Here is a 109,368-nt window from a genome sequence, read left to right on the forward strand (position 1 = left end):
GAGAATGTCAGTAAAATATCACCACAAAATATAAAATAAATAGTTTAAAAAAGAGGGGACCCACAAGCCGGCCCCCATATAGCCACAATCAATTTTTTCAAAGAACATCACCACCAGAGCCGAGAGGGGTAGTCGGAGCACCACTAGAGTCAGGAAGAGTCGTCGGAGCACCACTAGAGTCAGGAAGAGTAGTCGGAGCGCCATCAGGACCAGGGAGAGAAGTGTCCATAGGAGAAGGAGTGGAGGTTCCCGGAGCCTTCGAAGAACTCGGAGCATCCTTTGGTCGGAGAGGAGACTCTATTATCCTCTGCCCCCGAGTCTTCAAATCTGACTCGGTGACATATTGGGGAGAGGGAGGAGAGACTATAGCCCCGTCAATGACGACCTTGTCCGGATCCAAGGGAGAGAGATCCAGGTCGGGAGTGAGAACTCCGACCTGTTCCTTAAAGATCCTCCAGGCTTCCTCGGTCCCGTCAGCAATGGAGTCCTCCAACTCGGTATAGGCATTCCGAGCATTCAACAAATCCTTCTTCGCCGCCACGAGGTCCTCTAACAAGCTCGAATAACTCTCATGTGCCTTCTCCCTCAGACCCTCCGCCATGGAACACTGGGCCTGCAGCTTCCTCTCCTTCTCCTGGAGACCATCCCTCTCTTCCTTCAACTTGGCGACCTCCTCTCTCAACCCTCTCTCCTGCCCGTGATATAAGAGAAGCCTCCCCTCCAACTCTTCAACCCTCGAGGATGAACCCAGAAAGCTAAGAGGAGTCTTCTTAAAAATATCAAGAAACCTCGTGCACACCCCCGCCGCCCTAATACTCTCTTGAGCCATAATTGTAAGGTGGTTCCGAACAGAAACATCATCCATACCTATGCGGGTATGAGGATAGATGTACTTTTGAACGAATTCAGGCGCATCCACCTTGCCTCACCCTCAAAAGAAAAGCCAGACTCTAAGGTCTTGCGCTTCTTCTTTTCTAGCTCAGGAGAAGATCGGGGAGGAGGGAATGGCAGAGAAGAAGCAGAGGATGAAATGACAATAGGTTGAGTAGGGGTCCCCAAATTGCGAGAAGAGAGGGAAGGGGAAGGAAGGGAAGAACTAGCCGCCCTAGCGCCGCCGACCTTGGCGCGGGACCTCGCCTTGGCCTCCTGAACTCGCTGGTAAGACTCCCTGAAATTCTTCTTCGCCATCTCTATAAAAAATAATGAGGCAGTTAAAATCGGAAAAACAAGTCAGTAAAAACAAGTCGGAAACAAGGCTAAATAAAAGGCTACCTAGTTGTGTCTGGACAAAGGTCGGCGACCCCGGGAGAAATTTTTTGGTATCCAGATATGGGGCCCTCCCCCATACTTCTCGGAAAAACCCCACAATGGCCGCCTCCACCTCATCCAAATCCTCCAAACTATATTTCTCACAGGGGAGGCCTCCAACCAATACAGAGGGAAGCGAGAGGAAAGATTCTCATCCATGAAAAAGGGGTGGTGACCCTCTACGGCTTGAACTTTGAAAAAGTAATTTTTGAAGTCATGGAAGGATTCATCGAAAAGGGTGAAGACTCTCCGATCTTGTATAGCTCGGAAGGACACCCACTGCTGCTTGTTATTTTGCCCACTAAAGGGCTTGGTCATGTGAAAAAGGAAAAAGAAAATCCTCAAAGAAGTCGGAAAGTCTAAAGCGTGGCTGACAAACTGGTAATTTTTTAGAAAACCCCAGGAATTAGGGTGAAGCTGAGTAGGAGCAACACGGCAATGACATAAAACAGGAATCTCAAAATCAGAAAAAGGCAGAAAAACGCCCAGGCGAGTAATCATACTCTCATACATATAGAAAAAATGAGGGGCTGCCTCAAAAGTCCTCCCGAAACAAACCCGGTCTTCCGGACCCGGGGCAAGCAGTTCATAATTTCGCTCATCCTCATCAGAGGTACAGAGCCTATGATGAGTGCGAAGGTTGATGATAAAATCGGTATCAACAAAAGGTTCTTCCCCCAGAATCGTGACATCCACCCACTGAGCCAGAATTTCTATGGAAGACGTTTTTTCCTAAAAAGGATTAGTGAAACCTACAAAGGAAAAAAAAGGAAAAGAATAAAAAACATGGTCTCTAAGGGGCCTGGAATCAAACAGAAACCTACAAACCAACCCTCCTCTCTAAAATAAAAGGCATGCAAATGAAAGCATTTCGTAAAAGGAGAGTAGAGGAAAACTAACCTTTACTTGAAGAAGGATAGGGGCAGAGAAAGGAGAATTCCTTCGAGCAAAAGCTTCTTCCGAACAGAGGAGAGGAAGTGTGAAAGTTTTTAGAAATGAAACAAGGAAAGAGAGGGAAAATTATTTATAAGAATGTTGGGGGCATAATGGTAAAAACGGAAGCCGTCATTTAAAGATAGGCACCGTTTCCAATGTAACTGATCCCCGCGTATGAATACACAAATCCCTAACGGACGCGACGTTTGATTAGACGCGACTGTTGAAAATTTTTAAAAAACACGTCGGTTCTGAAACATCACATCGATTCCTTATCAGGTCGGCTATGGCCCTGAGTTAAATACTCGACCCCAATTCCTAAAAAAAATTGGGCTCGGGTAGGGGCACTGTTCATACCTTGGCCCAACGCTAAGGCCTAGGTCCAAACGAAAGACCCAATCCAAGGAATTGGGTCTCACCCTACACTGACCTCTGACCTACGAAGTCGGTTCTTGCCACGACTTGCTCTAAAGAAGTCGGGAACGAAGATTAGCTGGCAGATAAGCACTCACTTAAATGAGTAACTGCCCCTAAAATCTCTCCACCCACTTCCAGGAGCCACATCCCAACCTCCCTAAGATAAAGGGACGGTTATTCCCCCTTAAATGGTGGAACTACTCCAACGGTGGTTATGGGTTCATCACTATAAATACACTGACACTCCTCAGGTATCATTAAGTCACAATACTCTCTAAACCTGCTTATTCCCTTGCTAACTTAGGCATCGGAGTGTCTTTGCAGGTACCACCCCCCGCTCATTCATACTCACAAGTCGGACGGAGACCCAGGAACGTGATTCCCTTCGAAGGCTTCCCTCTTTAGACGATTGGGCCAACCTAACGAGTCCAGCCCATTAATCTCCGGTTACCCATCGTAACAAGTATCATCCCACCATATATCTTAATCTCATGTAGTAATGTGAATATTTATTCCTAAATATAGACATAGACATGTAGATTATTACTTTATTATAGAACATACTAGTTTTAAGACCCGTGCCAAGCACGGGGAAATAAAAGAGCTGCTTACGGAGAAGATCACGAAAGGACTACATGACTAAGAAACCGTTTAAGGCAGAATGTTAGAAAGCAAGCCGAAAAAAACTTTTCTATAGACAATATTAATAGTATGATCTGAAACTGTGCCGTTAGAACCAACAGATAATATCTTCAGTCCAGAATGCATGCTGACCCGAGAGAGCACAACATAAAGCTGTTCATGAGTAAAAACAGGCCTTGGAAGATATACGCCAACGGTTGATAGCGTTTGACTTTGGGACTTGTTTATGGTCATCGCAAAGCAAAGCGCAACCGGAAACTGTCGTCGAGTAAACTTGATCGGTAATGTATCATTATTAGGTGACATGTTCATCCTGGGAATAAATACAACCTCACCAATATTTCGACCTGCTAATATGACGCACTCAATAATGTGATCACCAAGACGCCTAACCTGCATTCTTGTACCATTGCATAGTCCATTAGATTGGTCAATATTGCGAAGAAGCATCACAAGAACACCGACTTTAAGAACTAACCGGTGTTGGAAAATTCCTGAACAATTCAACTCATTCAATGACTCGGTGCTCATTGTGTATAATTCAGATTCCAGGTGACCATAGTTATTGGTATTGTTATAAGATACAGGAAACCGAAGCCGTAGTCAGGTATATTATTTGGGCCACCCAGGCCTGGATACCGAAGGAGACACTGGATTAGATATACTAAAGGATTGACATCAATAAATATTGAAGATGTAATGACAAAAACACTTCCTAAGTGACGTGGCTAGGACAAATGTGATCCTTGTGATTCTTTTCATGAAAATTAATTGGGTAAGTTAAATTAAACACTTAAGCAATTGATAGTATGACCCTATTAACCGAATAAAATGAGAAAGCAAACTTGTTTAGAATTTGACAATGTGACGAAACAAAAAAATTAAGCAGATGTTGTTCAATGATCCAAGCAACCAAGCGGTGGTCATTAATAAAATTTGGGCCCCCTGAAGCAGAGTACATAGAATCTCAGCTGATGTGATGATCAGACGGCTTAGTAGATGACCCAGTTCAAATATTTAGCATGTAATACAACGATTAATAATCATGATAATGACCATAATATATAAAATATAATAATGTAATATATAATATATAATATATCTCGATGGTTCAGAATTAATTACAGAGACTATAGGAAGCACTTTATACGCAGTCCTCAACCAAAGTGAAAAAAATTGAAGAGTAAAAAGTTCCCACCTCTGGAAGAAAGCCCGATGAAAATGAATAATAAACAGGTAGTCAATAAATGCAACTCATTGGATGAGATCAGTTAGCAAACAAGTAGTGTGAAGTCTAAAAATAGCTGTGATAATTACTCAGTTTAATTACCCCTGAAATAAGTATGACTGAAAGAAGATATAGTATCATTAAATGAAATTCACAGTAAATGTTGAAGCAAGGATGGAAATTCAACTTCATTTACTCCAGGTAGGAAAAGGTCTTGTCACCAGAGATTCACAGGGTTGAACAGGATGAATGAGAAAAAATGGAACACAGCTAAAGTAATTAATTGCATTGAATCACCAAGAATAATGAAATGGAGATAAGATTAGATGAATGGGCAAGTCGGGGGGATATATGATAAATGGAGAGATACATGGGAACCAAGCAAAAAAGATACTGTCACGTTATAGTAAAAAATGAACGCTGCGGAAGATTTCAAAAGCGTATCTGTATATGTAAATGTATGTGCAATGTAAATGCTGGCCTAACAAATAGGCATGGCAGTAAATAACACAAGAATAAATTTGGCAGACAAAAATTAGTGGGGGCACAAGAATAAATTAGGCAGACAAAAATTACTGGGAGCACGATTAAAGGCGTTGGTTGATTACATCTAATCGGTTGTTTACCTGTTTAATGATCATCACTAAACGTGAATAGCAAAAGTTAGGTAGCCAATGTTGGATTAGCGGGGGACAGCAACAGATAAAAAGGCATGGCTTGATAAGATTTAATAGCGTGTTTACCGATGTAAAGATCATCGGTAATCCTTAATAGCTAAAGTTATTCACCCTAAATCAGATTAGCAGGGATTATCAACAGCGCACCTTAAAATGTATTCTGGATATAATTACTGTTAACAACGTAACAGACGAAATAGTGAGGATGAATAATATTTGATGGTATTATAACTATTACCATTATAACCAAAAAGAACAATTGACAAATTACCTGCGCAGGGAGGAGGCCATAGTTAAGGAAAGCAGCGCCAACAAACCGTATATCCTCAAAGTTCCTGAAGTAAGCATTGCCGCACAAAAGCCGGAGCTGCAGCGCACAAGAGGTATTAACTAAATTCGAGGGTGTTAACAGTTGAGGTCAAATAAATTATTCAGATTCAACTAATGGGATCGTCCTGCAATAGTTGAAACAAAAGAATTTTACATGCATGAAGTTGGAGGTTTTATTAGTGAAAACATTGTGAAAAGGAAATCATAAAGTAAATAACCAGTAGAAGAGATGAATCAGGAATTACCCAGGTCACACGAAAATGAAAGTGTGTTGGCCATGCTGAGGAGCAAGATCCATAAAAACGGCCACAAGAAGAATCGGCGGAGCAATCACAGACACGGCTTGCTGTGCCGACCTGACTGAGGTGAGTGACGGCCGATTCAAGGGTTTGGAGTGGAAATGAAATGAAGCGTGGCTGCAGGAGGATAAGGTCACAACATCAGTGTGGGCCAATGCTCACCCAACCCACAGTTACAAAGGGAATAGATTGGGCCCATGTCAGTAGAAAAGACCGGTAAGGCTTGAAAATATCATGATACATCAGTTAATGTCTTTGTATTGAAATGGCCGGAACAAAACGGCAGCCCAAAGCAACATATACCGGCTGTGACTAAAATATGTTAAGTTGCAAAGATTGAAAAAAAGTAACCGCAACACAAGCTGCCGGGCCAACCAGCCATTATCACAACCACGAAATCCAGTTCCGGCATCACTAATAAACAGTACACAACACATTACATAATAACCAGGGAATATGCAGTGGGAATTATAAAATATAAATTAAACATGAAACATTCATAGGTCAAGAGACATGGAGATAACGATCTGAATCATAGGGAACTAATCACCCCCCGGGGACAGAATGCAATCAACTCGGGGGCCAAAATAAAAGATTACAATTGGCAAACCACTAACTTGTTCAGAAAGTGCGTACATAAATCTTAAGAAATCAAAGCGCAAAACAACGCAGAAACAACAACACGTTATTCAGCAATATTCAGACTTCTAGAGAAAACCCCATGCAACCCTTGATGCAAACAACTCCAGGCCATCTCACGCTTCCAATCAACGTCACAACTCTGTCAGCCAAACCAATGGATCGGAACTTGGCCTCCGATACGACAGCATCAAGCGACGACTCAACACCCTCAAAATCACGGACACAATGGCTGATCCCGAGGAGCTCGCGACCTATCTTCAGACAGGGTGTTTCCGTCAGGTTAGTGACGCCAATAAAGAGATGCCGACCCCACGCCATTGCGCCACCGGGTCTAAAGTTGATGGTCATCACATGTACTCCGAACCTTAAAGCAGACCGCTCATAGGTAACGAAATCCACATAATCATCGTGGCCAATCAACGTGGAAAATGTGGAATAGTCCACACATGCCGCTGCGCCTATTTCTATCTCATCTCACGCAGAATCCATGGTGGCGTATCGAACCATAGAGACCGGCTTCTTCATAAATCTACCTTCACTATTGACCCAAAAAACACAGTTGCTGGTCACGGCATACCCACTGCTCAGTCTATTAATCATTTGCAGGGTCCGCGCCGCGGGGCTCCACTGACCTGCACTTGAAAGATACATCTGCACGTCGTATCCAGGAGTTGTCAGGTTACGGTTTGTGAGACTGAGAATCTTATAATCATCACAACCCACCATGCTGCGAAAGGCGTAAGCAGACCACTCCTCACGCTAGTTGAAGTGGTAACCCTCAGACCCAGGATCAGCAATAACAAACCTCCAGGAACCGAACGGGTCCCAAGTGATCAATGAACTCGAACGACCATCTATTGAGTATCTTGCACATAGCTTGCCGGTGTCTGTTCCCACCAGGGAAAACCACGTCCAGTCAAGAGGAGCAGCGACACGAGTTCCAAAGACGAACATAAAAAGCCTCCCACAGTCAGCACCTTTGAGGGGGTTGTCCAAGTGAAGAACCATCGTCTGCCCCCCCCTCCGATTTGAAATGAGTCACCATATTAACCGCCCGGTTCAATCTATTGTACCAATCACGCGACATACACCTCCCCTTCCTATGGTTTTTCCATCGGAACAAAGGAAAATCTTCAAAATCAGGTCGGTTGGCAGGGCAGAGATGTTCAAATTGACTTCATCGCCGCAATGTCCACCACGGAAGCCGTGAGCAGCCTCTTCGACTGTTGCTCGGGACATTCCAAATCGATGATGAGCTTCTTTGCTAGCCACGAAGGAGGAAATGCTCTGTAAACGGTAGAATGGTTTATTTAGTTGGTGTGAGTTCCTACACTGTTAGTGTGGCTCTCCTTAAATGCATAAACAAATGCATAAATAATAGATAACAGATAAATGGATAAATAATAAATAAATACATAGATAATAGCCATGTAATAGAAATGTAATATAATATAATTATCTTCTGCTTTAAATATTGGTTAGAAATAAGTTGTATAATTTCTTCTGCTCTTATTAATGGCTACTATGAGAGCAAGGAGAACATGGACAAAAACTAAAAAATGGTATGACGTCAGGAATAAATGACAACAGGAAAAATAGTAGCATTGTCAACAGTAAAAAAGATCAACTGGTTGGAAGGATTAAAGCAAAGCAAGACCGGCGAAACACGGGCGTTGCATAAGAGAATTCACACACCTAATATTAGCGGGGTTGCGACACCTGGCCTCTTGAAACCGGAAATTAGGATATTAACTTAGGATGAGTTCATCCTTATGCCATAATTCCTAAAACCCCAAATTGAGTAGACTTTTTTTTTTTGGAATTTATATGAATTTTGCATAAGTTTTAATCATGGTGAAAACTCAAATGCAGTTGACTTCACGTGAAGTTGATAGTTGGGAGTCGTTAGATGAAAATTTAGTCAAATCAGTCAAACCATCCAACGGCTCTCAACTATCAACTTCACCTAAAGTCGACTGCACCTGAGTTTTCACCTTTAATCATACGTTAATATATTGAGTTTAGTTTGTATGTATTCACAATGTAAAACATTTTAATTATAAGTATTTTTTGAAGGGTGAATATCCAATCTGATCCTCCTGACAATTATTTCAAAGAAACAACGAGGTTCTAAAAAAAAACTATTTTTTCTGACTACTGACTTTTATTTTTTATGTCAGTCCCATCAAAATAAAGATCAGGATTGAAAATGGTGTTTTTTTTGTTGAGAATCTTTGAGAATCTCGTTGTCCTTCGATATAATTGTCAGGAGTCGTTTATGATTTTTTTTTTAAATGATTATTTACACAATCAATATAAAAATTAGTTTTTTTTTTTTTTACCAAAGATAGGAGACTCGAACCCACAACCTCTTACTTGAGTATGGGGAGCTTATGCCATTTGAGTTATAATTCATTAACCAATATAAAAATTAGTTATATTTACTAATGTGACGTTATTTAATTAGATATACGTATAAAATAATTTTACATTAACAATACATCAAAATTAAATTTTTAAATCTTATAATATATTATATCATAAAATTATTATCTCAAAAATTTAAACTAAAAAAATACATAAATAATTATATATAACAAATATGTTACTCAAAATTCCACGTAAACTCTTGAATTAGAAACCATTATTTTGTTTTGGTTCGGTGATCTTATCCTAACCTGGCAATAATATTCAATTGATTCTCCTCCGATCTAATCAGGAATGGATCCTCTCAATTTTTTTTAATAAATTGAGAAAGTAAAATGTGATCTCTCACAATTAATTTTATAATTATTCATTTTTTTATAATTAAATTTAATACTAATTACTAAACTATAGGTTCAACTCTAAATATTTTTAATTTTAAAATTCCGTAAAAGTGAAAAGTTGAAATAGAATTGGAAATAAAAATTGAATCAACTTTACACGTAAAACCAAATAATACATAAGTATTATTTTTCATTTTGTTGGAGCTTTGTAATTTTAAATTAAATTAAGTAGTCGTGTAAGTTGATGATAATCGAGCATGTCTGGAAAACCCTCTTCGTTTTGGTTGAATGAGTATGAAATGAAGTATGCATGATGGTAGCAAGAGAAATGAGAAGTTAGTTAAATTTCTTCAACAACCAATCACCAATCCTCACTTCAATTTTTGTTTCTTTCTTCATCTTCAAAACCTAAACTGTTCCAAGCTTCAAGCTATCGTCAATGGCGGTTTCGGAGGAAGAGTGTTCTTCCGCGAAGCCAGGACCGTCTTCGTATCCCTCCACGAAGCCCTACTATCTCTCTAAGTGCGTTCTCAGAGGCAGTGCCGTTCTTCAGGTTCTTTATGGTCACATCCGTTCACCTTCATCGAACGACGTAGTTTTCGGCAAGGTTCAACCCTCGCTCTCTCTCCCTGTTACTCCATTTACTTACCTTCAGAATCTTCTGTCTTATTGGCTTCTGATGCTGCAGTGATTTTCTAGAGTTATTGAATTGCAAGCTTTTATTTGTTTGCGGTGACTCGTTTCAGCTACATTGGTTTAGTTTCCTAATTATAGTCTTAAGCTTTGAATTAGGGTTCATTAAGGTCGGAGGGAATCTGGTAATTGGAACTGAAATGCTAGCTGAAGGAAATGCTGGATTGCACGTTATTTATTGATTTATTTGGTGTCTAACTGAAGCATAACACTTACTGATTATCATGGAAATGGAAATTGGGAAAGGAATGAACCTGAATTAGGCACAAATACTTTAATTCAGCTGAAGTATGTATTTTGTTGTTAATGTTTCAGGAGACATCAATAGAATTGGTGGTCATTGGTGTGGATGGGATTGTACAATCAGTGTGTGATCAACCTGTTTTTGGCATAATCAAAGATCTTGCAATATTGCCATGGAATGCCAAATTCCAAATGCGGGATCCACAGGTATTAATCGCTTCATCTGTAGTGAGCTCAAGCTGATTGTGGTCTTTTATTGTTTTTCCCCTCCTTTTCCTGGGTTTCCTTTTGGCCAAAGTAGAACCTTAGTTGGTGCTTGTTTTCTTGGTCTGTAGATGTGGGGTAAAGATCTTTTGATTGCTTTATCCGATTCTGGGAAGCTTTCATTCCTCACATTTTGCAATGAAATGCACAGGTGAACCCTCTCTTTATCTCTACTAAATTTCCTTGTATGTCTATTATTGATAATTGAGATTCCAGTTTGGTTCATTAATGCAATTTTATGCATCATTGTAGATTTTTCCCTGTAACACATGTTCATCTATCTAGTCCTGGAAACACAAGGGATCTCCCTGGAAGATTGCTAGCAGTTGATTCTAGGTGATGTTTTCTCTGATATATATATATATATATATATATATATATATATATATATATATATATATATGCTGTCTTATTTATTCCATATAGGTTTCTCTGACTAACTATAAGTGATATCTGTTATTAATAGAATGGATATATAATTTTCTAGTTATCTGGAATCTGGATAATAATGTGCTTTCAAAATATAATGCACCATGTTAAAATGGACAAATGTGAAGTGTGTAAACTATTGTGAGTATTTCCAATTCTCATGTTTGTCTTTTTCAGTGGTTGTTTTGTTGCTGCCAGTGCATATGAAGATCGGTTGGCTCTATTTTCTGTGTCAGGGATTGGCAATGATATTGTTGATGAGGTCTGGAACTGCTTTGCCATTATGTATTTTAGATAGGCTTCATATTGGGGTGTGTTGGTAAAAGGTTGTGTGTCTTTTGATTTATGGGTTATACGATAGAAACATGTAGGGCAAGTTGGAGGGATTTGTTATCCTGGTCTCTTCTTTACACCTTCTCTCTCTCTCTCTCTCTCTCTCTCTCTCTCTCTCTCTCTCTCTCTCTCTCTCTCTCTCTCTCTCTCTCATTTTCGAAAGCTCTCATACTTGAAGCAATATATATTACTATAATTTTATGATTTTCCTAGTTAGCTTATTCTTGATAAATTATTGTTTTATTTGGAGAAATGTACTTACATGGTCTCATTTGCTCAACTCCAGAGGATAATGTATCCTACTGAAAGTGAAGGGACTGCAAGTATTTCTACAAGTAATCACAGAAGCACTTTAAGTGGTACTATTTGGAGCATGTGCTTTATTTCACAAGATTCCAAGCAAGCAAACAAGGAGCATAATCCTATACTAGCTGTTGTTCTAAATAGGTATGATTGTTTGTAAGTCTTATTATAAAAATGACTATTTTTGAAATCAGCTTTTCTTTCTTTTGGCTTTGTTTGTAATGATTAGCTACTTAGTACATTTTTTTGGCCTGGCAGGAGGGGAAAACCTCAAAATGATTTGATACTGTTGGAATGGAATATTAAAGCATGTACAATCTCTGTCATTTCTCAGTTTGTTGAAGCTGAAGCTGGGTTTCTAGCACTTAACATTGTTGAAGTTCCTAACTCTCATGGACTTGCATTTCTATTCAGAGAAGGTGATGCTCTTTTGATGGATTTAAGAGACGCTTGCAACCCATGTTGCGTCTATAGGACTAACTTAAACTTTTTACCCAATGCCATGGAGGAGCAGACTTATATTGAGGACTCTTGTAAATTACAAGATGTTGACGATGAACGCTTTAATGTTGCTGCCTGTGCTTTGTTGGAGCTGAGTGATTATGATCCTATGTGCATAGACAATGACAGTGCCGGTACTAATCCAAGTTTCAAGTATGTATGCTCATGGAGTTGGGAACCTGAAAATAATAAAGATCCTAGGATGATCTTGTCTGTAAATACTGGAGAATTTTTTATGATTGAAATTCTTTTTGAATCTGATGGCCTTAAAGTTAGTATCTCTGAGTGTCTTTATAAAGGTATGCCTTGTAAAGCACTTTTGTGGGTTAAAGGTGGATATATAGCTGCCTTTATAGAAATGGGAGATGGCATGGTTCTGAAATTGGAAGATGGAAGGCTATGCTATACAAACCCTATTCAAAATATTACACCTATACTGGACATGGCAGTTGTGGATTATCATGATGAGAAACATGATCAAGTGTTTGCCTGCAGTGGTGAGGCACCTGAGGGGTCGTTAAGGATAATTCGGAGTGGTATCAGTGTAGACAAGCTAATTAGGACTGCTCCCATATATCAAGGGGTCTATGGTGCTTGGACTGTTCGAATGAAAATTACTGATTCATATCATTCTTTTCTAGTGCTATCATTTGTTGAGCAGACAAGAATATTGTCAGTTGGATTAAGTTTTACAGACGTGACTGATTCAGTTGGTTTCCAACCTAATGTATGTACCTTGGCATGTGGCCTTTTTAGTGATGGTCTGCTTGTCCAGATCCACAAATCTACTGTTAGGCTTTGTTTGCCTACCAAGGGTGCTCATGCTGAAGGTATATCCATGTCCTCTCCTATTTGCACATCTTGGTCTCCAGATAACATGACCATCAATTTGGGGGCAGTTGGGCACAATTTGATAGTTGTGTCAACCTCTAACCCATGCTTCTTGTTTATTCTAGGGGTAAGGTTGCTATCAGATTATCATTATGAAATTTATGAAATGCATCATTTAGGACTGCAGAATGAATTGTCATGCATTTCCATCCCTAGACAAAAAACTGAGCAGAAACAACCAATTTCATCTTCTTCTGCAAATAATAGAAGTACTTCTTCCCTTGTTAGTGGAGTTGACATCAATAAAACCTTTGTTATTGGCACACACAAGCCATCTGTTGAAATTTTGTCTTGTGCTCCTGATGGAGTTACGGTGGTTGCTTGTGGGACAATTTCATTAACAAATACAATGGGGACTACCTTAAGTGGCTGTGTACCTGAAGCTGTGCAGCTTGTATTTGTTGACAAGTATTATGTTCTTGCTGGATTGAGGAATGGAATGCTTCTTCGCTTTGAGTGGCCAACAAGATCATCTTCAATACCATTGACTCTGGTTAATGCTGATTTATGTTCCACAAATTTGGTGAATTCTGTGGCCAATGCTTTTGACAAGAGAAATGACCTGCCTTCCGTGCTTCAGTTGATTGCCATTCGTCGTATTGGTGTTACTCCAGTTTTCTTGGTGCCCTTGGATGACTCGCTTGATGCTGATATAATTGTTCTATGTGAGAGACCTTGGTTGTTGCATAGCGCAAGACACAGCCTTTCCTATACTTCTATTTCATTTCAGCCATCCACACATGTTACTCCTGTTTGCTCCATCGAGTTTCCTAAAGGAATACTATTTGTTGCAGAAAACAGTTTACATCTTGTAAGGAAATCATTCTCCAGTAGTGCTTGATTTTTGTATTTTTTTATTACTTTATTCTTTGGTTTCTCTTTATTTACTGTTTACTGAAAGGCGTCTTTACATTAGAGATTTCAATGCAGAGAGAAGTACTAAGATATAAGCATGTGTTATCATTACTGTGAAATAGTTTAATTTGTCTGGCACTGGATTTAAGTTGCTGGCTAAAAATGCAAGCTAATAAAAAATGTTTTTCATGGTGTCTACTACTTGTTCTTGTTTGTTATTTCATTTGCATGATTTAGGAAATAACTACTATCTTATCATTCCTGATTCATGGTGGGTTCTTTGTTTGTAAATTGCTATTTTTAACTTTTACTTAATTCATCATGTGATGCTTTAGGTGGAGATGATGCACAGTAAGAGACTTAATGCACAGAAGTTTCATTTAGAAGGCACTCTACGCAAGATCCTGTATCACAATGAAAGCAGGATGTTGCTTGTGTTGAGGACTGGACTGAATTATGGTACATGCTCGTCTGACATATGTTTTGTGGATCCCACAAGTGGGACAGTGCATTCATCTTTTAGACTCGAACCTGGAGAAACAGGAAAATCCATGGAAGTAGTAAGGGTTGGAAGTGAGCAGGCTCTTGTAGTTGGAACTAGTCTGTCTTCTGGTCCGGCCATAATGCCCAGTGGGGAAGCTGAGAGGTATGCCATTTAGTTCTCCTCTTTTCTATTTTCCTTCTAAGTTGTATCAGTTGTCAGTGTTTCTGCCTCGAACTATGAAATTGCTCGTGAACTGTCCTTCTTGAATTACATCTAGCTTTTATGGGTTGAACGAACCAAGCTGTCAGTGAGCTTTTTGCAAGTTTCTTTTCATGGTGACATGGTGTGTACCCACCTCAACTCGCTAAAAGTATAATGCGACTTACACAACTTTGGGTCTCACAAGTGTGCATAATGCAATATCTTTAGTAAAGTAAAATTTCAGAAATAAGCATTTCGTAGTAGTAACCAGTAACCACCATCAACAGCACATGCTTTTCCCAATGAATATAGGACCTAATATTTATAACCTAAAACTTTTCTTTTCCGTCGTTGATGTCTGGTATTATACATTTGCTTGAGGTATCTATTCTTCTTAATATGTATTTTTGTTTCCTGATTGATCCAAACTGAAGGGCACTTTAATTTTTGCAACATTGTATGTGGCATGTCTGGCTTGTTTAACAAACTATCATCTATTAGAATTTTGTAAAATAACGATAAGGTGTACTAGAGTTAAGAGTATCCCAAACTGCATTTAAACAATAACTATTGAATCTATAAAAACATGTAGGAAGCTGTTTGGCCTCTGTGATGTTAAACATCACAAGTCAACCGGTTTACTCATGCACCAACAATCATAATTTTGAGCTGATCTTTTGCCTAATGGGGTCTTCTCTTCTGTATCCTTGTCTATGGTTAGCTATGATTATTTCGGAATACAGCCATCAAAACTCAATTCTGTCACCTCTTTAATTAGTATTGCATAGTCATTACTTTTTAACTAACTTTTTCTGCAATGAAGATATTCAAATGATCTGAATTCTCTCTAGCAATATATTTGTTCTACTATGTATATGCTAGCAAGCATTTTCAGTGTATAGAATCCGACCTTAGCGGAATCGAGATAGTATGTTCATACCATTGTCAAATAATTATAATTTTTGGAAATGTATACATGTCAGATTGGTTACTGTATTTTTATTGTATGGCAGTGCTAGGGGTCGCCTTCTTGTTCTTTGCCTTGATCATGTGCAAAATTCAGATAGTGGTTCAATGACATTATGTTCAAAGGCAGGATCATCATCTCTACGAACTTCACCATTTCATGAAACTGTTACATATGCTCCCGAACAGTTATCAGGCAGCAGTCTTGGCAGCAGCCCCGATGATAATAGTTCCGATGGGATCAAACTAGATGAAAATGAAGTATGGCAGTTCCGGTTTGCTTATGGCAATACATGGCAGGGAATGGTGCTTGCAATCTGTCCTTATCTTGATCGTTACTTCCTGGCATCAGCTGGCAATACTGTAATTCATGAAACTTGCCCCTTTTGTCCATTTATTCTGTCACTTCCACACTGCCACCCCATCCTTTCTCAAGATTTTCTTTTCATTCAGTTGTATCTATGTTCTTATATAGTCTACTCATTAAGATATTTTCTTGAATGCAGTTTTATGTTTGTGGTTTCCCAAATGACAATCCCCAAAGAGTGAGAAAGTTTGCGCAGGGAAGGACACGTTTCTTGGTAACATCATTGACTGTACATTTCACTAGAATCGCTGTTGGTGATTGTCGTGATGGTGTCCTTTTCTATTCCTACCACGAGGTGAGTGGTACTGTGGTCTCTATTGTGGACCCCCCTCCTTCCCCCAACAACTTTTCCTTCTTTTTTTTTTCTTAAAGAAAAAGGAAAAATAAAAGATAAATGGAAATAAGAGCTCAATTCTGAGGTTTACTTTAAATTGGATCTTCTTGGTAGAAAGGCAGAGATATTAGAGAGCATTTTCTGCATTAATATTGTTTTAGGTTTTCTGCTTTAGTTATGGATGCTTATACATTATTTTTGTATCCTATGTTTGGCATAGTAGGATAAAAATCCACTTATCTTGATATGTTTTGAGGAGGTTGGTAAAGTGATAAAGTAAGACTTTAATCACCCTTGAATTAAGATAGTAGGGCTCACCAAGGTTGTCAAACTCGCGAGTCTAAGTAAACTCGTGGAGCTGACCTAGACTCGACTCGCGAGTTAACTCATAGACTCGTACGAGTTCACCTGTTATGAAGTTTATATATATCATACATAATGTATATTTACTCAATTCTAACCCTTCAAAATTAATAATATCAATCTTAAAACACATAATAAATTAAAATAATAGCATACATTATAACAAATACTTTAAAATACAGATTCAAATCCTCTATAATTATTCTTATACAAATACAACATAGAATACACAAAATTAAAATTTCTAAATCTGTAATACTAAATCTTTAATTGAATATTGAACAATATCAAATAATCAAATAACTCTAATCAAAATAATTAATTACTAATCAGCCTTGACTGGATGAACCATCTGGCCATCTAACATAAACGATAAGCAATAGGCTAAAATTAGAAGCAATAAAATTTAAAAAGCAAAAAAAAACTAAATCAAGAAGCAAAGGCTCAAAGAAAGGGCAAAAGGCATACAAAAATAGAAGATACAGAAGAAAAGAAGGGGTAAAGTCCCAGAAACAGCAAATCGAAGACAAGGGTGCAGCAGGCAGCGGTGGAGAGGGTGCATCAGTAGCACGAAATGACGACGACAAATAGTCATAGATTTCATGACAGTGCAAATTAGAGCAGAGATAGGACTAAAAGAGAAGTAGTCGAACTCGTGAACGGTGATAGCACGATGGAGTTGCGGATAATGGACATGTGAAGAAATACAAAGCAGAGGGCAACATAGGTAAAATTCGCAAAGACAATGGCACAAATCAGAGCAGAGGTAGAAGACGCAGGCGAACAACGGCAGCTCGACGAGGAACGACGACTGCGGCAGAACATGGAGAAAGTGAGACTTAAGAGAAACGACGCAGATGAGTGAGTTGTGAGTGAGTTTTCTTTCATTCTTTGGGAGTGTTATCGTAACCCTAATAAAAAAATATTTTTTTGGTTTCAAAATGACGCTTTTTCGAGCAAAAATGAAGAAAAATACAAACTCGCTAACTCTGTCCTAGACTCACGAGTTTGTACGAGTTTGACCGAGTCTAGTCGAGTCTAGCCGAGTTTACTCAAGGTAGAGTCTATACCCGAGTCAACTTGATTCCATATCTAAACTCGTAAACTCGTATGAGTTTACGAGTTAAATCGAGAGTTTGACAACAATGGGGCTCACAAATAATAAAAGTTACAAATTCTAAGGTGATTAAAGCTTTACTTTTCCACTTTACCAAACCTCCACATTTTAGATAATCTTTTTCCCTCTTCATTAGCAGAAGTGTTTCACTTTTTTGGTGAACTGTTTCACTTATAAATTCTAATTTAGGATACAAAAAAATTGGAGCAACTTTACTCTGACCCATCGCTGAGGTTAGTTGCTGATTGCATTCTTATGGATGCTGAAACGGCTGTCGTTTCGGATCGTAAAGGAAGCATTGCTGTTTTATGTTCAGATCATTTGGAAGGTTAGCCTTCTGTTAAATCAGCTTCTCCTTAACGATTTTCTAATTTAGGGTTTACCATTGTGTTTGGCATCTTATCTTCTCAGTGTCCAAGAACTATTTCCAGTGTGTTTGGAAAGTTTTTTAATGTGAGAAAAGAATTCTATTTCATTAAGAAAATAATTTATTTCTATTTGAAACTCAATTTCATGATTTGGAATGACTTTAATATATTAGTAAAATTGAATTCAATTCTTTGGTTTGGAATGTCTTATAAATGAGTTGAATTCTCTTCTTTACAATTTTACCCTTGCATTGAACATTAACTTATAAATAGGGATAATTTTTTACATTTCAAATGTTAACTATGATTGTTGTGAGAATTGATTTGGAAATCAGACCACTTTTGATAAACATGAGAATTGGAATTCCCAAATGAATTAAAATCATTCTTTTTTTTTCGTTCCAAAGCATGAGAAAGAATTCCATTCTTGAGTGATTCTAATTCTAGCTAGAAACTAAAATATACATGAGTGTACATTTGGTTGTGTTAGAACCCAACAGAAGAACATCAAATCAATTTCATCAAGATATGCCTGTCTATATTATAAAGTGTGATATTCTTAGTTACTTGTGAATTATTCAATTTGATTTGCAAATATCGAGAAAGACCTTGTTTTCAAATATGGAAGCTTTGCTAATTATCCTTTTCTTTCAACTTGATTATCACCAACCTTTTTAATTCAAGGTTATGAAAAGTGGACTAGTCATTGAACCAGTGAATTTTGAGGTTCAAAAGTTTGACAGGAGTTCAACTGGATATAATAAAATAATATAAAATACAAATATTTTTTTGAATTTTTTAATCAATTTTTTGAACCAGTTAACCATAAAGGCCACCATTATTTCAACTGTTTCACTGGTTTTCTTGCAGCCTGTTTTTAGGCTACAGCCTGCCTGGTCAGATTCTCAGAACAGTTCCTTTTATAATGCGGCTAGATTGTGCATTCATGTGGCATATTTTTCATATTACAATGGTGTTTAACATTTTTACCGTAGCCTATTTTCATGCTATTAGCATGCATCAAGCTATTTGCTTATTGATTTTTTTTCCCTCCTGAAAACAATATTCTAATTTATAACCACATTGTGCTACTGTTTTTTGTCTCAGATAATGCAAGTCCAGAATGCAATTTGTCACTAAATTGTGCTTATTTCATGGGTGAAATAGCCATGAGCATTCAGAAGGTAGATCCTTTAAATGCTATCAGCTTCTGTTGAAATTTGATTCGAAAGCAGAATTGTAGAATGCAGATCTACTATGGCGTAATAAATATATGATAAAACATGTTGAATTAGTGAAGCTCCGTTCTGTAACTTATTGTCGTTGATGTAATGTTTCTAGCACTTGTTTTATTAAGTTTTGTTTTGAAATTTATTTTATAATGCAGGGTTCATATTCATACCGTCTTCCAGCTGATGATGCTCTGCAAGGAGCCAATTGGCCCAAGACAAACATTGATTCACTACAAAATACAATTATTGCTAGTACTCTGTTAGGAAGCATCATGATCTTCATCCCTTTATCAAGGTAATCATTAATTATGGCAGCACCCCTAAATAATTTTCAAGGGTTCCCAAATTGATTTAGTGGATCAAGTTATGCAGCCCAACACGTTCCATTCAAATTGGTATCTAGTTGACTCACATCAAAAAGTTGTGTTGGATAAAATGGGACAGTTGTTGTTACTTAAAATATATATACAGGAGTTTTATAAGGTTTTTTACTATAAGATCATATGACAAGGAGTTTACAAAATCAATTAGTTGTACAGGAGTTCTATAAGATTTTTTGTTTTGGAAACATTTTTTGTATATATATTTTTGTAGATATATGTGCTACTGTTTCGAGAAGACATTTTTTTTCATAAGTTGTATAGGAGGTGGCATGTTTTGAATGTGAATACTCCTGAAAATGTGGCTCAAATTGAAGATAAACAAATTTAGAAAAGTTCAAAAAAAGAATGTAGCTTTTTGGAAGGTTAGGACCGGGATAAAGGCATAAAGTTGATTGAGGTATGGTAAAGGGGTTAGGTAAGAACTCTGCATTTGGGAAGTGTTGGTTTGTGGATTGACTGGTTTCTGGGGCTCTATTCTAACCTTTTTTCCTCCTTTCTTTTCAATCTGAATTTTGTGTATATTTAGTCTTCATGATAATTGCATATTTCTTTAAGTGAGCTACTACTATTATTTGTTGATGTCACGGCCCCTTGATGGCAATTTGTAAGATCTGCCAATAAAGGCTTTCCAATATGTGGTGGATTACAAACCTGAAAAAGATGAATTTTATCTTCTGTATAGGGAAGAATATGAGCTCTTAGAAGCAGTGCAAACAAGACTTGCTGTACATCATTTGACTGCACCTATTCTTGGGAACGATCATAATGAGTTTCGCAGCCGTGAAAATCCAGTAAGAACCAGAAATTGAATTTAGTTAAAGCTGGCATGCTTTCAATTATTGTATGTGATCCATTAAGAATATAGAATGAGTTTTGCTCCTCTATCTTTTGTCATTCAAATCCATGCCCCCCCCCCCCCTCTCTTTTGTTTTCTATTATTTCATCCTCTTTTCGCCTTACTACTACATTTTGTTTAGGCCGGAACACCCAAAATACTTGACGGTGATATGTTGACTCAGTTTCTGGAGTTGACAAGCATGCAACAACAGATCATTTTATCATCCGACCCACCGGAAATGGTAAAATCAAGTTTGAAGTCACTCCTACCTCCACATGTTCCTATTAATCAGGTTGTTCAACTTCTTGAACGAGTTCATTATGCGCTGAACTAAACATAAATACACCTTTCTAGCCCGGTCCTCTTTTCCCCTAACAACGGTAAATGAAAAGCGGGACAATCCATATCTAGTCATAATCATTGTTGGCCGTAAATTGTTACTTCCCTTGCAAAGTGGTGTTTGATATGGTGTTTGATATGGAACATGACATGAGACAGTACCAACATGTGAGGAGGAGCTATTAACCCGTGGCTGCAAGATCCCACAATTAGCGGTGTAGTATTAACAATCAATCACAGGGTAAGCTTCTTGGTCGCAGAATCACGGCCTCCATCTAATGCTGTTGTTGAGTTTGGGTCGAAGCTGCTCAGGCATGACAGTTGGGCCAAGATTTCAGTCTTCTCAAATGGTTAGTCTCTTGTATCTGTTGTAGTTTCAGAAACTTATACAGTAGAAAAAGGACACGACACAATAAAATTGTACAATAGCGAGATTAGTATGTCCAGCATTTTTTTTTCTCTTGGGAAAGAAGGGTGGTGGTGGCAGCGGCGACAGTGTTTGCCGGGTGGGGGTCGTCTTATATTACAATATTGTACATTAATAGTTTAGAAAGAAAAGAGTTCATTTTCGTGTGAATTTTTGGGTCCTTACATATTCTCTCAAGTGAAGTATCATTTGTTCTCACTTAGATAAAATGATTGCTCTATTCAGCGGAACATTGATGTTTATAGACTTGATTAAGAGGAACATCCTTAGAAATTTTTCTGCATAATTCTACGAGTAAATTATTATTTCTATCCATGAAAGATGAAAACGCTGACATTTCTATCCATAGAAGACGGAAATTGAAGTTATACTCATGAATGATGGCTTCTATGTGTCGAAACAACCTCATCGTTAGTCTGGTGTTAGACTCTGTTACTAACTCTTCCTATGTTAGTCTGGTGTTAGACTCTGTTACTAACTCTTCCTATGTGGCATGTTTATGGCATTACGTGGTTTTGGGGGGTCATCATGCGTGGCATTGTGAGCTGTGTAACCATTATAAAAAAATTCTAAACCCAAAATTTTTTAAATTTTGAAAATTTTTCAGAAATTCATCGCTGGTCTACGAATATATGTGAAGATTTTTTAAAGCTATGGTTGGTATTTGGGGTGAATTTTTGGGAAAAATCTCAAAATTTAAAAAATTTTTGGGTTTAGAATTTTTTTATAACGGTTACACAGCTCATAATGCCACACATGATGACCTCTTAAACCATATAATGCTTTATCGTGTCCCATAGAAAGGGTTATTAACAAAGTCAACACTAGACTAATGATGAGTAATTCTGACACACGAGACTATTTATGGGTATAATTTCAATTTTCGTCTTCTATGAATAGAAATGTCAGTGTATTTATCTTTTATGAATAAAAATAGTAATTTACTCTAATTCTATCCAATACTCGCAACTTTGTGAGTTTTATCCTGCCGGATTTTATAGAAGGTTTATGAATCTGATGCTTGTGCTCTACTTTGATTAATGCAAAAATTATGTGGAGAAACTTTCGAATAACAATTCCAAACTTAATTAGGTGGTTCTACCATTTTGAACACTTGTTACTTAGTTTTCAGCATGTGTAGCTGTTTACCTCGGCCATGTCATAAAGCGGGGGCTTAAAGATTGGCAGTGCATCGATCTCTCATCATTGGTCAGCGTCTCATAGTCATAGATCCAACACCACATGATTTTGTTTTGCTTGACATTTTTTGTATGCTTCTGGTTCCACTTAGATTTCGTTTACTTCACTTGATCTCTCCATTCACGGAGGTTATGGAAGAAGGTACAAGAAAAAAAAAAAGGAACAATTTATATAAAAAGGAAAATCTTAGGGACAGCATTTTTAATAGGAAAAAAAAAAAAGTAAAATTGCTAACGTTAACTCAGATATAAGATGATACAATATATATTAATTTCTTAACATTTGTGATATAAAAATTCAACAACATTTTTAATATATTTGCAATGCATTTATTGAATAATTTTAAAAAAATATTTTCACTCTAAGTAACCTTATTAAGTCTGCTCTTATTGGTAGTTATTAGTAAATCTAGTTGTGTCGAAATTAAACTATAATAAATTTAGAAAAATAATAAGGGTCATTTTTAGATAGGTTCATAAATAATTTCTTTAATTTATGAAAAGTTATAGTATTAATGTTTAGTATAATTTTTAAAATTAATTTGTGACCTTCTAAAAGGTTATTTAAAGTGTTTATGAAAAAGTTGAAAAAAATGTCTTCTCCTATAATAAAAGATTTTTTATCAGTTTCTTTTTAAAATAAGCATTTTTATGACTAAAAAGTCAAATAAAAAATAATTTATTTATAAGTTATTTTTAATTTAAGTTCTTATGTTTTAAGAGGTTTTTTTTTTTTTTCTAAAAGAGCTTATTTAAGTTGTTTATCCAAATTGACTCTAAATATAAAATAATGATCAACCAACATAAATTTTGAATAATTTTAAAATTTAAATATATAATTCTTTTTTTTTTTACCAAAGATAAAAAGATTCGTACTCGCAATTTCTTAAATGAGTATGGAAAAACTAACCCATTTAAGTTATAACTAATATTAGCTTAAATATATAATTCTTTTAATGTGCAAATTGTGTATTGATTAATTATTGGTTGATTTTTATTGTTGTTCATCGAATTATTCCTTTAATTTCTCTGATTTGAGGAAAGGTAACCTTTTTTTTTTCCCCAGAAAACAACGAGCATTGAATTAGGATGTTCTTGCCAACTGATAGCAATAAATATAAAAAGCTCACAATATCTATCAATATTAAATTCGCGGGCCGGCAAGTTTGTTGATTGCAATAATGCTACTTTTATTGGGGCTCCATCTCCTGAATTGACCTCAGGAAAAAAGAATATCAGACATCTTACCTTGTGTGATTATGAGATCATATTCGAAATGCAGTGTAATTGTTATGAAATTAAAATATCAAACTAACCAATTTGAATTAATTTAATAGTTAGCTTACTAATCCGATTAAGCAAATATTGAGCTGCTGCATATATAAGGCAGGATTCAAAATTTTAACACTTATTTTAGTAGACTAGTGAAGTAACTATTAGATTAATCCAAATTAATTACCGACTGCTATATAGTATTTACTAGTTTACCAATGGTAAACACTATGATTAATTATTAATTTATCTTGTTGGAATAAAAAAATAGTGATTCTATTGATTAAAAAATGTTAAAAAGCTAATATTTTTTATTAAATATTAGGTAATACTTTAAATTAATACTTTATTTTTATAATATTAAAATTTATAGTTTAAAATTGAAGTATACAAATATTTTTATTTACTAAGTATTAACAAAAATAATAAATTTTAGTCACTTAGCATTGCACTATTAATTAATTGGAGGATACTACAATGAAAATTTTATAATTGTCTTCATGTGAATATATTTTTTTTTTACCCTTGGATGATGGATTATATGGTTAAATTTTAATATTTATAAAAGTGTTATTTTTATTTAAAGTGTGACTAGATAAATAAACCACACTTTTAACCAAAGTATCTTTATTGTAGTATCCACCTTAATTATATATGTGAATGTGAAGTAAGCCACATGCTCGTGGTGACCCATTTCTGCAGGCACTTAGAGGGAGTTATTTGTCGGTATATATATATATATATATATATATATATTTCCACAAAATAATAAATAATTAACTTCATCAGCTTTTTGTTTTATTCTGAATGAAACAAGTTTAAATATTGAAGCAGCTACTTGGCTTAATTAACACACACTCACTGTACTCAAATAATCCCGGAGTGATATGATAATTTATTCAAACTCATATTTTATCTTATAGTAATAACAAATAAAATGATAAGTATTTAAATAGACACATGAACAAATCTAATGAGTTACATCATCTCGAAAAAAATATAATATTGATTTTTAATAGAAAATAAATTCTCTTACTCTACAGTAATATATTACATTATATATACGCTTATTGTTAGTCCATAAAAAATAGAAAAGAATAATGTTCATACGAACAATTCTGTTAAATTTAAACGTTAAAAAATAACTAATTATTATCATTAGTAAAATTATTTTTTGCAGGCCATGTGAATATATATATATTTAATACCTTCGGTTGTTGTATGTGTAAGCACAAGTCCATTCTATTATAGCAGCTTGCATAGACTATGTAAAAGGTTGTTTGAAGATGACAAAATCAACAAAATCATGTATACAATTATATATTAGGTTAAAATTGTTTATAAATTATAAGTTAAAGATTAAAAAGTTTAGTTAGAACTATATATATATGTCATGTTGACATGAGTGCAAGTGGTGCACATACATATATAATATGGTTAAGTACCTTTCACTATCTGCTTTCATACACATTTCTAATAATAAAGAATAAAGTATCGTTTTTGTCCTTAACGTTTGGGGTAAGTCTCAAAGTTATCCCTAACGTTTCAATCATTTTATTTAAGTTTCTAACGTTTTAAAACTGACTCAATATTATCCTGCCGTTAGGATCCATTAACAGAATTGACAATGGAACAAAATTGAGACGATTTTAAAACGTTAGGGACTTAAATAGGGTTAAAATGTTGGAGACAAAAATGATACATAGAAATAAATTTTAATTTTATCCTTCAATAATATCAATTTTTTACTATACATAGTATTCAATTATTTTTTAATGACATCTAAGTAAATTACACTTAATCATATTACTTTTATTTTAAATAAATTAATTTTTTTTTTTTTATAATTTTACTCTTAAAGATTTTAGTTATCATGAAATATTTGTAGAATGACTAGTATATAAACTTGCAGAAAAAAATATATATATACAATAAAATATAAATTATACATTTTGTCTCTAATGTATCAAAATTCTTTAAAATTATGTATCATTTTTGTTCCTAACGTTTTCGTCTTATTTAAGTCCCTAACATTTCAAAATCGTCTCAATTTTGTTCCGCCGTCAATTCTACTAACGAATCCCTAACGGCAGGACAACATTGAGTCAATTTTGAAACATTAGGGAGTTAAATAGGACGATTGAAACGTTAGGGACAACTTTAGAACTTACCCCAAACATTAGGGACAAAAACGATACTTTACTCGGTAATAAATTTCTTGCTTCATTTTTTTCTTCTAGTTTTCTTGTAATATATATAGAAGGTTGTACTATATGGTATATATATACCTTGAAGCTCTCTTGAAATTAGGGCAAGCTAGTTACTACACTAATTAATTAGCTAATTGGGTAACCAAAAATGAGAACAAGTTGTGATTTTGGAGGAGGTGGCATAGTGAATGCCCTGAATGCTAACATGTATGGAAATGGATCACAAACATTGGTTCTTGCTCATGGATATGGAACAGATCAAAGAGTGTGGCATTTCCTCATTCCTTACCTTGCATGCTACTTCAAAGTGTTGGTTTTTGACTTGGCTTTCTCACCAAATGTGAGGCCTCAAGTTTATAATGAAAAGAAGTATGGTTCAAGTTATGATGGATATGCTGCTGACTTGGTGTGCCTTCTTGATGAGCTCAATTTGAATGACACTATATATTTGGGTCACTCCATGTCTGCCATGATTGGATGCTTGGCTGCAACAAAGAGACCACAACTCTTTAAGCATCTAATCTTACTCAGTGGTTCTCCAAGGTGATATATATATATATGTTAGGTTTATTTCTCTTGATTAATTTGTTCAATATTTATTGCATAAACATGCATATATCTATTATTTCTTATTTAATTTGGTCCATCCCCAATTCTCCATGCATATATCTATTATTTCTTATTTTTGGACCAACATCATTTTTTCCTCTTAATATCTCCAGTTAACCATGTTTTTTTCCAATTATTTATGATATTGGCTTATACACCACACAGTGAGGGATTCAAAAATTTTTAACCATAGAGAAATACTATATGTATATTATAATAGAAATTTTTACTATTATAAAATATAATCAAATTTTAAATTAGGTTTAATTACTCTCTTCATCCCTATAATTTCGTAAAATTTTCAATTAGGTCCCTATACTTTTTTTCTTTTTAATTGAGTCCCTGCACTAAATTTTTTTTTCAATTAAATTCTTCTTAATAGTAATTGGCTTAATTTTATAGGGATCCAACTAAAAAAAAGAATTGGTATAGGGACCTAAATAAAAGGAAAAAAAAGTGTAGGGACCTAATTAAAAAAAATTTGGTGCAAGAACTCAATTAAAAGGAAAAAAAGTATAAGGAACTAATTGAAAATTTTGCGAAACTATAAGGACCAACAAAGTAATTAAACCTTTAAATCATTTGACTAATACATTAATTTTAAAGAACATAATCTAAAATGATAAAATATTATTTGAAGTTTTTTATTTTTATTTTATATTTAAAAAATATAAAACAATCTTTTATTGTTAATATAATCAAGTTTCTTCAGTTTAAGAAATAAATTTTTTTAATGTGAAAGAATAATATCTCAGTCATTATAATATTTATAATTTTCATAACATGTGAATTTGCTATCTTAATTTAAATTTGATTAGAATGAACACCTTTTTTCATTTTACCAATCTCTTTTTTTTAAAGATGCATAATCTTTATCTTTTTATATATATTAATAAATAATTATTAAAATAAAATTTATTTTTTATACAATTACAAAATCAAAGTAAAGAGTTCTTTTAATTATATACGATTGTCAAAATAAAAGTTAACTTCAAAAATAGAAATATTAATAGATAAACATATTATTTCTAATTTTAAATAATTTTAAAAAAATGAACACAAATTCTATTTAAGTTTGATAATTGATATTTAGATTGCATATACATCTAATAAAAAATTATCAACTTAATTATTAGGTTTTAAAAGTTGAATTAAAAAAATTCTAATAAATAAAATTAAAATAATCATATCACTTTCTCGTTATAAACACTAAATATATTTTTTTTAAATTTTTTTTATCCTTTTCTAATTATCTCTTCAGTAACCTATATTTAATCCTCCAAAAATACTATCTTTCAAAAACTTATTATAACAGTTATCTCAATTAAAAACGACAACTCATTAGAATAAATTAATTGAATAAACCTAAATCAATATGATAAACTTAACCCTTTTTTTTGTATTATTCTCAACTCTTTTTATATTTTTGGGTGATATAAGACAATCTTAACTAATTTTCTAGGCCACAAAAAAAAAATTATACTCCAATATTAAAGAAGAACCTCATTACTTTGGCCCAATTCACACAACCTAAACAATTAATATTTTAGACTTTTTTTTCCTCTATAAAGCAATCCTCACCATATTCTACATGTTAGCATCCTCACATGAAAAATTTCTATCTACATCACCGCTTTTTATATATTTAATTCATTATTTAAACGTTAGTTAATTATTAGCATACTAATATATCAATAAAGTACATGCACTGACATATGTGAAAATCTTTCTAGAAGTTAATATAATTTTACCAAATAAATTAAAACTAATGAAATAGTATCCTAAACTTTAGTTATTAGGTAGTAGTTAGTAGATAGATACATATATATATTTTTTACTAAAGATATGAGATTCGAACCCGCAATCTCTTAATTGAGTATGAAAAGACTATGCCATTTGAGCTATTATTCATTGGCGATAGAGTTAATATATTTGGAACTTTACAAAGTAGTAAATTTATTCTTCATTTAATTAGAGAAACATCAAGAATGATTACCAAAACAATAAAGTTATTTGAATATATTTTTGCGGTAGACACTTTTAAATATCTATATGCATCTTATTTTTTATTATTATTATATAACAAAGTTTTGACAACAAAAATAAAAATATAATATTTTAAGAAAAACTTTACATAAATAATTTTTTATTTTATCTTACATTTGAATGCGAGCTAATATAAACTAACTTTTTTTTCATTTTTATACTAAAAGTATTAGGGTAATTAAGTTTGGATTTGCTTTTAAAAAAATTAATTTTTTTATCTTTTTTAAAAAAAATTAATAAATAAAATCTATTTTAAATTTGAATAGATTTTTTTTTTTTAAATTTAAATATTAAAAATTTCTTTTGTTTTTATTTTTTTAAAACAAGGTATTATTATTTTTTAAGAAAAGAAAATAATTTATTTTATTAAAAAATGTATTTTTTTAAAAATATATACCTAAACATGTTTAAAACTTAGTAAAAGTATTTTATTTTTTTTAGAAAATATACTTTTTTTCACTCAAACAAATCAATCCAAACCAATATTTAACTTCTAACAATAACCATATTTTAATAGACACAATACATAAATACTTAAAACTACTACAAATAATATGTTTAAATAAAATTTTATCAATTAAGAAGATCCACTATTTATCTTATGTTGCATATTCTTAACTATGATTTTATATTGGTGAAAACTCAAGTGCAGTCGACTTCATGTGAAGTTGATAGTTGAGAGTCGTTAGATGAAAATTTAGTCAAATCAGTCAAATCATCTAACCACTCTCAGTAATCAACTTTACGTGAAGTCGATTGCATCTGAGTTTCCACCTTTTATATTATTATTATTATTATCAGACTCATAAAACAAACTAAACCTACTAATTGTTTATATATAGGTACCTGAATGGAGAAGGATACAAAGGAGGGTTTGAGAGATCAGTTTTGGACACAATCTTCAAATCAATAAAGCAAGATTTCCCAAGTTGGGTACACAGCTTTGCTCCAACCGCTATTGGTGTAAAGAACGATCCATCTGCAGTTGCTGAATTTGAAGACAGCCTTCTAAGAATGAAACCAGAAGTGGCACTTAGTGTTGCCAAAACAGTGTTCTTAAGTGACCTAAGATGGGTTCTGCCACATGTTTTTGTTCCTTGCACCATAATCCAATCCAAACAAGACCCTGTTGTTCCAAAACATATTGCATTTTACTTGAAGAGAAAGCTTGGTAATAATGGTGCTAATAATAGTTCCAACAAGGTCAAGATTCTGAAAACTATAGGTCATTTTCCTCAGCTCACTGCTTACCCTTTGTTGTTGAAAGTTCTCAAGGGTCAATTCTTTGTTTGAATAGCTGCTTTATGTTCATACTCTAGAATCTGAATTTATATCTATGTATCATCACATATTTATTATTAGATAAAATCTGAGTAGTGGTCTAAATGTTGGTGTTGATGAAATATATGTGACATCCCTTAGATGGAGAATAGTAGTATCTCTAATGATCCATTTTTATTGTAACTTATTGTCGGAGAAAATTCTTGATAGATCAATAGCATTTAAATATGTACAAACAATCGTTGGCTAACTTAATTACTAGTTCGCTTAATTAAGTGTCAAGAGTTTAAATTCCGTCTTGTTGATGCAGTAATTTATTGACCAATAATAAATTCTTAAATTGAGATTTGATTCGCAACGTATTAGTTATTGACTTGTCAGATTGAAAGATACAATTGTTGGCTTAACTCCATATAAAAGGTGCAAGTAACAGTTTGCTTTTGGTAATTATATATGTGTTCATACCCTAACCCAAAGTATAAGCCAAACCCAACACAGTTAAAAGGCACAATCCAGTAGGATGGCTTCATCCACGTATCCGACCTCTTTTAAGAGGTCGGAACCGATTGAAACAGGCAGCTCTCACTTAACTAAGTGAGTAACTACCTCACAGAATCTCTTACCCACTTCTAGAAGAGAGATCCTCAACAACCCTAAGATAAAGGGACGGTTATCCACCATCAGAAGTGAAACTACTTCAACGGTGGTTATTGGCTCTCCTATAAATATCCTGGCACACTCAAGTATCTTTAAGTTCCAATACTTAAAACTTGCTCAACCCCTTGCTAACTTAAGCATTAGAGTGTCTTGCAGGTACCACGCACCCCCACCTATTCAAACACATACGTACAACTCGGATGGCGGCTCCCAGACATGAATAAGTCGGAGACCACCATCCTTCAAGGTTTGGGCCTTCTATTCGAGCCCAATCATCCGATTTCAGGTAAGCCCCGAAACATTGGCGCCGTTGCCGGGGACCTGGAGATCGACACTCAATGGCGGACGACCAACGTAAAGATGGACACACTGCGTCTGAGTCAGATCAAGAACATCAAGACGTGGTCAACAACGACCAAGCTTTAGTAATACCCCAGCCAAGAATGGAGGAGCCGCATGGGGAGGGCCTCTCCGACAATCAAAGGAGAATCTCATATGAAGTTCGCCTTCCCGAAAGGGAAAGACAGCCGCACAGCACCGACCTCATGGGACGGCTACAAGGACATCAGGACCGACTTGAGCAGATGGAACAAGAATTAGAACGACAACGCGAAGCGGAGAGAAGTTTGAGGAGAGAGATAAAAAAATAGCAAATTTTGTTAAAGACCCCTTTTTTAACGGATCAAGAGTCAGGAGCCATAAACAAGCGGAAAATATTTAAAACATACATAAAAAGTGTTCATAAAAAGGTCCCACAAATCGGGTCTTAACAGAGATATCACACGGGGCTAATAAGAGAATTGGAGTCACCATCAGGAGGGAAAGTCGGATCGGCCGCAGAAGTCGGAGGTGTCGGAGGAACCTCTTCGGCAGCAGGGGTTGGAACAACATCAGGTTGAATAGAAGAACTCGGCAGCAACTCCTCGGATGTGCTAACCCCACGGGGGAGAGACTCAATGATACGCTTCCCAGCCGTCTTCAACTCGGAGTCGGGAGCAGGTCGAGGAGGGAATACAATTTCACCATTGATGACAACTTTGTCAGGGTGAAGAGGTGACAGGTCCAAGCCGGGGAGCAAGAACTGAAACCTGCTCCTTCAACACCTCGAACACTGCCTCAGTCCCTTCGGCAACAGATTCCTCCAAGTCCTGGTACCCCTCCCTGAGCCGCTCCAGTTCCTCCTTCAGCTCTATTTTGTCGGAAAACAAACGAACGTAGTTCTGCTCGACCTTCTCCTTTAAGCCTTCAGCCATAGCGCAAGAGGCCATCAGCTGCCTCTCCCTCTCACAGGATTTGGAGAGTTCATCTTTCAACCGGTCCCTCTCCTCCTAAAGCCTCTTCTCATCCTCTCGATACATGGGCAGTTGGCCCCTGAGAGTTTCCAAAGAATGCTGAGTTGCACTCAAAGGAGTTTTATCCAGTTCATCAAGAAGAGAGGTCAATACCCCTGCAGTCTGAATTTCCCCCCGGATTAAGACCTGGAGATGAGTTCGGATAGAAGCATCATCCATAGCAAAAGAGCTATAAGAAGTGATGTGCTTCTTACTGAACTTCGCCCCATCAAAGCCAGTGTCCCCAACATTAGAAACACCAGCTTTCGAGGTCTTGCGTTTCTTCGAAATAGGTTCCGAGGAGGGAGGAACTGGAGGGGTAGATACAATAGGAGGAGGAGGGGGAGGAGGAGGGGTGGGAAGACTTACCAACTTGGCCAGACCAGAAAAAGTCGTCCCTGCATCTGACTTCTGTGCAAAAGGACTAGTCGACGTTCCACCCTCTTGTGCCTGAGCAGCTCCAGCTCGGGCGTTCCTTTTGGCCTCTTGCACTTTCTGGTATGCCTTAGAACTACCTTTCATTTTATCTGAAAAGGAAAATCGAAAAATGATTAACATACAAGTTGGAAGAACAAATTGGAAGAATACGAAAGGTACGCATAAAATAAAAAACAAAAGGCTACCTAGCTCGGTCCGGACATAGCTCGGAGTTCCGAGAAGAAACTTCTTAGTGTCAAGGTTTGGGGCCCGTCCCCAAACCTCTCGAAAAAATTCAACCACAGCCTCCTCTACCTCATCCAAATCTATCAAATTGTACTTCTCTACAGGAACTGCCTCCGCCCAGTATAATTGGAAGCGGGGTCTATTATTGTCATTTAGTAAAAATGGTTGATGGCCTTCAACGGCCCGGACTTTGAAAAAGAAATTTTTGAAGTCATGAAACGACTCATCAAAAATGGAAGACACCTTCCGACCTTGAATAGCTCGAAAGGAGACCCACTGTTGTTTGTTTTGAGACTAAAAGGTCTGGTCAAATGGAAAAGATAAAAAAAAAAAGACTCTCAAAGAGATAAAAAAAATTGAGTTCACAGCTAACAAGCTGGTAAATTTTAAGAAACCCCCAAGAATTGGGGTGGAGCTGAGAAGGAGCCACCCTACAGTGAGACAACACCTCCATTTCAAAGGCAGAAAAAGGGAAAGTTACTCCTAGACGAGTAAACAAGCAGTCATACATGAAAATAAAGTAGAATTCTGACTCGGTCAACCTCCCACAGCAAACCCGGTCCTCAGGGTTAGGGGCAGTTATTTCGTATTTGGCCTCGTCCTCAATAGAACTACAGATTCTATGATGCTTACGAAGTTCCTCTACGAAAACACTATCAACAAAAGGGTTGGATACGAGAACAGAGGAATCTACCCATCGCAATAAATCTTCAAAAATCCGAGAAAACATTTTGAAAAATAAAGGTTGAAAATATAAGAAGGAATACCTACATCGTACAAAGAAAAAAACCATAAAAAACAAGTTCGAAACAAAGCAGTTCTCTTCAAATAAAGTAAAAAGAACTGTCAACAACCACAAAAGAAACGATTTTTGAAAAGAAAGATCTCAAAGCCTTCTACTGTGAACAATGAAAGTACAATAAAACCTACTCAGAACCTTCCTCTTAATCATTAAGTTCGCTTAAACAGAAACAAGGCAAATATTATAAAGTCAAGAAAAAGTATTGGCCGTGAGGAACTAACCTTTTTTGGGAGGAAGAAACTGTTAGCAAGTGCCGAAGTGCTGAGGAACCAACGGTGTGGAGAGTAACACTAAAGTACTAAGAAGAAAGCGCGAGAGAAAAGTTCAAAGAGGAAGACGAAAAAGAAGAAAGAGAAAGAGGGAGAAAGTATTTACAAGATACCAGGGGTACAATTGTAAAATAAATTCACTCATTAAAAGAGTGAGCTGTTACCAATGTAACTGTCCCCCACGTGTTAATGTGAAAAGCCAACGGACGCAACGATTGACAACCTGATATCACATCAGTTTTTAACTCAAAACACGTCGGTTATACGACTTGAAAAGGAGTAGCCGATTTATATACCCCCGACTTCACCTAATACTCGAATCCGACTCAAATAAAGAGATCGAACTCGAGTAGGGGCACTGTTTATACCCTGACCCAAAGTATAAGTCAGGCCCAACACAGTTAAAAGGCCCAATCCAGTAGGATGGTCTCGTCCATGTATCCGACCTCTTCTAAGAGGTCGGAACCGATTGAAACAGGCATCTCACACTTAACTAAGTGAGTAACTGCCTCCCAGAATCTCCCACCCACTTCTAGAAGAGACCCCAACAACCCTAAGATAAAAGGACGGTTATCCACCATCAGAAGTGGAACTACTTCAACGGTGGTTATTGACTCATCTCCTATAAATACCCAGGCACACTCAGGTATCTTTAAGTTCCAATATTTAAAACCTGCTCAACTCCTTACTAACTTAAACATTGAAGTGTCTTGCAGGTACCACCCCCCACCTATTCAAACACATATGCACAACTCGGATGGCGGCTCCCAGACGTGAACAAATCGAAGACCACTATCCTTCAACGTTTGGACCTTCTATTCGAGCTCAATCATCCGGTTTCAGATAACCCGGAACAATATGTATATTTCGTTGTCTCCTTTAAAATAAGACAATAAAAAAACTAATCATTTTAGGTTATTTTATAAGATCTTATATATGAAAGTTGTTCAATTTGGATTAATTTCTTAATTTTTATTTTACAAGTCTCCTTATCTTAAAAAGAATTAAATTCTATAAGATTTATAGTTTTTTTAATCTATTGTTAAAGCTTTTTCATATCCAAATGAGAATTGAACAATCAACGCTTATTTTTCATTTTTTTTTTTTTTTGTCGTAGAATTCATTACTCAGACTATCATAGACTTTTTTTTTTTTGGTCAAGATACTATCATATACTTGTATTTGTATAGGAATAGCATCTTTACACCAATGCGCACAATAGGCTCTTTATTTTTGGGTCACGATGAGCGGAATAGACTTAAATTCTTGGCCCTGTGGACTCACTAAAGTCTAAATTGATAAGAAAAATCGAAAGCAAAATGTTTTTGGTCCGTTTACCATAACCCAAAGACTAATGGGCTACATCTATTTTTAGCTTTTCTGCAAAGAAGTTTGAAATCAGACACTAAAAGATATTGGGCCTACCCCTCAAGTATAAAAAATTCATAAAAAACAAGCACGAGAAAATTTGAAACTCCATGACCAAAAAGTGTGGGACTCTAACTTTTAGTTATAGTTAAAATTCCTAAACATTACTTTAATTCGATGCCCCAAAAAAAAAAAAACATTACTGTAATTCACGTATTGTTATTTGAGGAGTTTGTAATTGGAAAGTGAATCTATCTTTTCTAGGGTGGAAACAAGTTTTTGCCAAGTTTTGCTCTTAACAGACTGGCTTATCATGTAGTCAATTAGTAGATTTTTTTAAAAGTATTAAATTTAACCTATTATTCAGATTGGCCTAGTCTAAAGCATGTTAAAAGACTTGGTAAATTTTTTTTTTTACAAAAATAAAAATATTATTTAAAAAAATTATTATTTAATAAACATATTTATATATAATGTCATATTTAATATTTATAAAAAAATTAAATTTTAAAGTATTTAAAATATATAAAATTATTTATATATATAATTATGTATTAACAGGTCCAAGTAGGCCTAACAGACCAATAAAACTAATTAATGAATTTGAACCTGACCTATTAATATAATAAGACATTTATTTATTTATTTATTTATTTTTTATAAGGGACGGGGCCAAAGGCCCAAAGAAACAACAAATTAACTAAAATGTCTTGAGAACTTTATCCCTCTGCAGTCAGCGTCCAGCGAAAGAAATAGGAAATGAGGGGCTTATTCAAAGCAACTCAATCCATGGGGGAGGCGATGTGCATGCTTTGCAAGGTCATCAGCTGCAAAATTTGCTTCTCGAAATATGTGGTTCACCTGAAAAATTTCAGGCTTAGCTAGAAGGTGCTTGATCTCCCTCACCAGAGAGGTACTCGAATGTTAGGAGGTAGAAGTGCTGTGGATAAGGTTGAAGGCACACAGGGAATCTGTCTCTATAACAAGCTTTCTTAACCCCAAATCAATTGCGAGCTTTAATCCCAAATAAAATCCCCAGAGCTCAGTTGTGGTAATGGTTACCGCACCGATGTTAAACATGAAGCCTACCTTGAGTCTCCCATTTGTATCCCTCAGAAGTCCTCCACAAGCACCGGTTCCCGAATTAGTGAAAATCGAGCCATCGGTATTAAGCTTATACCAACCCTCCTCTGGTGGAGATCAACCAATGTCGATAATCTTGGTTGAGGTAAGGGATTTTCTGCTTTTGTCAGTTTTTTGAAGAACCTCATAATAGTGTTTGCCTAGGTTCTGAATTATTTTTGGAAGGTCTGAGCTGTGGATGCCCGAATTGTTAAAAATTAAATCATTTCTGTTTTTCCAAGCTGCATTGCAGGTAGTAACAAAATAGGTGGGACAAGCATTCCTATCCTTTCTTCGAGCAGTCACGCAAAGATTGTGCTTGAACCAATATTGGAAGTTTTGGTTGAAGAACTTGCCTTGTTGACTGCTATCAACGCTGGTCATCCAAGTTTCACGGATATAGTGACAATCCCGGAGAATATGGAGCAGGGTCTCTTCTTGGCCAGGGTACCTGGGACAACACTCATTGCTGGTAAGTCCTATCCTTTTCCTCCTGGAATTAGTGAGTAAAGCCTCATGTATTACTAGCCATGAAAAAGTTTTAAGACGTTGTGGTATATTGAGCTTCCAAACATCTCTAAAATTGTTGTCTGTGTTCTCATTATTTGAAAAATAAGCTTCATAGGCAGATTTAATAGTGAAATCTCCCTTAGGTTATGGTAACCAGCTGATACTGTCTTCTCCTAAATCAGAATGAGGGGATTTTATAATCTAGATTAACTATAAAATCTCCTTCGAAAGGATTTGATTTAGTTTGGACCAATCCCAGTCTCCCTCTGCTCTCGCATAAGCGGCTACCTTCTCATCACTCCTATCCCCGTCAATGGAACTTATAGCAAAATTGTTTAGCGAGCCTATGCCTAGCACCCAATGATCATTCCAGAATGATATCTTTTCACCATTTCCAATTCTCCAAATGACATTAGTGCTGAATTGGTTCCAAATCTTTGTAATACCTCTCCAAGCATTCGAACTACTAGCTTTAGAAATCACCTTAGGAATCGACTGAGTTCCACACCCATATTTTCCTTTCATAACTCTGACTCATAGGGATTGATTATCCTGAATAAGGCCCCAGGCTAATTTCATGAGGAATAAAGCATTTGTATCTTCTGCCTTTCGAATACCAAGCCCTCCCATACTCTTCGGCTTGCAAATAGTATCCCACCTTATTAAATGGATCTTTTTATTCGCTTCAGTTTCACCCCAAAGAAAGTCGCTACAAATCTTGTCTATTTGATTGCAAACTTCCTTCGGAATCTTCATGGTTTGCATCACGTAGCTAGGGATAGATGACAAGACTGACTGGATGAGAGTACTCCTTCCTGCAAAAGAAAGCGTCTTCATGTTCCAGCTAGAAAGCTTAGCCTTCATTTTATCGATGATGAATTGAAAATGTTGCTTGTTGCATTTCTCATGAATGAGGGAAACACTAAGGTACTTTCCTAAGTTGCATGTTAGGTTGATGCCCAAATGTTGACTGAGCTCCTGCTTGATGGTGTGATTTACATTCTTTGAGAAGAAAACACAGAATTTCTGAAAATTAACCCTTTGGCCAGAACTATCACAGAAAACCTTAAGTGTTTTCCTTATGACATTTACTTGATCCTTACTAGCTTGTGCAAATAAGACCAAATCGTCTACAAAAACAAAGATGAGAGAGTTTAGGCCCATTCCTAGATAGCATAATAGGTTTCCACTTCCTATCATTAACTCGAGAGTTAATAAGGTGGGAAAGTCTCTCAACGCAAAGAACAAAAAGGTAAGGTGAGAGGGGATCTCCCTGTCTAATGCCTCTGGAGGGACGAAATTCTTCTGATGGAGACCCATTCTAAATAAGATTCATAGTTGCCGTAGTTATGTAATACTCGATGACATTGATCAAGCTCTCTGGTAAATGCATCTCCTTGAGGGTATGTAAGATGAAATCCCAATTAAGCCTATCGTATGCCTTCTCTAAATCAATTTTGACCGCCATAAAGCCTTTTTCGCAATTCTTTGTCCTCATAGAATGGATCACTTCTTGAGCTACCAAAATATTATCTGCACTAACTCTTCCTGGAACAAAACTAGCTTGAGTATTTGCAATAAGAAAAGACATATGGGGTTTAAGCCTTTCTACAACAATCTTAGAAATAATCTTATAGACAACATTGCAGAGACTAATAGGCCTAAATTGAGTAAAGTTCTCAAGGGCGAAAACTTTAGGAATAATAGAGATGAGAGTCTGGTTAACGTTCACGATATTCTTAGGTTCCTGAAAGATAGACCGAACCCAAGTAACCAAAGAATCTTTAATAGTGTCACAAGAGAATTGGAAGAATTTAGCTGGAATTCCATCTCTCCCTGGTGCTTTCCACCCTCCCATATTGAACACAACCTTCTTGGTTTCCTCCTCTGAGGTCTCCTTCCCTAGTTCCTTAATATCTTCATCCACAATCTTAAGAAAGAAACCTGTCAAGGGAAAAGGAACACAGATCTGATCAGAAGAATGCAAATTTTTGAAAAAACATACTCCCATATTCTTAAGCATAACAGGATCCTCAATCCAAGAACCATGACTGTCCATAAGGGATGTGACTCGGTTCCTTCTTCTGTGACTATTAGCTTTTTGATGGAAATATCTAGTGTTTTTATCCCCAATTGAATAGTATTACACCTCGACATTTGTTGCCAATAGCTTTCTTCTTGGATGGAAATGACTTCATATTCCTTCCAAAGTTCTTTCTGAAGTTTATCCAGGAAGGGGTTGTGGCCAAAAGAAAACTTCTTATTAATTCCCTCCATACGGAGAAGTATACGGTTCTTCTTTTGAATGATATGACCAAAGACTTCTTTATTCCAAATATTTGCTTTTTGCATAAACGAAGCTATGTTGAGGATAAGGTCTCCTTTTTTATCCCAACTACTGTCTACTAGATCCTTGTAATTGTCATGGAGAATCCAAGGGGCTAAGAACCTAAAAGGCTTCGTTCCTCCATAATTGTTGTTCTAATTAAAGTCCAAAAGAAGAGGAAGATGATATGATTTGAGTCTCGGAAGATGTTTAACACCTGCATTAGAAAAAGCATTAATAAAATCTACATTGCAAATAAATCTATCAAGTTTGCGTTTAGTGTTATCCCGCTGCCAAGTAAAGGGTGGCCCGGTAAAACCCAAATCGCTGACACCACAATTAAGGATACAAGAATAGAATCTGTTACTATCTTGAGAGAGATTTGTACTTCCTCCCGTATCATTTAACGATAATATGGAGTTAAAGTCCCCTCCCCTAAGCACCATGGTCTATATATATTAGGAGCTAATATTTCCAGGGACTCCCATAAAGTCCTTCTGTTCGCTGGTTGTGGGCTGCCATAGACAGCAGTGAGCCACCAGGTGCTAACTTGCTGGTAGCAAACCTTCATGTGGATGAATTGATTGTGAATATGCATAGGTTCAATCTCCCAATAAGACTTTTTCCAGAGGCACCATATACCTCCCGCAAAACCACTCGCCTCACTTATGCACCACGAATCGAATCCCAACTTCTTGATGATATTTTCTGCTTTTGGACTTGACACATGAGTTTCCAAAAGAATGCACAAGTTAGCTCTATATCTGAAAGCAATATCTTTAATAATGGAAGGGAACCCTTTGACAACGGCTCCTCTATAATTCCAGATTAAGATATTCATAAAAACAAAATAGAAAAGAGGTAGAACTCATCCTGATAACAAGAAGACTCAAGCCTCCATAGACTTTGAACTTGATGGAGAATGCTCCATATATACTTTCCGTCCTGACAGCTCCATATCCTCCGTATCTGTAAAAGGATCATCCTCTCCAAGATCAGGGGGTTTAGTTGCTGTCATAGCTTCCTCTGGACCCTTAGCTCCCCCTCCCATGATAGAGGAAATAAGAGAGTTAGTGGTGCTATCGTTAGTGTAAGCTACATTCTTGTATTCTCCATCTTGATGTTTTTTGGCAATCTCTTTGTTTAGTCTGATAAAGCTTCGCCAATAATCACTGTGGTCATTTTTGTTTTTCTCATTTTGAGCTCTCCTTGCATTGCTTGTTGAAGGATCTGTGACCTGTGAACTAGCATTCACAAGGTCTAATGGTCTATTTTGTTTGATTGCTTGGGCTGACTTTGAATGGTCTGTTGCTTCTTACTGATTTCAGTGACCCACCTTCCTTTTACTTGTGAGGGGGGAGCCTTAGATTTTTGCTGATTTTTTTGGTGGCCCAGATTTTTGGGTATCGAATCTGGGTGCTGGTTGGAATTTTCCTTTCCCTCTTTAGTCTCTTTATTGCTATTGGCGTAGTATTCTTGTTTCTCATAATAGTTACTCTAATTTTCCTCCACGTAATCTTCTGAATTAATTCCTTCTAAAGCTTGAAATCTGCTTGACTGAAATCTTTCCTTTTTCTCCGTATGAGAATCTTCCATCTTCGACTTATATCTTCTTTGATTTCTTTTTACTAACATCCAAGGACCAAACGGACTTTCCTCTTTGGGGAAGAGATTATTGCCTTTTTTGTCTTTAGGATCTTGATTACTCCCATCTATCTCCTGATTTCCCTCCTTTAAGGATTCTACCCTGAGATTGTCTTCCTGCTCTAACGGCTCCTTTACATTTCTGCTGGGGTTACCACCACCACATTCTTGGTTGCTCCGATCAACCTCCATGGCAGCAGCTACCACTTTTTCAATTAGATCTCCAAAAATTTCATAACAATCTTCTACCTTATGGCCATACTGTCCACACTTAAAGCAAATCTGGTGGAGACCTTCGTATTCAAGCTTGAAGTCTTTACCAATAGCTAAAATATATGGAATTAATTTTTTATTCAAATCAATTTTCACACATATCCGTGCAAACTTGCCTCTAGAATTGATAGAGGTGAGTTCATCAACTTTGAGCATGGTACCCAGAGCTTTTCCAACTTTCCAGAGAAAATATTTGTTATAGAGTTCTGTCGGAAGATTAGGGATCCGAATCCAAACAGCAACCTTTTGGATATTAACTTCTTGTGGTATAAATAGCAGTCTCCATCTCTGGATCAAGAGGTAGTGATCTGCAATCATCCATGGCCCTTCAAACAAAGCATGGGAGTAATCTTCTTGGTTAGAGAATCTGACAAGGAAGAAATTTTCTTCTAAATCCATAACTCTAACCACATCTTTCTTTGCCCATCTTTTGCTTACCACCTCTCCATAGCCTGGAGATTAAGGTTCTTTCCCAAGGGTTTGACGATCAAAGATCTCTTCCATGGACGACACCAGTCCTCATATTCTTCTAGCGACACTTCTATGCTCGGCTTTGGATTGAAGGGAGCTTCTGTTTCTGGACTAGCATCAAAGGACTCCTTTTCCAGCACGTATTCCTCAGCGACCATATCTGCAATTTCTTTGGGATTGAGCTTGTCAAAACCATTATCAACGACCATGTCACGGTACGAAACCTTGCGGGTCACTGCCTCTATTGGGCTATCCTCTACCTCCTGCTCTCTGGGTGATTGCATATTTGCTTCCGCATTATGATTTGGAGATTCTTCCATGGTGACTTCTGCATTGATTTCCTTCATATCCTCGTGCATCTTGACTTTTTTAGAACTTGTTGCCACTAGATCCTCTTCTTCTGGTGATCTCTTTTCTAGTTCAGAGATTTGTGTATTGGCGTTCATGAGAGAAATCATGATTTTATTTTTTATTCTTGTGTTATAAAACTAATTTATAATGTCTGTTAATCACATAAGATTTTGAATAACTTTTTAAATAATAGGTCATAATAATAAGACTTTTATAAGAGTCTGAATCTGTGCCTATTTTATAACAGATCAGACCAAACACAGACTAAACTACAGATTTCTGGCAGGCCCTGACCTTTTTCCATCCCAAATCTTTTCTCATATTTCTTAAAGTAAATGCTATGGTGTCTAACACATTGTACCTAAGTTATTAAAAAGGATAAATAAATAATATTTAATAAATTTTACATAATTTAATTTTTATTTTAAATATTTTATTTTTTATTTTAAAATATAAATTAGGTAATTTAGACACTATATCAAAAACACTATAAAACTCACCATTTTTTAATGGGATAATAATTTTGTTTTTGAATTCATAAAGTAATTAGTAAATCAAAGTAACTAAAACAACTGTGTGTATAATCATTGTACTTACAGTTTTAAACAAATAAAGTAGCAGTTTTTATCTCAATAAAAAATTACGTGGCCCAGCGTCATTGGAAGGAATGAAGTTTTTCCCTCGTTATAACCGCAATCAAATTCGAAAAAATCCAAATAATAATAATAATAATAATAATAAATAATGAATTATTGGACACCGTGCAATTCAACCGCTATAGAAAGCACTTTCTTGCAACTTCACGCGCCCTCTCTCTTTTTCTCTCTCCATTTTGGAGGTTGCTCTCGTTCCTTCTCGACACTCCCTCACTCTGACACCCTTCACGGCGAAAATCGCCACCGCTGAATCAATCTTCCTCCGCCTAGGGTTAGGGTTTCCCCTAATCCCCCGACGCACAAGCACCTTTCGCCGTCGCGCTTCCGATTCTGCAGAGAGAGGACCACCACGATGGGCGCAAATTCGTTGCCATCTGACTCGACTCATGATCTCGACGAGCAGATCTCGCAGCTCATGCAGTGCAAGCCACTTTCTGAGCAACAGGTTTGATTCGATTTGGCCTCAATGCTCAGGATCTGCTTCCTTCCCGAATAAAATCGTTATCGCATGTATACGCAATAATTAACCTTGATTTTTCTGTTTATTAATTAGTTTTTGGCTCTTTCTCGCTGTGAATTAGGAATGTATTTGTTGTCGATGAAAATCCATGAGCGAAACTATGCTTAATTTCGGGAAATGAGAGTGAGATGATGATATTGATTTGCTGTGATCTGTTGTAGATCAAATAGGAAGAGATAAAGTAGTTTTTGGTTCACGAGAAGCGATTTTTTCAGCTGCGAAATTGGCTTCGAGATTTGTGCGGAGATTTATGTTACTGTGTTACGAATTTGGAAGCTTCGCATAAGAAGGCGCAGGTTCTCTGTTTTTGACACTGCGTTTTAGATTCTGCGAACTATTGCTGGTTCTTAAGATACTTGAGAAAGCGAGGTAATTTAGTGAATAAAATCAGGTGGTGAGAATTATAAAAAATCTGGTTCTATTTGCGTCATGTTGGATACTTGGATCAGGCGTTGGCTAACTGTGGGCTGTGTTTAATACATTATCTGGGGTGCCGCCATCTCTGATCTGTTGCTTTTTGTATTTGACAATATTGCTTGTTTTGCTTGTAACATTCTGAAAGTATTGAGATTAGAGATGGCAAAAATCTTTGGGTTTCATTGATAAATGCTATTTATTCTCCATATAAAGAGTATCCTTTCATATTGATTGGCTTTGTGTTGTTTATTTTAAGCAATATGTTCTTTATTCGGGAGTATTTTCAAATATCATTTACTTCTCTTATCATCAGTTTATTTTGCAAAATAATTTTTTTCCTTCTATGTGTGTAGGTTAGAGTTTTATGTGAGAAGGCTAAGGAGATTTTAATGGATGAAAGTAATGTGCAGGTGCAACTCTCGTTACTTTAACCATTTCAGACTTTCAGTTATATATTATCCCCTTGTTTGGGTTCATTAGTCTGATATAATTACTTTCTATACTTGATTTTCTTTCTATATAGCTTTTTGCCAACACTAACCATATCACTTTAGTTTAGTGAGACTTCTAATTTTGTTCTTATTTTAGAGAGATAAATCATTAATTTTATTTGGTGTCTCTCTACCGCAGCCTGTGAAAAGCCCCGTGACAATTTGTGGCGATATTCATGGGCAGTTTCATGATCTTGCTGAACTATTTCGGATTGGAGGGAAGGTACCACTTTCTGACTATGACTTTCTTTTTGTATCCAGTCTTATGTTCCAGCTGGGGAATAAATATTTTAACTAAATAATTGAGACCTGACAGAGAATATGATTTTAAAGATTAAGTGCATCATAAGTAGTTTGGAGTATATTGCAAAAGATGCGGAATCACTCATTCCCTTCACTGCAAACCTAATATCCCTAGCATTTTAATTTTGCAAAATGATATTCATATTCATGTTCATAATAACGATACGTCTTTCTGTCAGTTTCTGTTAATGTTCTTAGCACATTATTATCTGGATGTGGAATCTAAATACACCCCTTATGTTTACAGTGTCCAGATACTAATTACTTGTTTATGGGTGATTACGTGGACCGAGGATATTATTCAGTTGAGACTGTAACGGTAAGTTCAATCAAGATAAAAAATTTGATCTTCACCTTTTGGTAGTTATTTTGTTGAATCTCCTTCATCTCTCTCTTCCTCCACCAACCTTTATAAGGTGCATATATGATATTCATAAATTAGGTTGTGTTTGTATTTATCTTGCACATGATATTCAAATGACCCTAAACTCTAGATGAGCTAATAAGTTATTCTTTGCAGCTGCTTGTGGCACTGAAAGTGCGGTATCCTCAACGAATAACCATTCTTAGAGGAAACCATGAAAGCCGTCAGGTATGCATTTTCACTCTTATTTGATCAAAACTATAATTTGACTATGTTTGCTGAGGTCATTTATGGAATTTATGTTTGAACTTGTATAGTACTCATATTCTTGAGTGGCACAAAAACTAGCTAGGCTCAGAAGCTTTTGTTTATTATAGTTGTTATTGCTTGACAAGTAAGCATTTTTGGCATTTGATTCAAAGACTTGCTTTGGTGTATTTTTCTTGTTGAGCTAATTGTTCATCACTGTTCTTGATTTTATGCAGATCACACAAGTATATGGATTTTACGATGAGTGCCTAAGAAAGTGAGTTTACAACATCATCATTAAGAGATCCAATTGGGCAAAACTGTAGGAGTTTCTGTTTTGACAAAGATTTGTATGCATATTTTGCTGTAAATTGTTTCAACTGAAGTTCACAAGCAATTGGATCTACATTCAGATCCAGTTTGTCTTGTGCTCAATTGATCTGCTGATCGTGGATGTCACTGTGTTGTTTTGGTTTCATGCACTGAAACAATCACATTTCTTGTTTATTCATTATCTATTTTGCAGGTATGGTAGTGCTAATGTCTGGAAGATCTTTACAGACCTTTTTGATTTTTTTCCTTTGACTGCATTGGTTAGTACTTTCTTTTCGCCTTGTATTTATGACTTTAGTCTATGATATGTTTGTACACGTAACTTGTGACTTATTCTATCCGTGTATAACAATGCAAGATCGCCAATAATTAGCTTTTTGCTTTTTTTGTTTTTTTGTTTTTTTTGTTTTTTTTTTAAAGTTAGCTTTTGTTTAAAGAGATTCAAATAATTCCTTTGTATATATCTACTTGACTGCTTGTCAATAACTTCCCTTTGTTGTAAAAAATACTAAATAAATTAGGAATCATTGTTCAAAAATTGCTGTGTAGGTCCTTTTGGTCATCTTGCCTCTAATTTAATGCATGTCCCCTTCCAGGTGGAGTCTGAAATTTTCTGTCTGCATGGTGGACTTTCACCTTCAATTGAGACCCTTGATAACATAAGGAGCTTTGATCGTGTTCAAGAGGTTCCTCATGAAGGGGCCATGTGTGATCTTCTGTGGTCTGATCCAGATGACAGATGTGGCTGGGGAATTTCTCCACGGGGTGCTGGATATACTTTTGGCCAGGTAGAGATAGCTTTTAGCTTCTCTGCTCCATGTTGAATATGTTTGGTATATCAATATGTCTTATATAATTTTATTGATCACATTTGTCCTTTCAGGATATATCTGAACAATTCAATCACACAAACAGTCTGAAGCTGATTGCTAGAGCTCATCAGCTGGTTATGGATGGATTTAACTGGGCTCATGTAATTCTCATTCTCATTGAGTGATCTTCATTTTCTTGCTCTAGAATTATTGGATAAGCTTCAGCTGTGCATTGTTTTGTGGAAATAGGAACAAAAGGTGGTTACGATTTTCAGTGCACCCAACTACTGTTACCGATGTGGGAACATGGCTTCCATATTGGAGGTTGATGATTGCAAGGGCCACACATTTATCCAGGTCTCTCTCACACACACAACTTGTTTGCTCTTGCTCTGCTTGGTTAAATTTTGTGACTACAGTCCTAGCCTTTGGTTTGTCTGTGCATAAGTTTGAAATGTTTCTTGCAGTTCGAACCTGCTCCAAGGAGAGGAGAACCTGATGTTACCCGTAGAACGCCCGATTACTTCCTATAATCTAGCTGCTTACTGCTATACTGGTATCGTGGTTATCTATTACTTGTGCACTAATTTCAGATAGATGTGCATTCTCCTTGATGAGATTGCTGTAAGCATTTAAATCCATGGAGGTATACACGTCCCATGCTTTTTGTGATTGTCCAAAAAGACTGCTTTGATGTATAATAGGGCAGGTAAACATTCCACTGATCTGTGCTCAAGAACTTGCTGGACACACACCCCGTTTGGAGAAGTCGCCAAGATGTGATGACTATATCAGAATATGTATTTTTCCAGCAAAATGTTGATATTTTTTGTTTTTCTTTTCCCTGTCATTATTTCTTCGTATGTTTTATACCTCCCATTTCATGCTTTAGAAGCTATGAATGGATTTTATCTCATGGATGCTTTTGCTGTGTTTTTATTAATTCTGACTATATAATTTGCATGATAATAGTTATTGCTGCTTATTCTTTCTCCCCGCCCTCCCATACAAATTATTTTTAATTTAATCATCATCGATCATTGGTATATCCATCTGCCGTCGTGTGTGATTCCTGATAACTTGTCATCTTACGATCCTTGACCACCTCCTATTCAGGTAGCTGCTGTTATTAAATTTTCATTCATGCCTAAGCTTACTCAGCCTTCTCTTGCAGCGATAGTTTCCCCCACTTATATGGAGCGCAAATTCTTAGCTATACACGAGATGATACTCCAAAGATTATTTGTAGTTTACATTTATATATATAAATCCAGTGTTTCTACAACTGTATCAAGTACAATCTTTTAGCAAAAATTATTTCTAATCGCCGGCTATTGGGGGCGGGGTTGTTACTGGTCAATTAGATAAATAAATTGGTGAAAATTTACCGCCCATAAAAAGCTCCCCAAATGAATTGGTCATGTGAGTCGGATTAAAGAATTCGTTCAATTTTGGCTGAAAAATCTTTTTTTTTTATTCATAAAAGTATTAAAATCAAATTGTAATAATAAATAAAAATATATGTATCTATTAGCTGACATTATATACTGAGAAATGAATTTCAGTTTCTATGGCCAGAAGGGGGTATTCCCCTTTGCTATACAAAATTGTGTGTTTAGATAGAGCAACACGTGTGAGAAATCAGTCAAATCACAAGCTCAAGTATGTAAAAAGAGATGGCACAAGATCTACTACAGACCATGCAAGGCCAATATACTGAACAAATCTAATTCCGGTATCAACATCAAATGAGTCCTGCGGTGAAAGCAGCTTTTGGAAGTAACCTTCTTTAGGCTTATTTCCTGTGACTAATGGATTCAATTTGGGGATATAGCTGCTTGATTTTACTGGAATGCCCAATGTGTTTGCTACCACTGGAATCGTCCATTTTGCTAGAGCCTTGCTGCAGAATTTCACAATCAAAATTGTTGGAATCCCCACCAACACTCTTCCCGCAAATACAAGTATCTTCATTTCTGAAGTGAACAAACGAGGCACAAATTCACTGTGAAATTGATGATATGTTAGCTGTACCCCCGTTACCTGAACATCATTGGCATTTACATCAATATACACGGTACAACGTAATAACAACTTACTAGGAAATAGTACGGCATTGATCACTCCAGTTTTTCCTACTCTAAAATATCCGCTCAGAATAATGTTCATAAATTTAGCTTATCTGAGGAAAACCCCAGGGGGTTGTAGTTGATTCTACTTCGGATTCTTATACTATTCATACTACAAACTTGTGGTGATGTGAAATTGTGAACAACATTGCAAACATTTCAAACAGCTGATGTTTTCTTGAGCATATTCAACTGTAACATGCTAATCTATGGCTGTATCAATTTGTACTAAGTATATTTACAATTAAGTATATGACAGCCTACATAGAATTTTCGACTAGCCGGAGGTCCCTAACAACATTTAAAATTCAAATTATGTAGCCTTAAAATAGGAAGGTTTTGAGATCTGGGAAATAACAATGAATGAATCTCCCATTCTCCCTAACACCTTTTCTTTTGATTTATGGCTACTTCCTAACTTTTGTTAAAAGGGTAGGAAACTGCTTACAATTCCCAATGCAACACCATTGAAACAAGTGTGATATTCAAAACTCGGAGTTGGAATCTCTGGAGTTGGATAAGCAAAAAGCAAGAGGAAGCTCAAGCCAGCCCAAAACGATATAACTGCAACAAAAACAGATAAAGATGAAACAAAAATAAAAGGAAAGATTGCAAAGATGGTTAAGGAATAAATCCCAAAATCCTAAAGAACATAATTTTTCTATTATTGCTAATCATATAGGAAAATGCTATCCTATGGTAAATTTAGTACTTAGAATAATACCGTTTTGTCCAGAGACCACAAAATTGTCTATGTATTCATCAACTGAAAGCCAAAATGCAAGGATCCCAAGTCCAAAAAGAAGGCCAGCAATGATATCAATCACACTGTGCATGCCAAGATAGACTCTTGCTACAAAAAAGACCAAAATTTTTCATTGCTTCTGTGCAGCAGGATAACAATAGGAAGCCGCTAATAATGTATCAGAAGACCTACCGAAGCCAATGAGAGTCACCAACAAGACAACAAGAGGAACTCCAATATAGGTAGCATGGAAACCATCTATTTGAGTATGATACAGCACATAGTGCAAAAGGTAGCTGATAAAATATACATTCCAGAGGAACAAAAACGCCATTAACAACAAAACCGAGGAATTGAAAGAGAAAAAAGGCTTCATCTTTCTCAAAGTAAAGGATAATGTGACTTTGAAACATAACATATGTGATTATAAATACATTACCAAGCTCTTAAGTTGGTTATTTTGACTTCAGTTCATCCCAAAAAAAAGGAACACAGATAGACTAATCATTACTAGTAAGTAGTAACCATATACTTGACGTACAAGTCATGCCACATGTCAATTCTCTAGTAGTACATATCTAACATCATTCTCAACAGCTTCACCATACAGTTAACATCATTTGTAAGTACACCATAGAATTCATTCATGAAATTTTCCACCCCATTCTTAAAACCCAACCAACACATACAAGAATAAAAGTCAAGTGAAAATGATACCTACCCGGATAAGCAAACTGTGTTAAGAGTATGAGAAGAAGGGAGTCCATATTCTAAAGCATTATCTTCTTCATCTTTTGTGGCAGTAATTCTATGGACAGGGGGAGAAGGGGGTCTTGGAGCAGAAACCACATCCTGTTGAATCATAAAAGGTCAAAAACCCCCAACAAAAGCATTTAATTTAACAGGTAATATGAAAGACTGAATCTACTGATTTCATATCAAAAGATAAGTTCACAATATACCTTTATGCAGTTTCCAGTGTAATCACAAAACGCAATCAACAACGTCATCTGTCTCGCCAATTTACCATGGCCACTCTATAAAGACACCAAAAAAATAAATTCCCTCACCACAACATCAAAATTATGTTTATATATAAAAAATCCCACGTGTTGATGAGAATCTAATGTGGTCAACAACAGTTACACACCCAAAAAAGCAGAGGGAGGAAACCAGTGTAGAAGGGCACAGAAACAACGCAAGACAAACCCGAGAACAATGCATCCAGGAAGCCAAACCGGTAATTCTGCAACACCCCAAAAACGAAAATCGAATAGTAATCAGCATTCATGAATAAAAAGATCGAAAAGATTAGAAATTTGAGAGAATAAGAATCTGGGTATTTTCTGTTTCCGTTACCTGGATCTGAAGGATGAAAGGGACTCCAATATCGACATGGTGAGAAACCCAAGGTTGAAGGAAAGATCTAAGCTTGAAAGTAACATCGAGGAATGAAGCTGCGACAACCCATATCACTATTCCACCCAAAACCGCACCTTGCCACACTGCTGCATCTGCAGCCTCCATTTTTATTCTTACTATTTCCTTCTTATTATTATTATTATTCTCTCCCCAAAATAATCTCCTATAGAGAGAGAAGAGAACAAAACGAGATGGGTGAATCAAAAGTAGACCATGAATGTTGGAAAAAACCGGTGCTGCAAATATTCAACTTTATTTCTTCGTATCTGAAAATATGAAAACTAGCAAACTAAATAATAAAGCTCAAGGTTTTGATTTTGATTTTTGAACCATGAATATTATTATTATTATAATATTAAAAATATAATATTGGTTTGGAGAATTGGTACTTCTGGAAGAAAAAATTCGTTGGAAGCTAGCTGGCAGATTTAGGAATGTGCATAGAAACTATGGAGATTGGAGAGAGAAGTAAATACTGGTGGCTCGTACTAACGTGTGTACTAACTTTCTAAGCCACACGGCTTACTTAGTAAATTAATTTTAATACTAAGCTTCTTAATTAAACAATTCACTTCAAAAAATTAATTTTTAATTTTATCAATTGTAATCAAGGTTTGTTTGGTCCCATTTTTGAAAAAGATTTTTTTATTAATAATATTTTTTAAAAAATTTTTTTATAAAAATAAAATAATTTTATATTTAAATATTTTTTGTTTATTTATTATGTAAAAAATATTTTTTTTAAAATATATTTTAAAAAAATATAAATTATAACTTTTCAAAAAATATGTTTTTTTTATTTTTCTAGTATTTTTACTTTTATTATTAGAAATTTGTTAAACACACTGAAAAAAATTTAATAAAATTTTTTTTTATTGATTTAATAACGTCCAAACAAGTATTTAATTTTTTTTATAATTATTTTTGTACTCTAATATTCATAATTTTCTTTTTCATCTCTAAATTTTAAATCTTTTGAAAAGTGAAAATTAAAAAAAATATTTAAAAATTAATTAATATTGATTAATAAAAGATTAATGTTTTATACATTTCCTATAATTAAATATAAATTTATTGCAATAATATATAAGTTTTCATTTATTACAATAATAATATATAAGATTTAAATTTGGTGTGAAATTGTATCATCTCTTTGTTTGTGGAAGTTACCTGACATGGCATTATTAGGCCGTCCAACATTTATTGTAAACACTGAACAAACAAAACTTATAATTTTAATGTTTATATGCAATTCTGATATCTGACTATCTGAGACATGCAATTATTTGGGGGAAAAAATAAATGAAAATATCTATAATCAATAGTTGTAATTTTTGAAAATCTTACATGATCAAACAATTACAATTTAACTAAAAAGCTCAATTGAAATAACAAATTAAAGTTTAACCCACCTCATCTCAACACAACTCATGAACACCCTCTATATCATCACTTATTGTATTGCATTAAGATGAATTAATGATTTCCTTATAATAATATTTAAACATTGGAATCGTCCCCACTAATCAACTTGTTTATGAAGATATTTTTGAGGGAAGCAATGAAGGTCAACGGTGTGGACTGAGGACTCTTGAGTCAAGTTGGCGCCATAGAAACCTACCAGTCAATACCTGCCAACCACCTCTCTTCCTTGTTTTATCTACTGCCCTGAAAACACACTTAAAAACATTAATTATATCTATTAACTCTCAAATTTTGTATATTATTCATTTTAGTTCACTTAATTCATAGTTATTTCTAATTTTTGTATGGTTAATTATTTGTTTTAAATATAGAAATTAATTTTTAATTAGTTAATATTATTTTCATTAGAATTAAAAATTAAAAATTAAAAATTAAGATTCAGTGTTTAAAAATTAGGTTTTAGAGTTTTATGCGAAAATATATTTTAAAAAAGTTTGCAGATATTAGTAGAAAAAAGCAAGGATTTGAAAATTTAATTGGTGATCGAACTAATAGGATTAGAGGTTTAAAGGTTCAATCAATGTTTAATTGGGGTTAAACTACATACATAAAATAATATATTTATGTATAAAGTATAATTCTTTTTTAAAAAATGATTTTTTTTTTTGTAATTTCGTATTGTAAGATCCTGAATTTTAAAAAGTTATTAATAAATTATTTATTATCTATTATATTTGTTTAAGATTATATTTTTAGAGATTTTTATATATAAGTTGAGGAAATTCTTATTTATTATTTAGAGTTTTTATAATTGAAAAATAGTAAATATTTTATAAACCTTAATTTTAAATATTTAGATTTTTTAACCTTATTTTATAAATAAAGGAGAACTAATCTAATTATTATCAATTTCCATTAAATTAGTATTTATTTGAAAACAAATTTCAAGTTAATAATAAAATAACATTTTAAAGATGATTATTATATATTTAATTTGAATTTAAATTATTACTCTATACTTTTATTTTTATTAAAAATTACTATCTTATCTTAATTCCGAAAACTCCAAAATAACCTTAATCCTAATTTTATATAACACACAAAAAACCCTAATTTTCCTACCTTAACCCTCCTAACACTACCAGCGCCATCCTCTTCTCCAAACACCCATTTTGCAGCTTCAGAAACACAAAGAAAGAAAGGAAGCCAAGAGAAGATAAGATAGGGAGGAGAGGGGTGTGAGGGAGCCGCCGCCAGCTAGGGGTGCATATGACCCCGCCCGGTCCAAAAGTCCGGCCCGATTCCGAACACTTTAGGGGCTAATTTGGTGTAATTTCATCGGATTTAGGGCCGATAAGGGTCTCAAAAACAGACCCGGTCATTATTTCGGGTCGGGTCCGCGCCATAGCTCGAGTCATCCGAAGTCGGCCCGGTGACCCGGTTATCATACACAATTAATATTTTGTGTTATTAGTGATGGATCATGACTATTCTTATGTGGAATTTAAGTATTGTAAATTTTAATATTTTGTGTTATTAGTCATTATAAGACTATAAGTTAATGTTTTATATTTAGAATGCATAAGACTTTAGACTAATGCATAATATTGTGTTATTTGTATTGATTTAAATATTTGGTATTATTAGACAATATTAGTATTGATTGTGGTTATGCTTTAGTATTGAATGTGGTTATGCTTTAATTTTGAAGAATGGTTGGTTCTTGTTATATTTTTCTAAGTAAATTTTACCATGTTAAATAATGGTTAGAGTCTTGGAAATTTGGATATTTTTACATGCTAGCTTACAAGAAGGTATCAACGTAATGTAATGTTAACGGCCCGATTTTCACCCGGTATAATTGTAGCCCGAAAGTATATTGGTTTTATCGGGTCTAGGGCCGGGTTCGGGTCTAATAAATAGACCCGGTGTATATTTCGGGCCGGGTCTGGGTCACATCAAACCCGGCTTCACCTGACCCATGTGCACCCCTACCGCCAGCTGGTCGCCGTCGAACCCATCACCTGCGTCGCTGCCAGCTGCGCCGTCGCGGAAGAGAGATGCGCCGGAGATGGGGTTTGCAAAGGGATCGTCACTGTTCATCCTCACCGCGTCGCCATGGTCCTTGAGTTCGCGAAGAGAGAGAGAGAGAGACTGATGGAAGAGGGTGACGCGTGCGTAAGGGTAACCGGGCACTTATAAATTCTCGGGAATGGTACCCTCATTGAGCGATTTCATATATATATATATATGAGAAAAAACTATGCATAAACTCATGGGGATGCACGTTGGGGGACACTCCAAGGGTTTAGCAAACCGGACTTGTCAGGTTGGCTTGATAACCGACAGATGAGACTCATCAGCCATAGGGCAGGCATTCATCATATGCATCTATGTAACATTGTTTGGGTGTGCATATTGTAATTGGTTTGCCTACGTGAATAATTATGTCTAATTGCTAATTGCTCTACTTGATATAACTACTTGATTGTGTTTAAACCTTCTTACTTGTGTTTGTGACTGAAAACGGTTGGATTGTGGTGGATTGACTGTTGATTGAAATGTTTGGGTCTATGGCCGTGATTGATTATGTGATGGGTCGAAGGCCGTGAATGGTTTGTATTTTTAGTTTAGTAAAGTATGAAAAACTAAACTAGTTTAGTATTGACTTAATGAACCTATGTTTGGGACAGTTTAGTTATTCATACTGTCTAGAAAAAGCTCTTTTAAAAAGGTTTGGATTTTTGGAGAATTAATGGATTTCTCTTTTAAAAAGGATTTCGAATTTTGAATGTGGATCTATGATTTTGTAAAGATACACAAGGCGGGTAACAATCATTGTACTTTAAAAATAGTTTTTATTTTCATGTATCCTATTATAATAATTCTGCAACCCTATAATGAGAACCCTTTCGAGAATGATGTTCTCATTCCCCTACAGGTCTTTTCTTTTCTGGTTTTTGGAACGACGAAGTTTGGAAGAGTTTATTCATTTCGTTTCTGTTTAAGCAATATTTTAGGTTGTATTAGTTACTTTCCCCTTGCCTTTATCTTTACAAGTTTTTATAAGAGGGATAGGATTTTAATTATGTAATACTTGTAAAATTAATAATATATATATATATATATAATTAAAAAGTCTTTTGAGCGGTAATTCGGTTTAAGTTTTAAACAGGCTCATATTTTAGTATTAAATATCTTAAGAGTCGTCGTAATACCCGAACTATCAGAGTTGTGCATCCAGAAGCGTGGCATTTTGATAGTTAGGGTGTTACACGTATCATTTTCTCTTTTTCCCTCTCCACTCTTGTTAATTTTTTGCAAACTATAATTTGACAGATGACCATAGTTTTTATTTTTATTTTTTTTAATTTGCTAAACATATGTATTAGGTGATTGTGTGATTGTATTCATTAATTTTTTAATTTTTGTGTAATTGTATTCATTAATTACATAATGTCCTTGTATATCACTTCTTTTTTTACAATTTATATTTTTAATAATATTTAGTTGTAATAATGTTGTTGAAAATATATTATCATGATTCATAAAAAATAAAATTAAAAAAATTAAATGTCATTTTTAATTATCATAATATTAATAATATTCATGTGGTATTTTATCTAATAGTTTTATCATTGTATCATAGTATTTAAATATAACCTTAAAAGATAAAAAATAATAATAAACAAAAATAAATTAAATATTTAAAAATGAAAAAATATATAAAATCATGTGAACAAATTTCAATTGAATATTCTTATTATTTATAGTCTAATTTATGCATAATTTTCTTAATATTATAATTATTAAATTCTTAATTAATTTCTATTATTTTAAATTGTTATTTATCATCGACCATTACAAAATTTAAATTAATTTTGATGTCACTAAACAAAATTTTAAACTTTTTAATCAATTAAATTTACTGTATATCATTACTTAATTGAATTATAAAATAATGGTTAAATATAATTATTACCTATATTAAAATTGTATACCTTTTCTTTGTATTTCTTTTTTTATATAGTAATAATGTTGAATCATATATAAATTGTCAAATGAATGTATTGTACAATATTTTTTATAAATTAACTTTTAAATTTAACATTAACTTTACATATCATCTAATCTATCCCTAAACAACAATATATCATTTAAATTCATATTATATAGTATAATTAGTTTAACTTTCCGCATATTGCGGGTGTTAACTTAGTTATAATAATTCTAAGTGGGATCATTTACTTATAGTATAGTCTCTAGAATATTGGGACAAATGAAGATTCATAATTTGTGTATGTACAGGTAGCGATTGGTAGAGAGACAAAGATGAAAAGACTGAGACTGAGACTGAGACTAAGAGACAGAAATTGAAATAAATCTCAGTATTCTGTTTGGTGCAAAGTGGAGACAGAAATTGAAACAAGAATGAAACTCTAATTTAATTTGTACAAAAGGTAAAATTGAAATTAATTAATTGAAATGAGGATATTTTAGGTATAAAATGTTATTAAAGTTTCAGTCTCCATTTCTAAAAATTTTAGTCTCCTGTGTCCCTACTTTTTGGAGGTACTGAAATACTGAAATTTTATGGACAGAGACAGAAATTTTAATATCAGTCTCTGAACCAACAAACATGATACTGAATCTCAGTCTTTCAGTCTCTGTTTCAGTACCTCAAAACAAACGCTGAATTAGAAAACATTGTACTTGCAAGGATCAAGGGACCAAGAATCCAAGATCAACTAAGAATCAAACTACACTAATCTGGTTTACCAACAAATATTAATTTGACTTAGGTGAGTGTCAATTTCATCTAGTACTACTAGATCATGTGCATTATCAACCACTCATTCCACCAATATAGCACGGAATTAATGACTTGTGGGTTCCATGAATCATGGTTTGAATTTGAATCATTCAAAGCAAAATAGTATTCTGTAATTCACACCAACCATACAATTTTCTTTTGCACTCACTTTTTCCACAAACACAAAAACACATGACATCACTAGTGAATTCTCTACCAAAGGAAATAGTCAGAAATTTGATTTTCTTGCCATTTTTCTACCAAGTAAAGAAGGAAAAGAAAACTATATATGTTCTATTTATATATTTTTATTACAGTTAGTTGCAAATGTTGAAATAAGGCACATGATTGATGATTCAATCTCACTAACTACCCATCCCTCTTCCTTTCATGACATGTCTCCTTAGACCTGGTATGTGGACATTGGTTATGTAATTTCCCCAATCTATGCTCTTTACATCAAATCCAAAGTCCCTCTTTTCTTCTTCAGACATGCTCTCAATCAATTTTTGAGTATTGCTGTTATCAAACCTGCACCAACAAGAGACTAAGAATTTACTTAATCATTCTTGTAATTTATTCTTCAAAAAATGTATGATTGAAATTTTTTTAGTAAGTATCTAACCTTCCACCATAAAATGTATATGGCTCATAGATATTAGCCAAGTACTTTGCTTGTTCCACTGATTTTCTGCATATATTTTCAAGCTTTTGAGACACTTCTTTTGAGAGTGTTATATCAGTAAGGCCACTCTTCTGAATAGCATCTTTCCAAATGTGATCAGAGAATTCTTGAGTGGAGCTAAAAAGCTTCATCATTGGAACTTGGATTGGCCTACCATTTGAGTCAATGCATGGTGAGGAGCTGTAATGTTCATAGAGCAATCTTGCCAATTCCCCGAAGACTAAAGGGTTCACCACAGATGAAGCAATTTGGTAGACATTTATCTCTGGCTTCTTGCTGATTCCATGCATTGCCATTGCTGCTAACATTGCATTAACTACCATGTCTGCTGGCACCTGTGCATTCAGGTTCATCCAAAGAACTATGGTTATATATGAATGCAATTTTGTGCTTTTCCCATTTGTTTTTCTTGTGAAAGAATCAAACTTTTAAGTCTCACTAACTTACTACGTCGAGCACTCCATTTGGGTCTACCAAGAAACCAGTTAGCTGCCCTTTACCATAGCAAAGAACTATTGGATCCATCATCCTAATTGTAGCAAGAAAAATGTGAGTTATTGTATAGAAATTTCGCCAGCGAGCTCCAGCTTTCGTAAGGAACAAGCTACTAGACAAGTTCCATTAGTCTTTCACTTTGGTGTTACTTTTCTTTAGAGGGAGATGGATAGTACCTGTTTCCTTCCATCCAACCAGGAAATGGCTCCTTGAAGGTGCTTTCTATAACACTTGGTCGAATTATGACAACCGGAATATCCTCCCTCACTTTGTCTATCATCATTTCTCCCATGGCCTTGGTGAAAACATAAGTATCCTGCCATCCATGTCTTCTAGCCCTATTATGACATTCACTTGCATCAAAATATATTATGCATCTTAAGAATCATCTACAATTTGTGTGATCAAAATCTATATAGGAGGCAGAACGTTTCTGAGTTTCTTAAGGGCAAAATATTAGGACACTCAATACCTTTCTAGACCCAACTCCCTCATCTTTTGAGCTAAGATGTTGTCCTCAAAGTTTCCCTTGTAATTTGAAACCAGATTGATTTCGCTTTCGATATCCAATGTGGGAAGGACTTTTGATGAACCTTTAGGCAAAGAGTTTTCGCTTGCTATGCAATCTCCGATGCTGAAAGGCTTTTCCAATATTCTACCATGTCTTTGTCCATTAACATAAGCTGCAAAATCACAAGAAAGAATATGGGGTAACCAATGTGACATTTACTTCTTTCAATGGTTATATATAGTTTATGATAATCTTTCGCACTTTTCGACCTACTGGTGTCATTTTACCTGTTGAAACTTGTAGAAAAAGCTTAAGCTTCTTGCATTTTTTCGCAATGCTCATAAGGTTGCAGGGTCCTCTGGTGTTTATGTTGATAGCAGTGTCATATCTGAGATTATAGTCAAATTATATAAACTCTAGGAAATGGGGAAACTTTAACAGTGATGGAGAAGTAATCTGGTGAATAAGAAGATAATAACCTTTCATCAAATGTAGTATTAGCTGCTGAATTCACAATTATATCTACCTCATCTGCAATAACAGCAGAAGAATCCTCATCTAGTCCAAGATTGGATTCACAAATATTTCCTACAACCGGAACTAGCTTGCTCATCATAAAGGTTTTGAATGTTTTTCCATGGATTTGCCGAAGGCATCCGAAAAGTTCTGTATTTATGATCTAAATCATAAAAAAAGAAACAAAAAATATCATAAAATTAGGAAGTAAAAGTGTAAAACCATGAAACCTGACAAATGTAAAACTGAGGATACAAAATATCAGAAAAGCATACTTCATTGTTCAATCTATCTATTGCAGCTTGCTTATTCTCTGCCTTAATCAGAAGGTACATCTTGCTGACATCCGGTTCCGTCCTTAAAATCTTCTCAATAAGAACTAAGATTAATAGCAAATGAGTGTTAGTTGTGCATCATAAGTTTAAAAGCAGCAGAACCATGGTCCAAATTCCATAAATCATAGATAGACTAATACCTTTTGCTAGAAAGCCAGTTGCACCAGTTATAAAAAACTTCTTCCCTCTTAGAAACTTGACAATTCCTATGCCATCTTCCACTCCTATTAATGCATTGGATGCTGATCCACCATAACTCACCAAATCCTTCACTACAATCTCTCCGTGGCTTTTCGCATTTTGCGACAAGACGAAGCTTCCCGGATCCATTATAGTAGTTGCAGTGTGTTCTGTGTTGATAAATGTAGGTCTTTCTTGTAATATAGAAGAAAGGCCAGAAGAATTTTTCACATTTCCACCCCCTTGACAATGCACAATGTTTGTCCTTCTTGTAAAGGACAAGTGGTTGTTATTGTTCTGATTCACTCTGGTGATTTTATGGGGTAGAGTTGAGGAAGAACTAAGGGAGAAAATTCCCATGATTAGAAGGGAAAATGAGAATCCAGTTCAAGAGAAAAGATTGCTGCACCTAAAGATGATGCAGGTAAAAATGGTTGACTTGAAACCTTAGCTAATTCTTTCCTAAACAATAACAAAAACAATTAAGTGGAGGTAAAAAAAAGAAAGGTAGAATGGATTTGGTTGGTTTGATGTAAAGAATACAAAGTAGAATGGATTTAGGATGAAGGAATTGGATGTTTGAGTACTTATAATAATACTAACTATTTTATGAAATGTTAATAGTATCTTATATCGGCTCTCTTTTTGCCACCCCTTCATTTTCTTTCCCTTGTTTGATTAATCTTCTTAAGTAAGTGGAGTTTTCTATGATTTCTTCTTTCCTGGAAAATATAGAGGAAGAAAGGGTGTGAGAGATTTTGAGCTAAAATATAGATGTAGTGTAGATTAAATGATAATAGTATTACTATGTAAGTGTGATAATAAATAGTTAACACTAAATATATCTACTATGATTGAATTTATTTATTTGTTTTCAAATTTTTCTTCTTATCTCAGAGGAAATCTTTTAACTCCAGCATACCTTTTTCCAAGCAGAGAAAAATTACATGTCTAACTCTGTAGGTTCACACTTTAAACCAGAAAGTGATGGATTCCACAAATGAGAAACATGAGATAATGATTTCTCATTTCTTTGAAAGAGAATAGTCCCATATTTTTTTTTTTTAATATTTACCATAAGATCATAAGAGTTTGTTCGGTTTGTATTTTTAGTTTCTGTTTTCGATTTCAGTATTTTCTGATTTTAAAATTTGAAAAGTGAAAATAATAAAATTCTGTTTTCACTTTCCTCTTTTTTATTTACAAAATTTTGAAAATAGAAAATGACAAAATTTTGAAAATAGAAAATGAAAACGCAAAAAGGACCAGACTTTTTACAAGGAACTCTAAAATCATACACAATTAATAACTGACATGATCCATTATGCCCAGAATCAGTAATACATGTGTTAAAGCTATAACAATTAGCAGCAACCATTTCTTTAGCCCAAAGAAAGGAAGAAATAAAAAAAAAAAAAAAAAAAGGACAAATAGATCCCTGACCTTTTGTTCTGTGGACATTTGTGTCCCTGATCATTAAAAAATACTTTTAAATTCCTGACCTTCACAAAACTTGGACGGATCAGTCCCTCCGTCCAAATGCCTCCGTCAGGGACTGATCCGTCCAAATTTTGTGAAGATCAGGGACTTAAAAGTATTTTTTAGGACGAAAATGTCCGCGGGGCAAAAGGTCAGGGATCTATTTGTCCTCTTCTCAAAAAGAAGAAGAGAAAAAAGATCCAATTTGTACACATCATGTATTCAAAGGTGATCTCCAATCAAGATTCTCTTGTGGATAATCATCATCTTTCTGTAGCTCCTTAGGTGGTAAGAAACAGTCCATGGATAGTCCTGGAACATTGAACGCAACGTCATCAATGGTCCAAGACTCTTCCATGCGCGTAACGGCAGGTCCTGCCCTTAGATTATCACCAAACCTGGTGATAATCACGGTGGATCTGCCGCCATGCGCAATCATGACGCCGTCCACCATTCTATAATCCTCAATCCTTGTTGACATTGTTGTTTCCCAATAAGTAGGGTGAGTACCAGGTGACTGAATCCTTGTGAGGAAAGAGTCTTCAAGGTACACTAGAAGGCCATTTTTCTGGCTGAAGTATCCAAATGTGACATGCTTTATCATCTCTGCCGTGTTATCACTGCGATCAACAAGGTCCTTCTGATTTGCTGACAGCTTTAGAACGAAACAATCAGTGGCCATCATTTCTTTCTCTCCCATGTACTGTGCACCACTGAATACAGCAGACACTGCCAAAGGATCTAGTCCCTACACCATTAATAACTACATAATGAATACAAGAAAAATAAGTTGTCTTGGTACTAAGACTGAGAAGTGCATGAAATTAGTCTCACATCGAAAAAAACAGTAAAAGATGAGAAATTTATAAGAAGAGAGACTAATTCATTTAACACATTTTATATTCTTTCACTTGGTTCCTCTTCAAAATTTTCTTGATAGTGGCCCAAAATATTAATAAGAGGTGTCTCTTTACTTAGATGCTGATCAAGTCAAGTCACTATTCTACGGATTTCATGGTGTTCATAGTTTCAGAGAGTGGACCATATGGAAAAAAGATAACGTTTTCCCCATGACAAAGTAAATTGATATTTGAGAGTTTTTGTTTTTGTCTTGACATATTGAGACATTTTCCACTATAGAGAATCTTAAAACTAATTGGCCATGCCAAACTAATTACACATGCATGATGAATTGATGATGGGTTCCTAACTTCCTATTTGAAGCAGCCTCCGAAAATAAAGAAAAGGAAAAACAAGAATGTGGTTAGATCGAAACAAAACAGGGGAATTTTAGTAAGGAAACAAAGATCCATTATATTGGCCGGTAGCATATGCAGAATAAAGACAAGTTTCATATTAATTAAATGGAAAATTACACTTCCACCAGCATTTATGATTATATTTCATCACAAGTCCAAATCAGCCACACAATTTCAGGATAAATATATACATCATTGAATCTTTTCTCGTAATAATCCTAAATTCCAAACCCCACCATATTACATACTTAAAGAGGCTCTCATTCCTTCCACAATTATATTACAAATGAGATTAAGGTTTGGTTTGGAGAAACTTTTATTTTTTAAAATTAGTTTATAAAAGTTAATTTTTAAAAGATATATTTTTAAAAATTATAATATCTATATTTGATAAATTAAATTAAAAATGATTTTTAATAAATACAAGTAATAACAAGTGTGTTTGATAAAATAATTTTTAAATTTAAAAATATTATAATAGACATTAATATATGAATTAAAATTGGATATTAATTACTATATGAGATTATATTAGATTTTTTAATTTTGATAAATACAAATTAATTTTAAAAAATTTTTCCTTAAATATTTTTAAAAGTACTTTTAACTTTTAAAAATTGTAACCACAAATACATAAATTTTTTATTTAAAAAAAAAGATGATTGTGATTTTGAAAAGTACAATTATTTTTTTCCAAAAGTTTTACCAAAATCAAATCCAGATCATCAGTTCATGGAGCTAACAATACAGTTAGGTGTCAACACCATCAATTTGGTTATAATATTAGAGTTGGCATAATAATCTTTTCAGAGCCAAACATCATTAGATTGGCGCTTAAGGATTTGATTCTCTAAAGTTTGAATTTCACTTTAAAGAGTAAAATGTGATCTCTCATCATTTATTTTATAGGTGGGACCAAGAATAAATATGAGAGAGAAACCATTTAAGGGTAAAAGATCACATTTTACCTTCTAAAATACAAATTTAAAATTTAGAGGATCCAAATTCGGCGCTTAAATCCCAAATAAATCACTAAGATATGCCCCAAAACACCACCAACAATTTTGGAACCAAAGAATACCTCATGATCAAACCTTGCTTACACCAAAACAAACTAGTACTAAGGTTGTGTTTGGTAACTGTATTTGATAAATGTATTAAGACAGAAATTTTGAACACTTTGACAAGGAAAAATTATTAGGTGTTTTCCGATGTATTACTTAAATGACAAGTCATTAACAGAGTATTTATAACAAAATCATTTTATTAGCATACTTGGTTTACTCTCGTAGCACATAACTCACAAACAAGATACATATATGGGGTGATATGGTGAGATAGATGGTGAATTCACCTGAACAGCCCTCCGAAGAGGGCGCACGCCGCCTTTGGCGGCGTGGGGGCCGAGCCAAGGGGTATGGCGCCACGCCACAGTGCCATCACAGCCGGCAACAACCTTGTGACCGGCGACAACCAACTCAATCTGCCACTTATGAGGTATCATTTGCCAGATGACAAAGCAGCCTTTTTCTGATACCCCTGCAGTGGCTCCAACCTCATCCACCACACCCATTGCCACCTTCCCCGTTGCAAACACAGTCTTCACCGTCCCTTCTAACTTCCGGCACCCTGTTGCTGCCGTGAAGTGTTGGATAATGTACTCAGCTGATGATGACACCTGTCACAATAAAAAGAAAGAGAAAGAGAGATAGAGAGAGTTAAAGTAAAAGGTGAGAGTAGATGTGAAAAAGTTAAATGAGAAGCACATGGGGGAGAAAGAAGGACACATTCCTTTTCTTTGCAAAAGAAAGGAAAGAAAAAACTGCATTCCACTGACAACAAAAGTGACCAAAATTAAAGAATGCATGCATGCCTGGCCATGGTTGAGGGAAGGGAGAGAAGGGTGGGGAGGGACAGGGAAGAGAGGACAAGCCAGGACACTGAGGAGAAGCTTCAGATCAGGGTGCTTCTTGTTGAAGTGAGACTTGATGCAGCTCCAGTTTCGCCATGCATGGAGAACCTTCTTAGAAGAAGAAGATGAAGAGGTTTGGTGCTCAACTTGGTCGGTGATTGGTTCCACTTCTGAGAGAGTTGCGAGCCGACCCATCATCATCTTCTTCTTCTTATGAGAATGAGAAGAGAATGAATGAAGAGTTCACAAAGGAAGACACTCTTTAAAAACAAACACCCACACATACCTTCTTTTCTGCTTTACCACACGCTCCACATTGCTGCGTGTGCCTCACTACCTATCTCTTAATAACAAAATGACTAAACTACCAAAAGTAACTATGAAAGATCGATTCTCTGACAAAAGTAACTATGGAAGATCATAACTTTTTATATACCCACAATTGATTTGCTTCGTTTGTCAAAAATAGTCAAATCTAATGTAGTCTTAGTAGACTGTCTATATCAAATTTGGCTATTTTTGACAAACAAAACAAATCAATTGTAAATATCTGAAAAATTATGATCTTTCATGATTATTTTTGTTAGCGAATCAATCTTTCATAATTACTTTTGGTGGTTTAGTCTAACAAAATTAAAACGTTAAATTTTGAGGATCGATCCATTTGAACATCAATCCCCCTTTTAAGTATATGATACTTACTATGATACGAGGGGAATGTGGATCCCACACATATAAAGTAGCACCTTAGGGATGGGGATCATGGGATGAAAGAAAATCCTACTTTCTTGGACTTCCAGATTCACTGTTGGATGATCGGTCACTAATTCAGGTAAAAAATACATGATTTCATTCAACTACTGTTACCATCTTTTTAGCAGATTTATATTATTCATAAAGTTGGCCCATGCTTACTTTATATTTAGAAATGCAATTCGCCTCAGGAAATCAATGTTTCTTAACTTCTTGTAATATAAAATAATAAATATAATTTATCTTTATCAGTTCTATATTGTTACTTTAAAGTGGACAACACATGCAAATGCAGAAAAATAAAAGGGACCTGCACGTCATCACGTGTTGTGCATCTTTTCTTAAACAAAAACACTAGCATGGAATGTGTAGAAATTAATTAGAATGGTACGTGCTGAAAACAGTTATTGCAGAAACAAATGCAGGCCATCTCATTCATGCATTTTTTTGTATTACTGTAACTCACCAACTAATAGTGGTGATAAGTGAAAATTATTGTTGAATAATCCGACATTTTTACCAAATTATATAATATAATATGTATTAATATTTTAATTATTATTTGTATATGAATATATTTTTGTCTCAGTAATTATTTTATTTATTACCCCAAAAAAATAAAACAAAACAAAATAACTCAACTCACCGAACAATAATAATCAAACTAACTTTAAATTATACGAGAGAAATTCAGGTGCAGTCGAATTCACGTGAAGTTGATATTTTAGAGCTGTTAGATAATTTGACTGATTTGACTAAATTTTTATCTAACAGCTGTCAGATATCAATTTCACGTAAAGTCGACTTCACCTGAATTTTCAGCACCTTATATACATGTATGTAATGGAGAGTAGGCGCGTGGAATAGTAATGCTATGTATAAATGAAGCGAGAGGGTGGTGAAGGGATTAGTGAAGTGAGGAGAAGGAGCTTTTAAGGGAGGCAATGCAATTTAGTTGACGTGTCCACATCGCCTCTCATTTGCAATTATTCTATTTCTGGTAGTTTGGTGCAAATAAGGGTGCCATATGCTTTCTTTTTTACTTTTCTCTAATGTCCTTGTGTTTTTAGCTTTCCATTTTTCTGATTCATTCAACCATTGAGAATCAACAAGTTGGTGGGACTCGTGGCTCTTGTTTTTTGATAGCCAAGCTTTATGAACCTCACTACATTATTCTGTTTGTTATTATTATTATTTTGCCGTCGGTCAAACGGAAACGCAAAACCGATGACCTAGTATATCAATAAGAAATTAGAAATCTAATCTAAATATCTAAATATGTAAATGAATTTGGGCTACTACCACTCAGTACTGACTACTGAGTAGTTGCTAGTCAGTGTTAAGATAACTGACTTCTGCTATTTTCTGGTCCCGCTTCCAATTTATTTTTGTCGTATCTTTTGGCTTTTCTACCGGTAATGTTTCAAGGATTAATCTTTTAATTTCTACTGGAATGTTTTTGTTTCGAGATTTTTCCTACTTATACTTGCATTATTATTTGTTCCTGAGTTTCTTTATAAACAAGAAACTACCTGAAAATGAATGGGAAAAACAAAATGTGAAGATTAAATTACAAAGAATGTGTTTAACTAACACTAAAACAAATTATTCATCTTCTGAATCCGAAACCTCATCCTCACACAACTCATCACTCCATTCAACCTCTTCAGAATCCTCTCCTCCATGAACATGAGGATCGGCCTCCTCTAGCAGGGCGCCTTTGGCCCGGTAGAGAAGGCTGGTTCTCATGACATGATAGAACTTGTCTCTATGGCGAGCAAGTGGATGAGGATCCACAAGCTTCCCACTCTGATAAGCTTCTCTGAGAGTGACAGTAGTAGTCTTACACTTGAGAGACAAGTAAAAGATGCCAGGGTAGCGAGTGAAAATCCTTGTAAACTTATGCGGAAGACTCAACTTTTGTCTCAAACTCCGAAGGTAGTTCCTCTTTGTTTTCTTATGAATACTCAAACTCAGAAACTCGTGCAGAACTCCAACTACCCTCTTCTCCATCAAATCACTTTCAGGATCAAATTTTACTGCAATCTGCATACGGAGATATACATGGAAGCTTCTCGAACTCTTCCATCCAACTCCTAACCTTTTTATGAGATCCGTAACCCCTCGGGAACCTCATCGGAAATACTAATGCAGCTTTTCCTCTCTTTGATTCTCTGCACTCATTCATCTTCTGTAATGCTGAAACCGCCAGATCTTCCCGCCATTGCGATATTTTCAGTCCGCTCACGCCGTTAGGGTACTTTACCAGCTGGAACTGTTCGGGGAATTTGGGGATTAGGGTTTTCTCGAAGCAATCGGGGAGGCCGAGGTCCCATTTCAGAGGCTGGAGTGCGTGCAGCGGCGCCGTTTTGGTTCTCATCATCATCAGCACCTTCAAGAGCCTCTCCACGGCGTCGTTTTCGTGGCTCTGGTGGATTTCTTCTTCGAGCGAATCGAGGAGCTTTGCGGTGTCGGTGAGGCGGAAGCAGGGGAGGGATGGTAAATGGCTGTTTGGTGAAAACCTAAGAATAAGTAACATTGCACCATTGTGAAGATATTTTTACTTGTTAAAAATGCAGCCTGTCCATGACCAAACCAAAAAATCAAAAAAGAAATGCAGACTGTTATCTAGTCAGACAACATTTTTACACAGAATTCATTCACAAAATAATAAGCATTTTTTTTTGTTTCTAAAATAGTGAACATTTATACACAGAAGTTAAAGAGTAATTCTAGACCTATCAAATTGAACTGTAGAACAGCAATAGAGGATCTGTTAAAGGCCCAATAGAGGTGTCTAGTATGATCCAAGTCTTTTATGATCCTACGAACAAAAAAAAGGTCTTTTATGATCAAATTGAAACAAAAAACGAGAAGTATGTAACAAAGAATGGAACATCCTTTTTGTAAATATTTACAGAGAAGGCAATAGATGTGCTGATTGCCTGACACGTAAAAGTTTAAAATTAGATATTGACTATTGAGTTCCACTTTTGGGATATTCCTCCAAATGAGGTAGTAGTTTTCTTGTCTGATGATGAACAAATGGTAGCTTTGTCCCGTTTAGTTTGTAACTAGCGCTCTCTTCTTTTGGGTTTCTTTACCCCGTTTCTAAACCAAAAAAAAAAAAATGTAACACACCCTGTTATAAAAATGGGTTCTTTGATGATCGTTTTTACTATTGAGACACATCTATCTATCTATATTAATACAGAGGTAAATACCAAATTGGTACCCGAAAGATTTTGGCGTTGACAAAATGGTACCTGACTTTTGTTATTGACAAAATAGTCCTTGAAAGATTTTAAAATTTGACAAGCGTACCCACGAGTTCGCCGGAGCATATCTCCGACAAGCACAATGCTGACATGGCCACTACATTTTGATGACATGGCAAAAACCCTCCCCCACCCTAATCCTTCCCCTCCAATGCACTTTCTCTTCCCCCTCCCCAATGCACTCCCCCCTTCCCCTTCTTGAATGCACTCTTCCCCCTCCCCAACCCTAATCCTTCCCTCCCCCTCCCTAACCCTAATCTCCCCTCCCCAACGCACTTTCCCTCTCCTCAATCCAAAATCCCTCCTTCTGAACCTTAATTCCTTTCCCTTACCCCTTTGAATCCTAATCCCCTTTCCAACACACTGTCTCACACTCTCAACTCACTCTCTCCTAAAACGGCAGTGGAGTTCAACCTTCTTAGTCTTACAGTGTCACCAACACCGCATTTTCGCCATCTCGTCGTTGGGTCTTCTGCGTTCGCCAGCGTCGTTTGTCTCCTTCGTCGACATTGCATCGTCTGTGCACCTTCACTGCTTGTATCTGCTTGCTGTTCGCCCCCAGTCGCTGCCCTGTCTCATCTGTCTGTGTTCCATCTTGCCTCCGTCATGTCGTGCCTCCTCTGTCTCTAGTGTTCTTCTTTTGGCCTTGTCTAAATCTGCTTCTTCCTTTGGTGGTGTCTATATTAAACTTTATTTTATTTTATTTTATTTTATTTTATTTTGATTATTGTATATGAATTTGTTTGTTTTCTCTGAACTTTATTGTTATTAATCTTTTTGAATGGTAAATTAACCTAAAAATTTGAGATAATTTTGCTGATGTTGAGGTTATTGCTGTGAGTGGTGGTGTTGAGGGAGGGAGAGGAGAGTGTGCATTGGGGAAGGGGGAGTGGTGGAGATTGTTGTTGCTATTGATATTGAGGTTGTTGCTGCGAGTGGTGGACTTGAGGGAGGGAGGGTAGTGTGTGTTGGGGAGGGAGAGTGGTGGAGACTGTTGTTGCTGTTGATGTTAAGGTTGTTGTTGCTGCGAATGGTGGTGTTGATGGAGGAAGGGGGAGTGTACGTTGGGGAGGGGGTTGTGATGGGGCGGGGGCTGCGATGGGGGAGAAGTGTGCATTGGGGATGGGGCTGCAACGGGGAGGGAGAGGGAAGGGGAGGGAGTGTGTGTTGGAGGGGGCTTTGGGGGTGGTTTGCCACGTCACCAAAACACGGTGGCCACGTCAGCATTGTGCTTGTCGGAGATTTACTCCGGCGAGCTCGGGGCACGCTTGTCAATTTTTAAAATCTTTTAGGAACTATTTTGTCAATAACAAAAGTCAGGGACCATTTTATCAGTGTCAGAATCTTTTGGGTACTGATTTGATATTTACCAAATTTATGAAGTTAGGCGCCAGTTCAAAGGGAAGCGCTGGTCCCCACGCATTCAAGGATTGTTCGCAGATTAGATTTCTATTTTTTATTAAAACTTTTATTTTATTTATAGATAGGAAAAGATATTATTTAGTTTTAGAAAATATATTTTACATTAATTAGGATTAGATATAAAAGGAAAAAGATTCAACCCTTCGGGGGTCTCTCTTCTCTTTTACACACTTTTACAGTTTTTAAAATCCTGATTTTCTCTCTGAGCCATGAGCAACTAAACATCTACTGTTAAGGTTAGGAGCTCTGTTTATTTCTATGGATTGAAATTATTGCATTTCTATTTTAATTAATGTATTGGTTCAATTTCAAGGATTATTTTCGTACTTAATTTTATGAATTTGGGTGGAACAGAAGTATGACCCTTATTCTAGATGCGTTCTTGTGACCCTTGGAAGAGGTCTCTCGCCTGAACACAGCTTGAAAGTAAATTCCTCCTAAATTGCTAATTACATGAACTAATTGGGATACGTGACATATAATCCTGTTAGCTTTGGGTAATTAGAATTTGTGTGGTACATAAACTAGAATTGAACTTAACCCTCTAATCGGAATCAAGTGACAAAGGAATTGGCGGTTGATGAAGGTTAGAGGAGACTAAAAAGGTCTAAGAAATTAGGGTTTAGTCACCTATAGTTTGCCATGAATTGAATTTTGTATGATTAAAATAGTTGGTAAGAAATAGAAATCCGGAAGATAAACAACTTCGAAACCTTAACTGTTTTCTCATATATTCTTCACATCAATTTATTGTTTGTCCTTAATTCTCTAAATTTATCGTTTAATGCTTTACAACACTAAAACACTATTTTCTACTTGTCTGACTAAGTAAATCACTCAACCATTGTTGCTTGGTCCATCAATCCTTGTGGGATCGACCCTCACTCACCTGAGGGATTACTTGGTACGACCCGGTGCACTTGCCGGTTAGTTTGTGGATTTTAAATTCCACACCCGTGTCCTCCCAATATAGGGGAAATAAGGGTTCCTGGCTCTTAGAAAGGAAGAAAGGTCGGGTATCCACAACCCCTTTAATCTTAAAAAAGTGGTTCTTAAAGTCATAAAAGGAGTCGTCAAAAATGGAAAAGGCCTTCCAACTTTGAACAGCTCAAAAGGATATCCAACCCGATTCTTGGTCGAGCTGTACGGCTTGGTTGCAACGAAAAAGATAAAAGAAAACATTCAAAGTGGGTTCGACGTCCAACCCCCCGATGTAACATCCCAACTTTTTGAATCAAGTCATTTTTTTAATAGCTAATTAATTAATTAAAATGGTAATGATTTAAGATTTGAATTTAAAATTTAAACATATGAAAGCACTAGTGGTAGTAAATCTCTAACCGACAGTAAACAACCTTTTAAAACATAGTCATAACTAATTCTACATTTATTAGATTTGAATGATATTTTATTATATGAAAAGATAAGAATACTAGCTCTATTCCTTAAGTTAAGTATAAAATCAAATTCAAATTAAATTAAGTAGATAAATCGGTTACAAGTTCAGTGTAAAAAATCGCGCTCTTATCAGCCAGCTTGATATACTAACAGTATTTTAAGAATATCTCAAGCTGTGGTTATCCGATTGACTTCGTTTGATATTTGTTTTAAAGCTAATTCAATTCTCTATAAATTTGTCTCTAATAGCTAATTCCAAATTCCAAATATAGAAAAATTTATAGGACTCACAAAATGACGATCCAGATTGAAGATTTCACCTAAATGCCTCCTAACATAATCTGCTCATACCTAAGAGCTATTTGATCATTCCTTTCTCATTCTATTCCCTTTTTCTATACAAAACATTCTAGTATACACAAAGTCTAGCCATGAAACAAGTCTCTCTTCACTAACAAACCGCATCTATTTGCATTGGAATACCTAGCGGAACTTCACTCGAGGTATGGGGTTTTGTGCTAATTTTTATATGTCATATCTTAAATATTTTTTAATATATATATATATATATATATATATATATATATATATATATATATATATATATATATATATATATATATATATATATATATATATATTAGCATTGCACGTCATGATATAATGTCTCTTTTCTTCATACACATTATGCATTATAATAACAACCGTATGTGCATTAAAGAACTGAGGGAATGATCCTTTGGTAAGAGAAGATGAACCCCAAAGACAAGATAATCGAGATGATCCTTCGGTAAGGGAAGGTGATCGTTAAACTTTTGGAACCTTCGGTAAGGGAAGGAGACTCCCATCAATTTTATAATAATATATCTTGGTTGCCATGACTTCCTTCTTGTGTATGTTTAAATAACCTTGATGTAAATTGAATTAAGGGAATGATCTTTCGGTAAGGGAAGGTGACCCCCAAAGACAAGGTATTGATATGATCCTTCGGTAAGGGAAGGTGATCGCCAAAACGTGTGGGATAAGAACCTTCGGTAAGGGAAGGGGACTCCCACTTTTTATACCGGTTTGAACTCAATACCTTCCATAAAAGCTACGAGGAAAAGTAATGAAAAGTACAATGAAAAGAGTGATCATGATTGTTCTTCTTTTATTTTTTTTTATTTATGATTATGTTTATTATTGCATTCAAAGATCCTTCTTTTTCCAAAGTTCCTTCTTGTATGATGTATGATATTGTTTAAGATCTTTATTTTATTCATATCTATTCTGTTTGACTTATCTATGGCAATGTTACTATTTTTCTCTTATTTATTATTTATTTCGTCTTGCTTTATGGCCTATGAGAACTTCATACCAAGGTTTATAAGTTACCTTTATATGTTTTAACGCTATAGGTATTTTGTATGCATTACACATGTCATAACATAAGTAAATGAGAAGCATCTAAAAGTCACACCACTCCGACTAATCAAGACTTTTGAAAACAATAATTGAACAACATTGCATCATCACTGTTTTTATTTTAAAATTCGGAGTGGCTGGGGATGGATACGATGACACCATATAGATAAACTACTGAGAAACTTTTGTTTCTCACCCCCTCTCTCCGTACCATCTTCAGGAACGATGCAGTACGAAGCAATACAGTTGAGGTGAAAAGACAGGTGCACTAGTGGGAGCAAGCTATCAAGGACGTAGATACAAAACATTAAACGTTTACCTTAAGAAGGAAGAATATGCGATTGTTTTAGCCATAGTTAAACAAATTAAGAGAATTAGGATTTCCTATGTGTCTTGTTTTATCCTTATTGACTGATTGCAATTGTAACTATTATGTTTTCTTTTTTATTTGGTATAAGTAAAGCTTGTCATTGTTGTGCCTTCATAGTTTAGCACACCAGTTTTCCATGTTAGTATTTTCAAATCCACTTATATTTTTCAACTAGTAACTATTCTAATAAAAACTAATTATTCAATATTTTTATCTATAAATTATTTTATATAAATATTTCACATTTGTTTTAAAAGAAAAATTCCGCAAGGTTTTGAATACCAGCTACTAAATATAATCCAAATAAAGCTTAACTCAGTTTAAAAGTATTAGGGTGTTACACCCGACATAGGAGTTGGAACATTTTTATGAAAGCCCAAGAGTTCGGGTGCAGTTGGGAAGGGGCGAGGTTAGAAGCGCGTAAAACCTCCATCTCAAAGTCGGTAAAAGGAAGTCGGACACATAGCCTAGTGAAAAAAACAATCATAGGCATAAAAGCAAGGCTGCTCAGACTCCACTATAGGGGGAAAACACACTCTCTCCTCAGGATCATGCGGTTCTAGAACATAGCTCCTCTCATCCTCCGTACTCTCACAGATACTATGGTGACTACGAAATTCGTCACAGTACTCTTTGTCGATTAACGTGATACACATTAAAACAGTACTATCTACCCAGTTCCGAAGAGCAGGGGGAATCTTAGTTGACATGTTCAAGATAACTTTGCGAGACATAAACACTACACTTACAAACGAAAATAAAAGAAAACTGTCACCAAACAGGTCGGACATCATTTCAACAGAAGTTGGGTTATAGCTACCGAATTAAAGGAAAGCTACTCGATATCTCTTTTTCCACAGCACCAAATGGCGCCTCTTCGACACAACATTAAGTCAAAAATGACACCAGTAGGGGCAGTACGGTATGCAAAAGACAACAACAACACAAATTACAAATAGAAGATTCTTTAAAGCAAAAAAGAAAAGTCTTTCAAATCTTTGACAAAAATTTTTTACTCCTCAAACAAGCCCACAAGAAAATCGAAAAACAGATTTCTCCCAAGAAGGAAAATGCAAAGACAGCAAAGCAAACCAAACATCTAGCAAGTCTCAAAAGAAAGATGGGGGAAAGAAAAGGCGAGAACCAACCTGGAAGAAGACTGGAAAGAGCACAACAATAAACGGCAAAAACTCGAACGATCCCCTTCACGCCAGAAAAGTAAGCAACCTTCCAAAAATGCCAAGGCTGGGAAAGCTCGAGGCAACAGATAGTCAAAATAGCACTTTCAGAGAAGAATAAAGTAGAAGTAATCTTTCAGAAGCAAAGAAAAGGGAAAAATAGCTCAAGGGACTACTTATAAGGCACAAAGGGGTCGAAACGGCTCTTTCCCCCTTTTAAGGGCGCACGAATCTCCAGGAGTAACTGCCGCACGACATTTGACAGTCATTAAAGCTCCACCAACGTTCAAAAATTCAAAACACGTCGGGTAGTACCGACGAGGTGAAAGCCCGACGTCTACAGTGGAAGGCACAGAATGCTTGAGCCCGACTTATAAAAGGAACGAGCTCAAGCAGCGGCACTGTCATACATTGGCCCAACAAATGAAAACCACGCCCAATAACACTAGAAGGCCCACCAATAAAGGTGGACATCAGGATAAGCCCGACCTCTTGTAAGAGGTTGGATACTGACTCCCAAAGGGCGAAATCCCTACTTGCTCAAAGCAGATAAATTGCTCCCTAAAACCTCTACCACATCTAGAAGGTGAATCTCAACAAACTCCCAAGATAAAGAGAATGTTTATCTACCAGAAAAGATAAGACTACTCCAACAAAGATGGTTGACAGTTCTACTATAAATACACTGGTTCCCTCAGGTATAACTTACATCCCAATCAACTAAAAACCTGCCTAAAACCCTTGCTAACTTAAGTATCGGAGTTTCTTGCAGGTACCACCTCTCACCTCCTCACGAGAAACTCGGACAGGCGGCACCTCGACATAACAAGTCGGACGCTGCCACACAAAGAGATCTGGACCTCACGTTCAGGTCCAAATTAATGTTTCAGATAACCTTCGAAATAAGACTTTTTTAAAATTATGTAAATTATAGTTTTTTAAATTCTTTATTTTTTTAGTGTTTTTATTTTTATTATTAAAAATTTATTAAATATATCAAAAAAATTAATAAAAAATTATTAATTTAATAATACTTAAATAAATATATAATAACTAATTTTAATGTATAAATAAAATTTATTTATAAGTATATTACAATCAAGTATCATCAACATGTACATCTGGTTCTATGCTTAACGCAAGTATAGATGTGCTTATTTAATGCCATGTATATTTGTAGTCGTGTAAGAACAAGGAGCACATGAAAATAATTTAGGATTTAGGTGTAAAATATAAATTTTTATTTCATAAAATACATAATTACAGCGGTACTTTAATTTATCGTTTTTTATTCTTAAATTAAGTAGTTGTCATTTACTCATTTTCATTTTTTTGAACAACCGACGTGGAGAGTTTTCGTTAACAACGCAAAAAATATAAACACGAGACGAGCACAAACACAGAGCTGAAACAGAAGGCTTTAAAAGAGAAGGGCTTGTGTCCAAAACGTTCCCTAAACCAAACCGCCACAAACCACACAACAATGGCGCTCATGAACCGAACCGCCACACGCCTCCCTCAACTCCTCTCACCACACCGCGCACTCTCTCTGCACACCACCCTCCCATCTCTCTACGCCGCCACCAACACCACCACCCCAGCCTCCTACCCCCGCCCGTCACCGCCATCGACCTCAAGCCCGCCGGGAATCTCGAAGACGGCGGAGTTCGTGATCTCGAAGGTGGATGACCTCATGAACTGGGCCCGGAGGGGATCGATCTGGCCGATGACGTTCGGACTGGCGTGCTGCGCTGTTGAGATGATGCACACCGGTGCCTCCAGATACGATCTTGATAGGTTTGGGATTATCTTCAGGCCAAGTCCTCGCCAATCTGATTGTATGATTGTTGCTGGAACTCTCACCAACAAGATGGCACCCGCTCTTCGCAAGTAATAATCATTCCATTTCTCTGTGATTTTCCCCCCTTTTTTTTTGTCATTAGGGTTCATTTCTGGTGTTTCGATTTTTGTCTCTCCATGTCTAGGGTTCTTTTTTTCTCTGCTGGGAACATGTGGTTTGTTTGAACGTATTTGATTTTTTTTCTTTTCCGATATTATTGGAATTGAATTTTTTCGAGCTCGTTGATGCGTAGTTAGGTATCTCTTTGTAGAAGAATAGTTTTCCGATATTAGTATTTTTTATAAAATAAAATTATTCTTAGTTCTCTAAATCTTATATTATGGATTTCTTTTTTGGTAATTAGGGTTCAGTTGTTTAGATTTTTGTAGAATTTTTACGTATGTCTTGGGTTTTTTGTCCTGGGAAGTTGAAATTGTTTTTTTTTTCTTTTACTAGTTTTCAGATATTATTGAATTTGAATATTTGAGCTGGGTTGTTGCCTGGTTAGGTATTTTCTTCTAGAAGAAAAATTCCTTTGGATTGTATTAAGTTGTTTTTATGGGGTTAAGCCCCTCAACAAACATTTCAGCTCCTACTCGTGTTCTTTGTTTTTGCTTCGTGATTCGACTTTGTTTTTTTATGTAATTTTTCAATCGAGGAATGCTAGGGGGCCAGCAATTTTGATATTTTGTAACCATCAATTGGCCATCAATAGTGTTTTTAATGGTGTGAGATTATATTTAATGGTGGGAGATCACTCACTTTTGTTTTGATGGTTAAGTGTTGGCCAGAAAACATAAAAGTTGCTGGCCCCCTCGACTTTTCCTTTTCAATCAAGGGTTCAGTTGTGGTGTTTGGATTTTCTTTGAGTTGATTTGTGTAGGATTTTCTAGCATTATTGAACTTGAAACTTTGAGCTTGTTGATGCTAAGTATGTATCTCCTGTAGAAAACAATTGGTTTGGTTTGAGAGAAGTTTGTGTTAAGTTGCTACTCCTTTTCTTCCTTCTCTTTTCGGGATTTTAAAATTAGGGTCATATTATTTTATGTTCTTCAAATTTTGTGAGGCGTGTCTTGATTTATCTTAGGTTTGTGCTGGGCATGTGTGGTTACTTAACATAACTCTGCATTTTGGAATTATTTTCCTGTCCTCCAAATCAGGTTGAGGAAAGTTGATTTTGCTTCTCTTGATTTTTTTAAATATCTATTACATATTAATACCAATGACTTGTTTTTCAACCGTATAATTTTGAATTTCGTGGGTAAGTTACTTTCATATCTCATTCCTTGTATGAGCTGAATATATGTGAAAAATGTTTCACTTCTTTCACGTGCAATTAGAGGATATTGTGCAGTTGAAGAAACTCTGATTTGTCATATAAGTATAACATGCTTAGTATTGATGATGGTAAATTTATGTTGTTTCACTATATTGCTATTTAGTGAAGGTTTTCTCTGAAACTAAAATTTACATATGAAAGGGGGGAGGTTGGCAATCTTCTGTTTCAAATCAAGGCACTGATATTCATTATGCATGTTTTTAATTGAGCCTTGTTCTTTGGTTGTTGCTGTGTGGTTTCCTCTTGTCGTACTCTTCCCTTACTGGATATTTCTTCTCTATATGCCTGCTTGTTAATATGGAAAGTACATGCCATTTTAATTGGCCAATGCTGCATGTCAGAATAGTTACTATATTGGATGCCTATGAGTAATTGCTTCACAATAAGTGTGATGGGTGTGGACATTTTGAGGCGTGAATTCGAAAGTATAATTTGCTTTGTTACAGAAAAAGATGGGTAATATGGTTGTTGAGGTTGCAATAGTACATGTTATCATCATATTCTTTTGATTGTAATGAGCCAAATTCTAGCTTGCTATCAGCATATGATTTACTCTAGGTTGTAACTTGTAAGGCATGTTATCAACATATGATTTACTCTATGGGTTGGGTTTTTCCACTATTTCTCTAACCCCTGCTCCATGAGTCAATGATTTGTTCATTGTTTTCAATATTCGATACATTGTTGTTCATGATGTTGAAATTTTCTTCAGGGTTTATGACCAAATGCCTGAGCCTAGGTGGGTGATCTCTATGGGAAGCTGTGCCAACGGAGGTGGTTACTATCACTATTCCTACTCTGTTGTTCGCGGATGCGACAGGATTGTTCCTGTCGACATATATGTCCCAGGTTGCCCTCCAACTGCCGAAGCTCTACTCTATGGACTCCTCCAGCTGCAGAAGAAGATCAACAGGCGCAAGGACTTCCTCCTGTGGTGGACAAAGTGAGGACAATTAAGTCATTTCTTGGCATACAAGCTATGTTATAATAAGAAAAAAGTTTGTGGTAGTTTTGCCCCTTTTTTTTTGCTAAGATGAGTGCCTCCATGTAAGGTGGAGATTGTGTTGGATATATTTACCATATGACATATCTGCACATTCCTTTGTTGTGCCCCATTGTCACATTCTGTGCAGCTTTGTAGTTTTTTCTATCAGCTTGCAAATTTGTTTTCTTTTGGACTTGGAATAGACTTATGAAATATGCAATCTTTCTGCCCTTTTTTCCTGAAGCTGCAAATGTATGTTGATGAGCCTGGGAATAAATAAAGACACCTCATGTTGACTCATTAAGTTGCTATTCTTGTGTTGATTAATTTCCCACTTGTTTATTCCAAAGAGTACTAGGCTTGGAATGTATCTTTTGAAATGATGCTTGGGCTTAAAAATATAGAAATGCTAATGCAGCTAGAAACAGTGGTGCTTTTCTGTGGCTCAATATGCTCACTTTAGGAAGTGGCATTTTTGAAGATCATATATATGCAAAAAAGAGTAGTGCTTTTACACACCCAAAATTGAGCTTTTAAGAGTTAAGCTGTTAAAAAGAGGAGTTAAGTAAATGTTAACATTGGTGTACAACCATTTGGTGTTCTGAAAAAAAACATTTTTTCACAAAAAGAATCACTCCGACTAACAAGGTTCCATTAATCAATTTTCACAACCGAAAAAGGGTTGGGGGGTGGGGGAGGGGTAGGTAGACGAGAGTTTTTGTTCTATCTGATCCGGTTCTGTCTTAAAATAATCTGTATAGAATTCTTCTTATTTCTACTTTCTGTCTTAAAATATTTCTACTTGTAGGTAGTTAAAAATTGAATTCTAACCCGTCGTGTTTCTATCCGCCTCTATAATTATTAAAATTCAATTGATAATATTAAATTTTAAAATTTTTATAATCATCATCACATAAATAACATAAATTAAAATAAAAATTTAAAAATAATATAATATTATTAATTATTATTTTATATATATATATTAATTATATTACAATTAAAATTATATATTATGTATGTTACTTAGACTCTTGCCCCATCCAATACCCCATCCCACAAAAAACCTGTCTGCACCAAAGTGGATAATTACTTGAGGAGTGGAATAAATACTCAAATGTTTACCATTAGACTAAAATAACTTAAATTTTTGTTTGAATTCACTTGCCTATTATCAAGTGTTAGAGGTATTCATGGTCCGGTCTGACTTGAAGATCCGGTTCAGTTCCGAACATTTTAGGGATTAATTTGGTGTGATTTTATTGGGTCTAAGGCCGGGTAAGGATCTAAAAAATAGACCCGATCATTATTTCGGATCGGGTCCGTGCCATAGCTCGGGTCACTCGAACTCGGTCCGGTGGTCCCGTCATCATACACAATTAATATTTTGTGTTATTAGTGATGGATGAGGGCTATTCTTATGTGAAATTTAAGTATTGTAAACTTTAATATTTTGTGTTATTAGTCGTTATAAGACTATAAGTTAATGTTTTATGTTTAAAATGCACAAGACTCTAGACTAATGCATAATATTGTGTTATTTGTATTGATTTAAATATTTTGTGTCTGTTAGACAATATCAGTATTGATTGTAGTTGTGCTTTAATTTTAAGGAATGGTGGGTTCTTGTTATATTTTTCTAAGTAAATTTTACTATATCAAATAATGATTAGAGTCTTAAAAATTTAGATATTTTCACGTGCTAGCTTGCAAGAAGGTAATGTTAACGGCCCAGTTTTCACTCAGTTTTTACCCAGTATAATCGTGACCCGAAAGTGTGTAGGTTTCATCGGGTTTAGAACCAAATTCAAATCTAACAAAAAGACTCGGTATGTCTGGATCACATCAAACCTAATTTCACCTGACCATGAACACCTATAATGTGTTATGATGCAATTTGATTTGACCCTATTGGTGTCTTTCAAATAAAGGATATTAGCTTATTGCCAACTATTCCTCCCCCAACACATTCCATAGTTTGTGCTATTTAATTTAGCATTTGAGCCTTTAATTAATCAGCCCGGGGCTTGCTAACGACCAGCATGTTAACCTCCAACGGGCATTCCATGGATTTGCATAGTTTGCCAACAATTTCTCTAAACGTTGTTGGATATATATATATTTGTTACTCAAAAATAAAAACAAAATAAATGTAGTTTTGAAGAAAATAAAAAAATATTATTTTAGTCAACAGTGTTTAGAAATAATTTTAAAACATCTCTTTTTTTTTATTACATTTATCTTTAATGGTTACAAATGTTTTTAGTTGGATAAAATATCATATATTTTTTTTGGTCTCAAATTGTTGGGATAAGCATTACAGTGGTTTGGTATTATTTCACAATTTGTTTGATAAAAAATACTATTAAAGATGATAACATTATAATACATGGTAAATTCTTGTAATATAGCGATAAAATTTTAAATGGAGTTTTGATCTGTGACGGATTAGCCCTTATCCTGTTGGAATGGAGAATTCTGTAAAAAACTAAAAAAAAAATCACCAATGTGAATAATATTTAAAAAATTTTAAAATAACAAAGTTAAAAAAGAAAATAAAAAAATTAAATTATAAAAAATAAAATTTTCATTATTGCATTGCGAAAATATTTAGGTTTTGAAAATACATACATCTTATTATTATCCTTTCGACTAATTTAACCCAAATCATTTATCTAAGAAAAAAATATAACTATTTTAACATTTTTCTCTCTCGTTTTTGTTAACTATCATAACACTAACTATTTCCTTGAAAACAAAAAGGTATAACACTGATTTATTTTTAAATTTTGATTCACTTTTATAAAATTATATATATATATATTATTTGGAAACTAGTTTTTCAATTAAAAATCTAATTTCTTTTTTGTTAAAAAAAATGAAACAAACACACCTTCAATATTCTTACACTTGAATAATTAGCATTTACCAACAGCGCAAAATCTATATCATTGAAAATTCGGAAAAAAAATAATAATGGAATAATTAATTATATTATCTAATTATTTTTCCAACATATATAAGGGAACCCAGTCACGTCACGCATCAGCTGCAGCTAAATCTCGAGTAGCACCACAAGAGCTGCTTCGATATTTCGAGTCTCTAGGGTTTCTCTTTCTTCTTCTTCTTCTTCCTCTTTTCTCTAATGGCGGAAGAATCGCAGTACGAAACCACAACCACTCCTCCTTCGTTGAAACGCAAGTACGACGACCAACCACCGCCGTCCTCGGGCCGCGTCACCGGATTCTCCGATGGCCCGCCTCCGCCTTCCTACAACAACGTCCCTCCGCCAGACCCCTCTGGCATCGAGCTCGCCAAGCTCCGGGCACAGGAGGTCGCCGCCCGCCTCCTCAGCGGCGCCCCTCCACCCGCTGCCGCCGGAGCTCTCGACGCCAAGCGTCCAAAGGTCGATAACGGCGCTGCTCCTCACTCCGGTTTCGATTCCGTTGCTGGTGAGTTAGGGTTTCACTTATCGCTTTCGATTTTTCTGCTGCACATAAAAATATTTGGTTCTAATTCCTTCGGAGGGAGGGTTTCCATGACGCCGTTTCGATTTCATTAGATAATTAGTTGGTTTGAGTGTAGAATAAGCTAATCTGAACATACATGACTTCTTAGCTTAGTTTTGTTTTTTCTATTATTAATTTTGCACTGAATAGTTTATCTTCTCTGTCAGATGTTCGATTCAAGAGTTTTTTGATTGTTTGCTGTTTTAAATTCAAGATAAGCTAAACTAGAAACTGGATTCACTGCTTTTATCGTTAACAAAAAAAAAAAAATTAGAATCACCGCTTCTTGCCTTCAGCTTATTCATGTTTATTTGTTGCGTGTTTTAATATTTTGATGGGCGTGGGGGTGTTTCAGATGTGAAGTCTCAGTACTCGGCACCTTCGATTTCTCCATCTTCGGTTTCTTATGGGCATCAGGGTGCAAGCAAGAAGATTGATATCCCCAATGGAAGGGTTGGTGTTATTATTGGCAAGGGTGGTGAGACCATCAAGTACCTTCAGCTCCAATCTGGGGCGAAAATTCAGGTTACCCGTGATATGGATGCTGACCCCAATTCAACCACCAGGACAGTTGAGCTTATGGGTACTCCTGAAGCAATTTCTGCTGCTGAGAGGCTTATCAATGAAGTTCTTGCAGAGGTACTGATCGTTCTTGTAGTTGTATTGATCTAGTTTTTGGCCTGCTTGTAATGCTACTAACTCGAGATAGCTGCTAGCTTTTAGTTTTAAACCATATTAGTATCAGTATGTCTCAATTTTTGTTTTGTTCACATGAAGAATGTTTCTGTACTTCTGTCCTCTATGTTAGGACTCGAGGAAATTATTTTGGTTTGAAAGTATATTATGAACTATAATATGAAGTTTCAATAGTTATTGCGTTTCTAACAGGCTGAAGCTGGAGGTTCTGGCATTGTAGCTCGACGAGTATCTGGGCAAGCTGGGTCTGATGAATTTTCCATGAAGATCCCAAATAATAAGGTATGCAAATAACTTTTCAGTATTTTTTTTCCTGTTATATTTTATTTTTTTAATCCGTTTTAAGTGGTGGTTGGGCTGTTTTTCCCCAGGTTGGTCTTGTTATTGGTAAAGGTGGGGAAACAATAAAGAATATGCAAGCTTCCACTGGAGCTAGAATACAGGTTTGCCCTTTTAACTATTTTTAGTCGTCTTCGTGTTAAATCCTGAATCGTATCTTCTTTAATTGGAAAAAAAGGTCAAGCGTTAAATATGACTTTACCCATATCTTTGTTATTACCTACTGATAAGAATAGACTTGACTAATAAAATGACTTAATGTAAATATTTGAATTTTTGGAATTCCTATTTATTATCGATGATCATGATTTCTTATTATTTTTCAGGTGATTCCTCTTCATCTTCCCCCAGGTGACACATCCACGGAAAGAACAGTAAAAATTGAAGGGAACCCTGAACAAATTGAGTCTGCAAAGCAATTGGTTAATCAAGTTATCAGTGGCGAGGTATGTTCCGTGAACATCTCTTTTTGTTGGATTTTGCCATGGCTAGCAAGTTTTGCTTGCCATGTACAAGTCCGATCCTGTTTGAAAATATAGATTTTCAAGTGTTCTCCATATTAACTGTTGATATCTGTTAATCATTATGTGGGATGGATGATTTTGCTTTAACTTGATACATTTATGTTTGTGTATTTTCTTTGGTATGAATATATGAGAAGTATGCCATTTAATTGCCAGATGAGGCCATATTAATGTGTTATGTCCTAAAACTTGAAAGAACTGATGATTGTTGTAATTGTGTTGTTTTAAGTCTAGCATTTTTTTAATTGAAATAAAAAAGAAAAGAACACCAGTGACCATTGCAGGAATAAAACATACAATTTCCACTTTGGTAATATGCAATTGTTTTGACTTCTGACATTGTTTGGCCTATGAAACTTTTAGGGTTAAGATTCTTTTCATGGATCTTGCCATTTTTCATATTATGTTTTTATGTGTAAAAACTGGAATGGATACCCTGAAATGGGTTAAGCTGGAATAAGGTGGTGACTTTTTAGTTGCTGAGACATTTTTTGTCTCTAGCGACTGGTATATTTTTTGGGTATTTCTTTATAGTACTTAACAGAAGGAGAAGACCATATAGCTTCGTATCTTTCTTGGTTTGCAGTTCCATCTTAGATGTATTACAGATGCATTCGCAGAGATGGATGATACACTGAATTGATCATGTCCAGTAGTTATATTGATAATATACTGTAGCTCTGTTATCTTTCCCAGTTTAAAATGGATTTGGCTCAGAAGCTACGGTATAAGTTTTCATTATGCCCCTTCTAATAAAATGCTTGCTGATGAAGTTAAATTTTGTCATGGATAAAATAGCTATATGCACTTCTCAATTATTATGGCGTGTACAAGTATATATGAGAATTTCTGCAACATCTATTGTTCAAAAAAATTGATTAAAGTGGATGGTGGATATTATTACGTTGGAATCAGTTAGATCAGTTTTGCTGTATACAATACCATATCCTTTCTAGGGCTTTTCTTGACTAAGGTTAAGTTCTGTACTTAGTATTCTGTTGTGGTTTATATTATTGGTGACTTCAAGATTACCATATTGTGCTTTCTTTTTTGGTTTTGGGTCAAATTAATTTAATGAATAGCCTGTTCAGCCATGGATTGTCCGTAAGTGAACTTGTTATTGGGTCTATTGGAGGGTTAGTTTGTTTGGTTTGGACCATAAGTGACACCAAGATGGAATCTCTTTGTTGGTATTCCCTCAGCAATCCATGGTATGGTTCTAAATCTCAGTTTCAATATATTTGAAGGGCAATAAACTACTCTTAATGTCTTAGCAATGTCATATATAAATTATCATATTGTGTATTGGCTTCATCTTAGACTTCCTTAATTTTGCGCTGTAGTTCATTGCAAAAAGAAAACTGCTATATACTTGTGGTTGAAGACAATGTTTCTTATTATGTCTTATGCTGGTCTTTAATTTGTCATGATCAGGGATCACCCGAAGCTTGTCCATTGTGAAGCTTGTAGCTTACTTTATTCTATTCCCTGTCATTATTCTGTCCAATTTTCTTCCAGTTGCTATAGTGTCATAACTCATTATATCTGGATATTAGATTATCATATTTATCTCGTTTAATGTGATTTGAGCTTGAGTTCATTGCTCGATGGAACTATTATCTACTTGAAAGAGTGTTACATCCTTTCTGACAAAATAATCTTATTCGTAATTCATCCAACCTTGTCTTCATAAGTTTGAGTCTGAGCTTAATAAGTTTGCTTATGTTCTCATCTTTTTCCCTTCTCAGGTTTCTTCTCACTTTGAATAGTAGTTGGTTGTTTCACTTGTGTTTTTATTTGAGGCCTGTTCATGTGATATTAACTTAGATTGGATGGAAGAAAGGTTGAGAGGAGAACATTTTTATATTAAGGAGCAAAGAGTTATATTGGCAATATACATATACTTCCTATTCATGGTTGATCCTGCTTCTCCGATGCAGTTAAGATGTTATTCAAAAAGCCTAGCTAGTTTAGTTATTGTGAATGATAAATAATTTAATATTGTCAATTCTCAAATATATTACTCCATATTTTGAGATATTACTCAATGGATTGCTTTTTGATGGTATAAAGACTGTATGCTTGCCTGTTTCTACGGTTTGTGCTTTTCTTTTTGTACCCATTCATTTCGAATAGGAAGAGGGTGTGCTTCTGCTGGAGTAACTCAGTTACCACGAACCAGTACGGTATGTTGGCCCTTATACCACTCTCTGATCAAGTATGGAATCTGCAATGTAACTTGTAACCTTATCCTGTGTTTTTCTATGTATATCTTTAGTGATGTATGTTTTACTTGTTTATTTGTTTGTGCAACTGTTTCTGTATGTAATGCCATATTTTGGTTGCGTTTGTATGTTTTATTTGTGTTCACAATTTATCTTTCTGCAGAATCGTCTTAGAAATCCATCAATGTCTGGTGGTTATTCTCAGCAAGGTTATCAAGCCCGGCCACCATCTAGCTGGGCTCCTCCTGGTGCTCCAATGCAACAACCTGGTTATGGCTACGTTCAGCCTGGAGGCTACTCTGGTCAATCGCAGCAGTATCCACCTTATGCAGGCTATCCTCCCACTTCAGCTGGTGGATACTCCACCAATTGGGACCAATCTGCTGCACCACCACCCCAGCAGTCTACTCATGGTGCTGGGTATGATTACTATGGTCAGCAGCAGCAAAACCCTGGAGGTGCACCTCCTGCTGATGGCAGTGCTTACAATTATAGTCAACCACCTTCCTCTGGTTATAGCCAACCTGGACATGGCTACGGTCACGATGGGTATGGTGGGTATCAGGCACCGCCGCAATCAGGGTATGGGCAGCCACCATCATATGATCAACAGCAAGGTTATGGCTCGGCCCCTAGCTATGGCAGTGGAAGCAACACAGCACAAGAGGGCCATGCTCCTAATTATGGATCACATGGTGATTCAACCCAAGTTCCACCTGGGCAACCCCCTTCAACCACTCAGCAAGGTTATGGTTCTGGCCAACAGCCAAGTCCAAATGCTGCCAACTATCCTCCACAAGGTACTGCTCAGCCCGGTTATGGGGCTCCCCCAACCTCCCAAGCTGCCTATGGCAATCCGCCCCAAGCAGGTTATGGAGGTGGTTATGGTCCCCCACAATCACAAAAGCCAGGCAGCACTCCACCTGTTTATGGACAGTCACAGTCACCCAATACGGCTGCAGGCTATGGTCAGTCTGGCCATGTGCAATCAGGGTATCCCCCTGCCCAGCCTCCGCCTTCTGGATATGGCCAACAAGAACCGGGTTCTCAAAGGGCTCCACCATCTGGTTATGGTGGTGCCCAACCAGGGTATGGTGCCCCATCATATGGTGCTCCGGGTGGTCAACCTGGGTATGGTCAAGCTCCACCATCATACAACAGTTCTTACGGTGCTGGTTACACTCAGCCTCCAGCATATTCTGGTGATGGAGCAGCAGCACAAACTGCTCAGCAGGGTAGTGTTCCAAAATCTTCACCGCAGAGTTGATTTTGTAGTTCAATTTAGATTTATGAATTACTATCTACAGTGTGTGTTGTAGTGTGACTTCTGCAAAGGTACCGCATTGAGATAATATTCCAACATTGTGGCCTTAATTTGTTTTTGACATTGAAGTTCCGAAACTTGATGAGTTTGCATGGATCTTTATTCGTGACAACTGATAAGCAACACATTTTCTTAATGTATCCTACTGTTGCTGTCAGTGCAATTGATTTAGGTCAACATGTTAATCTAGACAAATCACATGCTTTAATATGCTAAAACAGGAGACAACTAGTGCTCAAAGGATGGATTTCGGTACTGGAGAGAGACTAAACATTTCAACTTGTCAACTTTTGTAGTGAGATTTATTGAAACGTGTTTGAATTTTAGGCCAACTTCCAACAATGTTCATTGAATTTTTCCCCCCAAAACAAAAGTTTCCCTTGATTTTTTCTTTTATTGGTTTAGTTTAGTTTATTTTGCAAGAGATTCAAAATCCTTTGTTAAAAAAAAAAAACAGAATACAACAACGATTTACTTGCACAAGCTAAATTCATATTATTGGAGGTAGTGTGTAATATTGCTTAGGAGTTGGTAGAAAATAATTCACTTTGTTATTATTATTATTATAGGTGTGTTTGGTTTGTGTCTTAAAATACTGAAAATAGATATACAGAGGGATAAAACGTGTTTGGTTGTTGACAGATACACAATAACAAAAATTGTATTCCAAGTGTGAAGATAGCATATTTGGTGTCATTGAGGTGGGAGAGCCAAAAAAAGAAAAGAGACAGAAATTTAAAGAAATCTTTTAGTGAATATAAAACCCTATAAATTAAAGAATAGTTTATCGAGTAATTATTATCATCACTACAACAGTGAGATAGATAAGAAGAAGAAAAAAGATAGCATAAAAAAAGAAGCTAAAACATAATTAATTAGTAGAAGATCAGTGGTGTTTTCTTGTAGCAAATTAAGGCTAGACATAAATATAAAAAAAACAATCGTATCAAGATGGCAGGAGGTGCATACATTGAAAGTGGTGGACGACAATATGAGGGAAAGGTGACAGCATTCGTGTTAATTACATGTTTCGTTGCTGCTATGGGAGGTCTTCTCTTTGGATATGATCTTGGTATCACGGGAGGAGTCACATCTATGGAACCATTCTTGGTTAAATTCTTTCCAGTTGTATATCAACAAATGCTAGATGATTCCAGTACCAATCAATATTGCAAGTTTGACAACCAGCTACTGACATTGTTCACTTCTTCTCTGTATCTTGCGGCATTAATAGCTTCTTTTTTTGCTGCCACAACCTCAAGATTGTTCGGACGCAAGCCATCCATGTTTTTGGGGGGCTTATTTTTCCTTGTTGGAGCATTGTTGAATGGTTTCGCAGTTAATGTTGAAATGCTTATCATCGGTCGAATATTTCTAGGTTTTGGTGTTGGATATTGCAATCAGGTGAGAAACGACATCATTAATTCACATGCATTATTAATAGTTAGTTCTTTAAGACTAATAATTGTTTGTTAAAATAGTCTGTGCCGATTTACTTGTCTGAGATGGCTCCGACTAAAATTAGAGGAGCACTCAACATCGGGTTTCAAATGATGATCACAATCGGAATTCTAGGTGCAAACCTTATCAACTATGCAACCTCGAAGCGCCAAAATGGGTGGAGAGTATCTTTGGGAGTTGGAGCTGTGCCAGCAGTTTTGCTGTGTGTAGGGTCTCTTTTCTTAGAGGAAACACCAAACTCTTTGATCGAAAGAGGGCAACACGTAAAAGCCAAGACAATGTTGCAAAAAATCCGTGGCACTAACAATGTTGATGAGGAATATCAAGATCTTGTTGATGCAAGTGAGGCGGCTAGTAAGGTGGAAAATCCATGGAAGAACATTACAAGACGCAGATATAGGCCTCAACTCACTTTCTGCACTTTCATTCCCTTCTTCCAACAACTTACCGGAATTAATGTCATCATGTTTTATGCTCCAGTACTTTTTACCATTTTGGGCTTTGGCAATGATGCCTCCCTCATGTCTGCAGTTATCACAGGAGGTGTTAATGTTCTTGCTACACTTGTCTCTGTTTTCTGTGTAGACAAATTTGGAAGAAGGCTATTATTTCTTGAGGGTGGCGTTCAGATGCTTGTTTCTCAGGTAAAAGATAAAAATTCAAGTGCAGTTAATTTCACGTGAAATTGATAATCGATATATATTAACAGCTCTTAATTATTAACTTCACGTAAACTTAATTGTACCTGAATTTCCACTCAAATATAAATAAATTTATATAAAAATTTGTATGCATGACGCGACTAAGCAAGAGAATTATTGCATGTATGGATTGTAGATTGTGGTTGGAATCATGATCGCGATGAAGTTTGGATTGAATGGTGAAGGATCATTTAACAAAGAAGAAGCAGACATCCTGTTGGTGTTTATTTGTTTATACGTGGCAGCATTTGCATGGTCATGGGGGCCACTAGGTTGGTTGGTACCAAGCGAAATATGTTCTCTTGAAGTTCGACCAGCAGGCCAAGCTATTAATGTGGCAGTCAACATGTTCTTTACTTTTGGCATCGCTCAAGTCTTTCTTAGCTTGCTTTGCCACTTCAAGTTTGGTCTCTTTTTCTTCTTTGCTGCTTGGGTGCTCGTCATGACCATTTTTATTGCCTTCTTGTTACCTGAGACTAAGAACGTCCCTGTTGAAGAAATGAACTACGTTTGGAAGTCCCATTGGTTTTGGAACAAGTATATGCCTGAATGTGAAGATCTCGTTGCTGGGGCTTACAACAATTTTGAAGCTGCTCCTCAAAAGGAATAGTAAAAGGCTATCAGAATTTATTGGAACAAGTATAAACTTGCCATCAATGATTTCAAGCAACTTGTTCTGGTAGTTGTTACCGAAGATATTTTATAAAGGTGAACGTTATGGTGTGTAAAAATGGTGTTTATTTATAAAAAATTTCCTACAAAAAAAATAAGTTAGGCTAAATTTAAATACCAACTCATAGCACCATAAAATTGATCTTTTATAAATGACTATTCTATAAATAATTGTATGAATGCTAATCAAAGTATATCCTAATTTTATTTTTATCAAATTTTGCTGGCTTCCTTTTCTTTACTTGAATCAATACTAATAAACTTTTTTTATTTTTTACACTTGAAAAAAATTAACTCTTAATATTTTTTGGTCCTTACAAAATTATAAATAATTTTAATTAAAATTATGAATATAATTAAAAGGTTTATTTTTTTAATTAATATCAGTCAAATTTTTAAATTATTTTTTATTTTAATTTTTAAATACTAATTTTAAATTCTAAATCCTTCAAAAAATTTAAACAATTAACTAATTAAAAGTTAAATATTTTAATTATTCATAAAATTAATGCATACAACTGTTAATAAGGTCAAAACTAATCCAATCCAACAGACACTTTCTAATTGTCACACTGTCATCCTGCTTCTTAATATTATTTATAACAAAATAATTATATAGAAAATCATGAATTAAATAATTTTATGGATATTTAATTTAATTTTAATTTTGTATTTTTTATTTTTTGAATTAGTTATATTTTTAATTATGTACCATTATTAATAGAAGTATAAGTTTTTTAAAAAAATTATTAATTTGCTTAATCTATTTTAATGTTAATATTGTGATTAAAGTTGTCTGTTTTGATTCTAGTATTGAAATATATTGATATTATGGTTAGATGATAGACTTTGTAAATTAATTAGGTGATGTACTAGTGTGATTATTATTTTTATTGTGTCAAATTAAGATACTATTGTAATAGTACGGACAAATTTTATGTTTATTTCTGTATTAGTTATTTTTGGAATTGAGATTTTATTATTCTTAAATATTAATAAAAATATGTATTTTAAATTTTTTTACTATTTTATATTTTTTATTTACATGAAACTAAGTCAATTGATTTAACTAGTAACTTATTAGTTGAATCAGTAAATTAGTAACCTAATCGATTCAATCACCTATTCGATTTTGACAATTATGATTTTAGATAATATATTCTTATATTTTTTTATAGAATAACTAATTATTTTTAACCTCAAAAATCCGAGTGCTGATAAAACTCAACATAAAAAATTGAAATTGACTTTATATCAATAAAAAATTAATTTTTACAGATAAAATTATTTAAATTATAAAAAATTAAATAATATTCTTTAACTGAACTTCTAACATAATATAACTCTAACTTCTGATTTTATTATACATTATTACTCTCTTAATTCTAAATTTTATCCACCACTCTCATCCTTAATTACTATTATCATTATCTTCATCATATGCATTTCTTAAATTCTTGTGTATATTCTTAAGGCTGGTAATGGACAGTAGGATTAGGGTTTGAATCAATTGGATCAGTGACGTCACACAAGAAGCAGCTCCAGCTTAAAAATAAAAATCTAGTAGTAGTAGTAGTAGTGAACAAAGAAGTGAGAACCAACCTTCCATATTTTTCGAGTCTATAGGGTTTCTTCTTCTTCTTCTTCTTCTTCTCTCCAATGGCGGAAGAATCGCAATATGAAACTTCCACCACTCCTCCCTCGTTGAAGCGCAAGTACGACGACCAACAACCACCGCCCTCCGCCCGCCAAAGCGGTTTTTCCTCCCCTGACGCCCCCCCTCCACCGTCATACAACAGCGTCCCTCCGCCGGCCCCCTCTGGCATCGAGCTCGCCAAGCAGCGTGCACAGGAGGTCGCCGCCCGCCTCCTTAGCGGCGCCCCACCCCCCGCAGCCACGGGTCTCGACGTCAAGCGTCCCAAGGTCGATAACGGCACAGCTCCTCCTTCGGGTTTCGATTCCATGGGTGGTGAGTAGGGTTTTACTTCTCGTCTTCGGTTATTATTATTATTATTGTGATTACGTTTCTGCATTTATTTCATCGGTAGGTAAGGTTTTCACTGTACATGTTTCGATTTGGCTAGAAAGTTTCGATTATAAGCTGATTCACAGAATTCAGGGTTTTATTACGGAAGGTCTCAATCTTGGTAAAATTTTTTTAAATCCTTAGCTCTTCAACCATTTTTTTTAGCAAAAAAGTTTGGCTATGTGCTAGATGTTGTTTTTTTGTCACATAAACTTCTATTACTAGCTGCTCAAGTTTTGATCTAATTGTAATCGAGCGTTTTGATATGTTTTTGGATATCATTTGAAATTTTGAGTTAATGTTGTTTGGAGTTTGGTTACATTTGATGAGAAAGTTTTGATTATAAGCTGTATGAAGTTTCGTTCCATCAGTAAAGAGGGGTTCCGCTAAATTGTTGGATAAATTTTGGTTTTAAGCTATTTGGTTTTGATTCCGTGGCTTAGTAAGGGTTTCCCTACAAGGTTTGATTTGACATTACTCAAGATAATCAGGACACACATTACTTCTCAGATCAGGTCTTTTTAATTTTTCTTGAATTTATTTATTTATAGAATAATTGATTTTGCTTTTGAAAGTTTGATCAAGAATATTTTGATTATAAATTGGTTTGAACTGAAAATAAGCTACTCCAGAAATCACTAATTCTCATCTTCAGTGTGTTAATTTATTTAAATTTAAATATTATTGAACTTAATAAATCTTAATCTTTTAGTGAATGTTTGGTGTTGCAGATGTGAAGGCTCAGTACTCGGTCCCTACCATTTCTCCTTCTGCGGTTTCTTATGGGTACCAGGGTGCGAGCAAGAAGATTGATATCCCCAATGGAAGGGTGGGTGTTATTATTGGCAAGGGTGGTGAGACCATCAAGTACCTTCAGCTCCAATCTGGGGCAAAAATTCAGGTTACCCGTGACATGGATGCCGACCCCAATTTGCCCACTAGGACAGTTGAGCTTACGGGCACTTCTGAAGCCATTGCTACTGCTGAGAAGCTCATCAATGAAGTTCTTGCTGAGGTACCGACGTTCTCAGAACTCTATGAATTTGTGATGCATCCGAAAAAAAGGTTGTAATTATATGAAATGTTTTGTTTAATGCTGTAAGTTATTGTGTTTTTAATAGGCTGAATCCGGAGGTTCTGGCATTGTTGCTAGACGAGTAGCTGGACAAGCTGGTTCTGATGAATTTGTGATGAAGATCCCAAATAACAAGGTATGTGAAGGTTTAAATTATTTGGTTTTATTCAACTCCGGTTCTTTCTTTCTTTCTTTCTCACCTTCACTGAACTTTATCTGGTGGATGGTTGGTCATGCGTTTCCAGGTTGGCCTTATAATCGGTAAAGGTGGGGAAACAATCAAGAATATGCAAGCTTCAACTGGTGCAAGAATTCAGGTCTGCCCTTTCAATTTTCAAATATTTGTCTTCTTTTGCTATTATATTCCAAACCCTTTTTCTTTTTCCTTTATATTTGTCCTTATATCTTTGACCGTAGTTTCTGATCACTGCTAGTATTAAAATTTGACTATGATAATCTCATACTTTTGAGATGTGGACTTTCAACCTGTTATTAGTGATATTGGCATTTTATGTATTTTTCAGGTGATTCCTCTTCATCTTCCCCCCGGTGACACATCCACAGAAAGAACATTAAAAGTTGAAGGGACACCTGAACAAATTGAGTCTGCAAAACAATTGGTTAATCAAGTCATCAGTGGTGAGGTATGTTTAGTGCACATATCCCTTTTATTGGATTGGGCTTTTGTTGTCATGTTTTGCTTGCCACTTCCCAAGTCTAGTTTATTTGTGCCCCTTCTATTTTCTGTATATATATGTTAATAATTCTGTAGTATGGTTGAGTTTATGGGTTGACTAGGTAATTTAATATTTGTTTTGTCACTGCCTGCTGATTGCTAGATGAATACTTGCACCTGTGATTTCCAGATTAGTCCATATTACTTTATGGGATCTTGAAACTTAAAACCGGACATGCTGAGAATTGTCATCATGCTACTTCACATTTATCTCTATTTTGCTTCTGGTTATTGCTTCTCTTCATCTATTGTAGGGGCAAAACTCATAATTTTTGAATTTTGTGAAGTATGTAATTGTTGTAAAACTGTGTAAAAGTTTGGCATGTTGGACTACTTAAAATGGGTTAGCTGGACTGGATTTGAGCTTGTGATTTCACGGCTAACGGGTTAAGATCATTTTGTCTCTAGTAAGTGCTATCTTTATCGGGATTCTGTTGTTAGCAGATGCAAAAGAACTTCATATTCTTTTATTTGCTGTTTTATTTTTAAATATACCTGTACAAAAAGTTAAAAGCAGATGGTGCACAAAGAATGATACTTTTCATGGATAATCAAAGCGGCATGAAGCTCTGCGCAAACAATGATAATGGTCAGAAGTCAAGATGTTGTATTGCAAATTTTGACAGTTTATCTGCCTGGTCTTTACAAGTTAAATCTTATTGGGTGAAAGGCTACTGTAGAAGTTATCCTTACTTTTTATATTTAAATATCAACTTCACATGAAGGCAACTGCATGTGAGTTTTCACCTTAAAAAATAAATTTACAGTAGAAGTTATTATTATGACCTATTGGATTCTTCATCCTTTCTTTTAAAACCTGTGCTTATCTGGCTCAAATACGGGCATGGATATGATAGTTACATGTACAGATTAATTATCTTTGGTATATAAAAGTTTATGGGAATTCCCAGAACTTCCAACGTTTTCTTGTTCTTCATTCAAATTATCTTGTGTTGGTGTGTTTATCTTGTATATTTTATACATAAATATACCTTCATTAATTTATTCAGATTTCAGAAAATTGGTTCAAGGGGATGGTGAACATGTTTAATTTGTAATTAGATTGGTCAATTTTCTTTTGCATAATACACCAAGCTCTTTAAGGACTGTTGTTCCTATTTGTGATTAAGTTATGCACTTTGTCCTCTGCTTTAGCTTAGCTCTTTGGAGCATCAAGGCTATGCTGTTATGTGATTGTTTTGTCCATACTGAGCTTGTTATTGGGACTATTGTAGGGTTTAGTTTGTTTTGGTGTGGACCATTAGTAATACCAACATGGACTCTCTTTGTTGGTTTTCCCTCAGCATGCCAATGTATGGCTGTCAATCTCAGGTTTGGTATATACTAAAGGGCAATAATCTCTTATTGATGTTTTGGCTTCGTCATATTTTGACTGGATATATATTTTCATAGAGTATTAACATCATCTTAGGTCATATCATTTGTGCATTTTTAGTCCATTGCTCAAAAAAATTATATACCTGAAACAACTATTTTATATACCATGCTGGACCTAATTTAGCAGAATAACTTGAAGCTTATCCTTTTTGAAGCTCTTGCCATTTTATTTTCCTCTCCCGAATTATTATTGCTTCCACTTTTCAATCTTATAGTTACTATTAACTTATTGAGGTCTCATATGTTGTAATTTCCCTTGGTATTTCGTTAACACTGTCATGAAACTACTCATCCCGAAAGCTTAAGCTGATAGGAGAATGCAACGTTAATAGTTATATCTCTAACACTTCCCCTCAAGCAAGAGCCTCTTTTGGGTTTGCTTGATTTCTGCATAGGCATTCTTTTTTCTTTTATTTGCCTTATGCTATTTTTTCACTTTTGGGGTTCACGAAAGATCAAACTCTGGACTTTTCGTACATAGAGCTCTGATACCATGTTATGAAATTATTCATCCCAAAAGTTTAAGCTGATAGGAGAATGCAACATTAATGGTTATATCTCTAACAAACACATGGTTGCCTTGTTTAAACATTGTGATTTGTGCTTGAGTTCATTATTTATTGCTCTAGTAATCATCCTCTAGTTAAAAAGGTGTTTCATCTGGAGGATGAAACTGAACTTTATCCTTTGAGGCTCTTGACGTTTGACTCCTTATTTTCATATTTCTGTCCAGTTGTCATTCTTACAGGATTCCTGACACATTTTTTGATGTTATTATTATACTTATTGTTATTATTATTTTAAATCTTTATCAGTGGTTTCTTATTCACGTATTTTACATTTCTTTTCCATCAATGTTTCCATGTTGTACATTGTGGCTTGTCTCCCTCTCTATTGTGAAGGCTCTTTTACTTTCTATTTTTGTTGCCTATGCCTATTCTCATAATTTGTCAGCTATAGTCTCTGTAACACTGTTGATATTTTAGGACCGAGTTTGGTAAGTTTATGGCTGTTGTCATAATTTCCCTTCTCCGCTTCCTTCTCCATTTGAATCCTAGTTGGTTTACTTGTGTGTTTATTTAATGTTCCAATTGAGCTTAACGTCTTTACTGAGGGGAGGGAAGGTTGAGGGTTTTTTTTTTTTTTTTGTGCAGCAAAGAGATGTCATCTTGACAAGCTGTATGTTTTGGATTTGTATTTGCTCCAACTTCTCTTATGTAGTTAATAGCTATTATATCAAAGCCTAGCTGGTTGAATTATTGTGAATAGTTTATAGAATTATAGTGTAATTATCTCAAAAGTACTTTATATATATTGAGATACTTACAGTGGATTGCCTTTTGAGACAATAGAGATAGTATGCTTGTCTGCTTCGTTGGTTTGTGTTTTTTGTTTTTTTGTTTTTTTTTTGTACCCATTCATTTCGAATAGGGAGAGGGTGTTCTTCTGCTGGAGTAACTCAGTTACCACAAACCGGTACGGTATGTAGGCCTTCATATCCCTCTCTGATCCTGTAAGGAATCTTTAATCTAACTTGTTAAGTTATGGCTTATAATCGTGTTATTTATATTTTTATTTTTAGTGATGCATGTTTTACTTTGTCTTTTTGTTTGTGCATCTTTTGCTGTCTGTACTGCCATATCTTGGTTGAGTTTCCTCGTTTTATTTGTGTTTGCAATTTGTCCTTCTGCAGAATCGTCTTAGAAATCCAGCAATGTCTGGTGGTTATGCTCAGCAAGGTTACCAATCCCGGCCACCATCTAGCTGGGGTCCTCCCGGTGCTCCCATGCAGCAAGCTGGTTATGGTTACGTGCAGCCCGGTGGCTACTCTGGTCCAACAGGCCAGTATAACCAGCAACCATATGCAGGCTATCCACCTGCTTCATCTGGTGGATACTCCACCAATTGGGACCAGTCCTCTGCACCACCAGCCCAGCAGTCTACTCATGGTGCTGGGTATGATTACTATGGTCAACAGCAGCAAAATCCTGGCGGTGCACCTCCTGCTGATGGGAGTGGTTACAATTATAGTCAACCACCTTCCTCTGGTTATAGCCAACCTGGGCATGGCTATTCTCAAGATGGCTATGGTGGGTATCATGCACCACCGCAATCAGGGTATGGGCAGCAACCATCATATGATCAACAGCAAGGTTATGGCTCAGCCCCTAGCTATGGCAGTGGAAGCAACACAGCACAAGAGGGCCACGCTCCTAATTATGGATCACATGGTGATTCAACCCAAGTTCCACCTGCGCAACCCTCTTCAACGTCTCAGCAAGGTTATGGTTCTGGCCAACAGCCAAGTCCAAATGCTGCCAACTATCCTCCACAAGGTTCTGCTCAGCCTGGCTATGGGGTGCCCCCGACTTCCCAAGCAGGGTATGGAAATCCACCTCCCCAATCTGGTTATGGAGGTGGCTATGGTCCCCCACCACAGTCGCAAAAGCCGGGTGGTACACCACCTGCCCAGCCACTACCTTACGATCAACAGGAACCAGGGTCTCAAAGGGCTCCACCAACTGGTTATGGCAGTGCAGGACAACCAGGGTATGGTCCCCCATATGGTGCTCCAGGTGGTCAACCTGGATATGGTCAGCCTCCGACATCATACAGCAACAGTTACGCTTCTGGTTACCCTCAGCCTCTGGCATATTCTGGTGATGGTAATGCAGGAGCACCTGCGCAGGCTGCTCAACAGGGAAGTGTTCCTAAAACTTCACCTGAGAGTTGATATTGTAGTTTTGATAACTTTGGTACTTATGGATTGAGGACTAGTACTAGTAGTTTATCTTGTTTTAGTGATATTGACATAGGCATTGTTGAGTTGACAATAGCATGGCCGCCTGTTATCTTTTGAGATTATTGAGGTTACGTAATTCCGGAGCTTGCATGTTCTTTACATGCAAAAGATAGCACTGCTATGAGGCATAAAATCTGAACTGTAGAAGGGTTCTCTGACTTTGAAGACATAAGTCAAGCTGCCTCTGCAGTCTGCACCGCTAGATAGAAAAGTAGAAAACACGTCCCCTTTTTTCTTGGTGACAAGAAAACACATCCGTTTGAATGCTTGTGAAAGTATTTTAATATTAAAATCGTAAAAGAAATAATAGTGCTAATTAGATTATTATAATAATAGGTACTAAATATTTTTGCATAAATTAATAATATTACATAGTCCATTTTTTTACATTTATTTTAGTATAGAAAATATTGAATGATGGTAATAGGTAAAGCATAACTCAGGTCCTGGTTGCGGTTGTGAAGGTTTAGAAGTTATTTTAACTTTTACATGATAAAAAAATACAGTATTAATATTTATAATTTTTAAAATTAATGTGACTTCTTAAAAAATTATTTAAAGTGTTTTTGAAAAAGTTAAAAAAATAATTTTCTCTTTTTTAAAAACTTTTTTACTTTTTTTTAAAAGTAAGTATTTTTGTGACTAAAATTAAAATAAAATAACTTAGATGCTTTTATTGCTATCTTTTCACGGCCAAAAATGATTTTTTTAAAAAACACAAAAATTTAAAAATCAAATTTTAAATTGGTTTTTTAAATAGTTATTTTATTATTCTCACAAAATTTTGAGTTAAATGCACACCGGTTATAAAAAATGATACCGCTTAATTTTAGTCGTGTTTTAGAATATGTTGAAGGTATTTTTATCGTTAACAAATTTAAAGCATTTAAAAAATATTTTTATCATTATCTTTTAATTTTAGTAGCATTTTAAAATATTTCTTTATATTGAAACGCAAAACTAAACAACATCAAACAAAATAATAGCTTTTTAAAATATTTTGAAAGTATTTTTATCCTTTATTTTTTTTTTCGGTTAACTTATCCTTTTTTTTTATTTTATCAAGATGTTCGGCCCAAAGTTGGATATTTAATTGGGCTTTCAGAATCTGCTTAAACAGACAAGTAGCATTAGGGTTTCCAAGACACATACACGAGTATAAAACTGGTCCATCTTTTCGCCCTTTGCCATGTGTTCTGGTCTCATTTAACCAAGCCAGCAGCTGCCTCATGGCAGAAATCAAATCCTTTGAGCCCCCTTTCCGATTTCGATCCTTTCTTTTCACTTCCGCTAATTCCTGGTGAGATCGCTGTTTATGTTTCCGTCTTTTTGCCTCATTTATTGATTCTAATATTGTTTTCCTGGTTATGGAGCTTACTACCAAATTAATCTTTATGATTATCGATAATGATAATAATGGTCAAAGGCTCTATAATAGAGTCAACAGCAGGGGCTTATTCAGTAGCCACTTGACTGCCGCTTAGAGCCAAGATCGAAATTATCAGATGAAGATCCTTGGAATCACAATCCTATTGTTTCAAGACACAATTTCTGATTATATTCTTTCTTATTACTGTTATTATCATTATCATTAGGGTTTTGCTGAAAAGTCAATTAGGTTTTACCAATATAGATCTGTTTCTTAATCGGTGATTTTAGAAATGATTGGTTAGTAAAAACCCTAAACCGTGTAATATTGTGATTCGGTGAATTTTATTTGGCATTTCAGTCAGACACGGGTGTTTGTTGCATTATTACTAAACAAGCAACCTTTTGCATGGTGCCTATATGAAAATCAGCTATTGATTCACGATTGGAGGAACCTCCTTTTGTGATTCCTTCAAATTTCAAGCAGCTACATATTTCACAACTAAGTTTTCTTCTTTCAATGAGTAGTTAACAAATATTATGTATGAGAATGAATGTATCTAAAAGTATTACAGGATTTGTAAACGAACCTGGAATGCTTATGTTGTGCTAGTATAGGCAATTTGGAATACTTATTGTCCCAAATATTCTCACCCTTGCAGATTGGTTACTTAAAATCTGATAATTATAGGCACTCTTTCATCCGACTACTGATCTACTGCTCGTGGACATTGAGATGGTTAAGGAGACGGAATATTATGACGTGCTGGGTGTCAGTCCCACAGCAACGGAAGCCGAGATCAAGAAAGCTTATTATATGAAGGTATCTAATTTATCTATCTTTTGCTTGTGGGCGTCATCTGTTTTCTACTTTTATTGCCATATGTAATACATCGATTAATTATTTCCCCAGAAGAATTAATATTATATGATTTGAATAATTAATTTCATTTACAATCTGTTCAAATACTCATAATTTAGATGTATCAATTTGAATTTTTTCCATTTAGTGAACTGAAAGCAGTGGATGCGCGTAGGTTTGATTGCCTAAGTAAATTGTGTACTTTTTCCCTGCAATAAGCCTAATATACAATAGACATGAAATGCTTCTACTAAAATGAATAATTTTGGAAATCCAGAAGAGAGATGCTGAGTCTTATCAATTTCTACAAATATCATATTGTATATTGGTAGCCGACCCCACTTAGTGGGACAAGGCTTTGTTGTTGTTGTTGTTGTATCATATTGTATATTGGATATTGAATCTGAAGATCAGTGGTTCTTTGGCCTATTTCCAATTTGTAAAGTATAACCAATTATTTTTCATCTTCATAATTGAAGGCACGACAGGTGCATCCAGATAAAAACCCCAATGACCCACTTGCTGCACAAAATTTTCAGGTGAGGGTGTTATATTTTAATTAGACCTGCTATTTTGAAGGCACTTTATTGTAAAACTTCATTTGAGTTGTGTAAGAGGATTGCAATAAGAAATTTCACTATCCTTTCATGTAGTTGGTAGAGCCATTCTACATGTCTTAGTTGTATTAAGGCATCATCTCCCATTATTTTTAAGCCAATTTTGAGTTGTAAAGGCTACAATATATCTTTTCCTCAATAATATCCTTTTCTACTTGTCAAGTTGAGCATGGTCGGTGAAGAACCTTAAATAATAAAATATTGTTAACCGTTGTATACCTGCCATTGTTAACAAGTCTACCAATAAATTGAACTATTTCAGCCTCACTTACATTTACCTTGTTTTGTATCTTCATACACATTCATCAAATGTTCTTTATTTTATTTTATTGACCTTTTATGCTTTTGTTATCTTTAATGGCTGAGCTGCATGTTGGGAGTATGCCTTTAATAAAATTGGTATTATCTTGAGCCATTGTATTCATTATTCATTATGCATAGCTTGGATTTTACCGTTGTTCAAATCATTTTACCACTCTAATTTTGGAATTTTGCTTTGGTATTAGGTTTTGGGTGAAGCTTACCAAGTTTTGAGTGATCCAGCTCAAAGGCAAGCTTATGATGCTCATGGGAAATCGGGAATCTCAACGTTAGTTTCCTTTTTTAAACCTTACAATATATTAAGTAATATTCTAACATCAATGGTGAGGATTATACCTAAATTTTTAATTTTTTTCTGTTCTTTTCAGCGAATCAATTATTGACCCTGCAGCAATCTTTGCCATGCTTTTCGGTAGTGAACTTTTTGAGGAGTATATAGGCCAGTTGGCGTTGGCATCAATGGCCTCAATGGATATGTTTACTGAAGGGGAACAATTTGATCCGAAAATTTTACAAGAGAAAATGAGGGTACAGCTTCACAAACTTTCTCAATCATGGCTCCAAGCTTATTTTGCTTTCTCTTTGCCATACTTCACTTAATATATTAAGTGGTTTAATGTATGCACTTGGTAACTAAATCCATATTTTCAGAATGGTCAGACACCCTCCAAAGTGTGTTATTACTTAATTGCCTCAAGTGAATGAAGCATTCCCTCCATAACATTTTATTCTTCATTCAGGTTGTTCAGAAGGAGAGAGAAGAAAAGCTTGCAGAGATACTGAAAGGTAGACTCAACCAATATGTTCAAGGAAACAAAGAGGACTTTGTTAATCATGCAGAAGCAGAAGTAGCCCGATTGTCCAAAGCAGGTACTGTCTACTATGCCTCAGCTGAAAGACTAATTTCAATAGGTGAAAGTGATGCAAATCTATCTGCTCAACGCAATTTATCACAAATAACATTTTATTGTAACAAAATTCGTTGAAATGTATACTTGTTTTGTTCCTAAAATCATGTTATGCTTAAGATGTTGACTTGTAAAACCTTAGCCTGATGCTAATCTCAAGTATTTGAAGTGTGTATAATACAACATTAACTCAGGGACTGCTTTTGCTTAATAAATTAGTTGTCTTTCTACAGCTTATGGTGTTGATATGCTAAATACAATTGGCTACATATACGCAAGGCAGGCAGCAAAGGAACTTGGAAAGAAAGCAATTTACTTGGGTGTGCCGTTTGTTGCTGAATGGTTTAGAAACAAAGGGCATTTTATCAAATCCCAAGTTACAGCAGCAACAGGTGATCATATTTTGTACCTCTTTTTCAGCTCTTCCTTGCTATGCTATGGATTCTTAATTCCAGCTCACATATTAACTTTAATCTAAACGTGTTATTTGCACAATTGCACTACACATTAAACTATTCTCATTTGTATTCCCTACTAAATAATTTTATAGAAGTTAAAAGATGAAGGTATATGACTCCAACAAGAGGTAGCACAGTTGGTTAAGGGTGGAGCACTGTGAGGACCTTTTTGGAGGGACAATCTGACTTGTCATCCCTCTCGGGAGTCCTCAAAGAGGTTGGGGGTCTTCCCTTGCCCTGGTGGGGGTAGCGGTGCTTCTCCCTACCTAAACTTTGTCATTATGAAGAAAGAAATTGAGTAAGACTGTTTGGGGTCAAAATACGCTAGCCAAGCCCATTCAGGCTAAACTATTTGATTTGGTTAAGTTAATTTTGGGATTGCAAAATCATAGTGCATCCAAATCCTTTGCAGATTGTGGACCATACATCATCCAACCTACTTTTAATATTTCACTTTTCTTTTATCTTCAAATAACTAAACAGACACAAGGGACAAAAAGTTATTATAACTGGTGGTTTTGAAATTGGTTTTCCTGGGTGGTTTGTTCTAGGGGCCATTGCTTTGATCCAACTGCAAGAGGATATGAAGAAGCAACTCAGTGCAGAAGGAAACTATACTGAAGAAGAGCTTGAACAATACATGCAATCTCACAAGCAGCTAATGACTGATTCTTTATGGAAACTTAACGTTGCCGACATTGAAGCCACACTCTCACGAGTGTGTCAAATGGTTGGTTTTGCTCAACCACTGTCACCTTGTATTTCATAAACCGGATATGGATTCTAGGCCTGCTTTAATTTAGATCATGTGTTTAACTATAGGTTCTTCAAGACAACAATGTCAAGAAAGAAGAACTTCGTGCCCGAGCCAAGGGGTTGAAAACTCTTGGCAAAATCTTCCAGGTGATATTTCTTTTCCATGTGTTTCCCTCTATGTACTTGTTATTAACTTTGCCCACTGATTGTGAAATAACGTTGATGTCAATGTAGAGGGTAAAGCCAACCAATGGGAATTTGGAAGAAAATGTTGTAAATAAAGCATTACATAAGTTGAACGGAAATGAAACTAGCAATAATGCTGGTTCTCCTAGTGCATCACTGAATTCCGCAGGTCGTGATTTTTCAGATCAAGCTAACTCTGTATCCCAGGTGCAATTTTAACCTCCAACAGCTGTTATTTTATTTTATTCTTTTATCGTTATTACTAAAAGTAGTTTTGTAATGACATTTTTTTTACCAAATGGATCTAGAGTCCATATGTGGAGGCTCCACAGTTTGCAGGCATGGAATTTGATCATAACTTCCCCAGGCCGACTGCACCTCCCGGAGCCCAGAGACCGGCAACAACTAGCAAAGATTGATACTTGACGGTTTGGAGGTTGATACCTGTATCGTATGTTCCCCCCAACACACACCACCACACATCTCTTGCTCTTAACCTTCATGTGTGGCTCGCATTAATGCTGTGGTTTATGCATTGTCAATAATTCCATACAAAAGATATCGTTGCCCTGGTGTCTTGTAATTTCTGTGTCTATTTTTATTGGGTTGTTTCCCCTCGGGCTCTTTTTCCCTTTCCTTGTGTTTTGTCTCTCAATTTATTATTATTTTTTTCAGATATAGGAATGCCTGTGTATTAGGGATTGTGATAATAAACAGAATTTATTGCATAGAATATGGTATTTTGTGGTTTTTGTAACAACACGATATATGTGTATTTTGCTTCGTGCTCCAAGTGTGTCCCTACTCTATATATGTTCCCTGAACTAGAATATTTCATGTATGAAATCCCAAGTGTGAGAAAATTCTCAATCAACCCACAAAAAAGAGAATTAGATTTTGTACTCTGTTTTATGTGCCTTCTGAGGTTATAATAATAATGGGCGCCAAGTGGGTGGTCAACAGTTTAAACCTACAATAACTTGTGAACACTTGAACGGAAAGCATTTAAAGAAAGGACTGATAAAATCTATTTAGTTTACAACTTTACCCCGAATTTATCTCCATCTCTTGCTGGGAGTCCACAAGAGTACAACTTGGGGGTGTAATCTCCTCAGTCAAATCCTTATATGGCTAATCAACACTTTTGTCTTTTGGTGATCCGCGGGGGTCAAAGACCCCAAGAAAGAGAAAAGGAAGAAACAAAAACAACACTAAAGCAAAGAAAGCTAATCAACCGCTCTTTAATCTGGGGACACCACAAGCATCAAGAAACAGAGCCTGTTGAATATCAAAGATGTGGACACCATGAGGAAGTTCTTGTCCTTTTTTGGCTAGTAAATCAGCAACATTATTAGCTTCCCGGGAGGTGTGTCTCCAGCTTAAATTTTTTCTCCGATCAGCGACAATTCTGATATCTTCAAGAAGCGGATAACAAGGATGAGATGAGGCACTTCCTTTTTTAACGAGGTTGATCGCCGCTTGAGAATCAAATTCAAGAACAATGTTAGAGAGGTGATTTGCTGCAGCAATTTGGAGGCCTCTAATAATGTCCCACAACTTGGTATGAGTAATGGAACAACTACCAATATTGCATGAAAAAGTTTTGAGGAATCTGCCAAGGTGGTAGCAAAACACTCCACCACAAACCGCATGATTATTGTTACGAAAATAAGACCCATCCACGTTCAACTTGATGAAATGTTCCTGAGGAGGCTTCCAACTAATAAGGAGGTCAGACCTTGGATTCCTTTTATGATGAGCACCAACAAGATCCAAACAGTTGAGGTGCTTGTTGCTTTACCATCAAAGATTAGGTTATTCCTAACGTACCAAAGAGAGGAAGTAGTAACCCCAAATAAACAAGACCACTTATCCTTAGTTTTAAGATAGAGAAAAAGACACTATATTGAGTAGGAGACATCAACTCTTGCCAAATTTGAGTCGCAAAGGGACAGTCTCTAAGAATATGGAGAGTGGTTTCCTCCACTCAGTTGCACTTGGTTGGGACATGTTGAGGATGGGCTCATGTGTCGTCTTCTTCTCTCCGGGCCTTTCCAATCCCACACCATCCTGAAGATTCGTGCCAGTTCAACAGGAGCATCATCCAGCGAGAGATAGAAAGTCTTTATGCTAAAGCTTCCATCTGATGAGAGATCCCAGGTAATATTGTCTGGACTCTTCCAAGGAGATGGCAGGGACATGCACACGATCCTCTTCACCATTGTGTCCTACAGCCACTCCTTAAGTTACTAACATCCTTGCAATCTGAAACAGAAAGAAAATCATTCAATTTAAAGATAAACTCCTATCAATAGAATTTAAAGATGAGGAAGTATAGGAACCAATAGAATGGTTGTACAATGTGTACAATGGAGGTTTAGGGATGTCCGATTCAGTATTAGAGATAGGAAAAGTATAGGTAACCAACAAGATTTTTGAACAATGTGTAAACAATGTGAATTAATAGGGTTAAAAGAGTAAATTTAATTAGTAGCATTAAATTAAGGTGTAGTGTATTTTCATTTGATTGGTGGTTGTTCATGTTGTTCAAAATTTTCATTGTTCCCCTAGCACTCCCTAGATAGTAACCATTAGTGTTACCTTTTCCCATCACTTTAAGTTTTTGGGATGAATTGTTTCATGACATGGTATCAGAGTTCTAGATCCGAAAGATCAAGAGTTTGATCCTTGGTGAACCCCAAAATCAGTTTCCAGATGGTTCTTTTGTACAAATATTTCATTGGCTCCCTAGCAGCTAGAACTCTTTAAAGATTAGATGGCATAATCTTTTTAGCCCTCCAACTTTAGGCACCCAATTATGATCCCAAAATCTGATTTGTTCTTCATTGCCTATACGTCATACATAATTCTTCTCTACGTCCTTCCAAGCTGTGGAAACACCTCTCCAAACATTATAATCAACACTTTTAATTGATCATAGGAAAGCTTACTTTCTTCGTTTCTCTATGTAATTTTTCATTTTAGTCAACTATATTTTTTTTATACAAATAACATATATATTACGATATATAAGATTATTATGAAAAATATTTGTACGTTTAAAATAAAAAACTTAAAGTATTAATGTGAAAAATAAAATTGAAATTAATAGGTTTAAAAATTAAGAGTTTTGAACATGAAATAAAAAAATGAAAAACATTGCTTCAATGATATTAATTTAATTCGCGTTCTTTCCGTTTGAGTCACTTAGAATAATGAGTTAATGACATATAAATCATAAATGACACGTGACGTTATCATTCATGTCATTAATTAATGGGAAACGTTATTACTTTATTACATGTAGTTGAACTATGTTCTAGATTCTAGCATGTGTTTGTCACCATGTCTTTTACGAAAAATATTCGAGAGATTAACCTGAGTCACATGATAGAAAGCTTGAGGTTCAATGATAAGTTGTAAAAATTAAACAATCCAATGAGATCAAGTTGAGCAAATACAAAATCAAAAAAGAAAAAGACATAGATAGTGAATTTATTTTTCTATATTATTTCATTTCTTTTATAATTGTGACACATGTCATATGTAGGATGTAACCTTTCAAGTTTGTCCTTTCATGTAATCCTAAAGTTTTGTCCACTTAAAAATGTAACTAATAGATAACTCGTTGATCCTTGCTTACATGGTTGTATATACACTTCAAAGGATTGACCTTTCAGGTTTGAGATTAAATAACACCTCCGTTTACATAAGCAAAGTAGCTAAATAACCTATGATATTAGTCTTCAACTTCCCATATGCTAATTTATTATTTCCTAAAATTCAATACCTATGTCTTCAACTTCTGGCATGCTTGTCAAGCTGACCATGTTAAATTGTTAATAAATAATTAAATAATGAAGTGCACTATCAAGAATTTTACTATTTTTATTAAAAACAAAATATTTGGGATGTGGCTGCTGGGATTCGAGCCCAGGTCTCCACGGCCACAACGTGGAATTCTTACCACTAAACTACAGCCACATTTTGTTGTAATCGTTGCTACCGTATAAATTTTATAATCATAAAATCATATTATGAATTCTTGTCAACCATCCTCTAGTAACTGGAAATCGCTACCCCTTCTTTTTAACTAAGAAGAAGTCTAGGAAGGCAATATTAATTCAGCCATTAATTTGAAAATCGATCAACATTCGAATAAAAATGAATATAAAAAAGAAATATCCTAAATTAAAAATAATAAAAATATCTAAAATTTAGTAAAAAAAATATTTGAAAGTGAAATAAAGTAAAATCAATTTATGATTTAGGATATAAGATTTATAATAGCAATAAGTGATTGGTAGTAAGAGGTAAAGTTGTAGTAAGGAAAATAAGAAAGAAATAGAAATGAGAAGAAATAAAAAGATAAAGGTTTTTTATTTAAATAAATGAAATAAAAACTAATTTTACTTGATTTTTTTAAAACAAATTTCCAAACGTATTTTCTTTTTTTTTAATATTATGTAAATCGTCCTAGGGTGATAAAGGTTATAGAATATGTTAAACATGGCACCCTAGGATGATTTATGCATGTATTGTCTAGGAGGATTAAGTGTAAATTGTCACAGGGCTTGTAGGGTTATGTTTACACGTAAATCATTCCTCCCTACCATAATTCATGTGAAGTTGGGCTAAAGCACAAAGGCCTACCACGATTCACGTTCAAAAGCGTAACCTGGGTAGCTTGGTACGATTTATGTTTACTTCGAAAACCCATAAAGTCCAGAGACGATTAATGCTTGAAGAGTTACCCTAAGATGGCTGCCACGAGTTATTGCTTCAATCTTCCCTCAACACACAGCGACGAGTTACGTTTGGGTGGGAGGAGCCACCATATTCGACCAGCTTTGGGAGAAAAGGATTGGGAGGAGGACAGCCTACACTGGTGGAGGAGGTGACAATGAGCGGAGGGTTCGAAGGTCCACTGGCGACGATGCGGCAGCGGCGGGGCCAGATCCACCATTGTCTGGTGTAGTGAGGCACAAAGTGGTGGTTGGGTTGTGCAGCGGAGTGGGAGGAATTCGTCTTGCGGGAAGGATGGCGGCCAATCACGGAAATATGTACCGCCTTAACGGTATTGCGCATGTTGCCGGATTTATCGACGAAGAGGTTAGTCATCGGAATGTAAATTTAGTTGAGTTGGTTGATGTCATGGCTATTTTCACTACACTGATATGTTGATGAATATTAGTTTGAATATGCATGTTAGAACATTTTTAATAAGGATTTGTGGGTTTTACTGTTTAGTGATCTCATAGGTTCTTGGTTGGGTTAAACGATGTTAGAGTTCGAATTTTTTAACGGGACATGGATAAAGTGGTCGATAATTTGATGGTTGTGATGTTAGTGCGGTGATAAATTTTCTTATGCTACTAGAAGTGAGAACTTTTGATGAATAGGGATAACCTGGCCTTTCACATATTTTTTGCCACACTTTCCTGCCTTCTGTAATATACTACTATGTAATTCCATCAAAGTCATTGGCGGATTTACAAACACACCTATCTGCTTTTTACTAGAGAACACAATACTTTCACTTGTATTTTCATCAATCTTCCTTCTATGATGAACTAACAAAAATATACTCTCAGTCATCTCTCCCTAAACTCACAAAACTTCAAGTGTGCTTTGTTTACGTCATACTCGTTTATTTATAGAATTTTTATCATCATAAATCGTTCTAGGTTCCTCAGGGTTATCATATTGCATGTGAATCATGGTAGGCCTATTAGGTTTAGCAAATATAACATAAATCGCGTCAAAGTTGTTAGGGTTTTAAATGCACATTAATCGTAGCAGGCCTTTGTATTTTAGTCCAAAATCACGTAAATTCTAATAAGGTGGCACGATTTATAGTTAATTTGTAACTATAGGCACCCTGACACAATTTATGGTGGTTTTGAATTTGGCAATACATGCATAAATCGTTATAAGGTGTCATATTTAACGTATTCTATAATCCTTATCGTCTTAGGACGATTTATATAATATTAAAAAGAGAAAAAATATGTTTGAAAATTTGTTTTAGGGAATCAAGTAAAATTGGTTTGTGTTTCATTTATTTAAGTAAAAAATTCAAAAGAACATTTCAAAAACTGTACATAGGCTTGTTTGGCAATTATCCAATAATTGGTTATTAGTTGAAGTTAATTGGTTCTTTGTTAGCTTCCTAATAGGCTTGTTTAACTAAATCGTGTTTGTCAATGCTAATGACTGTATCTGAATTATTTTTTATTTTTCTTTCTCTTGTGGTGGGGTAGGATTTGTTATGGAAATTCAATCACAGATCAAGTATTTACATATAGTGCCATTTGACTAAGGTATTAAATTATTTATAGGATCTTTCTGTTTCCTTCAACTTGGAATCTCTACAAAAACGAAGCTAGTAGGAATAGGATCCAGCAATAATGAAGTGAAGCCTTACTAAATTCAATGTTATCATGAATGAATAATTAAGTTAGTAATATAATATAACAGTTTTTTTGCACAACGGTTATTATTTAATAGAAAGTCATAACCTGTTGAGGCATGGTTGATAATAATTTATAATTATAATGATACACACTACCATGACCCTTAAAGCAGGTATTAGGACAACCTAATTAAATAACTAACCATTAAAATACATATCAATTATTGGACTTAATTAATTAGGACTTAACTCTAAGCATTCAGCCACTAGTTAACACATGCTGCACTATATATTAAATTAGGATTAATCTCTGCATATAAGTGTTTTGTGCTTACAAGCTTTACAAGTTTGAAGAGAACAAAACTCCATAAACGCGCTACTTATGTTA

The 109,368-nt window shown here is 35.4% G+C and overlaps 13 protein-coding genes, 1 non-coding gene and 2 pseudogenes across 16 annotated transcripts; 8 read left to right on the forward strand and 8 right to left on the reverse strand.

Moving 5' to 3' along the window:
- Positions 1 to 3,312: 3,312 nt before the first annotated feature.
- Positions 3,313 to 3,834, reverse strand: LOC107647718 (uncharacterized). The gene has a single exon (XM_016351772.1). The coding sequence runs from the start codon at positions 3,832 to 3,834 to the stop codon at positions 3,313 to 3,315; it is 522 nt and encodes a 173-aa protein (XP_016207258.1).
- A 2,702-nt stretch (positions 3,835 to 6,536) lies between these two features.
- On the reverse strand, positions 6,537 to 7,718 carry LOC148563123 (uncharacterized; annotated as a pseudogene).
- Positions 7,719 to 9,433: 1,715 nt separating this feature from the next.
- On the forward strand, positions 9,434 to 21,323 carry LOC107605542 (Cleavage and polyadenylation specificity factor (CPSF) A subunit protein). Its single transcript, XM_016307447.3, has 15 exons — positions 9,434 to 9,854; positions 10,256 to 10,390; positions 10,519 to 10,598; positions 10,700 to 10,783; positions 11,054 to 11,138; positions 11,496 to 11,656; positions 11,771 to 13,715; positions 14,095 to 14,405; positions 15,458 to 15,773; positions 15,917 to 16,072; positions 17,781 to 17,919; positions 19,067 to 19,143; positions 19,347 to 19,486; positions 20,257 to 20,365; positions 20,552 to 21,323. The coding sequence occupies exons 1-15, from the start codon at positions 9,687 to 9,689 to the stop codon at positions 20,744 to 20,746; spliced, it is 4,101 nt and encodes a 1,366-aa protein (XP_016162933.1). The 5' UTR covers positions 9,434 to 9,686; the 3' UTR covers positions 20,747 to 21,323.
- Positions 21,324 to 25,954: 4,631 nt separating this feature from the next.
- Positions 25,955 to 30,027, forward strand: LOC107648555 (karrikin insensitive 2 receptor CA-like). Its single transcript, XM_016352375.3, has 2 exons — positions 25,955 to 26,402; positions 29,357 to 30,027. Exons 1-2 carry the CDS (start codon positions 26,008 to 26,010, stop codon positions 29,805 to 29,807), a joined length of 846 nt encoding a protein of 281 aa, XP_016207861.1. The 5' UTR covers positions 25,955 to 26,007; the 3' UTR covers positions 29,808 to 30,027.
- A 10,313-nt stretch (positions 30,028 to 40,340) lies between these two features.
- On the reverse strand, positions 40,341 to 41,159 carry LOC107647719 (uncharacterized). The gene has a single exon (XM_016351773.1). The coding sequence runs from the start codon at positions 41,157 to 41,159 to the stop codon at positions 40,341 to 40,343; it is 819 nt and encodes a 272-aa protein (XP_016207259.1).
- Positions 41,160 to 42,325: 1,166 nt separating this feature from the next.
- On the forward strand, positions 42,326 to 46,712 carry LOC107605543 (serine/threonine-protein phosphatase PP2A catalytic subunit). Its single transcript, XM_016307448.3, has 11 exons — positions 42,326 to 42,683; positions 43,529 to 43,585; positions 43,806 to 43,889; positions 44,217 to 44,288; positions 44,490 to 44,561; positions 44,819 to 44,859; positions 45,109 to 45,175; positions 45,512 to 45,703; positions 45,799 to 45,888; positions 45,977 to 46,084; positions 46,195 to 46,712. The coding sequence occupies exons 1-11, from the start codon at positions 42,591 to 42,593 to the stop codon at positions 46,258 to 46,260; spliced, it is 942 nt and encodes a 313-aa protein (XP_016162934.1). The 5' UTR covers positions 42,326 to 42,590; the 3' UTR covers positions 46,261 to 46,712.
- A 523-nt stretch (positions 46,713 to 47,235) lies between these two features.
- SPP1 (Phosphatidic acid phosphatase (PAP2) family protein) lies at positions 47,236 to 50,360 on the reverse strand. Its single transcript, XM_016307449.3, has 8 exons — positions 49,961 to 50,360; positions 49,752 to 49,847; positions 49,564 to 49,638; positions 49,323 to 49,453; positions 48,794 to 48,897; positions 48,581 to 48,709; positions 48,305 to 48,420; positions 47,236 to 47,770 (listed from the first exon to the last, which is right to left on the reverse strand). The coding sequence occupies exons 1-8, from the start codon at positions 50,126 to 50,128 to the stop codon at positions 47,378 to 47,380; spliced, it is 1,212 nt and encodes a 403-aa protein (XP_016162935.1). The 5' UTR covers positions 50,129 to 50,360; the 3' UTR covers positions 47,236 to 47,377.
- Positions 50,361 to 56,405: 6,045 nt separating this feature from the next.
- On the reverse strand, positions 56,406 to 59,749 carry LOC107648558 (fatty acyl-CoA reductase 2, chloroplastic-like). Its single transcript, XM_016352376.3, has 9 exons — positions 58,944 to 59,749; positions 58,744 to 58,847; positions 58,432 to 58,631; positions 58,240 to 58,340; positions 57,914 to 58,124; positions 57,618 to 57,779; positions 57,394 to 57,475; positions 56,887 to 57,281; positions 56,406 to 56,792 (listed from the first exon to the last, which is right to left on the reverse strand). The coding sequence occupies exons 1-9, from the start codon at positions 59,341 to 59,343 to the stop codon at positions 56,627 to 56,629; spliced, it is 1,821 nt and encodes a 606-aa protein (XP_016207862.1). The 5' UTR covers positions 59,344 to 59,749; the 3' UTR covers positions 56,406 to 56,626.
- A 482-nt stretch (positions 59,750 to 60,231) lies between these two features.
- Positions 60,232 to 63,874, reverse strand: LOC107648559 (uncharacterized). The gene is made up of 3 exons (XM_016352377.3): positions 63,595 to 63,874; positions 63,076 to 63,399; positions 60,232 to 61,210 (listed from the first exon to the last, which is right to left on the reverse strand). The coding sequence occupies exons 1-3, from the start codon at positions 63,832 to 63,834 to the stop codon at positions 60,677 to 60,679; spliced, it is 1,098 nt and encodes a 365-aa protein (XP_016207863.1). The 5' UTR covers positions 63,835 to 63,874; the 3' UTR covers positions 60,232 to 60,676.
- A 2,107-nt stretch (positions 63,875 to 65,981) lies between these two features.
- On the reverse strand, positions 65,982 to 67,046 carry LOC107648560 (protein WHAT'S THIS FACTOR 9, mitochondrial). Its single transcript, XM_016352378.3, is given in 2 exon segments — positions 65,982 to 66,417; positions 66,419 to 67,046. Coding segments are annotated over 2 exon segments (933 nt in total). The 5' UTR covers positions 66,926 to 67,046; the 3' UTR covers positions 65,982 to 65,991.
- Positions 67,047 to 74,737: 7,691 nt separating this feature from the next.
- LOC107605545 (NADH-ubiquinone oxidoreductase 20 kDa subunit) lies at positions 74,738 to 77,904 on the forward strand. The gene is made up of 2 exons (XM_016307452.3): positions 74,738 to 75,326; positions 77,328 to 77,904. Exons 1-2 carry the CDS (start codon positions 74,920 to 74,922, stop codon positions 77,560 to 77,562), a joined length of 642 nt encoding a protein of 213 aa, XP_016162938.1. The 5' UTR covers positions 74,738 to 74,919; the 3' UTR covers positions 77,563 to 77,904.
- Positions 77,905 to 80,621: 2,717 nt separating this feature from the next.
- LOC107605546 (uncharacterized) lies at positions 80,622 to 86,313 on the forward strand. Its single transcript, XM_088491821.1, has 6 exons — positions 80,622 to 81,052; positions 81,465 to 81,748; positions 81,998 to 82,087; positions 82,177 to 82,248; positions 82,471 to 82,590; positions 85,057 to 86,313. Exons 1-6 carry the CDS (start codon positions 80,746 to 80,748, stop codon positions 86,158 to 86,160), a joined length of 1,977 nt encoding a protein of 658 aa, XP_088347947.1. The 5' UTR covers positions 80,622 to 80,745; the 3' UTR covers positions 86,161 to 86,313.
- An 855-nt stretch (positions 86,314 to 87,168) lies between these two features.
- LOC107647721 (sugar transport protein 10 pseudogene) lies at positions 87,169 to 88,989 on the forward strand (annotated as a pseudogene). Its single transcript, XR_015885929.1, has 3 exons — positions 87,169 to 87,621; positions 87,699 to 88,322; positions 88,516 to 88,989. The product of XR_015885929.1 is annotated as a sugar transport protein 10 pseudogene (transcript).
- Positions 88,990 to 90,418: 1,429 nt separating this feature from the next.
- On the forward strand, positions 90,419 to 97,162 carry LOC107605547 (uncharacterized). Its single transcript, XM_016307454.3, has 6 exons — positions 90,419 to 91,020; positions 91,809 to 92,092; positions 92,199 to 92,288; positions 92,398 to 92,469; positions 92,677 to 92,796; positions 95,980 to 97,162. The coding sequence occupies exons 1-6, from the start codon at positions 90,711 to 90,713 to the stop codon at positions 97,018 to 97,020; spliced, it is 1,917 nt and encodes a 638-aa protein (XP_016162940.1). The 5' UTR covers positions 90,419 to 90,710; the 3' UTR covers positions 97,021 to 97,162.
- A 1,041-nt stretch (positions 97,163 to 98,203) lies between these two features.
- Positions 98,204 to 103,358, forward strand: LOC107605548 (chaperone protein dnaJ 10). Of its 2 annotated transcripts, none has more exons than XM_016307455.3 (11): positions 98,204 to 98,389; positions 99,120 to 99,280; positions 99,799 to 99,858; positions 100,443 to 100,525; positions 100,626 to 100,785; positions 100,998 to 101,127; positions 101,399 to 101,557; positions 102,175 to 102,353; positions 102,446 to 102,526; positions 102,614 to 102,772; positions 102,874 to 103,358. In XM_016307455.3, the coding sequence occupies exons 2-11, from the start codon at positions 99,194 to 99,196 to the stop codon at positions 102,982 to 102,984; spliced, it is 1,209 nt and encodes a 402-aa protein (XP_016162941.1). In that variant the 5' UTR covers positions 98,204 to 98,389; positions 99,120 to 99,193; the 3' UTR covers positions 102,985 to 103,358. The 2 variants fall into 2 exon arrangements, with proteins under 2 accessions (XP_016162941.1, XP_016162942.1); XM_016307456.3 differs by having other exon boundaries at positions 98,231 to 98,389; positions 99,149 to 99,280.
- A 3,119-nt stretch (positions 103,359 to 106,477) lies between these two features.
- TRNAH-GUG (transfer RNA histidin (anticodon GUG)) lies at positions 106,478 to 106,549 on the reverse strand. Its single transcript has one exon. It is a non-coding gene; the product is annotated as a tRNA-His (tRNA).
- Positions 106,550 to 109,368: the final 2,819 nt, after the last annotated feature.

The sequence above is a fragment of the Arachis ipaensis genome, chromosome B6 (genome assembly GCF_059453495.1).
Source record: "Arachis ipaensis isolate K30076 ecotype BB chromosome B6, ASM5945349v1, whole genome shotgun sequence".
NCBI classification, from domain to species: Eukaryota; Viridiplantae; Streptophyta; class Magnoliopsida; order Fabales; family Fabaceae; genus Arachis; species Arachis ipaensis.

Coding starts and splice junctions, on each gene's coding strand:
- SPP1 (XM_016307449.3), bottom strand. CDS start 50,128: ATGGAGGCTGCAGATGCAGCAGTGTGGCAAGGTGCGGTTTTGGGTGGA. Junction 49,848..49,960: donor CTTTCATCCTTCAGATCCAG/GTAACGGAAACA, acceptor GGGGTGTTGCAG/AATTACCGGTTTGGCTTCCT. Junction 47,771..48,304: donor ATGGTGTTGCATTGGGAATT/GTAAGCAGTTTC, acceptor AATGATGTTCAG/GTAACGGGGGTACAGCTAAC.
- LOC107605542 (XM_016307447.3), top strand. CDS start 9,687: ATGGCGGTTTCGGAGGAAGAGTGTTCTTCCGCGAAGCCAGGACCGTCT. Junction 14,406..15,457: donor CCCAGTGGGGAAGCTGAGAG/GTATGCCATTTA, acceptor ATTGTATGGCAG/TGCTAGGGGTCGCCTTCTTG. Junction 17,920..19,066: donor ATGTTCAGATCATTTGGAAG/GTTAGCCTTCTG, acceptor TTTTTGTCTCAG/ATAATGCAAGTCCAGAATGC.
- LOC107605547 (XM_016307454.3), top strand. CDS start 90,711: ATGGCGGAAGAATCGCAATATGAAACTTCCACCACTCCTCCCTCGTTG. Junction 92,093..92,198: donor TCAATGAAGTTCTTGCTGAG/GTACCGACGTTC, acceptor TGTTTTTAATAG/GCTGAATCCGGAGGTTCTGG. Junction 92,470..92,676: donor CAACTGGTGCAAGAATTCAG/GTCTGCCCTTTC, acceptor TGTATTTTTCAG/GTGATTCCTCTTCATCTTCC.
- LOC107647718 (XM_016351772.1), bottom strand. CDS start 3,834: ATGAGCACCGAGTCATTGAATGAGTTGAATTGTTCAGGAATTTTCCAA.
- LOC107647719 (XM_016351773.1), bottom strand. CDS start 41,159: ATGGATTTAGAAGAAAATTTCTTCCTTGTCAGATTCTCTAACCAAGAA.
- LOC107605545 (XM_016307452.3), top strand. CDS start 74,920: ATGGCGCTCATGAACCGAACCGCCACACGCCTCCCTCAACTCCTCTCA. Junction 75,327..77,327: donor ATGGCACCCGCTCTTCGCAA/GTAATAATCATT, acceptor AATTTTCTTCAG/GGTTTATGACCAAATGCCTG.
- LOC107648558 (XM_016352376.3), bottom strand. CDS start 59,343: ATGGGAATTTTCTCCCTTAGTTCTTCCTCAACTCTACCCCATAAAATC. Junction 57,282..57,393: donor CAAATGGAGTGCTCGACGTA/GTAAGTTAGTGA, acceptor CTGAATGCACAG/GTGCCAGCAGACATGGTAGT. Junction 56,793..56,886: donor TATACATTTTATGGTGGAAG/GTTAGATACTTA, acceptor TTGTTGGTGCAG/GTTTGATAACAGCAATACTC.
- LOC107605543 (XM_016307448.3), top strand. CDS start 42,591: ATGGGCGCAAATTCGTTGCCATCTGACTCGACTCATGATCTCGACGAG. Junction 44,289..44,489: donor ATTCAGTTGAGACTGTAACG/GTAAGTTCAATC, acceptor TATTCTTTGCAG/CTGCTTGTGGCACTGAAAGT. Junction 45,176..45,511: donor TTTTTCCTTTGACTGCATTG/GTTAGTACTTTC, acceptor GTCCCCTTCCAG/GTGGAGTCTGAAATTTTCTG.
- LOC107648559 (XM_016352377.3), bottom strand. CDS start 63,834: ATGATGATGGGTCGGCTCGCAACTCTCTCAGAAGTGGAACCAATCACC. Junction 63,400..63,594: donor CTTCCCTCAACCATGGCCAG/GCATGCATGCAT, acceptor TTATTGTGACAG/GTGTCATCATCAGCTGAGTA. Junction 61,211..63,075: donor CTCTTCGGAGGGCTGTTCAG/GTGAATTCACCA, acceptor TTAATGGTGTAG/GGACTAGATCCTTTGGCAGT.
- LOC107605548 (XM_016307455.3), top strand. CDS start 99,194: ATGGTTAAGGAGACGGAATATTATGACGTGCTGGGTGTCAGTCCCACA. Junction 100,786..100,997: donor TTTTACAAGAGAAAATGAGG/GTACAGCTTCAC, acceptor TTCTTCATTCAG/GTTGTTCAGAAGGAGAGAGA. Junction 101,128..101,398: donor AGCCCGATTGTCCAAAGCAG/GTACTGTCTACT, acceptor GTCTTTCTACAG/CTTATGGTGTTGATATGCTA.
- LOC107648555 (XM_016352375.3), top strand. CDS start 26,008: ATGAGAACAAGTTGTGATTTTGGAGGAGGTGGCATAGTGAATGCCCTG. Junction 26,403..29,356: donor TTACTCAGTGGTTCTCCAAG/GTGATATATATA, acceptor GTTTATATATAG/GTACCTGAATGGAGAAGGAT.
- LOC107605546 (XM_088491821.1), top strand. CDS start 80,746: ATGGCGGAAGAATCGCAGTACGAAACCACAACCACTCCTCCTTCGTTG. Junction 81,749..81,997: donor TCAATGAAGTTCTTGCAGAG/GTACTGATCGTT, acceptor CGTTTCTAACAG/GCTGAAGCTGGAGGTTCTGG. Junction 82,088..82,176: donor TGAAGATCCCAAATAATAAG/GTATGCAAATAA, acceptor GTTTTTCCCCAG/GTTGGTCTTGTTATTGGTAA.